The sequence below is a fragment of the Teleopsis dalmanni genome, chromosome 2, assembly GCF_002237135.1.
Source record: "Teleopsis dalmanni isolate 2A chromosome 2, ASM223713v2, whole genome shotgun sequence".
NCBI classification, from domain to species: Eukaryota; Metazoa; Arthropoda; class Insecta; order Diptera; family Diopsidae; genus Teleopsis; species Teleopsis dalmanni.
Window position 1 is genome coordinate 65,832,078 of NC_051847.1, and position 111,341 is coordinate 65,943,418.

Genomic DNA, 111,341 nt, shown 5'->3' on the forward strand with positions numbered 1-111,341 from the left:
TTATATATATATATATATTATATATATATATATATTATATATATAAGTTTGCTCTTCCTTTTACCCTTTTAAGCTTAATATACCCATTTTGCAATATGCTTAACTGGTATTATAAAGTAACAATAACTATTTTAATCGTAAATATGAATTTAGTAAATCTCCATATGTTAATAAAAGCAAGGTTTATATCTCAAAGCTAGTAGTCTGCGACAATTAAGTACGCTTACTTTATCTTTTAAAGTTAAGTAATTGTGAGAAGCTAACTTCCCCCCAAGAATGTTGGAATAAACTTTTACAGCATAAACAAAGTAACTTTCATGTCAATATAAATACAAAAGCAAATAAATTAACTTTATGAATAAAAATTGAATTAAGAGATTTCGAGAAGTAGTGACTATAGTCTATAAATAATATATACCCTAAATATAGTATATCAATAGTCAATAGTTTCTATTGCGTAAAATAGTCACTTCCATCATAACTGACGTTAAATTACAATGTATAAAAATATAATTTAACTTTTTAAAATCAATATTTTTCAGACTAACAAGTCTTAAATCATTATTATAATAATCAATATAATACTATAACTACAAATCGAGTACCACAACCAATGACTTATACTACAAAGAAACACAAACATATTGTTAAACAATGTTTATTTTCAACTTTTTGACTACAAATTCTACTAATGTTTGGCAAGCAACAATTAAAATACCATAACTACTAAATTTCAATCAACTTACTTAATGGATATGATTTCCTTTTGTCTGATTTGCTAACAGATTTATGCGGTAAATCGTTGCCACTCTTCCTACTCGTATCCTTATTTCTTAATTTTGCTGGACTAGTGTTTATCTTAACACCTCTCGAAACAAGAAACTTATCAACAATAAGCTCTGCCTCACGTACTGAAGGCGAAGTGGACACAAGTGAACTAACCGAATCCTTGTGTTCAAAACCAATTGAGCTACGCGGTGGCTTAGGAGGTGGTTCCTTAATATTTCGGGGCTTTATCTGACCCGATGTTGCCGACAAACGTTTTTGTAATAAACGGCCAGCAGCTTTATGTTTGCGGTGCGTACATTCATCGCATTTGATTGTTTTATCGAGTGCCGACACATAAGTGGAAGTATCAGATATACTATCATTTTCGGTAATTTTTTCCAAAGGCGGTGCTGTTGGTTTACACCACTCTTTCACAGGAGATGTCTTATTCACCTCTCCCTTTAAAGTCATTTTTTTCGATTCTGGTTGCGAATATGATCTTTGTGTTAGTGCTTTTTCTTTATTCACACGTACTTCGGATATAACACAATTATTGTGTAGCTCTTGTATAATATGTATGAGTGGTTCATCATTTGTTGTAGTTTCCAGACGACTAAATGCTGTTAAAAACTCACCACTTGTATTGGATCTCACTGTATTCGGTATTTGTAGGTCATCTACGACACGACGATGTGACAAGTTATCATTTTGCTTTTCTTTGTGTTTTTTGTTATGTTGTTGAGCAACTTGTATTTGCTGTTAATAATAAAAAAAAAATACATGAATAAATAAATAAAATTAACTGCAAATAATATTATATACCTCATTTTTGTGACGCCTATGCTGTCGCACGTGTGTGCCACGTGCCGTTCCTAAACCAGTACAACTGCCATCCCCACTGTCGCTTGTAAAGCAATAGCAGAAACCATTTTTACAAGGTTTACACTTACGTTCCTGCTCTCTATTGCTACGGTTTTGTTTAATTAAATCAGCATCATCTATGTCTTTATTATTTTTTTTATTATTTAAAGACGTTACATTACTCGTAACCTGTGTGGTTGGGTTTTCATTTTGCACATCCCGACTGTGTGAAGATATGCGACGTATACGACGTGCACGGAACTCGTTTATGCATTCCTGCAAACTAAACGATGAACATGAATCCACTTCATCTTCTTCCTCTTCTTCCACTAAATCTTCATCAGAATTTTCTGTTGATGTTAGCTCTAGATTCACTGTAATTATAATAAAAATATTGATTATTTTAAAAGAAACTTATTTTATTTTTATTTTAACTGCACACGCATACAATTTTCTAAAACCATTTCTTCGTTTTGTTCGAGCCACTCTCGTTGCATCTCGTGTGGCAGCATCTCATCTGCCGCTACAACTCGAAGTCGCTTGCATGCCGTCTTACTAGATTCACTTGCATTCGTTTTTGTCATTTTATCTGTTTTAGCATCGATATTCAGTTCAATACACTCTTCAAGTGAATTTCAATTCATTTCTTCCACTTACACGCTTTCAACACAGATGTCCGCATTTAATTATCACATTAGAATTAATGCACAATAAAGCAAACATTGCTCCACTTAACTTAACACTTACTTATTGCTAGCAATGCACTTTGTTGTTGTTGTCGTTTTATTTCTGAAGCTCGTCTTTCTATTGCACTGGTATGTTGTTTTTCTGGCTTCTGGCCGTTGAACGCACTCTTATCAATGTTTTCTAATTTTGAAACTGTTTTCTCTTTTTTGTTTGGCAGACCGGCTTTTGAAATCAGGGTTGCTTTGAGCAAATTTTATATTTTACTGCACATTTGATATGAGTGGTGAATTATTACTGGTGGTGATAAAATTTGAATGAAACTGAATTTAAAATTGTAATGCATATAAAATTAAATTTGAAAATGAATTAAAAGTTAAATTAAATTAAATTTAAAATTGAATTACATTTAAAATTGAATATAATAATTGAAAATATAATTGATTCATAATTGAGTTTTTAACTTTAGGTTTGTATGTACATTATACCACTCTAATACAAATATATTTACTAGAGTACTATTTAGTTACTAGCATATAAGTTAAACATGTTAAGCAACAAATATATTTCCTAAAGTACTATTTAGTTACTAGCATATAAGTTAAACATGTTAAACTGCAGCAAAAACTGAGTATGTTAATGTAGTTAATATTTCGTTGTTTCATTTCACGAATACCAACAATGTTGGTATTGTTGTTAATTTCTTTATCTCGTTGAGAAGCATACGGCCTTATTGATGCTTTTTCATCTCCTTAGATTGTTTGCGATTAGTTTTATGTCGTTTTACGGTTTCCCTAATGCATAAGTTTCGGCATGCAGCTTTTAGATTTCAATTCAGTGCTCAACATGTAAAATATTCCACACATATTGTTTTAATACAATTAAAAATATTCATAGGTATAATTAAGATTAAAATTAACACATAATAATAAAAAATTTTTTATTTCAATTAGAATTATTGGCAATAAAAATATCTAGTTCAATATATTTTTATTACAAACCTTTTATGCTTTGTGCGTAAAATTCTTATTTAAGAAGAAAAATCAATTTTATCTTAATTTCTAACTTTACTATATTTTCACTTGAAAGATTAGATATATAATAGATCCGTTCGAGAAAAATAGAATAAATGAAAAAATGAGAATAAAAACAGTAAATACCGCTTGAGAAAAGGAGATTATATTACAATTAAAATACAAAAACGTTTTCAAGTAAAAGCAATAAAGCAAATTATTTTGTGTGTTCGCTTTACAATTCAAAATTCGTTTGGTAGTATATATTAACTTTTTATTAAAATAGAAAATAGACAATTTAAATTTAGTTTTTTCATCATGATTGACTTTAAAAGAAAATTAAAACTGAAACAAATTTATTTCTGTAATTATTTTTAATATATTTTTTAAGGAAGTCAATACTTATATAGACAGAATCAATTTATAACAAATTTCTTTACAGCTGGTCATATACCAAATTTATTCACCGCGTTCAACAACCCTGATTTTTTCTGTGTTTTATTTTTATTGGTTATGTTATTTTGTTTTGATAATTTGCTAATAAATTGAACTTTCCATATTCATAAAAATATATCATAAATTAAAATGTCGAATAGTCATTTGTTTATGATATCAGGATTTCCCCGTGCGCCTTTACAAAATGGTATAGGACGTTACGTCTGCCAACTGCAGAGAATTACGTTAAAATTCTGTAAAAATAATGGCTCCAGCAAAGGCATGAGGTTTGTTTTGTAATCACTTATCAATAATTTTTAAATAAAAATTTTACTTATACATTTCAATAGAGAATTTATTGAAAATCATTTAATTGATTTTGCCAAAGAGAATCCTGGTGTCGTTGTGTATGTAAAGCCTAGACGTCACCGTACCCCTGTTTTGGTTGGAGAATATTGTAAATATAAATCTATAAATAAACTACTATTCAATTGTTATAAATCAAAATTTTTTTAGTAAATGGTGATCGCGAATGGCTTAGTTGCCGAAATTTAACCAAAGAAGAAATATCGAAGTGGGTGCAACTTTTCAAAACACAAAATGGCTCATCGAGTTCACTGAGGTTGCGTAAAATGTGGCATACTGATGTTCCTTCTATACAAGGTCCATGGACACCATTCACTTTACGCCATCCTGAACAAAATTTCACAAGTTATCCTAATAAAGAAGCATCACAACCTTTAGATATTGAACAATCGGCGACAGAGAAACTAATTGAATTATTCAAAAAACAAAAACTTGCTGATAGCGAAAGTACAGCAGAAAAAGTTTTGACTGACAAACGTGCAGAATAATTTATTATAACTTAAAATATGTAGTGTATTTAAATACAGAAGCTAAAAAACTTTGTTAAACATTTAAATTGTAATATTTTTTCATGCTATAAAAATTTAGTTTACCAAAAAAAGTCTAATACAATCGGTTAACTGTTGGAAAGGCATATCCAGTACCTTAATGTCATGTGTGAGCTACGAAAATTCTTAAATTCTTTCAATTTTAATCGCTATATTTTAGTAAAAGTAATATAAAGGATCATTGACAAATAATAATTTTTGACTCTCTGCCCTATAAATCATCATCTCTTCAGACTCATATATATATGCTTCTTCCAAAAAAGATTACTTATAATATAAAACTTTCATGTACCTCAATTAGCGAATTTTCGTCGTTTTGTTACCACCTTCCTCGCAAGAACCCTAGTATAGAAAAGTAGAGACTAAATCCATCCCGCCGAATTTAAGTAATTTAATAGGTCTTTCGTATTCACCCATGAACAATCTGGTAAACTATCAAAGAAGTATCTTCCTGAGAACCAATATCTTCTGGACGCCAAAGCTGGGCATTCACAGAGAAAATATATTATGGTTTCTTTTTCCTGCGGGTTCCCACAACTTATGCAGTGTGGGTTATGGAAAATGCGCAGTTTCTCTGCGTGAGTTTCTACACACCAATGACCAGTAAGGGTAATTTCAAATATTCAATACATTAAAATCTGACGTATTTGATTTCTGATATATGGCTTTCTGTATAGAAATTCTATTATATGGCATTGATTTCGACTTTTAAATAAGTTATAACTAAATTGGCAGGTGAATAAAGCTGTAAATCGGATTGTAGCAATACTATTCACTTTTTGTGTTACTAAAGTATAATGATTAAGTTTATCCACTAATAAGTTTTATAAATCTATTTTTTGCTGTATGTCATGCATATCTTAGACTACAGGTTTTTAATTTGAAAAAATATCGGAATGACGCATGTATAAACTTTGTAGCTGCCCTATTAAAGTGGCCAAATTTTTCCGCCTCCGCCCAGGCTTGTACTCTATAAAAAATTGTCTAAGTTCACCTGTTTTGTTATTTATGTTGAAGTAATTTTTATTAACCATTATTGAGGATGGTCGGATCCGATATAGCCTGCGTTTTAGAACCATCACAATTGGAAACTGATGTGTTGTCAAACACAACTTTAAAGACATTCTTGAATTGTAAATATCATTAACTTATGCACTTTTTTGATCAACGCTTTCAACTATAATGCGACAGAAGTCAATTAATTATTTTTATAATAAAAAAATTAATTATGTTAAATAGAAAATATTATTTATATTACCATACTTTTCTTTCTATTTGATTTTTATTTCAGTTTTTTATTAGCAGAATTTGGCATATGCTGTCTCTAAACTTCTGATTTGCAGTGTATAAAATTATTTATAACAAAATTAATTTTATTTTCATTGCTTTTATTTATTAAATTAACAAATTTCAACTAACACATTTATCCCTAAAAAAAACTTAAAATAAGACTGTATAACTTAAATACGTGTATATAAAATATTAATAAATATATCATAATAGTACTTTTATGATTATGCAAATAATTAATATATAAATGAATACATAGAAAAGTTTAAGAGAAGAAAGTTTTAAGAAAAATATTTGTATATTTTTAAGATAACATAATAATTTCATTAAATGTTTTTTTGATTTAATTTAAATATTTATTTAAATTATTTATTGAATGGAAAGATGATTTGAACAGTAGTTAATTGCAATAAATTTTTTATTTTTTAATTATTAAGTTATTGGATGACCATACGCCAAAAAATACTGTTTTGAGTATTGTCAAATACTTATCATCAGTATTCTTTGGTAATATTCTATTGATTTAATGATTCGTAAATAATTTTTTAGACTATAAGAAATAAGGTATGACCGTATACCTGACTAAATTTAAAATGCAGTCACGTTTATTAATCAAATGATCCAACGCCTTATTTATTTTCTATTGTTTTTAATTTATTAAATTGTTATTAATGTTCACCAACAAATTCACCAACATTACATTTGTTGTTATTCTAACTTGTAATTCCGTTAATTTTTCAACAATATTTTTGAATGCTTTGATGTATAAAAAAAAAATCATAAACCAAAGCTATGTAAAAATGTAATTAACTAATTATAATTCTCGCCGTCAGTTTTCAGTACAATTCTTTTTAGAAAGATATTATTATTATGCAAATTTTTTTATTATTTTATATAAAAAACACAGTATTGTTGTATTTCACTACTGTTCGAAGATTTTCTATTCAAAAAATTATTTCTTTTGTAATATTTGATTTTAAATTAAATTTAAAATTAAAAATAATTATTTTACGGGCTTATTGGTCAGTTATTAAATTATGATCTATTTTTAAAAAAAAAAATTTTTTTATTGTTCAATATTTCGACTATAATCGACGGACGATATCGTGTCACAGTCGCTATTTTAATTATATTTATTTTTATATTTATTTATATATTAATTTAAGATACATCATATTGTAAAAATGAAATTTAAAATGAATAATCTATTATAGTCGAAATATTGGACAATAAAAATCTTATAAAACTAAATAATAAATTTTTTTTTTAAATAATTGATCATTATTTAAGAACTGACCAATTAGCCCGTTAAATAATTATTTTTAAAAAATTTCTTTTGGTCATTAAAACATTTAATTATTTAAAATTAAATCAATCAATTTTATTATAATAAAATGTAATTAAAAGAATTTTTTTTTTGAAAACATAAAAAATAATATATTTTTAACAACAATAATACACAAAAACAAAAAAGAACATTGTAAATTATTTTTCTTAATATAACAGAGTATATATAAAATAAGTTAATACAATAGATATGTGTTAATTCTTTATATGCTTTTAGTTGTCAACGCGGTGCAAGAAGTGCTTTGGAATGCTTTTCTTAAATTAATTACACAATTTGGTATTTATAAATCTTTAGCAAAATCAATTTGCAAAACTATTTTAGATTTATTTAATTCTTATTTTAATGCTGTGCAAAAAGGTTTTAAGTTCTTAAAACTTTAACTCACTACTCTCACCGCATTTAAGATTTTTAATATATAAGCGCATATACTGAATAAAGAGAGGAAATATTTATTGATATTTTAATATTAAAACAAAAAAAATTAAAGACTTTAAGTGAATTATTTTCGGCTTTAGTTTTTGTAAGTGGCAAAAAGAGTAAAAAAAATTTTTTTGTAGGTTACAAGTTTATAATTAAACAATGTTTTTATTTTTATTTAAGAACATACAGTATATTATATATAATATAATAATTTAATATCATACGTTAACATGCTCAATTTATACAATAAATGCACGTTTATATATTTTTTTGTTGTGTATATATATGTATACATATATACACTTTTTTTTTTGGTCCAAACATTTGTTACTATTTTGAATTATTATTTTTATAAAATATTTGTTTTTAATATCATTCAAAGTTCCTCTCTTAACTAATTTTACTAATATTAATTTAATAAATAAATATAATAGACTTCGCTAAGTTGCATTTAAAGTACAGAATAAATTGTTAAAAAAAGTGAAAAATTTTTAAGTAAATAATATTGTGATATAAGTGTATTGATATATAAAGTTTACATAGTACATTTAGTTAAAATTTATATAGTTTGAAGCCTGTTGTTGTTATAGCACGAAATATCATTGAGGATATATTAATGAGATCTTATTTTTTAAATTTTCATATTTAAATTAAATAAAATTAATTTAAGTACAAATGCCATTTAATGTGAATTCTAATTTTGATTGTGGTTTTTTTTATAAAATTGTTATAAAAATCGCTACTTTTATATATAAAATATTGGTGGTCAAAAACGTAACGGCGGTTTAGTTATTTTTTGATTTTCGATGCTAATTAAATTTTAATTTTATATTAATAGACAAAATAAAATAAAAAATTTCGTATAATAAAAATTATTTTGTATAACAGTTGAGTTTACAATATAAAAAAATTATGCTATAACAACACTTCTAATACAAAATTGCCATCTTATACTTAAATATATATATAAAAGGATTAAGTTACAAAAGTACAAATAGTTACAGCTTTAATTGTGATTAATACTTTTAAAATATAAATACAATACCAAACAGTTGTTTTTTTCTCTTTAAAAATAACAAATTCGATATAATATAATTTGTTTTTTTTTGTTGTTCACTGAGAAAATCATTCGTCTTAAACTATAAATTATAATAATAACAACATTTTAATTGATTCAACTACATTAGCCTTTTCTTTGATATATGTATATTGAAAAAATTGTGCCTTTGTGTTCATATATTTTAATACACAATATAATATAGTATATAGATTTTTATATTTAATTAATAAAAAAATATTTGCATAACCTATTAAATCGTTTTTAGTTATAAACTAAAAACAGGACGTTTTGAATTTTAAGCAACTTTTTATAAATGTTATATATTATCTAGTTTATATTGTAATTATTATTTTTGAAATTTATTTTAAAATATTTTATATTATATTTTTATAAATAATAATTTATCACCATTAAAAAAATATTCAAAAGTTATGTTAGCTTAATTAACAGTATTTTAATTATTTCATTATTATTAATAATTTTTGGTATATTGTTTAAATTCAATTTAAACTTAGTTGTTGTTGTTGTTGCTTAGTAGAACATTTTTTTACATGTCTCCAGTATCCATGGCAGTATTTATATCGGCCACAATTTTGCCCATTAATTCACGATATGGTGAGTCTGGTTTAAATGCAGTTTCTAGTAACGTTGCATCACTGAAGAATTCGAAAACTTCATCAATGCGGTTTAATGATTTTTCGGTGAGGTGTCGCTGTACAATTGACTTGAGGGCGGCATGTGATTCAGTTATAGATTTTTGTAGATACGGCAGATCGAAACTGTATTCGACTTCGTAAAACGATATGATGGATAGTTGAGTATTCTAAAAATAAAAATTATAAATAAGTTTATAATATATTTAAGTTGGAAAATATAGTGATAGAATGATATTTTTAGGTTTTAAATAAATTAAATGGACGCCGGTTTTTAGATTAAGCGCAGAATATAGAAAGTGTTTTAGGAGGTTCAGGACTTTATTGAGAGAAAATAAACACAATTTAATTTAATTTGAAATAAAATTGTACGGCATTAATAACACAATATAATATTATTCAATTAATCGTAATGGAAACATCGTAGAAAGTTAAGTTTATAGTTCCGATTTGGCATATCTTTTCTAAACATTTATAATTGTAGCACATAATTAGCGCTGCTTATTAACTCATTTCCACATGAATATAGTCAAGTGGAAGAATATAGTGTGTTTTAAGTTATATCTCACATAAAAAAAATTCCCATTTTGTAATGGCAACAAAACGCTATAGAGAGTGAGCTTCCATAATCTCAAAATTGCCTTGAATCCAATAGAAAGATTATTCACATCGATTTATTTTTATTTTGGATCTTCTCTAAAATATATTTTGTCAGCAAACTGTTAAGGTTAAATTGGTTTACGATTAGCTTTAATCTCTCCTTTTTCTATTCTTCTATTCTTTAATAGAATAGTTCCCAGGGTACAATAGACCCGACGACCGCAGTGCCATATTTTATATCAATAACAATTCTACACAGCAGTGGCATAGCTAAAATTGTGCCAAGGAGAAATACACTAGAAAATATTTTTTGACACTATTTTATATAGTGTATTTTTTCTAAATATTGTTGTTGTAGTTGTCTTGTTGTTCTACTCTTTATTGCCTCTCTCTCGTTGTTACTTTATGTCTCTTTATTACTCTCTCTCTCCATTTACTACTCTCTCTCTCTTTATTATTGTGTTTCTCTTTATTACTTTGTCTCTATTACTGTCTCTCTCTCTCTCTCTCTCAATTCTTTACTGCTCTCTCTCTCTTCATTACACTCTCTTCCTATTATTTATTATTCTCTCTTTTTCTCTTTATTGCTCTCTCTTTCGTCTTATTACTTTCTCATTCTTTATTACTCTCTCTTTATTTCTCTCTCTCTCTATTTCTTTATTACTCTTCCTCTCTCTATATCTCTTTATTAGTCTTTATCTCCTTATTACTCTATTTTTATTATTACTCTCTCTTTCTCTTTTTTACTCTCTCTCTTTATTATTCTCTCTTTATTACTCTCATTCTTTATTACTCTCTCTCTTTCTTACTCTATTCTTTTTTATTACTCTCTCTCTTTCTTACTCTATTCTTTTTTATTACTCTGTCTTTCTCTTTATTACTTTCTCTTTCTCTTTTTTACTCTCTCTCTCTCTTTATTACTCTTTTTCTTTACTAGTCTCTCTCTCTTCATTACTCTCTCTCTCTTTCTTTATCACGTTCTCTCTCTTTATTACTCTCTCCCTCTTTTTATTACTTTCTCTCTCTTTATCACTCGCTATCTGTCTCCCTGTTTTTCCACCTCTCCTACTACGTCTCTCTTATTCCCCCCTCTCTCCCTTTACTTCTAAGTAAATATTGATAGTTTGCTATTCATGTCTTGTATCTTTAATATTCATTTTTCATTTCACACTTACCTGAAACTTCCTCTTAAATATTTCAGCGTCTTTAAGCTCTTCCGAACTGAATTGATTGTTTCGATGTAGTACACCAATTTTTATAACAATTTTAATAATATTTTTTATTAACTTCTCAGCTTTAACTTTATTTCCAGTCTATAAAAATAAAAAAAATTATACATATATATATATATAAAATTTATCACCAACTATGGCACATGTGTATGTATGTGAGTGTTTTAAAAAACTTACGTGTGTTTTGCACAAACGATATAAATTGTCTAATATCGAAGCTGTGGTGCCGTCAATAAAAGTCTTCGCAATATTTTTTGTTGCCATCCGTGAAAGGATTTTCTTCTGTGCACGCAAGCCGATATCGCGTGACTTGAAAGCAGTGTCAGCCATCACTGTGAATATGAAAAATTCATAAATGAATCAGAAATAGGAAATCACAGAGCAAATATGTAAATCACAGAATACGAAATTTGAAAAAGAAAAACACAATAAAATTGTAAAAAACATAAAAGGATAAAAAATAATATCGAGAACTTGATTGGAAGGTTGATATAAATTATGGATGATTCAAAAATCAATGTGCACATCTATTGAATAAAAAATATTATACGAACCCAAGAAGATTTTTAAAAGTGCAATAATAATATTCATATTGCAGAAATAAGAATAATATATATTAGATATCCAGAGATATGTTAGAAAATTATAATAAAATATAAATTTCGAGTAAATAAATTATATAGAAAAGGTGGAATATAAATCGAAGAACTTCTTTCAGAAAATAAATTTTACAATATTAATTAAAACAAGAATCAATAAAACGTTGCTTCAAATCCTTGTCTTACCATCCAAGTTCCAATAATCAACACTCCATAGTAGTAAACACTGACGTAAACCTTCTGCAGCCATATTAAATATCCTTTTTTTTCATTTTAATTGGTAGCATTAATTTTTAAAAGAGAATTTATAAGAATTAAAAGAGTCTAGAACTTGTATATATAAACATAATATATATTAAAAAACAACGAACATAATAACAACAGATTTTAATAAAATATTAAGGAAATATCTGATCTAAAAAATAACTCAAAATTAATTGTTTTTAAAAATCAGAAATATGTATATAAGCGTATCGTTTTGAATAGAATACTTTATATATATTAGAGCGTTGGGTTATGTTATGTTGTTCCGACGATCCATACAGATCCACTTAGGCTTACTGGCTATAAGAGAAAAACGCAGAGGTTTTAAATCATCTTGAACCTTTGGCAAAGCGTAAAAGACTTTTTAATGAGACGTTTTGCAGTTGAGATCTTCAAAAAAGGTAGCCCCTAGAGTAGGGATGTTACTCCTAATACTCATAATATTATATTACTAACACAGAAGTAAATATTTTTGGTAACATAAATTAATGCGGCTTCGCGTATATGCTGGGCAAGTTCAAATCAGTTGAGAGGCAGTTTCATTGTCCTCTTCACAACTGCGACAGATATAATTAAAAGAGAGATACAATCTTCTAGCATGGCTTCTTCTGCTATGCGACAGATATAATTAAAAGAGAGATACAAACTTCTAGCATGGTTTCTTCTGCTATGCCCTGTGAGTAAGTCTACGACAAGACTGATATCTCTACGGAGCATCTTAGAGTATTGGTTATCAGAGAGCATATCATGACATTAGATGTGTAAAATACATTATTCTGTTATATACCACTAAAAGTCAGTTCTTAACGCGATTCAAAAACATGAAAGTTGTATTAATCGATGGCTTGTTGACATTTTCTAAATCTAGTCGAATGAATCCATGTTCTTATAATTGGGATCTACATATGTTTTGCCCTATTCACAAAAACGGACAACTTGCAAACCACTAAAACTTTCTCTCAAAAAAACTATGCGAAAGGCTCAATCTAATTGTAAATCAGCTGATTAAACCTAATAGACCTGATTTGCAACTCACCATAGAAAAATAAATTGACACACAATTTTTCTTTTTTGATTTTAGATCACTTTTGATTTTACAAGTAGAAGCTGTTTACGTGTTCTATTAGAATTGAAAGGAGCATTCCTCAGCGTTCGACACGAAACATGATTTCAGTAATATATATCTTAATATCTTTATAATATCTTAATGTGATATATACATATTTATCTTAAGTTGAATGTAACAATGTTCAAAATATAACTTGAACGGTAGAACTGAATCGTATCATCACTGCTAGAGTATGTCGTCTGAAACACTTTTGTTGGCCGCCAGTACAGCTGTTTTTAGCTGTTAGAGAAACAAGCAAAAGAATGAAGGAAGATAAAATAAAATACTTTCTGCCAACGGGGACTTCGTAAGCGTAGTGAAGACCCTTCGAATAATAAAGTGAACTATTCGAGAACGCCCTATACGACATTCGCACTTTAAATAATAGAATCAGGAATTAATTAATTCGGTTTTATCAACTGGCGACAGCAAATCACAAAGCAAGTTATCTGGCAAAGACTACTGTAAGTAGTCATGGATAAACTTGTCCGTAAAGATCAACTTAGTTAGTAAGTAAGAGAAAATATAAAACGATTTGGCAGCCAAATAAATATTCAAGCTAATTGAATTCGATTTCTAATTCACTTTTGTGATCATAACTGGAAAATAATTAAGTTTTGTGGTAGAATGGTAAAATGTCTTGTGACTATGCTGAGGTATGGTAGACTGTATTCCTTCAGTAATCCATTAACTATTTTGATTATGAGGACTTGTTAATAATAAAGTATAGATTCTAAATGATTGTAACTCGCAACAAAATGATGATGCTAATTTATCTAATAAGAATTCGTAACCAACAACCAGAACTAAAAGGTACATCCCAGACCACGTGACTTGAATTGCACTTTACTAGCTGCTTAGTAACTTATTGTTTCCAACTCTAGAATATCAAATTTCTTTTACGTCATTGTAAAATGCATTTTAAAACATTATTAGAATTTTACATATTCAACTCATTACAAACAAATGCATTCATTGTTGACACGTGGCAAACAGAATAAACTAATTTAATTTTTTACGAAACGAATGTCGGTCGGCATGTACTAGACTTAAAAATATTAAATGGAAAATAAAAGCACTTAATGTGACACCCATTAAGTACAAGAACAGCATTAATAATATTACAAAGAAAATACATATCATTCATGTTATAATATGATAAATATATATAATATGTAGAAGGAACGGAAGTGATTAGTTGTTTTGGAAAATGAATATAGAGATGGATGTGCAATAAGCTTTGCAAGTACATAACTTGTCGGTGGAATAATAGTTGAAAAATAGAGGTTTGTTAAATCATGAGAAATAGACATGTTCACATGTGTTTAGTAAAATGTTTTATATGGTTGTAACATGATCAGTACCGCCGTCTAAACAACAAATAAAGTGTTCTTGAGATCATAGTAGAACGATATGGTTTGATCTTAAAGTAGGCCGTAATTTCTGTAATCACTTCTTCATTAAGTCAGTTTTCACCCCCTGCAACCCAGGTCCCAGGTTCAGTTCTGTAGATTACAGTGGATGGAAATACAAGTGTTATTCTTTTATCTTAACTATTATTTTAACGACTCGACACTTGTTGACTCTGGTTCGCTGTAAGCAAATGCTATACTTTTTTATCAAAGCAGTACGCATGAACAAATTTACAAGTAGTTGACATAGTAAACACTATATCTTCCGATGTCTTTAAGGTCTCATTTATTTCACAAAACTTTTTTGGTTTTTCAAAACTATTTTGTGGAGTTTTTTCTGTTTTCCGAAATAGCAGCTGATTTAAAGCGACTAGTATATTCGGTGTTTATAGATTGCCTTTAAATTTAACAAGTTTGGAGGTTAGTTAGGTTGTACCGGCGATGCAAAAAGGATCGCCTTTGGATTATTGGCCCATTGTGTTTCCGTACAAGGGAAAAAGTCGGAAGTTTGAAACCAACTTGAACCTTTGGCAAAGCTTAAACAACCTAGTAATAGTTGATTTCACTAGAACAGAGTTTTTATAATGCTTATTAAGCCATTGCTTGGCTTTAAAAGTATTATTCTTCATCTATGTTTAACCAAGATATTAAATTTTTTTTTATCTATTGTTTATAAAAATACAGTCACAAAAAACACATTAATCTGTTAAAACACTAATGGTTCCCAACCTTTTTTGGATCAAGAACCACTGTGATATTTTTGTTTTTAGTAGAGACTACAAAGTTTAAGAATAAGATTATTTTTGTTAGCTTCATGAATCTCTGGTATAATGTATAATAAATTATATAAGTAAGTAAATTATATAGACTATATAATAGATATATTTTTTAATAAGTGAGGTCTTAAATTTGATTTACGGACTATTTTTAAACATCTCGTGGATCACCGGTTGGGAACCATTGCTGTAAATTAATTATGGAATGAAATGGATATTTATCGTTTAAAGGATGTTATTCTTCTCCATGAAGTGTTCTTCTCCATGCATTGCCACCGTATAAATTCTGTCAAGAAACTACCGGAAATCAATATTTTAGAAACCCTGATTTCAAATAATGTGTTTAAAAAAATGTTTTGCTGTTATTTATTGGCGTAAATGTTTTATTTGGGAAGGGACGTATTTTAAGGGCGATACAATAAATTTTAGTGAACAATGCGTATTTTATGCTTCATTGACTAGTGCCTGGTACTTTTTTTGATATAGTAATATGTGTCATACCGAAGATTTAATGAAGAATCAGTAAATGAGGTTAAGGTTTAATATTTTAAAAAACATTTTAAAAAGATGAAAATTTTATTATATGTCTTTTTACTATATAAAAATTTAGGTCAGTTGGCTAATGAACGCTGACTCTGAGCGCTTCAAATTTGGCAGGGTACGAGTTCAACCCTTGTTACTTGCAGTCTCAAAAAGATATTTACGAATAATTAAATATATGAAGTAATTCCAACACCACTGATGATGGGTATTTGGCAATACTCGTAACATGGTCTGTATGGTCGCCAAAAATTCAATTCATTAAGATAATATATAAAAAAATAATTGTTGTTGTTCTCTACTTTTTGAAACCTCTCCACAAAAATTTATTAAATATTTTATTTTATAGAACTTTAATAAATTCCCAAACACAAATCTATTGTCATAATAATTTTTAGTAGTAAAATTTTTACTTCTCCAAATATTGTCATTCATTCGATGGGAAAAATAACTCAAACTAAAAGGATTTTTATGCCAAAAATAGCAAATGTAAGCAAAACTTAAATTGTATTTACGATTTTGACCCATATTCATTGAAAAAACAAACAAAAAACCCAAAACCAATAACTGTAGATGAAAAATATGTATATATTATATATCACAAATCTATTTTTATGGTTAGGATAAGCAGCTTGAATGTAGCAGAATCAGATATTAAAACTAAAATTTATTATTATTAAAAATCCTAAAATCCTAAAATGCAACACAAATACTTTTCAGTACAAAACATTATATGTACAAAAAATTAAAAAAAAAATATATAGGATTAAAAGATATTTTATTCACTTGCGGTTTGTGCCCGAAACAGCTGGATCGTGCCAGTTTCAAAGGCAGGTGCAAAGATTTCAAGCTGTGTGCGGCATAAGCAACAAAAGTGAATGAGGAAGATTTCATTTAAAAGAGGTAGCCACGCAGTAAAAATGAGTCTAACGAATCAATTTTCCTTGTGGAAAAGTAGAGATATCTTTAAGAAAATATTTTAGAAACAATATTGCATAATGCATAATTTCTTTGTTATAATTTTGTAATTCACCCTTTGGCTATATATATGCACTCGTGGCTATGCAGGCTATGCAATACCATGTGGCTATTATTAGCTTGACTAATAGCTGCTATTGTCTATGTATAAACAAATGCAGTAAATTATCTATCCAATGCAGTACAGTATCTACGATTTTAGTAGAAAGAAATTGTTTAATATTGCTTGGGTGCTAAAATATTAATAACTCAAACGAGTGTGTAATATAATTAACGTCTAGAATCGTAGATATATTTCTCTAAAGTAAGTCTGGAAAATTCAGTTTTTTTTTTTCATAATAAATTTCAAGAAAACAGATATTTAGTATTTTCTAAAAAAATAATTAACACTTGAGAAAATATTTTGCATTTTTAAACTATAAAACATTTCTCCTTTTTTAAATTAAAATATTTCAAATTTTTTATTTTGATATTTAAATATTTTTTAATTTATTTTAAATAAGTAAGAACTATTTTAACTATTTAAGAAATTCAATATTTTATTGCAAAAAAGATATATTAAAAAGTTTATTTCCAAAACCACTGATTATGGGTATTTGACAATACTCGAAATAGCTGTATGGACAGCCAAAAATTCAATTAATTAAAATAATATAAATTGAATTTTTGTTGTTGTAGTTTACTACTGCTCGAAAAACCTCTTTTTAAAAAGATAACAAAATAATTTTAACTGTCAATTATTAAAGAGAACTGCGTTCTTCAAACTACAAAAGACTAATTAACCGCTACGAACTTCGTAGTACGAAGTTGTTAGCTTAAACTAGCTAGCAGTAAGTGAAATTTATCGCTCCCGGGTGTTAGTAAAAGACGTGGTTTAAAGAATTTTAAAGCTTAGTCCAGCTTGTTTACCATTTGAGAAAGTTTACTCAATAGTGTTAAAGAACAGCATATTTCGATTCGTTCTCTATAGTTGATTTGGCAATATCTCAGAATATATTTGTGAAATCAGTACCTTTATTCTATAACTGTTTTTAATAAAAGTTTACCCTAACCAAAAAAATAATATCACTAATTAAAGCATCACCTGCCTTAATTGGTTATACATTACTAATCCTTCCATATCGTTTTCGTCGATTAGCATAATCTGTAACCACTTCCCAAAAGCTAGAATGCCAGAAAAAATAACATAATTGTTCAAAGAATATCTTTTAAAGTTTTCGTAAGATCAGTATATTTATTCTATAAATGTTTTGAGTACAAAATATTTTAAATATCGCAATTCCAAAAAAAAAAAAAAATAATATAACCGATCAAAGAGCAGCATTTTCCGATTGGTTTTCTGTAATTAGATCGTTCCTATGAGATCATTATATTCTGTTACAGTTTTTAATCAAAAATAATCCAAACATCGTAATGCCCGAATAATATCATTGATTTCTAAATTTGTTATTTTTTTCTTTTATTTGTACGGCCATATCATTTTAATCCGTTTTGAATTGAAAATTCTCCACACGTCAGAGTCCCAATTAAAATAAACACTGATGAAACTTATCTTCACAAGTAGACAAGTACTATTTATATCCCTAATTTTTCAACTAGTTTCGGTTAGTTTAAGTTAGCTTGGAGTAGCAGCCTTGTGCCCAAAGTCGAGGCAATGATGGATACTGACATATGAGATGGAATACTATTTCCTCAGTAAGTTAATGCACAACGAATATTAATTAATTGATAACAATTTGCAATTGTTTAAATCCTTAATGAAGAATTGATCCACTCGATTGTGTAGATGCTAAAAACGAGCTAACACATAAAGATATATCCGTTGACATGGAAGAAAGTTTTGTGATATAGCAAACGAAACAGACAACCTAATATTTCACTTTATTTTATTATTTTATTTATTTTTATTAAAATCAAATATGTCTCTAAAATTTATCAATAAGTAATAGAACGAATATGGTAGTTCCAATATTAAGAGTATATTGTCATCAAGTGGAGGTACAGAAAGAACACAGACACAAGTTAAAAAATAACATATGTTATTTTACAAGATGACACATAATATTTCTAGGACATCCATATTTGAGAAATAGGTGTAAATTAAGTAAATCAGTTAATTTAAATAATAGCATATAATATTTCTATAGCATCAAAACTAGGACTAGGTCTTAAGACAAAGGTATAAGTTAAGTAAATTGGTAATTTATATGATGGCACATAAAATTTGTATAACATAAAAAGTAGGACATCCAGTAGACATAGGTGTGAGTAAAATAATTTGGTTCATTTATATGATGGCACATAATATTTCTATAGCAGTAAAACCAGGACATTCATATTTAGAACATAGACGTAAATTTAGTTAATCGGTTATTTCATATGATGATACATATTTCTAAGGCATCCAAACTAAGACATCTATCTTAAATACAAATCTACAATATGTGCTGTTATATGGAAGCGAAATATGGTTTGTAATAGATTGAATACAGCAATAACGTCAGAGTTTTGTCAATTGATATCTTTACAATATTATTCCACATTCTGATCGAATTGTATTACGAAAGATAAACCATTGATTAATGTATTTAAGCTTAATAATAAAGATTTATTTTGTGGGATATGTAGTATATTTTTTACTTAATAAGAAATATTTGTTTATGAAGTATGTAATCATGCACGAAATATAATGTGAATCGAAAACTAGATTTTGGAGAAATATTACTTCACCCACAAGGTAGATATACAACTCTCAAGAGTTTTACAACTCTATCAAACATATCTCTATCTAGTATCTTTGTAATAGAAATATTTAATTTCCATTCTGTTAACAGTAGTGTGAAGGGTGTAAAAATCATTTTAAGCTGAACATCATGGAACTAGTTTCTTTACCTTCAGGGGTATAAGTAATTAAAAAAAATACATAAGGCCACATTTTTGAAAGGAAATGAATGTAGAGAATTTAATAACAAAGCAACGCACGTGTAACTGAAGCGGATTAGGCGCGGAGCTGGAGTACAGGAAGAAGTTCAATATCTACTTCTGCGTTGACAGCTGTCGGTGCCATGTAAACACATTCATTGATTTACTTTCATGCAAACTACTTGAATGGAAGACCAAATGTACAAATGCTACATTGAAGAAGGTTAGCAGTACAAAAAAAAATCCTTTAGTGATGTTAAAAATAAATTGTTTTGTGCAGATAGGAAGATTGGAAGGAAGAACTCATATATAAATAAATGCAAAGACATTACAATCAGCTGCAAACATCTGTGCCTATTGCTGCACTAAATACTTTTGTAGATACAGATACAAATACAGATACAGGAGTATCTTTTTATGTCATATACGTGTGGTAAGCAATTCATGGCATATAAATGATTTGCTTGTATTGAGGCAGGTTTTTTTTTTGTTCTTTGGCGTTTTCTAAATAAATTAACAAATTGAAATGAGCATTTTTTATGGCATTTATGGCACATGTCATGCAAAAACTACTTTGCGCCGCTTTCAGATACCTTTTACCAAAGAAACTACTCACAAATGCGTGAATTATTAATATCCACAGTGGAATGAACGAAAAAACTTGTTTCACAAAAAAACTGAAAATAAAAAAATTAAGTATCTTTTATAATGATAATATTTTTTTATGTTAAGTATATTAAAATTTTTGTAACAAAACAATAAAAAAAATAAAATATTCAAGACAAGAATTGATTAAAAGGTCAATTTTTGAGGTGAGTTCTGTAATCAGATTTATGTGTGGTACGTAAATGCCACAAGCAATTTTGGGTTCTGCTGTCACTATTTCCTATTTTAAATTTGAATTTGGGTCAATGCGAAAAGGATATTGGTAAATAAACCATCATAGCAGAAATAGGACAAAGTCAAACCAAAGTCGTTCAGAATGCCTTTTGTTTTCGCGAAGGCGATTAAGGATACATTAAGTAAATCGGCTTCTCTGTGGGTGGTGATATGCCAACACCCAACATTGCCTTTAACTGCAAGAGGGAGTAATTATAATTATATTTCTTTTTTTCGTATAGAATTGGTTGGGTGCTTTAATAGACGTAAATGTTTAAATAGAACAAAATAGAATAAGAAAAAAAATTTAAGTCTAACAATTCATAAAATGTTCACACACGAATAAGTGAGCTCTCTCTCTTCACACACGAATAATGGAAGTCTATTATTTTATGTGTAATGCTGAGTCATAATATATTCCAAACTAGACCTATTTTTTTTAGGATAATCAGAAACAATATATAATGAACTTTCCATATTTAACTCAGAAATGTGGAATTATACTATATTTATAATTAGACCTATCGAACCTATTTAGCACTTATATGTATATTTATATACATATCGCTGTCGAGTTTAGTACAATAGTGTAAGTATAGTATTATATCATGTATGCACTGCAGCTAATACTACTTACGTTACTAAAGTTAAGATTAGGTCGTTCCCACTATCATAAGCTGATTTATGCATGTGAAAATGCTTGTTTGCTTACATTTTACATATAAAACATATGAAAAATATTTAAAATTTTGTCATTTCTTAATGATATTGATTTATTTATAATGATTAATTTATATGAAAGCTCTTTGTATGCTGAACTATCCTCGTTAGCGACCTAAGTGAACAAAATTGCCTAAATGATACAAGTAGAAATATGTATTAGATTTAAGCTTATAAAATTTTAAATTTTTATTATAAAAAACGAATACTTTGCATATTGTAGTTAGTAAGCTAATGTACACATTGGCATTGGAGTTAGCTTTAACAAACATTAAAATCATTACAATAACAACGATGTCGCCTTACTTACTAAGTAATTACCACATAGACAACATCGTTGTTATTCCAAATTTAAATGAATGATGATAAAAACAAACTGTTATAGTAAACAAGAGAACATCGTTTTAGTTGTATATTTTATGATTTAAGCTATACATATACTTTGTTGCGTCTAATTTTCTTATGTTTTGAAAAGAAAATTTTGTCTATATTTAAGCAAAACCTTTCCAGAAACTTTTACAACGCTAAGGAAGGTGCATATTGATTTTCTGGGAAAACAGATAAACAGATTTTAGTGGATTCAAAGATTTATAGCCTATTTTTTGCACTATGCTATATGGTAATATAGCTAAATTGATTATACTTATAATTATTAATATATAGTTATCTGGAACGTCTACTTAATGGTGGTTTAATTGTAAATATATATGATATTTCGAAAATTAAGCTTTATTGATATATAGCCAAGTGAAAAACTTTATTGACAATAATAGGCGTTGTCAAATTAGCATACCTTGAAATCTGATTAAATATCGAAATCCTGCCTAATGAAATAACCACAGGAATAGTATGAGTTAAAAAAATAAATGATTCTATGTGACAAATAAAAAGAATTATTTTTTATAAAAAACTTTCTATAATGTTTCAGTGATATAAAGATATGAACTGTAATAACCGCCTTTTTCTAGACAAATAGTTAACTCCTTAGAACATTTCTATTTTGAAGAATTAACAAAAATGGTTACAACTGATTAAATGATATTTATGAAGTCTATTTTTAAAACCAGTTGATTTATTATGGATGGAGAGTTGGTTAAAATAAATCTGACTTTAACGATCATGTAAATTAAGTGAGTTGATCTAAAAGAATTACATCTCTATGTAAAGTTTTAAGTAGAAGTTTTTCCAAATTAATGGACTATTGCTTAAATTTCTTTGAGCTTTTTTAAATCGTGTTTTTAGACCAGATCTTAGCGGGATCGAAATCCAGGCACTGTGTGCCGTAGTTGTAGAACACATGCAACGTGCTAACAAGATAGTTTAAAAGGCATGTATAATAGAATAAATTAAAATTTAATTAAATACTAGTTTCCACAGACCTGTTCACTGCGACTACGGTTAAACATTTGTGCTACATATAGACTCTAACTAAATAGAAGATACTTCGCCTTTCGTATGATCGCCAAAATGTCGGCTGTTGAGGAGAACCTAACTTCATACGAGAATAAGAAATCCCGAACTTACAGACTGCTCTTGATTAAAGCCAAATAGTTGCAGAGAATAAAGGTAAAGAATTTTACGTAGATACTTGTCGTGAAGGTGTTATTTACACACGCATCCCCATTGAAACTCTAAGGAATTCCGCCGGTGCCAGTTGAAATTATGTGTTTGGGTATAACTTCCCCCTTGGGCACGAGCGAAACCTATCTAACACCTCTGCTGATCTTTGGATCACAGCACCTGTTTGGAAAATGCAATTCCACATCGAATGATCGCAAACTAAGTTGCAGAGAATGTGTATAGATGTCGCATCCGCTATCAAGCAGAGACGATATTCTGTCTTTTCAGAGAGACTAAGCTTGTAAAGATTATGATACAGGCGATAATGACTGTTACTTGTAAATTTTAAAGTTTTTTTATTTGAAACTGTCATTCTGAAAAAAAATTATATATGGTTAGTTTTTAATACATTTTAATTTTATAAAAAAAAAATAAATAAGATGTGAAAAAAATTAAATACAATAATTTGCTATTGTGATCGTTGCGGTGGCAATAACTGTTGCGGTATAGGATAAAGTATTTCCGCTACCACATATACTAGACATAGAGACTCCATATTAAAGTTTTTAGTTGATATTTTTCCATTATATTGTCTACTGTAAAGTTTGCTGATGCTTAGTGATGTCACAGAAATGAAGTACTTTTTGAGTCATTGCTGCAATCAAAAATCTTTCTCATTTATGGTACTGTCATACTTCCCACTTAATTTAATTAATTATTGAAAATAATTATGTGAGAGTAATAAAATTTATATTTAGAATATTGTATTAAATTTTTTAGTATAGTACCTTTTTATTAAGGGAAAAAAAATTAATCCATAAGTATTGCGATAATACACAAGTACATATACCGTATAAGTAGAAATCTTAAAAAGCATATACAAGCGCAATAAAATAAATTTATCATAGATAAGATTGCAATAAAATTAATTATTGTACGCTAGTCTCTTGTTAATATTGTTAACATTTCGTTATCGTTTTCATTAATGCACTGGAAAACATTGTAATTAATCGGCAAATAAACTTGAAACGAATATTAAAAATAATACCCGCGGATATTAAAAAAGCAAACACAATTGATTTATAGGCCGTTGAGCAACGCATACACGCATACACATATGTGGGATATATGTAAATATACAATATAGTCGTATATATTTGAATGTAGAATAGAAAATAATAAATATTTATGTACTATTATCTGCAGTAGTACGAGTATATTTTATTGTTTATCTTTCCGGAAATGTGCAGTTCGTTTGCATAACAAAAGCCTGCTGGGCAGCTTAGGAAGTATTCACATGCATAGAAAATCTGTTGTCTCTTTCTAGTTTTGCTTGAACGAAACAAGTTCAAAAGCAAATAAAATCTTAACCTCATACAAGGTCTTCCAAAATCCGATGCCTTCACTGCTTCCACTTAACACACAATCTCGGAGTTCATTAATTTTATACATTATTCAATAGTTTTTTCTCTTCGATATTTACATGAGTTTTCATCATTTATTTTATTTCATTTTTAACAATTTTATCCGTGAGTCATTAATGTTGACACTATTTCCAGCGGCGTCTCGAGAGCATAAAATGAATTACTCAGCGTTAATTAAAGCACTTATTTAAGAAATAATTATGACTACGCAATCAGTGGAATTGATTAAAAAAAAAAATATAATAATTCTATAGGTGAGTTCACAGTTCAAAATTAATAGTAGTGCTTTTATTCATAGACTTCATAGACGGATTAAGTGTGAACTGAACAAAGTCGAAAAGTCACACTTTCTTTCATTAAGTTTGAGTTGAAGAAAAATTTTAAATTGAATTTAGATTTAGATATTCACATCTTAAAATTGTTTTTTTGTTATTATAATAATCAATATATTGATATATATTCATCAATATACAGTAACCCGCCTCTCCCCCACCCTCTCTCTACACGTCCCCTACAATTCGTTACCCTGATAACGCGTTTTCATATTACGCGATTTCAATTCTCCGTATCCCACGGGCATTCCTCCATATAACGTGTACCTTTGTGCGTGTGTATACGGGATATACTCCTATAACGCGGAACCAATCTAACGCGCTATAGGGTAGATTACTGTACATATGTATGTCTTATTCATCTTTGCTTCATAAAACACGAGATAGTGTCTAAGGTACTTTTACTCAATGGGTCTATAACCGCTTGGATGTTGCAATGCTACAAGAGCTTCATTGAATTATTCTAATAAGTTATTTAGGTGATCTTATAGAAGTATAGGTTGAAGCCTAGTACATCTTCCTGACGGATTTTCTATTACATTAGATTTGAAAGATTATAATTTTGAATTAGTGTGTATGTATTTCTAAAGCACTTTTACTCAATTAGCCTATAACCGCTAGGGTGATCCACTGTAACAACGGCTTCATTGAATTATAAGTTATTTAGATGATTTTATAGTATATGTATGTATGTATGAATGTGTTTATGTATAAAATTTGGTCCTCCTATGTGAAGCATAAGGCATCGGTTATGACACTAGAGTGCCTAAAACCTGATGAATTTATAAATCGTTACCGATTTCTAGATTTTAAACTTTTTGAATCTAAATTAATAGATATTAATATAGATATTTATTAAACTAACCTAGTATAGTGTCCGTTGAACATTACTATAATATAAAATATACAATAAATTTCAATTTTGAAATTATTTATTTTTAATTTAATATAATTATCGTTTTCTTAAAGTGTGCCTATTCGGCACTATTTGCGTTTCTGATTTTATACTGTTGTTTTAGTTGGACATATCCGAGTTTATGGATCCATATTGATTATTCTCAGGGACTACATGATACGCAAGATTATTCAAAATCATTAGTTTATAAAAGTCTGAAGTTTTGACTGAATTATAGTGGTGCTTTTACTTGTTTTACTTATATAAAATCGAACTGCCCTTATGTTGGTATAAAATATTAAAAGTTTTGTTAGGGTGGATATATGGCAACTGATCTATATTGATTATTCACAGGGGCCACCATATACTCAACATTCTTCGTAGGTATTGGTTTATGAAAGTCTGAATTCCTGATTGGATGGTAGTGATACTTTTTCATATTTCATTTTTATAAAATAGAATTGTCCTTATGTTGGTATAAAATATTAGAAGTTTTGTTAGGGTGGATATATGGCGACTGATCTACATTGATTATTCACAGGGTCCACCATATACGCAACATTCTTCGTAGGCATTGGTTTATTAAAGTCTGAATTCTTGATTGGATGGTAGTGGTACTTTTTCATATTTCATTTTTATAAAATAGAATTGTCCTTATGTTGGTATAGAATATGAGAAGTATTGTTAGGGTGGATATATGGCGACTGATCTAAAGTGATTATTCACAGGGTCCACCATATACGCAACATTCTTCGTAGGCATTGGTTTATTAAAGTCTGAATTCTTGATTGGATGGTAGTGGTACTTTTTCATATTTCATTTTTATAAAATAGAATTGTCCTTATGTTGGTATAGAATATAAGAAGTATTGTTAGAGTGGATATATGGCTGCTTTTACATATCTTTTAAATTAAATCTCTAGGCTTATTGATTCTAGTAATAATATTTTTCTGATTTGCTTTTATTTAATATAATAATTCCAAAGTATTTTATTGACTACACACATTCTAGTTCCACATTCTAGTTCTAATTGAATTGAGGGGTAAGATGTAGGTACTCTACATATCAGTTGCTCATAATCTTACTTTTTCCTTTACTATGACAAAATAGATATATAAAAGAAACATATTTCAAATCTTTAAGTTGAGTAAATATCATCCATTGGATGGTATGACGTTTTCCTATTGACAGAACATTTTAAACATTTTACTTAACATTTAAGTATCAAAACATTTTAAGTTTAGGTATTTATACGTTAAGCTAAATATACTAAATATAAATGTTGTGTATTATAAAATGAATACTCATAGTAATTAAGTTCATGAAGTTAAATCGAAATTTTTTACAATATCTCCATATCAATATCTCAATCTATTACATTTTTAAATTTATTACAATTTATTACATTTTTTAATATCTATTAGCTTTAATATTTTACAAGTATTAATTAAAATAAAATCATTTATAAGATCACATTTTAATTTTATTGGTCAACACAAAATATGACTAACTTTTTGATGAAGAAAAATACATTATCTCGTTTGTACATTTTCAAAATTCTTTCGAAACATTATTTTATCAGCAAGTCAATTGCACTACATACAATGAAAACTAATATATTCACTTAATCAATATAAATGAATATAAATGTATAAATAACATGTAATTAATATATAATGTATTTTACCATAATATATTGTGTTTGAATATACAGGGCGTTTTCGACTTTTTGGCATATATCCGGGAAATAAACCCTTGGCTCAAGACATCTAAAACTTAATTTGAGAAGGGGGCGTGTTTTTTCAGTATACTTGTATAGGCTATTAAAAAAGTCTAGCTGAAAAGATCTTCAGTCTAAAAATCCTCAAAAATAATTGACAAATGATTTTTAGACAATTAATTACCCATTTGGATAAAGGTATCTACAAGGAAGGGAGATGAAAATTCAGAGTTCAAGCCCCCTACAATATTTTGTATCACTGTAGATTAAATATAATCGATTTTTTTTTTCAATTAAATGTGTTAAATGTTTACGTGTCAAACCCTTTAGCTACTATCTATCTCTATAATCGTGATTTTCACAAACCCGGTTATAAACTCTATAAGTAACTTGTCAAACATATTTATGCAATAACCCACATGATTTACATATTTTCTCCCTTAATTATTGTCTATGATTTCTGACCTAAATGAACTCAGTTTTTTAAAATGTCTATTACATAGTCACAGAGCGTTAGTTTAAAGTTGAACAAGTTATAATTCTCATATGCTTTGTTATATATTAAAATTGATTTAAGAGATTTTTGTTTTTTCTGGATTAGTAATTTAATATTAGAATATTAGAAAATATATGTTTGGTACTATAATTGTATTAATTATATAAATAATAAAAATTTAATATCTAATAATATTAAAATTCCTCGCTTTATAATTATTCATTGCTTTAGAAAATAGAATACCTTCTGCTCAAAAAGTATCCGGACTTGGTTGTTTGTTAACTACTCCTTAAGTAATAGATCTTTTTCAACAATTTTTTTTTGTTATTTTGGTACACCCTTTCTTGACATATGTCAATTAGTTTGTTTACAGCAGCTGTTAATATGAGACTACCTCAAGTGCATTTAGCAATTTTTACTATAGAAAATTCTTGTTGTACGCGATTTTTTGACCATTGTTATCGCTCAGGCACCATATTCGCCAGATCTGGATCCGTGCGACTTTTTCCTGTTCCCGAAACTCAAATTGCCCCTTCGTGGTAAGGGTTTTGAGTCGATTGAATCGGTGAAAGAGAATTCGCTGAAGGAACTAAAAGCCATACCTGCACGGGCCTACGAAAAGTGTATGGAAGATTGGGTTAAGCGTTGGCATATGTGTATCGCTTCAGAAGGATTATATTTTGAAGGAGAAAAATAAATTTGGAATAAAATTTAAATTTGTGTGTTTTATTTACAAAATCCGAGTACTTTTTGAACAGAAGGTATCTTACAGTTGGTCTTGACCAAATAAAATTTTATATATATAGTATATTAAAATCTTATCTGTGCTTAAAACATTTTTAAAATATTGAAATAATTTTTTTTATCAATACAATATTATTTATCTTCAAGAAAATAAATGTACAGCGTAATAGATTGAAGTAATTTTTGTAAAACAAAATTAAGTATTTTTTAGAAATTATTTAATATATAATGTATTTTTATATTGTATAATGTATAATATTTAATTAATGTAATTTAATGTAATAATTTATTAATTAACGTCATTCAATTCTAAGAAAATTGAAGGCCTGATCATCAGACCTTCATTCACCGTTTGTTACAATTAATTACAATAATAATATTAATTAAAAAAAATATTTAAAAATTATTTTTAAAATATTTAGTCAATACTTAAGTATTTTTCTATAGAATATAAAGAATATTCTGAAGAATATTAATTAAAATTCAAATTTTATAGTTTTTAAATAAAAATTTTATTGAGAGAGAATTTCTGAAAATGCAGAAGAAAAATGATTTCCTGTGATTATTTTAATTGGGCGCACAATTCCGCCACACAAGCTGCCAGCCAACAAATTCTAATTCCTCCATGGGCAGTGGGAAGCACTTGGGTTGGTTACTCAACTCAGTCAGATTACCATGTTTACCATAAATAATCGTATTAACTGTAAAAATTTTATATTTTTGGTAATGTGTAAACATTTTCAGTGTATTTTAATACAACCGCAATCAAGTCTGCATACATAATTAAAAAATATGCATAAATTTCAGTCCAAGCAAATAAATAGAAACATTTTTATCAAAATAAACAAAAACACAGAAACAATTTTATTTGTTTCCATTCTATTCGAGAAGAACGCATATTGGTCGGGTGTTCTTTGGGATCTCCGTTGCAATGGATCTATCTCTGTATATTTGCAATCAAAGTGCAACTTTTAGATATTGAATACTGCGTTTGATGTTATTTACATTTCGTTATATATTTTATAAAAACAATTCGTGTTGAGTATATGAGTTTATATTTTTTTAACTTTGATCTGGGCTGTATGTACAAGGTTTGTATATAGAACTGTCTTTCACTGTTTTTGTGTAAAAAATAATAACAAACGTCCTACACAATATTCCATCTAATGAGTGATATTACAATATTATCCATAGAAATAAATATTTTATAAAAATATTGAATGTTATTTACACTTCTATTTAGAATGTATTTGCTGCTGAATACGCCAATGAATCATAAACTAAAACCATTATTTTTTCGATGTTTGAAACAAAAGAACTCCATATTGAAGGGTTTAACAGTACATACAAGCACCGACGCAGAAGAGTTTTGTTATAGACTGTCTGACCACTACAATGTCTTTCAGGCAAAATCGATCGCTATTATAAAAGCTATAACTTATCTTGAAGTGGATAATATATGGAATATATATATATCGGGCATGTTTTTAGCTGCATGAGATAAAACGATAATACAAGACAGAAATATTGTTGGAATGGAATTTTTTTTATTATAATCTGGTAGATAATTTCGTGACATTTATTTTTTGATTATGATTTACGGTATATGTCCGCCACGGCTACGAGTTACATGGTCCATTCGATCAGTCCAATTTTTGATTATTTTCTGCAATAAATTCGACCATATGACGTCAATGATTGCATGAACATTGACTTCCAAACCCTTAAGAGTTACTGGTTTGTCGGCATAAAGCAATGAGTTAACATGTCCCCATTAAAAGTAAGCGAGAGATGTCAAATTGCACGAACAAGGGGGCCAATTAACAGATCACTTCTGGAAAAAAGTAGTTACCAAATTGATTTTGTAATCAATCGATTGATTTGATTGAACGTCTTATTTAAGTGATTACTTTTAGGAAACAAAAATTCAGTTAGCATAGATCGATAGTGCTCGCCATACACCTTAACGACAGTTCCTTCCTCATTTCGAAAGAAATAACGTCCAATGGTGTCGTAAGCGTGTAAACCGCACCAAACAGTCAAATGTTGTTTTCCGATCACAGTGATATAGTAGTGATATAGCAATTACAAGGCAGATTAGCCGGTTAGTCAGACTAACTCAGGTGCTCATTTAGAATATCTTAAGGATTTAGGTTAATTCATTTTAATGTTTCGGTATCATATCATATTAAAAATATCAACAGTCTAAAAAATTTAATACACTATACTCTATATAGATACAATAACATATAACCTAAAAATAAATCACGAATGTATATATAAACATATGTCAAAGAAATTTTTGCATTAAGCACTCGTGTTTAAAATATAAACAACGGAAATTAAAACAATAAATTTTAAGTTCCTAAACTTTTGTTTATATATTTTTATATATAAAAGTTGAAGAAACTGATTTAAATAAAAAAATAAAATATATTAATGTATATGCAATTTGCAAACATTTCCTTGACGAACTACAGTTGGAGAACTATAATGTTTCTATTATACAAATTTAAACAAATACCAAACCTTGGAGTAAGTTTTATTTATTATCGTAATAATTAACAATTGATGTGTATTGTATTTTAATTGGAAAAAAAAAGAAACAGTTATAATAGTCTTCTTTCCAATACTTTAAAAACCACAATTAAGTGCTATCTATGTTATTTTTAACTGTATTCGTTTTAAAGGGAATATGAAATAAAATTTAAATATTAAAAGTTTTTTTACATTGTTAATTATACTAACCATAGCAGTCAATAAAACCACTCCAAAAATAGGAAACTGTTTAGGTTTACCTTTCATGGCCACAACAAACGGCAAAGTAGTTACGTGCAAATTGCGTCAAACTACAATGAATGCGTACAGTCGTTTTCATATAATATAATATAATGTATTTAAATTTATACTTGCATGTGAAATATCTAGTCATTAGAACTGGACATTAACGTAGCAAGTAGATAGAAAGATGGAGTCACTATCGACCTTACACAAATAGCAATTTGAAGTAAAAAAAAACAAAAAATAAATAATACTGAAACCTTGTATGTTCTTCAACTTTGTAGTTGCTGATAATACCCTAGTACTAGAGTTTGAACCTATAAAATAGCATTAGAACAGTCGTATGTATAGGAATTTATACTATAAATTTATGTTAGAGTTGAGTATCACCCAGGGTAGGTGTATTTTTTTGTCAAATCGCAATACCTAGTTGATTTTAATGAAACACAACAGTCAGGTACTTCAACTAAAATAGAACCTACTCATAACTACGGTATCGGCGAAAACAGGCCAGTAAATTTTATAGATTAAAAATAAGAATTAGTTTGTCCTATAATAACTTCTGAGGTGGTTGAGGCTTTGCAGATAAGGAGAGAACTGAGCTTCACTATATTTGTTAATACATTTTTGGCCAGTACAGGATTACAAATCTTTGGGGGTCCGAGCACATTTAAATGTCAGGGAGATATTTAGTCTTATCAGGTTGATCTTTTGTTACTTGAATGGAGAAACCGTGGTGTTTTGATATTGTCCGTACGATAACCACTTAGATTTTTTAATAATGTGTATGGTGTGGTCTATGGTCTCACATAGACCTATGTCTATGTCTAGACCTATGTCTATGTTAGACCTATGGTCTGTGGTCTTACAGCTTGAATACGATGTGGTGTCATTTCAACCTAACCTTGAGTATTACTCATAACACTGACCATAACATATTATATTAAACAGGTGACAGTATTTTAAATTTATGTGCTATGTCAGTGCGAGAGAAACTAATAGGAAAGAGGATAACCCTAGACGCTCGAATTGTGAAAAATTAAAATTATAAAAAAAAAACAGTAAAGTTTTTTTTGTAAATAAAAGTCCATTAATTACAAAATTATTTATAATTTTCAGCTGATTTAAGTTTTCATTAACTTATAGCTAATGATAGATATTTATGTTAGGTCGCTACCATAACATTGTATATATATTCTTACTATATTGTATAATATTTTTATACTTTACTTAGTGAGATAAGGCTTTCTTTTATTTTTTATTAAACAAGGTTTCCAAGCATTTTAAGATCTCCTGACATATTAAGGATGTAAGATGTAAATATATTAGATTAATCTATGATTACTTTTTACACATTCAGATTTTTTGGAAAAGCAACAATTTAGCTTAGGGTGGAAATTTTTCTTACTGCTACTACAAGTATATACCCAATTCACTTAAAGGAAAGTTCTCTATAAATAAATTCTCCAGAAAATGTGATAAGTAAATCAAATTGCACATCTTGCGACACATTCATCAGTAGTCTGGTTCAGATATAGGTGCAATAGAGTATAGTATAATAATCTTAAGATATTGTATTTCTATAATTATAATTATTATTAATAATTATCAGCACAATTTCTTTTTTATTGTGAAGCCTATTCGAAATTCATTTGCGTCATATAATTGTTGTCATACTAACGATATCTGCGGATCTCGTACGCAAATATATTTGGATTAATAATAATAACAATAATATTAATGATATAGTAATAAACTAGGTACGAATAATCTCAATGAAGCAGAACTTTTAACTGTACTTTTATCAAATATTTTATAACACAACTAAATCCCTAACGGAGGTCGGAATTATTTTAGTCAAGGAGTTCTTAATAATCCATAAAGTCAAGAGCGATTGCACCAATATAATAATAGTGATGCAAAGTATAGTTAGACAGATTGATAGTCATACAATGTGATAGTTTTATTAAATTATAAAAGTTAAATCTATCCAGATAAAGAGGAACTAGACATTAAACAGAAATCAGATATTAAGATGGTAGTGTAGACTGAAGTGAGCCATTAATATCAAGTTGATAATCAAGTTGTATGTCTTTAGTCTATATTTAATCAGAGCTTTTTTTCTGAAAATAGTTTTTAACGTTATCATGTTATTATTCACTTAAACTGTATTGAAAACTTGTTTAATAGAAGTCTATGTGTTATGTGAAGTACTTTTTAGAAATGGTTAGAGTTTTCGTGGTCATATAATAACAAATAAAAGAGTAGGATACTAAATTATTTAAACATTTTAGACTTTATAATAGATAGAGATTTCTTTACTAACTGGAAGCTTGAAGAAATATGCACACTTTATATACAAAATCTTTTTGTTAGAGTTTTTCGGTTTTCGGAGGTATGGACTTTCTTAACATATTTGATAGAAATATTTTTGCTTACATCCCATATTATTCAACTATCATTGCGAGCGGTTAAACTTTAACAGAAATTTTAAGCTTAAACTCTAGTAAAGTACAGACAGTTCAGTGTTAAGAAAAAGTGACATATGTATATCTCCAGACATATCAAGCGAAGATTTCTTCAGAACTTCTTAGACAAAAATAAGCGACATATATTTTCAGAGATGTCAAGTGAAGGCTTCTTTATGGTAGAACTCTGTTGTTAGACAACCGAAATCTCCAAGAGGATACTGTTTTAAAACGGATTGTGGAAAGACCTTGCTTACATTTCACCTAAATTTTGTTCCCCAGTTTTTGTTGTAATTTTGTGCGAACTCTTTTTTTAAACTTTTGTTCTATTTGAATTTTATACTGATAGTTTACACTTACACTTTTCCTCATTTTCAATAGAAACCAAACGGTGACCCTTGTTGGTTTCCATGGGCCCAGGTCTGTCAATTAATTAAAATTAAAATCTTTTTTTGAGAGAACTGCAGAGAGATATAACAAGTTTCTTTTATGCTCTCCTGTTAATAGCTTCTGCAAATGTCTTTACTGGCTTTACGCATTATCCTGTAAAGACGGACATCAGAAGATTTTTCGTAATTTTAGTTAGTCTTAAAAGGGTTCCCGTTCTTTTGTGATGTATTTTGAGTCAAAGTTGTTATGGTGTGACTTAATTTCTTTAGTAATTAATGTTGAGTATTGTTTGTTTTTTCAGTATTTAATATTCTTTTAATATACTATTTTATTAATAATAGAATATTAATATTCTAAGATATTTATATTCTTTAATTAATACAATTTAAAAATATAAATATTCTTAATATTAATATTAAGAATTATCCCTATTCCTAGATATCTCTAGAAATATATGTCACTTATTCTTGTCCAATGCTGTGTATTTCTTAACCCTGAGAGTTAGGACTGTATTAATATTAATAATATTAATATTAATTATATTAATATTAGATTTTCTTCTTCGGGACCAAAAAAAGAAAATCTAATATTAATATTATAGCAATGACAATTATTTTTTGTTGAGAGAACAACTCAAAACAATGTACCAATTATTTAAGAAAAACATCTTATCTTATCAGTCAATCTGGGTCTTAAGTGCACATATACATATATGTCGTTTATTCTTGTTCAGTGCTGAGAGTATTCTTTAGATATGAAAATTGATTTTTGTCGATAGAATAACACAAAATAATGTACCAATTATTTAAGAAAAAGTCTTATCTTATCACTCAAGCTAGATCTGAAGTAGACATTCAAAGCTCATTAGTTAATTTAGCTATTAAAAGATTAAATAAAGTATCGACCTATTTGCAAATTATAATAAAAATGAAAAAACCAGACACAACATATCCAACAACCATTCGAATGTGGAACAAGAGCAGCTCATAATTTCAATTATATTCAATTGCTATTATTACGGGTATCAATATTGAGAGGGGCTCAGCCTAATAGGCTTACTTGAAGTTATATGAAAATTTCAATTAAGACATACACATACGTACGTACGTACGTATATTTTAGTGGTCGATAGTAAAACCCAAAAAGTTCAAGTTGCATATTCTCTATTAGGCTTTTAGAATTTAATATGCTCAAGGGCACGGTTACTGTTGGTAGGCATAGTAAAGGACAACTGGAGCAGCAGAAGGTCCTAGCAAACAAACATTTGGTATTCATAGTCCCAAGTGACGGGATGAGTACGTGTGTGTGCAGGACGTTTGGGTGCAGTTATTTTATGAGCTTTTTTGCGTCGTTGAGTGGTGGTCAAAGGAAGGACACCGCAAATGTTGTGGCAAAATGATAAACAGTGAAAAACCAGAAAACTTTTCTAAGTAAATAGAATATGCAGAAAAAAAACTAAAAATTGGTTTCATTATTCGTGACTAACTTTTTTACCCTTAAATATGTTGAATGGACAAACCAAGCCAAGCCAACTCAGAAAGGAGGCAGGCGGTAGGCGACAGGCAGATAAACAATCCATTCATTGTATATCAACTCTGACTCTGATGATGACATATACAATGAATGCGATTATTTGTTTGTTTACATTTTGTTTATATGTTTTTTCATTTAAGGAATGTATTGTTTTTATTTAGATCAATCAATAGAAGAATTTACCTTTGATTTAATTAATTCCTAATGCAGTAGATAAATTTCGATTCAATTATTTTTTCTTCGATTTATTTAGTAAATTCACTGTTATTAATTGCTTCGCATGTAATTTATTTTATTGTTTTTATTTACTCAATTAATTGCTCAGGCGCTTTTTCAGTGATCTTCAATTGCTTTACGATAGTTTTTTTTTTTTCCTTTATATCGCTTTGCACACAAAACACCTGTTATATTTTTTTTATTATCATTAAAAATTGCTTAATTTATCTATTTTTTCCTTTTGTTTTTATACTTCACGCACAAAATTCCGACACAACAAATTTCCGTCTTCACACTCACAAGACTCCCATTATTTTGTACGCGACTGAGAAATAAAATTCATTATTTCCATAACATTTCATTCATGTTGAGTTGTTAAATTCACCACAAATAAAATTTGTACTCAAAGTCAGTGTTGTTAAAGTGATTTTTACATTTTAAAACAGACTTTCATTTTCATCACAGTTAACAGACGTTTTGACAATATCGTAGTACGTTTCATTAATTAATAATCAGTCCATCAGATATATATCTATTTATAAGTTTTAGAGTTCACAAATTGTAGAGTAATTCAACATCTAAGTATATTATATTAATATTATTATATTATAAATAATATATTGTATTATTAATATATTATGTATAATATATTATATTATTATTATTACATTATATTATTATTAATATTAGAGTTCACAAATTGTAGGATAATTTAACAACACATTTGTAACGATTATTATTCACAACGAGTAACATTTTAAATGAAATACTGTGTCAGAATAGCAGATAAAAAACTAGTCGAAGTTAGAGTTGTTAGAGATTTACAAAAAGTAAATAAAATATGAAATATACTGATACTAAAAATGCAATTTTAAACCTTTAATTAATCATCTATATTAAATGATATCTTTATTTCTAGAACGATTTTATTGTATGCTATAGTCTATAAAAATTTTACTTAAGATATTTAATTATTAAAGAGTTTTATAAATAATAATGTACTACATACTAAAATTTACAGAAAAACATCAAAGCCTGAGGTATGAAATATTCTAATACAAACTATTTTATTTTTAAACCTTTAATTAAGCACTTATCTTAAATTATAGCTAGGTATGTTCCTACAACAACCTTAATATATACCAGGTATAGTGTAGAGATTCTTCTTGAGAGTCATCAGGATGAGAACTAATTAGTAAATATTAATTAAATATTTTATAAAATATATTAAAAAACGTTATTAACAAAACCAGAGCAAGAAAAAAATTCAAAATTTAATAAATTATTTACTGAAGATTTTCAAATATTGAAGAGTTTTATAAATAATGATATACTTTATATTGACGAAAAGTATACGAAATTTACTGAAAAAATTTAAATGTCGACAAAATTTTTAAGTATCAATTTTCAAATACCTTATTCAAAAAAGACCACGATTTCTATTTCTAGGGGTTCCCAATTCGATAACGGATTTAAAAAGAATCGTCTATTCTAATCAATTTCTTTCATTACGCTAAATGACGATTTAATTAGGTTTTCAAGATCTCGAGATCTGTGAACGTCCGATTTGACAACGGATTTAAATACTCTTCTCTTTTAAGCAATTTTTTTCTCTATAGTCATGCTGATATAACTTAGCTTTCCAAATATCGAAGTCTAAAGTTTGATATTTTTAAAATCAGTTGGTGCCCCAGAGTATTTAAACAGAGGAGATTTTTCATCCAAAGCAATTTTAATGGTAGAAAGTGAATCTTGCTACCCACAATTACTAACACACTTTGATAAAGACATATGTGTCATGCTTTTGCCACCAAATAGCACGGCTCGTATACTACGTGTGAACCACAATCCTATACGTGTTTTAAAATGTGACTATCATAAACGTTTTTTAAAACATCTTTTGTTAAATTCAATAAAAAATTTAATAGAATCGTTAAATGGCTACCCTTTAAAAGATGTTGTTTTACTACTATCAAGTTCTTGGTATTTTATGGACAAACGTCTATTCAGAAAATCTCTTGATAAAATTTGTAATAATGAAGTCATCCTTCAGACGACAATCTATCGTCACCGTTCAGATGACGATAGATCCGTGCAGTCAAGTTCTTATAACTCAACTGAAGTAGATGATTTTGATGCATGGACTAATGTTGATTGGGAATCTACTGATGCTAATATTGAAGAAGATATGCAGTCACGTTCTTATAACTCAACTGAAGTAGATGATTTTGATGCATGGACAAATGCTGATTGAGAATCTACTGATGCTAATATTGAAGAAGATATACGACCATGTTCTAGTAACTCAACTGAAGTAGACACCTCTGATGAATGGACAAATGCTGATTGTGAATCTATTGATGCTAATATTGAAGATGATGTCTGCAATAATAACAATCACATGAATACTGAAAACCAAGTGCAAAGAATTCTGCATTCCCAAGTTATATCAGCGTTTAACACATGATTTAAATATGGACAAAAGCAACATTTCATTTCTGGAGACATTTTACAACTTCTTAGTCTAAGAAAAATTGCATATAATGAACAAAATGAAACAAATCCAGCAAATAACAATTATCATTTTTTTTAAAAACTTGTATAAAAGTTTAAAATATCAAAAATGAATTTGTAAATTATTAATGATTTTCATTAAAAATCAATTTCATTCACAACTATTCATCACATATTTTTATTTTGGTAATCCGAATTCGAGATTATACTGTAATAATAAAAGAAAATTTTTTTAATTATAAAAGTTTCTATAAATATAATTGTTGTTATATTTCCTTTTTTATATGCAACTTTTTTATATATAGAAAGTTTCTTTCTATAGAACACCGCTTGCATTCCACTTATTGTTGTTATGTTGTTTATCTATCTAACGTCTGTTTTATAGAAAACAATAAGATAATTAATAAAGAAATTCCCCTTAATGAGTATGATTGATGTGTATGTTTGATAAATAAATTTTTTAACTAGTTTAAACAAATATTTAGCCTTTTGTATAAACTGAATAATATACTAAAGGTATTCAAAGATGTTCTGCAAATAATTGCATTTGGTATAATGAATAATTTTATTAAAGTTGTTTTATACTAAAAAATATAGTTTTCGATTCATTTCAAATATTTTTTTTCCAAATCGACAAAACGATAAAAATCACAATATATGCAAATAAGTTATTTTTATTTAGGACTGTAAGGAATTATTAAGTTTTCGGAGAATTTCTTTATATTTTCTGCACCTCGGACTTCTTTCTCAAGTAGTGGCAATTTGGTGACATTAAAATCTTCATATAAATCAGCAATTTGGTCTAAATATTTTTCTTGTATCTGAAAATAAAATCATTTTATATATATATATAAAAAAGGGATATGTATAATGATATGATAAAGCACCTTATATCTGGAAGAGCACATGCTACATGGTTGTTGATTTTCCTTCATAAATAATAGTTGGTTTACTATAATATTGTGTGTGTCGATACCACATTTCGTTAGCTCTTGCACAAGCCTTTCCGTTTCGTATAATGAAAGAAATTCCGCAATACATACGCATACGAAAGTCGTTTGGTCCTTTATGTAAGGAAGTAGATAATATGCATTCAATTATCTTTAGAATGTTTAATATTCAATATTATATGCTTACCGGATTTCTAAACTGTTCATTGACTTGTTTAATAACTTTCAGCATTTCATCCAATTTATTTGATAAAGAATCTGGATTAAAATCAGTTAAGCCCAACATGCTACCAAACTGCGATATAAGTGGAGCAATTTTCATTTTTAAACGCATTAATTTTCCCAGACCTTTCTCAATGACTTGTGGAAATGATAAGAGACGTAACGTGTGACCTGTGGGAGCAGTGTCAAATATGACAACAGAAAAATTCATAGCCTTTACTAATCTGTAACACAGGATTTAGCTTTACAAGTGCCTTCAATTTAATAAACACTATACTAACTTCATAACTTCTGCATAGCTTACTGCTTCATCAATTCCAGGCAATGCACCTAAAACTTCATGAAATACCCCTTTGCTTACCCGAAAAGCTTCGTTATCACCCTCGAAGTACTCATCCGGTAATTCATTTAGACCAGCATTGGGATCAATTTCCATGGCAAATAGATTGTTGAAGCCATTCACCTGCATTAATGGGATACAATTAAATAGTAAATGATAAATTAAATTTACAGAATTAAAATGCAAAGTACAGCACACGTCATTAGCATTTCTTTAACTTACCTTTGTAGGTACTTTCGTAAATTTCTGATCAAAGGCATCTGATATATTATGCGCTGGATCTGTGGATATAATTAGTACCGATTCACGTACTTTGGACATTTGAACCGCTAAACTACAGCTGCAAGCAATTATTAATTATTTAGAGCGAATTTGTTTTTGTATGGGTTTTTCTTTATACCTGCAAGTCGTTTTTCCAACACCGCCTTTCCCTCCCACAAATATCCATTTCAAAGATTTCTGGTCGATAACGTTCTTAAGTGACGGTGTTAAAGGTTCAAAATCATTATTCATAATTTTAAGATATATGCTGTCGTTAATAGATTGTATATAAAAGTTTAATAGAAATGTGAAATTATATCGTGTTTCCAAGCTGACTTTTATCTGTCAGTACCTGGGTTGCATTGTTTCATATTAGCAGAACACTAATACTACTATTTTATCTGTGTACGGTGACAATGCAAAAAACCAAACCGTGTTGATCTACGTAATCAAATAGTTTTTATAAAAGATTATTGTGTACAAAAATATTTTTGTTTATAAAAAATAATTCTATAAACATAAAAATTGGGTCTTATCAAAAATTTTAATTTATGTAAATTACGTCAAAACTATGCAGTCAAAATTGGTAGTAAAAACTTTAATGGTTGTATTCACGAAATGTGCCAGGAACAGCTGATTGAATTATGATATGCATTTTTAATAATAATAACAGTAAAATCATATAAATGAATAAATAATATGTTTATTGTATACATTTTTTATCAAAGTATTAATTATTTATTGTGCAAAAAATAGTATTTTCTTAGAATTTGGAAAAAATTTTGTTTTGTTTTGTTTTTTTTTATTTGTTTATACAAAAAGTAATTGACAAAAAATTTCTAATTATACTTAAATTACATATAACTTACACACAGACGGAAATAGATTATACATTACATACATGTTAATATTGGTTATATTGGTTAATATGTTTATACTAAAAAAATCTGCCGAAATATCTTTAACAGTAGTTAAACTTATATATATGTACATACATATGTAGATGTTCAGTGCCAAAATCGAGGACTGGTTTAAAGTTCAAAAAACAGTTTTTTTCTTACTAAAAGCTAGTTTTAAAAACCCATTCAATTATATTAATTTATTAAAAAAAATCAACTGATGAGATTTGTTCTATAAGAGTATATGTATTCGATTATTTCGTACTAGTTATTCTGCATATTGAAGAGTCTTATGGAAAACATAAGTTATTAAATTCTGTAAAGAAAGACGGATAGTCATTTTTTAATGTTATAACTAAGATGCGAATAAATATTATGACCGGTCTTTTAAGCGGACACCAATGGGATCAGTAGTTCTGCCCAGTTAAATGATCTTTCCGCTTAAAAAAATATACTTCATATGAAAAATGAGAACTGGAGACTAACATCCATTTAACACTGCTTTAACCATCAATTTACAATTTTTAGCTAAACTGTGATTGTATATTTCTTTTGTATTTTGACAATTAAATTCAAAATAAGAAAGATATTTCATTTTGTATTGAAGAGATTCTACAATAAAAAACCATTAAAACAGTTCTGTCTCAAAAGTTGCACAAAGATGAGTCAGTTCTATATGATTTAGTTATATATGGTCTGACATTATTTGCAAATATTGGGGACAGTTATAGTTATATCATCAGTAGCGCAAATATTTATTATTTATTTATATAATTAAAATTAAAAAATATGATTTACAATAATTTAATATAAATTAGAAAGATCTCGGCTCTTAGGCTTTTTCAGCTATCAAAAGATTGTGAAAAAAACCTCGTTCATATGTAGTACATTTATTAATAATTAAAATTATATATTTAGTTATTATAATTATAATCAAAATATTTTTTTTATTAAAAATAATTTGAAATTTTAATGGTAATATTTCCAACTGCATTACCGACAATAACGACAATAATTTTTAAATATCCTTTAAGAGAAATTTAATTGAACGCATGCGTTCTTCACGTAATTTATTACCATTATTCTTATTTTTTAATAAAACCCAATAATATTAAAATTTGTAATAATTTATTCTGGAAATAATGAATACGAAGAGAGGAGAACAAAAGAAATGAAAAATAAATAAAACTTAATGTATACAAATTAATTTGGGAGGATATGAATGGCACTAAGGATATTTTTAGGGATAACCGAATTCCTACGCACAAAAACGAGAGGAAGGGAATAATTTAAGGAATCGAACAGTGAAAGAATATAACAAAAATATATTTATTATTTGTAATGAATTTTAATTAAATGAAATTAATTGATTTTACATTATTAAAATTTATAAAATTAAAATATAATTTTTAGGTTTAAAACATTTTATTTTTTATTTTAATATTTATAATACAAAAGAGTAAAAACTTAAAAGTTAACAAAGCCATGGGTCAATAATGCCATCAATTGGATTTAAACATGAATATTTAAGGATGCAGCATCAATGACATGTGCTACCTCTTCGTTATGGTAAACAGAACTTCCGCCAAGTTTCTCATATTGTGCTGAAAGCCAAAAAATAATAAAAAATATAAATTTGAATTTAGTATGAAACTTTTCATAAACTGATAAATTAATTATTTTATTTTATTAAATTTTTATTTTAAAAAGTAGTATTATATTACCAAAAATTTTTTGCTTGATTTGATCAGCAACAACATCGGCATTAATCAATGAAATGGCACAGATTAAAACTACAACAAGGATCTGAAATTGGATTAAAAGGAAATCATTTATAAAAGAAATCATTATTTATATTATTATTTCTTATATATTTAAGTCGTTATTGCTCTTCAATTCTATAAATTTATTCTAAGACGAAATTCTAATGAGTGAATGCAATAACTAAACCATCTGAATAATATCAGATAACTGCGACAGTCTGTTATAGCGGATATAAGGATCACTGAACCCTTGATGAAGGTAGTCGATTTTTATTATTTAACTATGATAAAATAGGTCTAATGAAGACAAATGGTACTACGCTAAAGTTATATTCTAAGACTATTAAATAGAATACCAATATTACTATATACTTATTGCTTATAAATATTTTAAGAGGATTATAATGCTTCGAAGTCAATTATAGAGTTTATATTAACATTTTTTTTGTTATCCGTAAACTAGAGTAAATAAGATGTGTTCCGCTTTATATATCCTTAAAAATATTAACAAAAAAAGGCTACCATTATAACTATTAAGATGTTTGAGCTACAATTAACCCTAATCCACTAAAAAACACTCAGCCTTTGAAAGGAAGACCAGGATGTGCTTGGTTAAGGGGTTTCTAAAAATGGATATGATCTAGACTTTTCAGCTTCGTATTATGACAAAGTTCAAATCCGGAAAGTCACAAATCAGTTGCTGTCACTTCAGATACTCATCTTATTCAGATAGTAGCAGTCTTAAGGTATCTTAATCTATTAACAAATGCAGCAACTTCTATAAAATAAGCTATAAATGACTATCAATTTTATAGTACTATTGATTAACTATTATTTCTAATTATATATTAAATATAATGAGTAGACACTAATAAATGTATATACAAAAAAATAAATTAATTATTTCAAATGTGTATTATTGATATGGGATGTGACACCGCGACCGCGATTTTGTAATATATTCACATATTAATTCACATATGTAATATATTCATATATTGTAAATATTTTATAAATAATAAATTTAAATATCTTATAAATAATATATTTAAAAAATATATAAAAAAATTTATAATTTGTAACATTTGTAAATGAATAAAAATTTTTGAAAAACTTCATAAAAATTAATATATAGAAAATAATTTTTATTTAAGTGTTATACACGATGTTTATGATTTTATTTTATAGATTACTTTTGTATAATTATTTTTAATTATACATTATTTATATATATTATATATACATATATATATATTATTATATATTATGTATATATTATAGATATATATATATTTCTTTTTTATAAAATATTCAAAAATATGTCCATATTTATTTTTATAAAATATATAAAATATTTCAAATGTATATTAATAAATATATATTTTTTAACACTTATATTTAAGATTATTGTGTTTTTAATATATGTATTATAATATATGATATTATTATTTATTTTAATAATATACATTTTATTTTAAAAAATATATTATTTTGTATTACATATATTCTTGATAGACAAAATATTTCTTTACTTATTTAATTATTAATTATAAGTTCTAAAGATATTGCCACGCTCTTACGTCAATCTTTTATTTCATTTTTCGATTTATATTGACTTTCATTTTATGGAATCTTCGGGAGCAGATCCTTTCTCCATTTATTTACATAAATGAGAATTTTAAATATAGTTGATATATTATTTCATCTTATTATTATTTGAATTCATTTGAATTATTTTTTAATATTGTTTCTTTTTAATTTTAGAAAATTCTTCAGAACAATTAATGATCAATTTCTTCTTATGCTATATAATTTATATAAAAAAGTATTTATCAATTCTTTTATTATTATTATTATATTTAGTATTTTATTATTTCATTATTATTTCATTTTATTATAATTCATTTTTACTGAATTTTTTCCGTTCTCATTTCAGAGAATCCTTGTGAATAACACAATCATCTATTCTTTCATAATAAACATAGTTTAATATGTGGTTTTTTTATTATATTCATTTATTATTATTTAATTTTGCTATAATTTGTTTTTTATTATAGATTAATTAGCACTTTTATAATTCCATGACACGTTTCCCATTATAATATGTTCAAATGAATTATCTAAGATTTTATTACAAAACAAATAACCGGACCCGGTTCTGTCTGGGCGCCTGTATACATAATTTAACATAATTTACAATAGATTTGGAAATGTTAATAAGATTGATTTGTTTATAAACAATTTTTTATATAAATGGAAATTTTTAATTTTATTACTTTTACACGTTCCTCATCAATTTTTTACAAACAGTAATTAAAATCTTTTTTCAGACTCACCAAGAATTTCTGCATATTTACGATGTTTGTGTTATTAATTTCTTCTTAGAGTTTAGAATGAAGACTAACAAAATTCACTATCAACTCGTGGCTTTTATTTGTTGCAGAAGAAGAATTTGTTATTGTCTTTAATAAACATTTGAATTTATTAGATTACTTTCAAATGATCGGTTAGTTTTGTTTCCAGAAGAAACAGAAAAGTACTTATAAAGTGATTGTATGAGTATAGGAAAGAAGGATGAGTTTTAGAATTAGGATAAAGAGAAGAAGATGGAGAAGGTTGGAGGTTTTGACATGATCTGTGCATTGGCCAATAAGAGCTATGGAAGAGATTTTTTGGGATTTAGCTTAATCTTCCACTTGCTGCAGTAGGTGGAGACATATTAAGGTGGATATTAAGCTCAATGCAGATTCTGCTGGGGTGGTTAGACCTCATAAGGCAATTATCTGCGTTTCCGATTTGCCTTACACATGGGGAAGGAAGGGTAGATCGATGTGAAGATAATAAAAAGAATGGAGTCTAGTACTAATCCCACAGTTCTGCATCATTGTTGAGTAGGTCTTAATTGGCTGTTTTGTACGAAATCGTAAAGTTAAAAATAGCTTTTGTGGTTGTAAGATTTCTGTGCCACAAGCTCAAGTGGACTTTGGGAAGAAGGTCCTCACTCCTCAATGCTGATCTTATATGCTTCAATATGTGCTGTATATGTATGCTGTTCAATAATACCGATTTTAATAAACTCTTGCATATTAATCTGATCTATAAACAGAAATTGTTCACTGATAAATTGTTAGAAATTCCCAACTTGTTTTTCTCACTCTGTGAAATAAAACAAAAAAAAAACACTTTCATTCTAAAATTTATTAATAGATTAAGTCTTGTCATATTAAATATATTTGCATAAGAATTCTTTTTTTCATTAGGCGAATGTTTTTTAAATTTTTAATTGGTTTGGATTTGTTTTAAATGTTCTGACCGGCAAAAAAACCGGCTCGAAATCGTAAATAATATTTAAAGACAACATTAAACGGCACATCAAAGCGGCTCTGACGCCAAGTCCAACGACTGCCTTACCAACTCGAAATGCCGATAAGGCATTTTTAATATAATAAAAACTTTAATATATTCCAGTGCTTTTTGAATAGTTCGGAACTACTTTTAAGAGAATTGAAATGGTTCGTTTCTTCTTCTTAACGCACCACCCACACTTGCACGAGGTTTTGCTACTCTTCATTAACATATTTCCCAGTGTTTCGCGTAGTTGCCTCCCTGCCTTTAACGTGATTTTGGTCCATTTGCAAAAGTGGTGGAAAAACAAAGAAGAGTTTTCATCTCAGCGCAAGACAGAAAGTGTTTTACCTTTAGTCAAAATTTTCTCGTTGTTAAAAATATTTTAGGTGTTTAATAAAAAACGTTTGTTTTCGAACTAAGAATTCTAAATAAATTTCTGTCTTAAACTTAATTCAATTCTACGATAATCTTAGTTTAAATAAAGTATGAAAAATAATTTGTGAAATAATTTTAATGAAATATAACAAAAAAGAAATTGTGTGAAATTCATTAAGTTTTCAATGGGAAAAATGTGAAAAATCTACCGTGAAGAAAAGCGTGTGTGCAAGCAGAAAATTTTCTATTTTCTTTAAAAACGCGATTAAACGTAAAAATCCATTTTCCCTTTACGTACACATAATAATCAACAGCAAAAAAAAAAAATCAGAAAAGAAAAGTTGATAAAAGTTGATAAAAATCTTGTCTGATAAGCAAAGGATTTCATTAAACTTTATTACTTCCGAAAAAGTCATTAATAAATTACATATTCCAGAAGACATCAGTTATTCCCCAAAAATTATTTAGAGGTTAAGAGGAATTAGCCAAAAATTTTCATACGTGGGCTCATTTTTGTTTTGATGCGAACGTAGGCTGTGCTTTCATTAATTTCCATATTCCGCAATTCGTTTTCGTGGTGTCTATGCCCGATAGCGAGGTACGCCTTTGCGGACGTGGTAGGATCTTTCAATAATGGATTTGATTAGGATACCGAATATATGAAGGCGTGCTCTTTATTGTTTATGCATGAAAGCTGTAGGATTTGATATTAAATTTCATTTTATATAATAAAAAAACTATACAGAATATTTAAGTAATTGTGAATTATGTGGAATAAAATGAAAGGAGAGAGAATAAGTTAAAAATTAAAAAGAAATGCAAATAAATTTTGTTGCTTCTTCTTGGTATTCGAACCGGTTTGGAAACTATTTTCTTTTTTATGAAAACTAAAAATAAGGAAGAGGAATTCTTTAATTTATAATAAATATATAAGTAGTAATAATCTAGTAATCCTAGTAATCCAGTACCTTATTTTTTAGGTAACTTTAAAATTAATTTTAATTTTATAATTTATACTGATAAATGGACTTTGAGACAAAGTGTTCAGATCTTACATAAATAAATTAAAATTTTTTATAAATATTTTTAAATAGAAAGCAAATTAATTTTGTTGCTTCTTCTTGGTCTTCGAACCGGTTAACAAATGGAGTTTGAGACAAAGTGATCAGATTTTACATATTTGTCAATGGACTGACTCATTTACGAAAACTTTATTTTCAATATCCAGTGTTTTAAACAGTTGAGACAGAACCACCAAGCATTTTTTGAAGATTTTTTAAAATATATTTTTAGACCAGATACAGTGTTCTAGATCTATAGTTTGTAGATCAGTTTAAGTTTTTCTGGCTGGGAAATCTGTTTCCCAGTTTCCAGATACAGTTTAACTGTATCTGTTTCCAGGGATAACAGATACAGTTAAACCACTATGTACTCTTTGTTGTATCCATTTTTGCGACTGTAGGAAATATTTTATTATCTACTCCTGAAACAGGTTTGATAACTCTGAAACAGAGCTATCAAACCATTTTTTTTAAAGATATTTTAAAGCATGTTTTTAGACCAGTTCCTGTATTCTAAACAGTTGGTTGATTAAGTAATGTTTATCTGGCTGTCCTTAAGCCACCATTAACCTTTTCGTTTCTAGCGATACTAAATAGAGCGGTTAACTCTACTAGAATTTTGTAGTAGGCGTTTTTCAAAGATAGAGTTATCAAACATTTTTCAAAGATTTTTTAAATTTGTTTTAAACTAAAACTTGAAGGGGTTTCAATCCACACTCTGTAGAAGTTTTAACTCACATGCACCATGCCAACAGAGCAGTCTTAAAAGTTGTTAAGGAAAATAAAATTAAAATGTCACGTTTAACCGAGTTTTCTGGGTTGGTTATTTGGTTGGAGTGCCTGAGCAGCAGATAGAAACTTTTTAGGTTCTTTTATTTATTATTCATCATTTTAGTTTTACAATTCATGGATGCAAGATCTGAAGCAAATAAAATGTAATGAGGAATAAAAAAAAAGATAGTCTAATAAAAAAAATTAAAAAGTTTATCAAATAGCAAATCTAGGGTCAACTATTCTATACAACTTTTAGGAAGTGCAGATGAAAATACTACATCTTTGTCAACGATCTATCACATTTAAGAACAGTATGAGTCCCCCAGGTTTTTCGAGTACTCTATTTCATGAGTCATCTCTTCGTACACCCACAGTGTCGGTAATGTTGTTTTAGATGATTTTTCAACTTCAAAGAATAAAGTTTCATGTCTTTATGCTACACGATGATTGGTTTTTAAATGGATAATAAAATCTAACTCTGCTAGTGATCTTTAGTATTGAGGTATTTAAGTCAGTTACAATATTTGATCTTAATATTTACTTCAAAATTTTTCATAATATTGGAGTGAGTGGTGTATCCATTGCAATCACTGAAATCAATCAATTAATGTGTAACTATTAAACGGTCGACTTCAATATCTCAAAAAAAACAACTCTACAAATTGTAGACTACAATTACTCTTTTCAAATCTATAAATAAATATTGAATTATAGAGATATTGTGAAAGAATTATTTCACCATTTACATTTGGTCACAATCGAATTTTCTGCTTTAACACAATTTGTTTTGATGCTCTATTTGATCTTACAAAATTTCTTACATTTCTAAACGTTCAGTACGTTGCTCATTTTAGTACATTTTTTGTATTTACATTTGTTTTATTGTTTTATATAATACAATATCAAAAATAATTATTAAAGTTTCAGTAATAATAGTTAAAAGTAGCTTCGATTTGTTGGTAAAGTCTGGATATCAATATTAAATCAGATCAGTTAAATTTGTATTCGGTATATTTCCGTAGCTTTAACAATGGATTATAAGATCGATTACATTTATCGCACAAGTATATATACATAAACTTTATTGGGTTTTTAATGTATCCTTTTCAATGGACTCATATAAACATTAAAATTCGTGGAGATCTAAATATTTTACTTATTTTTAGTAGAACTTATAATAAATTCCAGGACTAATATTTTCAATAATCGTACTTTACATTCTATCGGTATCTCATTCTCAAAAATAGTTGCTAAAAATTAAGCTAATAAAATTTTTAATACTTTACTTGTAGGATTTGCATCTGTTTAATTAAAATTTAATTTTATTGTTTTTTGTAAATTATTTCGTTACAAAACTATTTTAACTCCATATGTAACGTACTATAGAACTATACCATTGTCATTCATGCCACAAACACGCAATATTCAAACGTTTTTCATATTAAACTAAATCTGGTGAATAATTATTATATATCATTCTATATATTTTTATATGTTTAAACTTAATGAGTATTACAAATTACACACATATTTATGTATGTAACTTGAAATTTAATTTGTAATTCTCATTAAGTTTAGATGTATGAAAGTATATATATATATTACCTGATTATGTGTGATAGATGTTTATCAGATTAAGTTTAATATAAAATAAGTTTCAATTATGTTTCCTTTAAAGAAAGATATCGTTGTGTTTCTGTAATATGTTACATGTAAATGTATATATAGACATAAAGCATTTATGAAAACTATATTTGAGCTAATATATGTACTATAAATACTCTTCGATAGCTTGAGTGGATAGGGCATTTGAATTGTTTTTTTTATTTTTAAATTAAATAAACAGCTTTTAATATATATGTTTTAAAATCATTCCAAGAATGTGCTATTGCTATGGGTATTTTGTTGTTGTAAATAATATGTGAGTGGATTTCTTTAGAATTTCAAAATTGTGTGGCAGTTAAAACGTTTTCTGATTGTAACTATTTATTTAATGGGTTTGAAGAACGAACCTTGTACGTGTTTAATTAAGATATCTTATTTAATTTTTAAACTGAATTTTATAGATATACTATATATATATATATATATATACTGGCATTGAAAAAACGTCTCAGTTGCAAAGACCTGAGGTTATTTTCCAGTTTATGCATTGAAGGAAAGTTCTTCAAATTCATTTTTTTTTTATCTATCTGCTTAACTCTATGATTGAATGTAAGATAATTTAATTATTAAGGTTATTTTTTGTATCCAGACTATAGAGAATTTATGTAGCAGATAGATAATATTAGTTCATAAGTCTAGGTAGAGGTCTGAGTTTTATATAAAGATTTTCATAATGATTTTTGGGAAGTAAAGTTCGAATATTGAAAACATGTAAAACTGCATTATGAAGTTAATTAATATTCTTAAATTCTCTTATCATTATTAATGGATTAAGCAACTTTTATGAACCAATTACATTTCAATCTTGATTTCAGTAAGGTATCTAAAGGTTTATCTAATATAAGACCTTTAAAAATGAATAATTTGTTCATATGAAAATAATTAAATGAAGAAAATCCATTATATCCAGATTTACATATAAGGGGGATTTATAATTCAATCTAGATTCAGTAAGATATATAGGTGTATACAGAGACATACTAATGTTTGGTTTTTTAAGAACTAATTTGATCTTTTTTGGAGGCTTTACAGTCAAACTCCATAAAATAAAATAAAATTTTAAAATTATCAATATGACAAAAAAATTTGTTCATGATGGTACAACATATTTTGGGGTCTTTGAACTTGAAGTCTACTAAATGGGAATAAAAGAATTTATTATTTATTATTATTATTTTAATGACTTTGAACTAAAAGCCACTGAATGGGAATGAAAAAAAATTTTTTATGTGTAGCGTTGTATAATATGTTTGGGGGTTTGAACTTCAAATCCACTTAGTTGGTGCGATACTTAAGTAGGTAGTAGTAATAGTAGGTTCTCATTAAAATTGATTAAATTATTATATATACAAATGGTGTTAGAATTCAGAATAAGCAAATTAAATACTTCCTTACTTAAAGAGTTAAAGAAAATTACAAACGTGCGTCGCCACAAAAATTACTTTGTTTACCATAAGTTCTCAATATAATAGAGGTTTTTGCACTAGAAAATGGGGAGTTTCTTTAATAAAATGAGTTAAGTATTTTAATCCATAAATATTTTCCAAATTCAGAATTATCAAGTCCAATACTTTCTCACTTAAAATCCCAATGAAACTCACAAACGTACATCTTCAAAAAAGTTACCTTTTTGACCATAAGTCCTGAATATAAAAGAAGTTTTCACAATTGAACAGTTGGATGGAGAGTTTCTTTAATAAAATAGGTTAAATATTTATGTGCATAAATGTTTTCCAAATTCAGGATTAACAAATCCAATGTTTCCATACTTAAAATCCAAGTGAAACTAACAAATATACGTCTTTTTTGACCATAAGTTTTGAATGTAAAAGAGTTTTTTGCAATTAAAGAGTTGGATGGAGACTTTCTTTAATAAAATGGGTCTAATAATTATATCCAGAAATGTTTTCCAAATTCAGAATTATCAAATCCAATATTTCCTTACTTAAGGTCCCAAGCAAACTAACAAACGTGTAAAAAAATGGTCAAAATGGTAGTTTTTTGACCATAAGTCCTGAATATAATAGAGGTTTTTGCAATAGAAGAGGTGGGTGGGGAGTTCAATAAAATGAAACAGATGTAAGAGCACACACTAACGCACAAATACACACATCCTTACATATAGACATCCACCACATACAGACATTTTGCCATGCTGTAGTGAAATGAACTGCGTGTAGGACTTTCGCGAGAAGAATAATGAATTAAAAAAGAAAATAGAAAAAAGGATGAAAAATTGTAAATATAGTAGAGAAAATTTTCATAGATTGCAGGGAATTTTGTGAATAGAATAAATATACCAAATAAGCAAAAAGAAAAAATGAGAAAACTTCCTAAAAAGAAACAAACAAAAAAACAATTGTGACCAAATTCACGTCATTGTCGTTGTTGTTTTATTGTTATTTTTTTTTTTTGTTTTCAATTGACGTTTGATAAATACAACGAATAGCGAATAAAACAAAACAACAAAAGAAACAAGTATGTAGAACAAAGTTAAGAAAATGTTTGAAAGTAAAACAGAATTGTGGAAAAGCGTGTTCGTGATAAAATTAAACAAAATGTTCAAAGCGAGAGCGATAACATACAAAGGAAAAGCAGTAAGAGCAATAGCAAAAGCGGAAATTGAAATACGATAACGGAAAGGAAACAGAAGTAAATGCAAAAGAAATGTGCATATGAAAGCATAACGGTTAATGACAGTTAATAGTTTAAACAAGTATTGAAAAGAAATTGATAAAAACAAAAAGAAAAAAATCAAGAAAATTTAATTAAAAATAAAAAGCAGTAAACTTAGTCTTCCCGTAAGTGTAATTGTTGGATAAATTAGCAGAAGAAAAGAAAACAGAAGAAAAAACAAAATTTTTATTAACTAAGAAGCAATAGAAAAAGTGCAAGTCAGGTATTACGAAGGACCACGCAAAGCATACTACAAAAACGAAACCAAAATGCAAACTCAGTAAATAAATAAGCAAAACACACAATAAAAATAACGAATAACGCATTTAAAAGCAAATTTTTTACGATTGTCCCCCCCACAAAAAATAATAACTAAAATATTAACATAGAAGAAATAAAAAATAGAAGAAGAAAAAAATTCTTCTTAAGCTGCTATAATAATAATAATAAAAATAAATAAGAAAAATAAAAAATAATTATTTAAAATTAATGCGGAACTCTGAAAATCACTGCTCTCACATCGCACAGTTCATTTTTAATGCGGTCAGTGGTGGTGGCGTTACCACGAGCAGACAACAGATGGCAGACGCAGACCCTACCAGTGGGCTCTGTTGAGGCATGTCGTAATGGCAAGAGAGGTAAGCTAATAAACTACTTTTAATTATTGTTTTAAGGTTGACAGTTTATTAATAAATAAGTTATTAATTTTAATATTATGTATATATATATATATATAATAAAAAGATAGTTGGAATCAATATTCAGCAGTTTCAAGTAGATGGGTGTTTCGAAATTTTTACTAATTACTATGAAGAGGAAGTTTCAGTTGTTAAAGCTGTCATACGTACTATATATATGTAGTCAAAGATATATTTTTTATTTATTATTAATAGTAAAAAAGTAAAGCCTTAATTTAATTTAATAGAGTAAAAGAAACTACAAGAATAATATTACTTAGTACAATAAAGTGAAATATTATTATTATTCGATATTTCGTTATTGGCCATTTCGATTAATAACAATAAACGTGATATAAAATCTTAAATGTTCCACTAAACTTCATTCTATAGACAAATAAATGAGTCTGATATATCTAAAGCTTAATAATAATTTCATATGTGATTAATTAATTGTTAATTATCATTATTATTAATTAATTATTAATTATTATTATTTTTAATTAATTATCAACTATTATTATCATTAATTATTATTATCATTATTTATAATTAATTATTATTATTATTGATTATTTATTAATTACTATTAATTTTAATTAATTATTAATTATTAATTAATTATTAATATCAAATTTGTTTATTTAAATAAAATAATATAATAAAGGTAGGAAAAAATTGACTCAAAATTTAACTAGAATATATATAACTAGAATATATATAAAATATATAAGTATATTTATAAAGAGGTTTTTTCGAACAGTAGTGAACTACAACAACAAAATTTTTATTTTTTATATTATTTTAATTAATTGAATTTTTGGCTGACCATACAGCTGTTTCGAGTATTGCCAAATACCCATCATCAGTGGTCTTGGAAATAGTTCCTGTATTTAATTATTCGTAAATAATTATTTTTGAGACTGGAAGTACCAGGATTCGAACTCGGGTCCTGCCAAATGTGAAGCTCAGAATCAGCGCACCTTAACCAACTGATCCAAAGCCGTACTTGACTTTTTTGTTCGCATATTTTTCTGGAGTTTTGTTAGTATAAGTATTTTTATATATTTAACGTATTATGTATGTACTTTATATATTAAATATGTAAATAAATATGTATTTATACATAAATATATATTCTATATATATAATATATAAATAGCAACTAATTTAGCAATAGATAGTCGGTACTTTTTACTCAATCATGATAAAAAAATGTAAGGTTAGAAAATTTTTTTGGGTGCCATTATTTTATAATTATAATTATAATTGTAATTATAATTATAATTATAATTATAATTATGATCATATTAATTTATTTATATGTATTATAAGTTTAGTTCAACCTACTACTTTTATCCAGCTAATAAATCGGTTTCTTGGTACCAATCCGAACGCTTTCCTATAAAGATGTTATTTTTTGACTTCTAATCCAAATATCTGTAACAACTATGAAAATTGAATACCCAGCATCTATCTTAAAATATTATAGAGGAAAATCGAATTTCATCACTTCCAGTTCCAATAACTAGAAACCATTGTATGAGCTTGGTTTAATTAGTTACACGTTATCTCAAAACTAAGGCATCATAGTGAAAATCAATTTTTCATTTTAATTTAAATATATAGCAACTAGTAGACAAATTTCTCTTTCCCAGAGAAAGAGCGATATATTGATTTTCAGTTCTTTATATTTATCTAGTATAGTTAGGTTAGGTTAGGTTGGAATGGCTGCCTTGTATTGAAAACCGACTAGAGCTTAAATAATGGCCAGTTGTAGTATCATCAGTTAAAGATTAACTAACTTGACAATTTTATATACTTGGCTAAGTCTCTAATTTGGCAAAATAAGAACTCGGTTCAATAAGGAAAGTATAGTTAACTATACTATGGATTATTATAGTATAGTATGGTGGATTAATTTCATAAATTTTTGGAGCAAATGGGTATAGTAAATAATATTAAATAAATACATAATAAATACCCTAGTCTAAAGATGACTATAGACTATAGTCAAAATGTTGGCGATAATGAAACATATTTTTTTAAACTAAATTAAAGAGTTATATTATTTAAATAATGGACCAACTATCCCTTTTAAAATTATAAAAATAAAATTTGGTCATTAAAATAATAAACTTTGAATACATAAAGCATTTCAGGCGCCTTATAATTCATCAAATTAAATTTAAATTAATTTAAATAAACTAAACTGATTTTAAAATCTATTTTTTTAAAATTCAAAAAAAAAATCATGAATTAAATTAGTTTTAAATTAATTTTTTGATATAATTAAATAAAACTATATTAATATATTAATAAAAATAAAATAAGCAAATTGATTGAATTACATAAAATTACATTAATTAAAAAAAGATAAAATAACTAAATGAAACTAAATGAAATAAAACTACTTTAATAAAATTGTAGTAAAATAAATTGAATATAAGAAAATATAAATATATTTCATTTCTATTAATTGGATATTAATTGAAGTAATTTATTAATTTATATTAATATAATTATGTTACTTAAAATAAAATAATATTTAATAACATCATTTTTAACTAATTTGAATTAATATTATTTAAATTAAGTTAAGCATAAATAAATGAAATTAACGTAGTTTTATACTAACATAAAACTAATTACACCAACATAAAATTAATAGAAACATAAATTTTTTTTTATTTTACATAAATAAAAAAAGATATATATAAAACTTTATAGTGAAATAAGTTAAAATAAATAAAAATATTATGAAATTAATTAAACTAAAAACAAATAGAATAAATTCATTATGTTTGTTTTGTTACTACAATTTAATTATCAAATGAACTTAATAAGTAAATCTAGTTGATATAAATCAATTACATAAAATAAAATAAATAAATATAGAGAGAAAGAAACAAATATAATAAATTAAATTAAATTAAATTAAATCAATATGTATAATTAAATAAATAATTAAGGTAGACTACATTCAGGTAGACAGGATACATAATAAAAATGATTTAAGATATATTTAAAAATAATTAAAAAAAAATAAAATAAATATAATCAAATAAAAGTCAAACACAATTTAATGTAAAATTAAATAAACAATTAAGGTAGATAAGGCATAATAGAAGTTATTTGAAATATATATAAAAAAATGAAATAAATTCAATTAAACTAAAATCAAATACTATTAAATATAATAAATTATCATTTAATTTTACATTAAAATTGATAACGACTGACATCCCCAGGGACCTCAAGATTGATCCCATCAAAAAATACATAAAGCATAAAGCCCTGAAATTATTCACGAAACCTGACAGACTTACCAACACACCAGAATGGTTACAGGCTCCTCGTAGAGGTATGCAGATCTGAGGTCAATTATTGCTTAGTCTGATGAAGTGATAAACAATAATCCAATCAAGGCGTAAAGAGGGGTTTTGAAAATACCTCGAATTAAGAAAGAGTAAAAGTGCTCAAGTGCTCAAGCGCACTGGCTCAAATAGCTTCAATATAATATATTTAATTATAATACATAATAAAACTGATTCAAAATATATTTAAATATAATTTAGAAATAAAATAAATTCAATTAAATAAGAAATAAAACAATAAAAATAAATAACAATAATAATAATAACAATGATATAATAAGAAATTAAACAATTAAATTAAATAAATTAATTTAAAAATAAAAAAAAAGTTAAAAACCATTTATATTCAATTATGTAGAATATATTTTAGATTGTATTACAAATTCAGTATTGGCCTTTACCGTTTAAATAGACTGCTGTTAATTCCAAAACTGTTAACTTAACAGAAAATTATTACAGCCGCTCTTAATAACATTAAGAAGTGTATGTTTGTTTTGCTTTTCAATTATTTGATACTTTAAATTCTATTGCATATTCAATGCTTTCTGCATTCACTCAGATATTAATTTATTTTATATTTATATTATATGTAAATATTAATATAGAAAAGAATTAAAATTTTAAATAATGTTATAAATAACTGTCTGCCATTGCGCAATAAAAGCGCTTTTAATGCGCTGTTAAGGACGAGACTTACAGTTCTTTTACTACATTTCCATGCTGTTCTCTCGCAAATGTTGCCACTTTTACGCTTTCTCTGGCTGTAGTTTTGTTTTTCTTACACTGGTTATTGTTGTTATTATCCTTTTAACTGCATTCAACATTTGTTACACGATTGCAAGATTTTGTTCAAGGAAATTTTTTCTAATGATTTGCAAAGCATACTTATATGAACAGCAGCTATGGTGCGAGTGAGTGACTAGCTTTGACCTAAATATCTCGGGGGAAAAATTCACTTTTTTTTCAATAAACCAGCCTTTTCGCCATTATTTGTTTGTAGTTTTTTCTGCTTTTTTATAACATTTCGAAATGCAATGATATATTACAAGTTGTATGTTAGTTCATTGTGCATGTGAGTGCTAGCCAGTGAGTAAGTGAGTAAGTATGCAAAGTTGTGCGCTTCAAGCTTTCGCCATGGTTGGCTGCTGATGTGCCAGCAACATTTGCTTTCTTTCAGTTTCAATAAACTTTATCAAATACAATATAAAAAGGATATTCTACGTTGGTGGAATGGTTACTTTTGTGCTTGGCATCATTGTTGTTGCAGCATAAATCCTTGTTGTGTTAGCTGCTTTGTACATACATAAATTCTACGGTGAGCTTAGGAAATATTTTCGCTGCAACAGAATTTTAATAACTGCCATTGAATGTCACTGTGTCCTGGAATATGTGGTAACGGCTTTAATATAATTTTAGGTATATATGCGGCTCTATTTTTGGTTGTGTGCCTTCGATGTGCTTCACATCACTGCATTTTTTTTATTATATATAATTTTTGTTAGAGATTTTTACAAATTTCTTTTCAAAATTCAACAAATACCAAAACTATTAAAATTTTTATGACTTACATGCACGGATGGATGGCAGGCGAAGTTGCGGATATCACAGTTTAGGCATGCAATACTCTGACTATAAGAATTTTGTATGCATTTGTCCTAGAAACACAAATTTTTTGATTTGGGATAAGTCCTTTTTAAATTATATTCACTTGTGTTGTGCAGGGGAAAAGGTGAGAGAGCTAATTTCGACCTTGCAAAAGTTCAAGCACTCTTCTTCGTTTACCTTTATGAACGGTAAATTTGCTTTGTATAAAAAATGCACACAAATATTTGGACTATTAAATTAAATTGTCAGCAGGTAAGCACAGAATTGTAAATTCGATTCGATTTGATTGTAACCTTGACAAAATGAGGTTCGTTCATATTGTTGTAAGTAGTAAAAACGAATAAATTAAAATTCTCTAACGAAACCAGCATCAATCACGCGTATTGGAAATTATAAAATAATATTGCATAGTTTCAGGCGTCGCAAGACAATACTGTAGCCGCCATTGCTTAATGTATGAACCGTTTTCTGAGAAATTAGTGGCAATAACATTTTTAACTTGTCGCAGTGTTAAACTATAGGCATACATCTTTTTTTTTACTCTTTTTTTGAATTAGGTGTAAAGCAATCAAAACTCCAAGTCTGTGTCAAATTTCAACTCATTTAAATTATCCCGATGTTCTACGGTTAGCACTCTTAGGAATACCAATTCGATATTTCATCAAGAGGCCAGAGCGCGTTGTTCGAACGTCTGTTATTGTCATCATTTTGTCTATTGATAACATTTGCCAAAATATGCGTTTTTATATATCATCGTTGCAGTTGTGTTACTGCAACAGGAAGGAATGCACTTCCCGGTTATGCCCGTTGTGATAGCCTCTTTGAAATCTTTAAGACGTTACATTCCATTTTAAATTATTTCAATGCATTTTATGTATACTAGAAGACGGTAGGTGTCTCAAAACTGACTCGAGTTGTTTTCATTCCAGTTTAAAGCGGTCACCACATGCTCATAGGACCACGTGATCTGTGCTTCCAGCAATATTTTAAGTAATATATTAAGTAGTTTGGGCAGTAGGATATAGTCCCACATCTGTATATTTAATAACTAAATATAGTATAACCCATTTCTTGTATTTGGTAAGGGTATTAGATTGTTAATATAATGTCGACTTTGTGTTATTTCAATTTATAGAGAAGTTTTTTCAATTTTTGCAGAACCATTAATAAAACTGCAGATACTCGAAAACTTTTTATTCTTTTATAAATAATCACCGATAAATATTTAAATAGGATAATAAGACTGCTTGCCAATATATTGTTTGATTTAGTATTTATGCCCAGGTGTCTAATGTATCAATCCAATCTAAGTTGAGAGAATTTATCAGAGTTGTAATTTTCGATTTAAAACAGCATAAACATATAAAGCTGACGAAAATTCTACTGTCTGCGATTAAGAACCAGAAAATCGGATTGAAGACCATCATCTTAACCATAACCATTCTCATCAATATCACTATTACTCGCATTCATTCCTATTATCATTACCATAATCGTTATAAGTATCATCGTCATTATCATTACCATGACTGCTACCGTCATTATTATTCTGTTTTTCCCGATTACTATCGTCATCACCATTGCTATAAGCAGATTGAAAGCCGTTGGGTTCATTATTATAATCGTCATTATCAACAATATGACACCCACTACCATTAATACAATTCTTTTTATCATCACCTTTATAATGATTAAAATCAATATCATTATTACTATCCTCATCATTGCAATTATAATCATAATTATCAGTCTTATTGATTATTGTCATCATCACTATCGCTTTTATCAAAATAATAACCATCAGTTTCATAATGACTATTTTAATTATTATCATTTTATTATCACTATCATCATCATTATGACCATTATCATAATTATTATCATAACTGCCATTATCATCATATATCTTTTCGTACTTTATTATCAGATTAATGATTATAAGCTTCATTACTATTACTGTCATTATCAACAATATCACCCCCACTACTATCAATATAATTCCTTCTATTCATCAATATAATTTCACTCTATCATCATAATAAATACCATCATTACCAGATCATCATTATTATAATCATAACTACTATAATTCTTCTCTATCAATTACTGTTATTATCACTGTTCTTATTATCAGCGACATCATTTACATTAACATCAGATTCAATACCAAAAGCAACACCAACGTTAATATTAGTTTTCACATCACTCTTATCGTTTTCTTTTTTATTATGATAATGCCACCCATAAGTTTACGGTTCCAGAGTGGAATAAGTATCGCAGATAATAGGATATTTTAATCCCTATATTACATGTTAATATTACAATATGGGTCGGTTCTACGATGCATAAAGCATTGCATCTCTTTACCACGAAAGAAAAAAGATCATTAATAACACAATTCATCACTGTGACAAAGTCTTTAAAATTATTTTCATTATCAAAATTATCAGGATTATCATCATCATCAGCTTTATAGTCTTACTCATCATCTATCAAAGACACATCCTTCTTTCTTAAGTTATATTTTTGATGATAAACTATAGGCCGGTGATTATTAACATCCAATTATTTGATAAAAGTAACGTAACTGAAGACACATAGATCTCTTATTGCTGTTTGGTCTGCTATTATTGATATATGAGCTTGAGATGCAAACCTTCTGAAGATGATTTACGCAGTATCAACAGAAATGATTTGTATCTTTAGAGTGAAACACTCACTCACAATATAATAGTGTTTTTTGTCACTGCCAGTAAAGGTATCTGTACATACACCTATCCGCAGGCAATTTTAATAGAACTGTTTTATTATTTTGCTTCTATAACCTTTTCATAATTTTGATAAAGCGGTTTTTCTGAACTTCAGAATTTGTTATAGTCAAATAGAAACTCAATTAGATCGGCTTACATTATTAAGTTACCAGTATGATAGGTTAATCTGTTTTGAATGTCTAATAGAATTTTGATTTAGTTTGTTCTGGATTTTTCAAATATATATATTTTGTTATAATGTCTTAATAAGAATAATAATAAGAATAAGTTTGTAATATTAAATAACAAATTGACACTCCCTAACGAAGTATATATTAACGAGCAATAACATGTAAAAGAGTATGTTTGCAAAATTGTACTTAAAACTGCAAGTATTTAACAGAAAACGTTTACAGTTTTGTACAGAAAGTATATAAAATAAAGATTCATCAAGCTAATAAAAGTTAAGCGCTGTTAATAACAGATTTGAAAAACATTTTGGTGTTTTATTAGAGACTGACTGACTGTTGTGCACAGTACATTAAAATTTATTTCCAGAAGTATATATATATAGGTTTGGTTATTTAATAAAAAACTGTTAAACACATTACTGCTTTTTTTGCGCTGTTAATGTATGGAACAGGTTCACTGTTAATAACAGTTTCAATAAACTGCCATGTTTAACGGTATATATACTTATACATCTTCAGTTATTTAATATAAAACTGTTAAGCTCATTACAGAATGTCTAGCGCTGTTAATGTGTGTAATATGGTCACTGTTAATAACAGTTTCAATAAATTGCAATATACATATATACAAAAATGTTCTTAAAATGTAGGTCAAATGTGAAGAAGTGCATTACAGTTGCATGTTAATGTCGTGGATGCTGAGCTGAAAATACTGATTTAACTGTTTCAGTTCCTCGGTTTTCGGTCATGAGGGCAGTGCACTTTCTGGCTTTCACTGAAATAAAAATTAATAAAGACACAAATTCATAATCAAAAAATTTATGTAGAATTGTTTAAAATATTGCACAATGCATTTATTAAAATAACAAGCAAATAATAAACTTTTGTTATATAAATTATTTACAACTCAATTTATGCATATATGCGTATATATGTTCTTGTTTTTTTTTTCTTAAATGAAATGAGAATACAAACATTAAAAGTAAAAGTGGTTACGAACTGCAAAATGCCATAGAGAAATCGATGAAATCGTTTGTAACTAATATAAAAAAAAAATTATAAAAATAATATTTTAAAATTTATTCAGTGTTAAATATAAATAAATATAATTAATAATAATTATATAAGATACTCTAAAAATTAAACACATAGTTAACATAAGCAAAAGCAATCGTTATATATAAAAAGTTGAATATTGTGCATTTTTTTAGTGTTTTAAGCAGAAAATTAAATGTTTTTAATGCCTTAAAGTATGCTTCAAAAAATAATTAGTTCAGGGTTTCAGCATCAAAGTTGTATGTACGGGTTTTACGGGTTTTTTTTACTTTAAAATGTTAGTAAAATTTGTAGTAATAAGTATATTTATTAAAATAATTGCTAAGCAAATACATTGAACTAAAATATTGAATTAAAATATTTGTGTCTATTTGTGCAACAGTTACGGGTGCACTGCTCTCAGTGTTTTAATATAAAATAAAATAAGGTTAAATAATATTTTTTTTTCTAAATAATTACTTTGAACTGTAACGTGTAACTGAAAGTGTACTAGAAACAATATACAAAAAAAAACACACTTATTTGCCTGCAATTATTCAAAATGTGCATGTTCGTAATCTGTATGCTGTGCACCGAAAAGCGAAAGGATGCAAATAAAGCCGTTACAACAATGCCAACAATAAAGAAACGTACATCCAATTCGTACTCATCAGCATCGTCAACATCATCATCCTATTCATCGGCATCAGTTTTACCAATTGGAACAGCACCAACAGCAACAACATCGTCCAACACATCAAAATCCTCGTCACCCTCCGTTGTTTTCCAAGAAATACCACGTTATCGGGCTTGGTTGTAAAATTTTGAAAGAAATTAAAAAACAAATAATAAAAACTTATTTAAATAAATAAAAATAAGTTTGATGAAATAAGCGAAGTCTAATAAACTCAAAGCTCAAAAGTATGCAATTATATTTTGGAGATAAATTATTTAATAATTTTTTAATGTTGTATGCAAAAATTTTATGCGGGTTTCAATTTAAAATAAATCTGTACAAACAGATAAACGTTTAAGTACTACCATAAGAATAACAAAAAAAAACAACAAAATAAAAAAAAATAAAACGAAAACTAACAAATCATTAACACAGCAGCTACAAGAACATAAAGGAAAACCTTGTGCTTAACAGCAACAGCAGGAGCAACATTTCTATCAGCAGGAGCAGCAATTTGTGTGTTCAATTATCTATTTCTGTGTTTGTGTATGTGTATTATGTAAGAGCACATGTATGTGAATATGTGTGCTTGAATATAGGATTATTTCTATTAAGAGTTTATGCACTTTCATAAGTACAGAGTTTGAGTGTGTATGTAAGCCATGAATGTTTTTATGTGAATGCGTGTGTTTCTATGTATCTGTGTATGATTGTATGAGTGTCCTTATTCAAATGTAGGCCAAAGCAAATGTTAATATGAACATAACCACCCGAACGATGTTGGTTTCAGTTGTACTGCAACATCAACTGCAACAAAAGCAATAACAGCAAATATTTGTAAAAAGTAATTTTTTTTTTGATATGTTCTGCGAGTATATAGTATTAACGGTTTTAGCTCCTGAAAGTGTGCAATTTTTATTATCAATAAGCAGTACTTAAATGTTAGAAGAATTTAAATATAAAATATTAATTTAATATGATTTGATTTGAATTTTTAAATATAACGACTGTCATCACTCTCATTTAATAGTAGTATACTCATACTCTCTCGTGAATTTCTTGTCCGCCCTTTTAGTATAGGGTTGCCAAAATTAGTCAACATTTGTTTCTCATGTGAATTTATTAAGAGTAGAAAAGATTTGATGCTCGTAGTACTACGCTTTAAATGGGCTCTAGAGCTCACCTAGCTTATTTAGCTATCTGTCAAAAAGTGATATTTAAAATATGCAAAATTAGTAGCAGAAACATAGAACATTATGCACTATTATGTTATATATTTATATATATCTAAATTTGATGCCAATTATTTTTTCGTTTGATATCAGATATTATTATAGAAACACTACCAACTTTCCTACTGAAGTTTAATCATGTTATCTTTAGATTAAGTGCATATACTGAACTTTATTTAATTGTCATCCTATCAGTCTTCTATATATATATATAATATATATATATAATAATTTAAGAGTTGGGTAATTGGTCATTTATAAAATAAAAAATAACAATAATTTATTATTTATATTTAAAACAAATTATTTTATAAAGATATATTCCGATATTTCGATCATCCAATTTGTTATAAATATAAATAATAAATTATAGTTTTTTTATTTTTATTTAAATGACTAATTAGCCCGCTCATAAAATATTAATAAATTATTATTATAAGTTATTATAATATTATATATTATATATATATATATTATAATATTTTTTGTCACAAAAAAAAAATAATATATATATATTTTTTTATTTAGATCTGACTCTTAAAATTAGGTTGAAAAAATATTCAGAAACCAAAAGAAAAAGTTGTAAAAAAATAGATTGCAATACATCTGTCAGAATTACTTTTCTTATATTTTATTAAGAACTTTTATTAAGAAATGTAATTAATGTTGCAGGTAGGTAGGTTATGCCGGCGATGCTAAGGGATCCACTTAGACCTTTAGGTCCACTGTGTTACCATATAATTAAAAAATTAATGTATTAATTTTTAAAAACAAGACCACAAAAAAATCGCTTCGAAAAAATGATTAATATTGAAAAAGTTTTATATATAAAAAACCCATTTGATATAAACTGATTGATTAATGTTAATAGAACAATCAGAATGGTTTCATAACTGTAAAAATATTTACTCTCATATATAATAAAAATAAAACAGATCAGTAAGAGATTGTAGTGACTACTACCATCATTTAATATATATTACTGACTCAAGATATATAAGACTCCCATTGCGTTTCTAATGGTAGTAATTTTTTGGGTCTGTAATTTATTAATTACAATAAACGTATATTGATCATTTTTCTCTGTTAATGGAAAATAACTATGAAGGGCTGACCTATGAAATGTATTTTTTTATTTTTACTCTGTTACCATTGAAAATATATTTTTTTTTCAGTTAACTGTCAATTTATAGTTTTGTTTATTTATTTTATATTTTTTTTTGGTGCTGTTAGCTGATTTATTTTCTTTAACTTTAGTATAATGACATTTTCAATATATGATTTATAAATTGTCTTAGCAAATAATTTTTTGAAAATTGAAAAATGAGTGAGGCCCATTTTCTATATAGATTATTTGCGTATATATTACAAACATTTTTTTAAAGTTCATGTCTCTATTGGCAGGTAATGATATGTATTTTTTGAATTTTTTAGGGTTTGTTACCAAGCAGGTTTTACTTTAATAGGTTTCGTAGTATTATTTGTTAACTATTTTCGAACATAATAGTTGTATGCAATTCATTAATAGATTTTCTTTCTTTGTTGTTAGTAGTTTTGGGTCTTTTACAACTTAAGGCGTTCAATATGCTTAGGGTTTTCTATTTTATAATGATATGCCATATATTGTTATATATCCTTTGTAGAATGTTCTCTAGCTATATATTTTTGTGCCTTTTGACTTGAAGATAATTTATTTTCTCGTCTGTTTAGTTCTCGAGAATTTGCATCACTTATTTATCTCAACTATCGTATGTGTAGTATATTTTGCGAACGCCTGTTTGTTAAAACTTCTTATTTTTTTAATTAAGGTATTGATTAGATTATTTTTAGATCCATAGAAAAAGATTTGATTTTATATAGTTATAAAAATTCACCTAAAAATAATATTAATTTGATTTCTTGATGTTTGCGATAAAGAACGGTAAAGTAGAGCTATAAATATAATTAATTTGATCTCTTGATGTTGCGGAAATTGCGATTATCTGTTAGGGTCGTGTGCGAGTTAGGCTAAGTTGATGCTAAACCAAATGGGAGATTTTTTTGGATTTTTTGGACTGCACACATTTTGCCATTTATCAACACGTATCGACACATCACTACATTATCGGCACAACTTAGTATTTCCCTCATTTAGAACGCAACTTAGCCTAACTCGCACACGACCTAGGTATTTAAAATGCTACCTAAATAATGGGATTCTTCCGCTGTTCTACGGATTAACATGAAAACTGTGGTAATAAGGTTTCAAGTAGTCTTGTCACAATATGTTCTTATTGATGTCGATCCCAAACTTACTATTTCAGCAACTAGAGCTAGTTCATCGCTAAAGTTCCACCCTGAAAGTGCTTCTTCTTTCATACAAGCAGTAGAACTGTTTATAACATTTACATAGTCAAAATCTTTGTTGAATTCGCTCTTCTTTTTAATAATAATACTGTAACTCTGCAAGGGCTATAAAAATTTAATGCTTCTTCTACACTTAAAATAGTCTCTTCAGTAACTTGAAATTAATTAAAAATAGAGAGTTTCGTTTTATATATATTGTGGTAGTTTATTATGATACCTGGCAACTCTGTCACTCATTCACTCCCTACTTACTCCTATATACTATAAATTTTTTTCTTCTTTTTTTTTTGTATCCTTAACATCATTGTTATTACTAGCACTCGTGTTCGTGTTCGTATGTATGTTCGCAATTTGTTGTTGTTGTTAACAATGTGTCGTTGTTGCATTTGCAATAACAACAAGCCTAACAGTATGCAATGATGCTGCATACAGCTGCAAACTTTTTGCATTTCAGTTTATTCCTTGGCAGTTTTCTGAAATATTAAATTTTAACTGGGTGTGACAGCGGACGCGGATTCGGACACATCTATTAAAAAGTAAATAATAAAGGGAATATTAAAAATAGAAATTATTAAACCTATTCAACAAAAAAAAAAATTAAAATTAATAAATAAAAAAAAGGGCTTAGTGCATCTATATTTCGTTTCGTGAATTTATGTTTAATCAAACTAAGGAAGAAGAAATTATTAAATAAATTTTTATAAATTTATTCAAAGAATCATTCAAAATCTTATATATATTTATATGTATATAAATAAGTACATATATATAAATACTGTTGAATAACTGCAACTCATTTTTGGAGTGTGTGTTAGTTTGCATGTGATGTGTAAGTGTGTATGTGTGCGCTAGTGAAAGTAAATTTGAAGGACACATTTTCAATTTCAAATGTAACGAAGTTTTTCTCAGGGAAATTTTTATTTATTTAGTGAAAAAAATTAAATGTTGTTAATGATAATTTTGTGTTAGAAAATTAATTAATAATCCAGTAGAAAATTAAATTATGTTCTACAACGACTACATATTACTTCACGACTTAAGAAAGGTTAGAAACAAAAACTTGAGAGTAGCGATCAATTGTTTTTTTTTTTTTTTGGAACGATATGGTTTGAATAAGATTTATAGAAGTACCAGATATATTTTCATGTTTTCCCTTAATGTTAACGCATAACTTTGCAGTCAATCAGTTATTAGTATTAGAGCCTTAATTAACAGGATCTTCTAACGTTTTAAGGACAGCAACCGTAGCTGAGATATCTTGGGATTTATTAAAATAATAAAACTATAAATCAATATAACAGTAATAATAATTAATTGTGCTGTAAACCACACAGTTTACAACTTCCTTATGTTCAGTTCCTAATTTGCATGTTCGCTTTCAATTTTTTATGCAGTTGATATAGTCGCTTTTAGGCGCAAATATTCACTCATTTGAAATCTATTCTCTTGCTTGCTATTCATTAGTTTTTGATCAACAGGTTGAAAAGCATAGTTTTTAAGTTTATTATAAATTGTTAAGGTTGACAAAAGTCTTAAACCTTGGAAAAATAATTGTTTATGATTAACGAATGTTGACATATTGACTCTTTCTGTCATCATTCGAATTAATAATAGCACATCTGAATTTCAATATTAATTATCACAACTAAACAAGAAGAGTGTACGTACTACTTATTTTAGAATAAGTCTACTCATGTTCAATTTTCTTTTTCTTTTCATGGCTATTTATTACATTAAGAAATTAAATACATACAAATAATTGACTATTTATTAAAAGTCGACAGGTTCTTTAAAGTTCTTAAAATAGGCTAGTCTTTAAAATTAGATTTAAAATACTTAAAACTTGTGTTCTATATAGTTAGCTCCAAGTCCTACCGAAGAGTTTCTTAGACCTTATAAAAGATTCAAAAATATATTGAATCATCCAATATGTCTTAACATAAAAAGCAGAAGTGGAATCTTAGGTTCACCGTATTCATCAATTATAAGTGGAGAGATACAGTCCTTCTATGTCTAGTATAATTAGTAAAATATTTCACACAATAAATATCATTAAGAACATTTAATTTTAATATTTTTTCTCTGACTAATATTTATTTAAAATTTTTATTTTTTAATATTTTAAGCAGGTTATGCCAAAAAACATGCTATGTCACCGAAAAGCAGACTATAAAATATGATATTTCAAAAAACTGTAATATATAAAAAAAGGAAACTTTTGTGAATTTTTATATTTATTTTCATAATACTTTTTATAATGAAATTTTTTTTTGATAAAAAAATATTTTGTTCGAAAATTTTTTATAACTAAAAAAATAAAACGAAATGTTTCTACTGTGCAAACCTCATAAGTGTTTTAAATTTAAGTCAGTGTCAAAATAAAATAAAACGAAATTAATAAAATTAAATTAAGTGCTTCATTAATAAAAAATATTTAAAACATATTTACAATAATAATAACAAAGTAAGGCAATCAATTTAATTATAATTTGCTTAAGTAAAAACAAAATTAATTAAAATACCATGTTTTTATTATAAATCAATAAAATAATGTAATTAATGTAAGTTCAATTATAAATTTAATTTTAAAATGAAAGCAAAATAAATTATTATAATAATAATAATAATATAATATAAGGAAAGAAAAATAATTTTACCATATAAAAAGTATTTTTATAATTTAATTCACTCAACTAAATCACGAAAAGTTAACTACTCAACTGAGAATTATAAATTAAAACGAATTCGTTTCAAGTTAATTAATACTAAATAAATAACAGTGGATAGCAAAGCTGAAACAATGTGGTCCAATGCTTTATGCACATTGGGCGTCACGAAACCTCTTTGCAACTGCCTCAGCATAAGGCAGGTAGCAGCCGCTGCGGCAGCTGCTACACAAGGTGGCGCTATAACAAGTGGACCATTACCATCTAGCAATGCACCAGGGGTAATTAATATCTATTATTATTACATTAAGCTCTAGTTAATATACTCTAAGGTATATAATCTATAAAGGGATTTACAAAGAAATGCATATGTATATAATGCATATTTTTTTTATATGAACGTATTATCCTATATAGTAACTTTTTGCTAAATCCTTATGATCGCTTGTAAGATAAAAAAATTAATAAAATCAATTCCTTATTAGAGTCCGACCATGGTTGCATGATAAACACGTCGGAAATCATTTCAGCATTACAAAGAATATACTAAACTTCATGATGTATGTGATGTTTAACGTCCCTTCTATGGGAAGCGGACACTAAGAAAAGGTGGAATAAAAAGGTTATGTATACAGATTTAATAAAGATCTGTTATGAGAATAGGTAATAATGTTGTTCCAAAAATGCGTCTCAATTCCTGTCGAAAAATATTGTTATTACACCTTCTGAAATTGCTCCCTTTGGTCTTTTCTATCCAGCACCATTTGCGCTTCTGAATTTTTTCTGTAGTTCTTGTTTGGCTCATTCACAATCACAGTTCAATATTGGATATCTCAGATTAACAAAATTTTTCATAAGCATTTCTTAAATGTAATAGCTACCTTTATTATATTATTCTTGGAAATATATTAGTACACATATTATACTTACATGTTATAGTTTTTAGTCTGATGTAGAAGAATAACTCAACAGTCATTTACAAAAAGAGATTAAACGATTGCTGGATCCCTTCGAAGATATTTGCCAAATCGCTTTCAATTCAAAAGAATTCAGAAGACTATAAAGAAAACTACCACTCCCAATGACAGGATCGTATTTAGAATATAGGAGTGCCAAATTATAGAAGGATGGTATGTCTGTGTCACAGGAAGTATATTTTACTCATAGAATCTTTGCTTTTCAAATCTTTTTAAATTATTATAGAATATTAATATTATTTACTTCATAAAAGTAGATACAATGAAAAAACATATTTCATCCCTTTTGATTGAACTAGCTTGATATACAAAACGGGAGGATCAGGGAAAAGATCTCCCTCATCTACAGATAATATACTCCAAAAATATATTTTCTAGTAAATATTTTACCTTCTTGGAATAGTTCTTGCTACGATACTACGATAACTGCTATCGTTATTTGCAGAAGTTAGTATTGATCAGTTTCTGACAATAGCAAAAATATCTGAAAATATTAAAAATTTTTACGTATCGTTTAAGATTATAAGTTCTTTGGCATTCTTATATCTCTTAGTTCTTATATTCGGTATTATTGATTTAAACTATACACTAATTTATCATAGAAACATTTTTATATTAAATTTGGTTTTAATGTCATTCATTCATTCATGGAGACGTTTTGAATAGTAGTGAATTGGAACAACAATATTTTTTTTTCAACCAATTGAATTTTTGACTGACCGTACAGCTGCTTCGAATATTGCCAATATCCATCATCAGTGGTCTTGGAATCATTTCTTATATTTAACTATGCGGAAATCATTTTTTGAGACTCCAAGTATAAAGGGTGGAACTCGTGCTTTCCGAGCCAGCTTGTAGGCTAGCTTAATTTGATTAAAAGCAATATTTAAAAGAGAGGGTGGGTAGTTGGTGTAGAAGTAAGTTTCGTCATATTGAAATTTGACGTTTGGTTTTGATATTGAAATTTAGAAAATGGAATCAATGATTTATTTTCAATTTTTAGGTTGAGAACTTTCCTTATGTCACTGCTTTCATTATATTAGAAAGAAAAATAAAATAGAGTTTGATGAACTCACTGAAAAAGTTAAGTTTTTGATATCTATAAAAATAAAATGATATATTAAGAGTAATTAATAATAAATATAAATAAGAGCAATAGAGTAACATCATTGAAAATGGTGATGTGAGCATTTTTTCTAATAATTTAAAGTATTGATTTTAATAAATTCTTTAATATATCATTTTTATAAACTTTGTCTTATAGTACGTTCCCACTGGCTTCGTTACTAACGAAGACAGATAGTACGTTTCCACTGGCTTCGTTACTAACGAAGACAGTAGAAACGTACTATAACAATGCCACTCATTCAAAATACAAGATTGTTTTTAATTGGCAACCACAAAACAACAATTATCAAAATTTTATAACAGTTGGGCCGTTAGTCATTCGGTTATATCTGTTTGAGTAATACTGATTTCGATATTTAAAAATTATGAAGGAAAAATGATTGTGTAGACCCTTTTTTATTGAAAAAAATGCTTTGTGAAGTATTATTACGATCCTTTTCCATTGATATTATCTATTTATTAGTGTTTTGATCTGAGTCATCTTTTGCCACGTCTAGTAACCTTCTCCAGACAGCACGACTAGTGGCTTGCTGAGTAATGATAGTAATGAATGTTCAGAGTACTGAATGTTAACATATTATTGGTCACCTGGTACTGAACAGCGGGCACTGAATCAAACACCTTTTTAACCGGAGCATTTTATACTATTTGTACAACATCACTAAGCTAGTGAAGCCGCTGAATTTATATGTGCTTATTTTAACTATGTCAATGTTATAGGACAGTTCATATAGTTCATCATTTCAGTTAAAAAGAGACTCTACACTAACAATTATCATTTCAAAACAAACCACTATTTTGAGGCTACAGATAAATTGTTGTACAAATTGATACACATATTAAAATAGCATAGGAATGACTATTTTGCTGTTTAGGGAACGTATATAACATATATGGTATACTGTACCATATACATATATTAATAACTGAAATCTATTTTTACAAATTATAAACATTATGGGTTATTATGGCGATCTAACTTGGTAACCGAGAAACATAATAGCACCGCAAAGCTCCAACAACAATACACAAACACGTTTTGAGTATATGTATTTTGAAGTTCTCACTATTTCCATATTACTAGAAATATTGCACTATTTCTATATTACCAGATCACAAAGACAGTTGCTCGCGTTCGTAAATACTCCTATCGTGTTTTAGTCTTTAGGCTCGGGAGTGCATATGTGACATGCAAAAATTTAACTTAAATAATTTGATTATTTTCTTTTGAATATAAAATATACAACAAAATAATCGCCCTTATAGTATAGAGCCCTGAAATTATTTGCGAAAACTGACATACTTACCAACACAGCGTTATCAAATCTCAGAATGGTTACAGGCTCCTCGGGGAGATATGCAGATCTGAGATCAATTATTGCTTAGTCTGATGAAGTGATAAACAATAATTCATTCAAGGCGTAAAGAGGGGTTTTAAAAATACCTCGAGTTAAGAAAGAGTAAAAGTGCTCAAGTGCACTGGCTCAAATAGAAATAATATAATATAGTATTTTGTAAGCATTCAAGAAATTACTAGAACCAACTCTATGTTATTCCTGGCTTTTTTTGCTGGAAAGCATCGAAAGCCACAGGGAGAGACTTGAACCCACTAAAACCACTCATCTTAAAATGCAATATAAACACATATCAGTTATTGGCCCGTTGAGTTCAAAAGCTAAAAACCCATTACAGTTATCAATGGAAAGGCAGACATCAGAATATAGAAAGCTTAGTATTTAGACAACAAATACATATAAATACATATAAAAAATTTATAAATAAGTGAGGGAATGAAAGGAGGATGTACTTGCTATGTAGTAATTACTGACTAAGAGTAAGCTCTATGTAAGAGATTGTTGTAACCACGATTGCAATGTGGGGTTATAGGAGAAACTGGACCATATCGGACAGATAAAGCGCCAAGAATTGTGGAGGCTTATTTCTCATATTATTAAGTAGATTGATGGGAATTTGAGCTGTATGAATATTATCATGGGGACGATTATGATGCTTGGTAAAGTATTTTCGCACTAGGGCAGTTTCGGGACTATTATACCACTAACAATTGTATAACTTGTAACTTATATAATTGTAAAATTGTTTTTATCTGCTTCACGGAAGTAACCAGTTTAACCAGTCTGTTTAAAAATACAACTAGATTTTATATCAAAACTTTTTATGATATAATCCATTTAAGATTATATGATAAGAATTATGATATAATCCAGAATATAATCCATTTAAGATAGAGTTTTCCAATATGTTGAAGAACATAATGTCTGCAATTAATTTGTGATAACAACTACTTGCGTTGTTTTAAGGTATATTTAGTTGAATATAATTAAATCACTGAATTCACTCTTGTCGCCTTTTCGATTGGTAAATTGGGTGTAACTTTTTTAATTAAGATTCACTTTTTGTGCAATTTTCATTTTTGATTAGTAAATTTGTATAACACTTGAGATTAATGTACAACACTCGAGATTAATTTATAACACTCTAGATATTTTGCCAGAGTAGCAAATTTACCCTGAAATTAACAGCTGTTCTATATGAACAGCTCTACTCTAAAAATATTTGATTGGGCAACAAAATTTGACAGGTCGATAGTAAATCTGTATTGAATCCATTAAAATCACTACTGAGTTGATTAACTCCATATAAAATTTGATTATAGAATAAGAAAAGTGTTATGAATTTAAAATATTAATAAATTTTTATTAATAATTAAACTTTATTAATATTGTCTTTAGCAAAAGAACTACAAATTTATTTAGTGAAAACTCAAAAAATATTGTAGGTAAATGTCCAATTATGTATGCATCAAGTGAAACGGTGGTCGATGCGCTTAATCAACTCAATTTAGTCTGAACCAAAGCCTTTTAATGTGATTTGTTTATCAGTGTACGAATGCCAACGTATATTTCTACCACTTGTACGGGAATCTGCCGTTCAGCGATTTGCTGTTTTGCGATTTTACGATTCTCGGAAGGCAACAAAATGTTGTACGGCACAGCTGGTGATGATGACGATGACTATGCCTATGATGATTATAAATGACCAGAGTTGTACTTAAATATTGTGAAAAAAGTGAAATTGGGCAATTACCGTGTGGAGGGAGTAGAAATGTCCAAAAAGCATGACCGACCGACCATTCATACATAGGCGCCAGTAGCATGTTGCAGCTACGTACTGCAGTTGAAATGTTAACTTATATAGACGAGGATTGCATAAAATCGAAATAGAATCGAATCGAAAAAGGAAAATTAGTGAAATGGGTTGAAAACTGGGTGGGACAAGGCGAATAAAAAGTGAAACAATGCGAATGGAACATTAAAATGTTGAAAGCAACAAAATCACAGGCTTCACTGCTTTGTATGTTATACGGTGTTTCGTTTAGTAGGTCACTAGGACTCTCACTAATGTCCTTGCAATCCGTTTTCAATTTCGATGTCGTTGCGATTGCATATATTTACATACAAACACACGAACAATGTAAGCGAATATATTTTTCTCTGTGTACATTCATACGAGTATATATCTATATATGTATATAGTTGTACTAAGCAAAAAACGAGGCATGTTAACATTTTGTGTAGCAATCGTAGTATTTCACAGTTTTACGATTTTAAACCCAACACTAGGTTCACTCAGGCATAGATACTTTTACATTTTATGTTATTTGCTCTGTACTGTTTGCAGTCACAATGTTAATGAAGATGTTAAATATTATGTTAATAACATGTGAATTTGTATTTAACAATTTATATAGTTTACAGTTTTTAACTTATGTTACTTTTTTTAACATCGAACATATTATGCAGACCTTACAGAAATTATTTTTCTTTATTTTTCTTTAGCTAGCATTGTTTTATATTATATGCGTTTTTGGTGCTGTTAGCTGGCGGTTTTAGTTAATGCTGTTAGTTGTCGCTTAAGTATATTAATAAACATGTTTTAATTAATTTGTGCACTATTCAAATTAGTAGGACTATATGACTAGTCCTGGATATTAATGTAGTATGAAATTTTCTAAGTATTAGTTCATTAATTGATATTGAGGATTTCATGTCTTAAGTGTTTAATACCAAGTTTAATACCAAATACTTTAAAATAATTCTGATAAAAAAAGTATACATAGCTCATTCTTTTACATTCGGGTGGGTTTTAACAAACCCATTTGATATTCTTTTAAACAGTAAACACTAGTATATGAATTATGAGTTAAAGCGGTCTTTGTTCCAGCACTTTATAAACATATTAGAAAATTTAACGCAATATCACTATACTATTTTTGCTTTGTCGCAGAAATACAATCGTGGACGCATACTTTTAAAGTTTGTTAGTTTAAATTACAAACAGTGCGATCTACTAGAAAAATGGATTGTAGTTAATAAATTTGTTACACAAAGGATTACAAAACTAAGAATAATAGAATGTAACACCCTGTAGATTAGATCTTCTCCTAGCTAGAGATGGATACTGACACATGACTTGGAGTATAGTTTCCTACTCACCACAACCTTGACAGAAGTCATTATAATGAAGACCCAGTTTCATAGTATATCTTACTAGTAAGTAGTGACCCGTCATTACCAATACTATAGCACTAAGCAGGTAACACCTTAGTTAAAGCAGCTTAGACCACGTCAATCTGGAGATCTGACAAAAGGGGTTTACTTACCCAAACTCGCAAACAAGTTGCTCAAAGTTAGGCTCTCCGAAGTTTCTTCAAAGTGCCATGGTACATTCGCACAAATAACATGCTAAGAGACCTAAGAATAGATCCGGTCAAAAAATACGTAAGGGACAGAGCTCTGAAACTATATGCGAAAACCGATAGAGTGCCCTACTTAGCGCTATCGAATCTCAGAGTTATCACTAACCGTAAGGGGCGGTACGTAGATCTTAGATCAGTCATTGAATATTCACGAAACGTATGAGGAATTCACAAATTAGTTAGTGAGATGGGTGGGACTCTGCGGAAACCTCCCAGCTATCAAAGAGTGAAAGTGTCTAGATGCACTAACTCGGTATTGGACTTTTCTTCTATTTCAAAATAGTTTCTTTGTCACAATTAATTTTTAAAAAAGTCAATATAGTTTTTGTTAATATTTATTTTTCATAATTTAATTACTTGTTCTTTGTTACAGTTGAGTCAATATCGTTTGTGTTGATACAGTCAATATTCCATTACTCAAACCCGAATTTTCTATAACTCGCACTAAATAGAGTGCAACAGGGATTGGAGAGCAAATAACATTTTCTTTGCAAAATATTACCTCGAGTTATGGACATTTGACTTTATTTATTTTTCATAATTTAATTACTTGTGATATACAAAGAAAGGAACCAAAAGCCTTCCTGGTATGTTTGAAATAATTTATTGCCTTTTAAATCTAATATTAGGTTATTCGGAAAGTAATTTTTTTTTTTTTTTTGTGGAAATGAAAGACAGTTTTCGTATAATAAACAAATACTTTATAAAATTATATATTGACCGTTCTGGTTCAACACTTTTTGCAATCTTTCTGGTAGTAGCATAATTCCACGTTCATAAAATGTTTGGTCTTTGCTGGCAAAAAAGTGATCGAGATGGTTTTTGACCTGCTCATCTGAGGTGAAGGTTTTACCGTCTAAAAAATTTTGGAGTAACTGGAACAAATAATAATCCGATGGTGCTATATGAGTTTTCAAAGCTTATAAAAATTAAACGGCTTAAGTGTAAAGTTAGGTGCAAAAAAATACAATTACATCCTTTGTCGGGAAAAAACGAAATTACTTTCCGAACAGCCTAATATATTTCCGCAAAAAATTTTTTTGTCAGTAAATAGTTGTATGCGTGTGATAAATATTTCTTCAAATAAATCACATTGTGCTCCAAAACTTAATTAGCAATGCAAAGAAACATTAACATCGAAATATTCACGATTAATCTGGCATTTTGTGCTACTCAATAAGGTTCAGCTAAAGCTTGAACTGAAATTATTCCGCTGTTACGATTTTAATTCCCCTAAAGCAACCATAAGCCGCAACGCAATTGATTCCGAAAGTTCATGTTAATCATTCCGACAGACCAACTGCATTCAACACAACCACACATTCTCGCACCTGTTCGCATACATTACCCTATATGTTCGCTCTCGGTGTACTCGTTTTCTTCGCCATGCGTTTACACTGTGCAGCAGGCATGCCGAGTAAAATGAATGCCAATACCCATGTTAACCGCAGCATTCTGTTAAACTCAATACCTGCTTCAATACCTTGCTCGGTGTGCGGGCGATGTATTTTCCACTGCGCGCTTAACGCTTCTCTGCAATTTGGCGCATGTTAGGAAAATTCCTTTCCATGCACGTACCGATTTGAGGGCACTACTGCTGATGCTGCCTGCCTACGGCGCACATTCGTCCTGTCATGTGCAATAATCAAGTCATTTTTATTCCTTTGTTAACAGACATTGTCAGCGTATGCAATTTTCCACGCTTTGTTAGGCAAGTAGTTGCTGCTGCGGTATCTTCGGTAGGGAAAACTCGAAAATCGGAAAATCGGAAAATCTTTAATCGTTAAATTATGCTGCCTTTAATTGATACTGTCTGTGCACAAGTTCGCTTACATATACATCCGAATATAATATGAACTCGAGTCTATTGTGCAGACACTTGCCACACTCACGTGCTTTTACACTACAAATATTTCAATCTTGATACTTCATACGTATATAGTATAATAAACCATCAAAAAAATAAAAAATATATAAAAAAAATATAGAATGCATTTTAAACGTTAAATTTTGCACATTGTTGACTATCCTTAGAAGATGGTTTGCTTAGTTGCAGATAAAATTTCATACACATATTTGCAAGTATGAAAATTTGTATGTGTGAACTTTGCAAATATGTGAAGACCGCAGCTGTGGTCCGTTCTATTATTTGTACCATATACTACTGAATAGGTGGAATAATTACTTTGATTATCCTTCAAATTAAGCTACAATCTTGTGTGCGTTAAATTATTGCAAAAGATAAAATAATAAAGTTTTTATCGCTATCTTTTTGGATTCGAGATACGATAAAAGGATTTCAGCTAAAACAGAAATATTTAAATTATTTGAAATTATTATATAGTGAATAATAAAAATTTAATATTAATGTTTTAATAAAAATATTAATAATATGCTAAGAACAGGAAGCTGATATATAACTAAATAATTCGTCCGTCACTTCTAAATGGATGTGTAGCGTTTAGCAAAGCCTCAAACACTACTATTCGCCAACTAGAAATTGCAGAAAGCCAGGATCTGAGAATATTTTTCGAGGTGCCATGGTACAATAGGACGAATAACATCCTCAGGGACCTCAAGATTGATCCGATCAAAAAAAAAAATTTAAGGAAAGAGCCTTGAAATTATTTACGAAAACTGACAAACTTACCCACACCGTGTTATTGAATCACAGTATAGTTACAGGCTCTTCGGGAAGATATGCAGATCTGAGGTCAATTATTGCTTAGTCTGATGAAGTGATTAACAATAACCCAGGCGTAAAGCGGGGTTTTGAAAATACCTCGAGTTAATAATAGCTTCAACATAAATAAATTATTAATATTTTATATTTTTATATTTACATTTTATATTTTAATAATTATATTATGATTATTAATATTTTATGCCCATTAATCAGAAATATTGAAATTTATTGAGTTATATAAAGAAATGTCTCTTCTTGTTGTAAAATTTGCTTATGCTAATTTAATTTTATGCCTACACACGATCCGGTGCCTAGGAAAATGAGTAACCGACTTGAACAGACTAAACCTCATCCCCCTGATTCCAAGAAACTTTATCTTATCCCGGGGCTATGTTTGTATTACTTCGAGGTAGGGTTCTTATTAATTACTTCAGACTTCCATCAGTGTGACCTGCATCCAGGCACCGCTGCTGCTTCAAGTGACGATCCGGTGCCTAGGAAAATGAGTACCCGACTTGAACGGACTAAACTCATCCCCCTGATTCCAAGAAACTTTATCTTATCCCTCGACTACGTTTGTATTACTTCGAGGTATGGTTCTTATTAATTACTTAAGACTGCCATCAGTGTGTCCTGCGTCCATGCACCGTTGCTGCTTCAAGTGACCAGTCCTGTAATCCATAAGCTTGGCTTTTGTCGAGATCTATTTTTTTTAAACCTTAGGAATTTTTCAGTAAAAATTGCGATAATTTTTTTTGTCACTGTTCTTGGGCAGTAACTGGATAATATTTTTATTCTTCAAAGATCCATTCGTAAGATGTAAAAAGATTAAAATAATTTACTTAATATTCTCCTGTGACAATAATATTTCATTAAAATTCGCAAATAAATTAAAGAAGAAATCAACTCTTTGTTTTCTTAAAAATTCCTTTAAGATTCTTGATGGATTAGTATAGTATACTCCAGCAACTGCCAGAAAAATAGAGTATTGCTTTGTTAGGTTACATTGGAAGCAATGAAAATGCAAACATTCTTGCAAAGACTGGATCAGTTATTCAACTCTGTACACAAGAGCCATATTGTGGAATATCTTGGTCCATAACATATTCTCTTGTGAAGAGTGAATTGTAATTTATAGAAGTCACTATTGGCTCTACATCCAAGCTAAAGAAGTTTTTTGGTTTCATAATTTCGATTTATCCCCCTTCTTAATAAATTGTTTGAGATAACCCGAGTTAGATTTGTGTTTGGAGCAAAATATTAAGTTGGGAGAATTTCGTCTGATTTTAGGGAATCGTTAATGAGAGGCGTTCATTCGAAGAATTGACGGTAAGACTTGGTTGATAAAATAAAAGATCAATTATATCACAGTATCCTGTTAATTATTATACTACTTCGTTTTTACAAATGGAGTATTTAATTAATTAAACAAAACTGTTATACTACTATAATTTTCTAATTTTGTTAGCAGATTGGTATCCACCAAAATAAAGATATGACTATTTATACTTTAAACTTTCTCTACAAGTTCTCATAAGTATTTATTAATTTTAACAATTATATAATATAAATAATTTCTCATTAAGTATATACATAAATAAATCAACAAATAAATTTTTTATTTAAATTATCATTAATATAAATTTCTTTTGTAGGAGTCTCGTGGCAAGAGACCCCTTAAAATTTGGGATAGTTGGCGTAATGTGCGCAAAGGCGTAGTAGTTGGAACTTTTGAAGAATTATTAGTAAGAGGTAAGTTAATTATTATTTTTTCATTATTTTTTATAAAACTAATTATAATTAAAATCTTAATCAAATTCAGGAAAAGATAAATTAGGGGTTCCTGCCTCAGAACCGGTGCGTGTTGTTCTGGAGTGCGATGGAACCCAAATAGAGGATGGCGAATATTTTCGTACATTGGCCAATAATACGGTGCTACTATTATTAAGACAGGGTGAACGTTGGTATCCAACTGGCGTTGATGTTATAAAAGCTGGTAAATTCAATTATAATACATAATTATTATGAATGGAAAATATATATAATTGTTTCAGCAGAATAGGTTATGAACAGGTTATTTAGATTTTTCATCCCTAAACAAAAGAACTATAGAATCCTAACTAGTAGTTAGTGGTGGAGTATTCCGAAAAGCAAAATATGCTACATATGAATCTTATGGGTTTCAGTTCACGCTGAAATTTCGGGTAACAAAACTTTAGACAAACTTGTCAAAAAAAAGGCAGCTTCGATGCTCATAAATCCAGATCCATTTTGTGGCTTGGGAAAAGAATATTTCTTTTCACCCATCCCCAAAAAAGAGAAGAAAACATGCTATACAGTGATAATCTCTTAGGGCTATTAAAGTCAAAATTGTTTATAGGAGCTTTCAACCTACAGCGATTTAAAGATTGCTTGCAACTAAGTAAACATTATTTAATAATCCCTACAGAAATTGTGACAACGCACTGTAGGTCAAATTATCAACTTACGTATTTGCGAACTTAATAGAATTTGTAGTTTTGTAGAATGAGAATTAGACCTCATTTTCTAGTACATAAATGACAAAGGTTCCTAGGTGGGTATCTTATATTGGATAATGAAATAATACTCTAAGGGTTCAACACTATAATTAATGTTTGATATTTAAGCCCAACTTGGAAAAATATTTTAAGTCCATGAAGGGAGCCCAATAGATTTCAAAGTTACAATGTAATTCCACCAATATAATATATATAGTAAATAAATAAAAAATAAATATAAGGAAAAGAACTTTAATCACATAATTAACAATAAGTAAGATATATATTTTTTATACCCTTCATAAAAAATATGCTATACCAAATTTACAAAGCTGTTTCAAACACTTTACAGGTTATATTGTGGGCCCTAAGAAATATATAGAACAAACAATTTTTATTTTTATTTTTATTAATTATTTTTATAATTTTAATATTTATATATCATTTTTAAGATTTTGAACCGTTGAAGAACTTGAACTGTTGTTGAAATAACCCATTTGTCAACTGAAAAACCATTCTCATATTCCATTTCAATCTCGTTAAATATAGGTTTCATTCAAATTTTCTAGGTCCGTATTAATTTTTATTGGAAAAACTTTAATATACATGTTTTTCCTATATGATATTTCTAAAAGATCATATGAAAACATTTAAGTGAAAGAATAGAATAATATGTGGTTCAAAAATATTGAAAATATTTTAAGGATTTTGAACTCTAATCTCTTGCATAAGTTCGGGATATAAGATCTGTTTAAAGTACTTTTCCAGATTTTTCTTCGACCGGGTTTAATTTTTATTTCCTCTTTCCTTTTCTTTCTATGCTGTAAATTTACTACTAACTAATAAGCTTATTATATATTACAACAAATATAATTTTTTATTTTAAACTGTTTTTGCACTACTACTGGTTCAATAAAAATAATTGCTCATATCTATTCTGCTGAAACAATATATATAACATTTATATATACATATGTTATTCTATATTATACTATTTTTTATATATATTTATTGTATATTTTTTTTACACTGCCATAACAAAATTTAAATTCAATGTTGTATTTTTTTTTATTTTAAGCGATCTCAGCTATACCTAAAATCGTCTGTGAGACGATTCATGCTCTTGATTTACATGATGAGACGCCATCTTGGAAGATTATGGATAACAAGGGTCGTGTCACGGTGGTCCTGCATTGGGATCAGCGGCAGGGTGGTGGAGGAGGAGGTGGCGGTGGGGGCGGCATCGGTGGTGCCGGCGTTAGTGGGATGGGGCCAAGTGGTAGCGGTGCCAGCGGTAGTAATGGACACTTATCTTCAGATAAATACTCACCATCGAAAAAAGGTCTGTCGGCACAAAGTTCGCTGGACAACAAATCAGTATCATCACAATCTTCACAACAACGTTATGCCAGCCCACAAATAACCGTCATTAGTGATGAAGGTCCTACTAGTATATATCATCCGGGTGGTGTTGTATTGCCACCAGGTGTTGTAATACCAGGTACAAGTAGACGTTTATCAAAACAAGGCGGTTCCTTTGATAGTGCTGTAGGTGCAGTGCATGTGCATACACCAGAGTGTGCACATCATGCACATACGCCCAGTCGTGCCGGAAGTCCCAGCACAACAGAATGCGATTTTCATTGCTGTGCTTTGCATGAGGAGGGACGAAAAATAGCGGTGCATAAAAGTGTGGCTACCTCACCAATACAAGATGGTACTACGAGTCCTCAGCCACAGCAACAGGCAACGCTTTCAATGTCTTCGGTTGTGGATCCTATGATGGGTGGTAGCTTACAGCGACGCTCATCGGGTGCAAAAGGTCATGTACGCTTTTTGGATATTGCGCCAGAGAGAGATAGTTCCGAGAGTGAGACAGAAAATACTGTCATGGAAGATGACAAAACTACAACAGAAAAATTCCTTTTGCTTATTGATCAATTATCTGTTGATCAAAAGCGTCATTTAAGTATTAAAGATATCGGCATCATACTGGAACGGCTTAACTCCAAAATTTTGGATGTTGAACGTTTAGACCGAGAATCAGAGTCCGATGATTGTTATAATTGGACGATAAAAGCGACAATACGTGGTGACGCATTGCGGGAATTGGGTGTGATTTACAATGGTAATTATTATGCTATTTCCGAACATCCTGGTTACAAGGAAGAAATCGAAGAAAATGGCGAAGAAGTGGAGGAGGAAGAAGATGAAGAAGATAGAATATAAAAATGCAATTAAATTTAACGCAACGCATATGAAACATGCACAAGAGGTAAAATACATTTTAGAAAGAAGATAATGAAGTAAAATAAAAAAAAAATTGTGTAAATGATAGCAAAACAAATTAGTGAATGATAACAAAAGGTAAATTGTAGTAATAGGAAATGAAAACATAAGAAATAAAAGTAAAGCATACAACAAATAATGAATATTAACAAAAACGTAATTAAAGAAAATAAAATGGTTTTACATGAACTGCTCACAAATATTAAATAAAGAAAACAAATTAACTAAACCGCGCAAATTAAATGAATTTTATTATGAAAAAGTAATACAATATAAGATAAAATTAATAAAAATATTGAATATACAATATTATACACAAATTACCATACACATTGGATCACATACAAGTAAAGTGTTTATACCTACTCAGTAATGAATTAATTAATTAAAACAATTCTTAGAATAATTTAGCGCTAAATGGAATTTATTATACAAGAAAACAATCAGTAACTTAATTATTTGATTTGAAATTCCTCTAACGTTTGTGATTTTATGTTAATTGATTCTAGTTAATATAAGTTATTTAATATTTAAGACATTGACTGCGATCTTTAGTTGCAATAATCACACAATCATATAGCCAATACATAAACATATGCATTTACACACGACTGTGTTCTCACCGATAGTTAAAATTATATCTAATACTTTGTATATCTCTTATTTGTGAAAGCCTTTGCTCAATATAGCTCAATAACTGCTCACGAATCTATTGTTTAGAGAATAGTTTCATGTATTATTAGGTAAAGAAAATTTTAAAATGTAGTATTTGTTATAGAAATTTCTAAATAATTTATATCTTGTATAATTAAACTTAGCTTTTAGTTAAATACTTAGTTTTGTACTATACATCAAACACAAAAAACTTATCCTAACGAACATATATGCAGACCCTCTGCATGAGAACCTCTAAACACTGTTCGTCTTTAAAATTCTCTAGTACTTAGTAAAACGTACTAATCTTTAGTACATGTTTTAAAAATACTTATAGATGTTCAATGTTGGTTCATAATTTTATCTCTTTTAATATAAAAATTGGTTGCAAAACCACAGATCATAGTAGAACTTTCCTGTTAACGGCTAAACCAAACTAAACAGCTTAGAATATTTGTCGTAGAGAATTTTCTACTATCGAAAAAATTATATAGAATAGGAGCTGATTCAGTATGTTCCTTTTGTCACAGATCAAAATCGAACAGTTTAGAGAATATAACCAGAAGTCTTATCTAATAATAGGAAGTGAGAATATTTTACAGACATTTCCATATTATTAAGATTGCAATGTAGGATATTACCTACATCTGCTTATATGAGCTATGGCTCCATATTCTTCTTTTCCTACAGATCAAAATCGAACAGTTCAGAGAATATAACCAGAAGTCTAATTCCGTACTCGATAGAAAGAATATTTTGCTACCTCGGACAGCCGCATATTGTTGAGATTGTAATGTAGATTAATATAACCGAAATCAGCCAACCTGCCACCAAAATTAATTCTGTTGTATTTTATCCATCCTAACTACTAACTAGAGGATGGATAGAACTTTTGAAATTATAAGGTCGAACTAAGCTAGCCTTACAGTTTATGGTTTTATGAGTCGCGTCATTAAACTGTAATCTACATATCAAGTTCTACTTCCTGATATTCTTTCATATTAGCAAATGTTTGGTTTTCTAAAATAATTATAAAATCTATTATATTTAATAAAATGCGTGATAACAGCCACTTGAGGGGCTAAGACACTGCAATTGTTTAGCTAGCACCACTGTGGACACAGAGTACTATACGGGATTAGGTTTCTAGTTTTTTAATAGGTTTCGCAAATTAATCCTATTAATAGTCCTTAAATGAGAAAATTGTTTTCAAGGGAATTGAATTACATTAAAATCTTAACAAATGACTACAGAAGCCCGCAGCTCATACATAAGTTCATACCAGGGACATCAATCAATTACATTAAGAAAGGAGCTCTTACCTCTTGTGCCCCTCTTTTTGTTATGAAATATTACTTTGGACACACTTTCAGATTGTATTGATAATATGATCTATAATTTATATGATTATTTGAATTTATATACCAACACTTTTATAAAGGTTTTATAAACTCAAAACGTGTTTGGAAAATACCGGTAATATATGCAAAAAACGATGATTATATGTATTATTCTAAAGAATATTATTGTTTAAGAAGAAAATAGAATATTTTATGGAATGGAATGGTTGTGCTTGCGGCGTTGACCGGTAGTTAAGAAGCCCTGACCTAAGTCATAGCCGATTACAGTAAAAGTTGAAGTAATTTTTTCTATATATCTTATAGCAGATGGAATGTATATAATCTAATATATGTACGCCCTACTTCATAGACATTTTGAGCAAATGGTTTTTTTTAATTATAATAGTTTTTAAAATATTATAAGAATGTATACGAAATACTTCTTGATTATGTTTAATTAAATTAAATTAGTAACCAATTTTTTTAACACTCATTAGTGTTTAGAAAATCATTTTAAAATCACTCAACTAATTTAAAGTTAAATAAATAATAATAGAAAAAATTTAAAAAACCAAAAACAACAAATACGAGTAATTCTAACAAAACTGCCACTTCTAATAATAAATATATATACAATATATTGTAATGTAATTAAATCAACAATAAAAACAACAGCAAACACGCATAATTATTTAATATCAGCATTAATAAATAACTCAATTAATTGTTATTAAATTTAAATAAAAAAGAAAAGAAGCTCAAAAATATTTAAAATTTTAATTTTGTAGAATTTTTATTATTTAATTTATTGGTACCAAGAAAAATGTAACACTGCCATTATAGCTTGTCTCTAAGTTGAAGGAACCTGATGAGTAAATGGGGTAAAGGGAAATAAAAAAATAAATTTATTATAATCATTGCCAATTTAATACAAACAAATGAAGTCCTTTTACCTTTCTTCTTAAGAATTTCTTATGAATGCAATTGATTTTTTTTTTGTTCGAAAAATACTAAAGAACATGAACAATAATAGGAGCAAAACCTTACAAAAAATAAAAATGTTAAGTAAAAAAGTAGTTCTAAAAAATTTTAAAATTCTTCTCACTATCCACTAAATAGTTAAGAAATAATAATTATATAAAAAATAGGTTAAATTTGTTCATAATATGAGTAATAACAAAAAAAAAACAAATAAAAAATGAAAAGAAACTAAATTTTAAATGAAGTTCGAACAAAAATAACATTTACAAACAGAAATTTATAAAAAAAATATTTAAAAATTAATTAAATAAACAATTGAAAAATTTAACGTAAAAAAGGAATAAACAATATTTGTCCAAGGCAAATTAAATAAATTTCAAAATTAAAAAAAAAATTTTTGAACACAAATTTAAAAAATCGTAAATTGTTTATAAAAAAAACACAAATATAATATTAAGAACATGGGTAATATTTTATATAAAAAATACTTATTGTCATGAATTTAAATATGTAAAAGTTCATATTATTAATAATTAATTTATATATGATTAATTTAAATTCATATTAAGAAATTATTTAAAGGCTAAAATATATTATTTAAAATTATTTAAAATTCTTATAAAAAAGTAAAATTGTTTAAAAATTGTTTGAAATACATGAAAATATTATTTTAAAATTCTTCATAAATTTAAATTTATATTAAGAAATTATTTGAAAGCTAAAATATATTATTTCAAAATTTTTTAAAACTATATGAATTATTTAAATTCATTTAAATTAAGAAATTATTTGAAAGCCTAAATATATTATTTCAAAATTATTTAAAACTCTTATAAAATAGTATTTGAAATTGTTTAAAAATTATTTAAAATATTTAATAATTATTATTTTAAAATAAAAGTAAATTGATTAATTGTGAGAAAAAAATTATTTGAATATTATAAGAAATTATTTAAAAATTATACAAAATTTTTTATATATCATAAAAAGTTATTTAAATACCATAAAAAGTTATTTAAAAATTATATTGGAATTTATTGAAATTAATTTAATAGTTTGAAAAAAATTATTTATGACTTACACACAAAAAAGAAGATACCTTAACTTACTAAATTCATAATTTTTAATTAAATTATTTTTTTTCGACTAAAATATTACAAAAAAAAACAAAGTTATATATAATTTAATTTTTAAAATAAAAAGACATGATTTTATACTAAAAGTAAAAGACATTATATTGACAAAAATTACATCCTTTTCGGCATTTATTTAGAATAAATTAAATTACTTAAATTTATTGCCCAAACAATATAATTAATTTGAAAAAAAATTTTTTTTTACATACGTATATATAAATATATTTATAAAGTCGTATCTGTGTAAAATTCTTCACTTAATGTATTATATTATTAATAATTCAATATAATGAAAATGAGACGATAATTCTAAAATTTTCTTTATAGTTATCAAAGTTTTTAAATTCGTTTGCATCTTCAAGAAATATATATATTCCCGACATAAAAGATGAAAGAATTATAAAATGCAACCAATATCTTTAATATTTTCCTTATGTATATCACAGATTTTAAATTTCATATGTACATTTCAAAAATGAGCAATTTTTTCAAGATGAGTACCAAATCTCTAAAAGTTGTATATATTAAATCTTTGAAGAAAAAGCTAATCTCCCAGCATGACATATAAAGGAATTTTTAAACGCAACAAAGAATATTAATATTTTTTTCATGAATATCAAGGCTCTAAAAGTCACACGATTTATGTTGTCTATGGCAATAACTGCAGTTATCCTGTCTAATTCTTAGATTTTTAATATCCTTGTACACCTTGTTGTGTTATTCCATATGTTCTCACGATGGACAAATCTATTTCTGCTCAACTTTGAGTATTCACAAAGTATGTATATAGATGCAATATCCAATATCCATGGTCCTTGAGGGTAGTCACTTGAGAGTGACATAGTACCTATTCCAGATATCTATATTACCCTGTAAAAATTTTAATATTCATTGTTTAGTGCAATGAGTTTTTGAGATTACCTGGGATGGGTGAATACATTTTTGTACATATATTTGGTTTTTATTGAATAGCTCTTAAATTGAGTTTTTTTTTCAGAAACAGTTTTTTCAATATATGTAGTTTCATTATGCTTTCCAGTATATATACATACTATTGCAAATTACATAATGAATTTTATCAATTATAAAATTCAATTATAAATAATAAATAATGAACTCCACATATTATATGAAACTCAGTCTTTTCGTTGTCTTCGTATCTTTCACACCCAGGAACCCATTACAGCACTAACTTATTCGATACAAAATATACAAATGTTAATTATTTATATCAAATAAGATATTCTTAACCTTACTGCTCTCGAATTTATTTGGATGGCACTTATGAGTACTGATCAAATATGACAGAACCTTAAAAAAGTAGTAAAAAAGTGCTTTAAAGTACATTTATGCCAACCTCATCAAGTAAAATTTCTGAAAGATCATTACTTTGAAAATCTAACATAGATGAGGATTAAATATATTAGAGGTTAAAGAACTATTGAAATCTATGTAGTTTACTAGATTTTTTGCTAGTATCAATAGATTAATACATCCATTAAACGTAATTTTTAATGGATAATATGTTCAGTTTAGATTATCCACTTTAACCTCTCTCCAGGAAGCATGGGTTATGAAATTTATATTATTTATAATTATTATTTTATGATAAATATACCACATGCCAAATATTCAGACATGTAGTATGCCTTGTATATAACATTATTCTTCAGAGCAATGTTTTATATTTTATTAAACAATAATGGAACCGAAATATTTCAAAATTTAATTATTTTTATTAACAATCATTAAAATGAAATTAATAAGCTTACACTCTGTTTTAATAATTTCTTGATTATGGGGCTAAATTTGTGAAAATTGATAGAATCTCCATAATCAGTAATATTTAGCTATGATGTCTTACTCTAGGCTAGTTAGGTTAGAGTGGCAACTTTGTGTACCAATAAAACCCATTTCAGCTCACATAAGGGCATATTGTGGTACCACAGGAATAATGTTGGTGCTTCCGTAGACTAGCTGATCAGTATACGATCAATACCGAAAGAAGGCAACGACTTACTCTAAGCAGCACGGCTTTATAAATGTGTGAAAATACGTTATGTATTCTGAAGAAGCAAATAAAAATGATTCGAAATATAAAAAAACTAAACCATTATAGAAAAAATTACAATAAATGAAAAAATAAAAGATAGAATTAACAAAAGACAAATTATTTAAGAATCACATGTTAATAAACAATTAACGAACATTTCAAATATAAAACCTTAAAGTATCCTTGTTCAAACTTGGAATCCTGTATTTATGGTGTCAAAAAATAAGCCTTTTAATCGTTATTATTATCATAAAGCCCAAACTTGGAGCCAAGTTCGTTTGGTTCTCCCCAAATTTCTTCAAAGATATCTATTACATTTTAAGGGTTTGAATGCAGAGCCAAGTTCAATACACCCACAAAATTTCTTCAAAAATTTCGATTAGATTTTTGGGCTCCATGGTTTTAAAAAACTTCTATAATTCTTACAATACCGGATTTTGAATATACAGGATAATTTCTCTTTGTTGGGAGGTAAAGAATAATTGATCAGTATTAGAAATAATATTGATGACGGTAAATAAGTTAGATTTTCAAATGCATAAAGTAAATAATAATAATTAATAATAATAGATTAAAAATTTTAGACAAATACATTTACACAAACTATCGCACATATACACTAAAAACTATTAAATAAATAAAAAAATAGTTGTAAGTACTAATAAATATTAATAAAAACGCAGAATTTTTTATTTCTGGCGGTGTAAATGCAATCAGTTAAATTGATAAAAAAACGAGAAAAATTAATAAGAAAATTCATTGAGATAGCAAAACGTTAAACAATATATATAAATATATATATTAAAAGTTAAAAATTAAAAAAAAAAAATGTTAATGAAATTTATAGTAAAATAAATAAAGTATATATATATATATAATTTATAAAATTGATAATATTAAAATAAATCATTTTTATTATCATTAAAACGTAATAAGTAATAAAACTAAAGCTCAATAATTATAAAAAAAAAAACAAACAAAAAAAATTCATACATTAAAAATTATTATAAATGAAATAAATTTAAATTTACTAGGAACAAAATAAATAATATAATATATATAGTAAATAAAAACATTATATTAAATAAGTTTGTTAACATATTTATAAAACTGAACAGATTTTTAATCAATTAAATTGTTTTAAATTGTATTTTTGGTTTTTGTTTAATTCGTAAAAAAAAAAAATAAATTATATAAAAATATAGAAACATAAATTTTAATTATTATTTGATTATAAAACAAAAGTAAATAAATTAAATAAAAAATATTTAAAGAAAAGTGAAAGTATTACTTAGTGTAAGTATTATTATTAATAATAATAATTAATAGTTGATAAATTCATTTTAAATAATGAAAGAACAAAAATGGAGTATATAAAAATAATTAATACTAATTATTATTATACAAAACAAAAACAAAAACAAAAATAAAAATTAAATAAATAAATGAATAACAAACACAACTCACAATTTCCAAACTTATTAAATTAAATACATATATAAGAATAATCATGTACTAACATCAAAATACATAAAAATTATAAGAAAATTAAAAACGAAGTACGCAAAACTTAAATAAACAAATTTAAAAATGGTGAAATTTAAAGTTTAAAATATAAAACTTCAAGAGAAAAATGAAAACAAACTAAATTAATAACAAAATAAAAAAAAAACAACCAAAAGTTATTTATGATGAAAATAATAAATGAAAAAAATTATAAAAATATACTTGAGTTTTATTTACTTATTTTTTTTTTATAGTTTATAGAATATTTATTTTTATATTATAAGAGAGTTACAAATTACTCGGAAAGAACAATTTTATATAATTAAAAACGAGTGGAGACTTTTAAAGGAGTAACATTCTCGGAGAAATAACAGCAATGTTGGTCTGTATAAATTTATTTATAGGTTGCTAACCGTTTCAGTGATACTCGTTCGAAAGACATACTGATTATAATATATTTCTAACTTATAATATTATTATAGTACTTACAATATTAATAATTTTATATTTTGTTCCTTAAACTTCTTTAAAGAACCATATATTTTTAATTTCTTATAAAGCATGGTCAATAATATATAAAAAAATATTATTTATCAAACCGAAATATGTCATTTTGATCTTTCCAAAGCAAGCTGGATTTTCGTTCCGTTGCTACTCATTCAGAACGACCAAATACACTTTAACAGGTTTACCTAAGAATAGTTAAATATGCGGACATCAAGAAGAGGCCGGGATTAACAGACAACCAAATATGGTTTATCAGGTCAAAAGCGGTCTGGTGTTCGTTTGGAGCTCACTCATTTATAAGGACTACATATCGCTTATGATATTTTTCTAAAAATGATGTAGCATGAAATATTGATCGATAACATGTGAAAGTATTTCTATTAGGCTATTAGTACTATAGAAGTTTTGAGGTTTTAAAAATATATTTTAACTCTCTCTATACTCTCCATAAACTCTCAATAGAATTAATAAAATTAAATGTATTATTTTAAATATATTAAACAAAGGTCTTATTTATAAAAAAGGTGTCCTGTAGCCGGATATAAAATATATAGAAAAACATATATAAGCGCTAAGGATAAGTGCTAGGAATAGTGTAATTGTGCTTGTTTAGGATAAGAAATGGATGAGAAGTGATTGGTACATGTAACGGATACTCACCAGAACATAGTGCCTACCATGACATATATATACCAAATACATTGGCACGCAAAGCCACAGTCATGAGTTATACTTAGGTATAGCTGATATATTTATATCAATCAATACTTGTAAATTTATAAATTAGGTGACAAATAAACTCTCTACAAATTGAATTACTTCACACGATTAGAACCAAAATAAGCAATATCATATCTTACTGAGATATGATAACAGTAAGAGATTTCGAGTTCTAACTACCATTATTGCCTAGATAAAAGAAACTAATCAAGCTCTCATCTATCACAAGTAAATTCTCAGTTTTGGCAAAAAACAGTTTTATCTATATGCGGTCTGAATTGTTTTTCACACCGACTCATCTTCAAACCTAACCTAACCTACTGTTATAATTATAATAATAAATAATTTTTTTCAAAGGGAAATCTGGGTTTCTCTTATTATTATATTTTGTTTTTGTATTTTTACAGCCTAGCTGCGGTAGCACAAAAGGCCTATAGGTCAAAGTGGATCTCTTGGGGTTGCCGATATAAATTAATCTCACATACAGCCTAGCTAGATAAAAGCTGTAACCTGGGTTGCTGGCAGTATAACAGTGACCTATTTTAAACATAACATTTGTTCACCAGTCGTTTCCGGAACAATACCAATTAACTTGTTGTTGTTATTATAACATGCTGGGATCTAGTTGTAGAGTCCCTTTGCAGGGTGGTGAACCACACTTGGTTGTCATGGTTTACAAGTGACTACGGAACGTAGCCCCGGCCGTTGTTGGTACCACCAGTTACATTAAGAAGCATTGTGTTCTATATTTCACATAAGCATTTCTCCTTACGTAGTAATTCTGATAATGAATTGACTGTCTTTTTTGGCATAGTGCCTGTTGGTTTCATCAGTGTTGATAAGATTTCTGAACTCTTAAATAACTTTGTTTGATGGACTGGCTTATTCTTATTAACTTATTTTTCACATAGGGACCAGCTATTTTTTTATTGTTAATTACGTATATTGATTTGATTTAAAAAAAGTCGTTTTAAAATGAGGCTATGTCAAATTAACTAAGTCCGCTATATGCAGTATCTCTTCGAGGGACCGGCGAATGGACTACAGTAAATAAAATAAAATTAAATCATACCCACCGTTGTACAAGCCGTCCCTAGGTAAAACATGTCGTGTGCACATCCGTGAGCACGCGGGCCAGTAATGTTGTTGCGGAGTGACCCACCGGTGGGCATGCGGTCTTTAACGTGTTAAGGCTGATTATTTATTAATTGCCATGGTATAGTTAAATTGCGATATGAATAATTTAGCTACACTTTCCCGCGACTATTTTAAAGCAGTATATAATAAATGTTTTGGTTAACACATATGCCAAACTACACAAACTACATTACAACAAAATTAAAAATTATTTCTATTCCATAGTTATTATAATTGCAACTAAAATGGAGGAATTAATAATTTAAAAAACAAATTGGCTTATTTACATTAAAAATTTTATTGTCTTTATTCGTTGTTGTGTCTATAACAATATTACTATATAAAGCATTTTATCGTTTAAATTTTATATAAAAACAATTTTTTATTAACAAATAATGTACTGAATTATATTGTAATTTTAAGGGCACTTTAAGAGCATTAAAATGCAGAACTATAAGGAATGCATCTGATCAAATCTGATCGAATAAAATAATCGCTATTAACAATTTTCTCATATATAAAGAAAGTCTAACTCTAAGGAGATTAAGATAATGTTTAAAAAAAAAAATTAAATTGGCACTTTTAGTTTTATAAATAAAATCTAAGCTGGTTCCTGCAGCTTAGATGTACTGCGACTAAAAACTTTTTTAAATAATTTTGAAGGCCATTTTTTCTTCTTTTTCGTATCACAAGGGCTGGACGTAATAGAAAGATTTGACATACTTGAACTGCCATCACGACTCACGGCACTTAATTGACTTGTTGAGTGTGCATTTCTTAATTTAGAATCACTGACGAGAAGTTTGTGATCCGTATTATGTATTGACGAACGTTTTTTGTATTTAAAACGTTCCTTCTTTTTGGGTATATCATCTTCAGGGACAAATGCATTGCCATTGATATTAATGCTAGGTATTTCAGTTGGTGGTGTCGGTAGGGTTGGTATTTTTGTTTCAAATGATTTAGGTAATGAACAACTAAAATAATCAAAAGCAATTTTATGTTAGCGTATAATAAATATATATATCAAACAATATTTTAAACAAACCTTATGAATTCTTTAGCATATGAGGAGGTTGCATTTGTAGGCATTTGTACATTTCGTATTGAAGAAGCCAGCTTGCTCCAAAAATTGAAAAGTCCGTTTGTATTCCCATTGTATCGAAGATGTGTATAAATTTTAAGAGTTCTTGGTATAACTACTTTATCGTCATATAGCAGAGGTATAATTTTACGAGTTTTATTTTCTATTAAAAAAAATACAGATTTAAGTAAGTAATTGAATCAATAGATTTAATTTCTTTAACATACGTATTTGCAGCGCTTGTGTGTAATTGACTAAAAACTTATTTTCCGGACTCTTTATAAATTCATCCGTTAAGATGACAATTAAGTGTTTACAACGCTCCTCTATAAGCTGGGTTAGCGCTACATGTGTGAAGGACACTCCTGCCAGTAAATCACGATCTTTAAGGCAAAGCTAAAATGAATAAAAAACTATTGTTTTTATAATTAATTTTAGAATTTATGAAAATTACCTTAAAATTATATTCTTCATTTTCTTCTAATTTTGCTAGCATCTCTATAGCATAGTTAATATCTGCATCGGCGAAGAGCACAAATGCATCGTACTTTTGTGGTGGTAAGCCTTTTTGTGCACGAAGCACATCGTCTTTTGTCAATATGTTGGGATCTGAACCAAATCCAAAATTATCATTTGATTCTAATGGTTGCACTGCATCGGGTTCATCATTTAGTACTAGGGATTTTTGTTGAAGTTTAGTATTATAATTTCTTGCATCTTCAGCTGAAAATAAAATGATAAAAAATTATTTATAGTTATAGAAATATTAATACAAAATAATTAAAAAATTAAATAAATAAATAAAAAATATTATTTTATTTGTTATATTAGAAGAACACTTATTATAGGTGATATATACAAAATGAACTATTTTTGAGAGTTCATTATTTTTGAAGACAGGCTCTCCACTTTTATAGACATCTACAGTGGGCAGACTCTGACAAAATTTACATGTTAGCATGGAAATATGCATTAAATTCAAATTTTTGTGTTTCCTTTATATCTCCAGTGAATTCATGAACTGATTTCTTATGACATATAATAAAAATGAACCCCAACTTAGTTTAGGTTAGGTTAGAGTGACGGCTTTGTATTCAAGAAAGATGGCTTGTGCTCAAATATTGCCTCGTTCTGGTAAGACAGGAATATCTTTGATTCGTACATAGACTAGAAGGTTAGTATAGAACCAACGCAAAAGAAGGCAACGACTCCGCTATTAAAATATTTGTCAAGGTAAAACTGACAACTCTATGACTTTTGGTTAATTCCCTAATATTACAGGATGGCAGCACGGAGATTTTTGAATTATTCCTGGCTAAAGATGGGAACTGACACATGAGATGGAACACAGTTTCCTCTTCATCCACAGAGCCACAGCCATGACAAAAGTCATTCTAAGGTAGATCAAGATTCATTTCACACCTCGCTATTATGCAGTGGCCCTGTAGCACCAATACCGTAGCGCTAAGCAAGTTCCGTCTTAGTAACCCCAACATAATTCCCTTCCACATTTTCTCTTTCATTCCTTGCGAATTTTTTCGTGTCTTGCAGAAACGGCTCAGCTCAGAAAATTACAGAAGATATACATAGAGGAAGTAACATATGTGAAAAATGGCAAGTTTAAGTCTGTTCTATTACTTCCAATTGAAATACTTACGATTACAAAATGTTAAAAATATTTCCAACTATAACACTGTGGGATAAAAATGAAGTCTTTTCAACAAACTTCAGTTTTAAAAGTTCTAGGTTATTTGGGTCTACTAAGTTTAAATATGCAACTTGTTTTTCTCTTAGATATCTTGGTCTTGGGAAATAACGAGTTAAAATTATAAAATTTGAGTTTAAAAGGGTTAATAAAACATTTTTATTTTAAGAGTTCTGAATTACATGTTTTCAGTAACTCTGGCTATGAATGAAAAGATAAATATGTTTGCCTTCGATATCCTTTCAAAAATTTCCTTGTAAAAACTTTACCCATGTTTTGTATTACTTCTAATCATACCCGTCTTTCGGTTATATGGTTATTATTAGACTTTTTTATTATTAATAGCAACTAAAAATTTTATAGCTATAGTTTAGCTATGCCTTAAAACAAACAAAAAATCTTTGTAAATCATATAATGTTTATATATTTTCTATTATTTGTTATTAGTATTTTAATTATTTACTTTATAAATTATTAAATATTAATTTTTCATATGCTAAATAATTCGTGCAAATGGACTAAAATTGTTGGCAAAGTGTCAAATTGCTTTCAGTACGTGTGAGTATATATATTATGACGGCAAGTCCAAAAACACTTAATGGGAGAATATAAAGTGACAATTAGTCAGTCTGGGGAACTGAAAGGCGTAATAACGAATGCGTAAAAAAACACTAATATATACAAATGTATATTTTTTTAGAATAATTTTTAAATCAAGGGCGAACCGAATACATATTTTAAAATATTTGGATAAATATTTAGTTTATCATACATCAAAGTCAAAACTGTTAATGTTTTGAAATATTTTTGACACGAGACGAAATATTTTTATATTGTATAAAACATTGTGTTCTTATAATATTAAATATTGTTTCAAAGTAATTGTATGTGATTGGATTCTGGGAAAATAAAATTAAAAAATAACATAATCTTTACTGAATGCAGTACTTTGCATGACAAAAAAAAATTTATTATATACTTTTAAGAGAATAAAAATATATATGATAACAAAAAATATAGCTTAGCACTTTAAAATACATTTCTCCCGACTCATTGCATAAAAAATATTTTTAATTTTTTTTTTCTAAATTTTTCTGTTTTTAACTATGGGTACTCAGTATTACCGCGCTAGATTCATTTGTTCCAAGTCAATTACTTTTAATTATTGCATCATTCATGCATTCATTGCTGTACTTTCCGACTATTTGCTTTCTAAAACAATTTTTGCAAAAAGCACTAAAATATTTTTTAATTAAGACTTAAGTCATAAATAAGTGTTGAGTTAGAAATAAGTTTCATTAATTAATGCGCATACAGATCAGGAGAACTATAATCGGTTCTTATTATTCGTTATTTTTACTATAATAGTACTTTTAAATAAAATTGCAAAAAGCAAAAGCAAATCACATATAAGTGATGATGAATGTTAGAAATTGGGTTTCGGATTAAATAATAAAATGACAATAGAAAAAATTGCGAGAAAAAGGAAAAGCTCTCATATTTTCTCTCTTAAGGAAGAGGAGAGGAAGCCTCATATACTCCCAACTAGAACACTTTTTTTAGAAGTATTTAGTAAAAAAAAGTTTCATTTTTAAAGATAAGTTGAAGTACGAGCTTTATCTATATCTAGCTTTATCTATATATATTTATCTATATATATGCCTTGAGATTTAGAGCTAAAGAATAACCGAGAATGCATTTTATAAGAAACTTAAGTAAAAATAATCTTTTTGGCTTCTTTTTTTTTGCGTATATTACTTTGTAGGTTTCTTCAGCATACAATTCATTCTATATAAATTATCTATAGAGTATTACAATTTATGATAATTTGATTAATAATTGTTTGAATAGATGTATAACCTATGTAATCATTTGCAATTTCATGTTAGTGTATTATATATATATATTGTGGTAGCTCCACGGAACCCACCTTCAGGTAGGTTGTTTGGTTACAGTGGCAGGCAATCAGTTAACTTACATTTACCTCAATTAGCGATTTCTCGTCGTCTTCCTATCAATTTCTCGCAAGTATTTCTAATATAGAAGAGTATAGCAAAAATCCATCCTGTCGAATTTAGATAGTTTAATAGGTATTTGGTTTTTACCGATAAACAGTCTGATAAATTGTCAAAGAAGTATCTTCCTATTTACAGAGAAAGTGTTTTATGGTTTATTTTCCCTGCAGGTTTCCACAACTTTTGCAGTAAGGATTATGCGGAATGCGCAATTACTCTACATCTACCCTTGATGTGACTAGCAATTTGCCGACATGCTTCACTAATTGCTAAGATTTTAGACTGAAAAACTGTGGCCTCATTAGGTAGCCTCAAAGAATGGCTTATGCTCTCAGATGGCGCGAAGATTCCTACTTCAACCCCGAGCCATCCGTATAGATTTAGATATCGTAATTTGCTTTTAAGATTTTTCTTTTCCATTCATTTGTTGAAGTCAATATTGTCTCCAAATTCCTTTTAAAGTCTAGACACGGATTCAAATAATCTGACTTCATCTTATACTCATAGTTTGGAACTGTACCTAGAATCTGATTATCTCCATATGCTCGTTCCGATCAGACGCCAGTCGCTTTCAACTTAAGAGCGCTGTTACAGTAAAGTGAAGGATTAACTGAAGTACATGATTCGATTCTTGGACATCATTATTGAGTAAAAACTAAAATGGCTTTCCCATGTTGGAACAATAAACATAACTACATCCCATGTTTGTGCAAGTAGTTCACCTAGCTTAAGCCAACCTTAAGCTAAGCCAAATCATCGTCAACCCAATAGTGTCGTAAGACAGTCAGTACTGGACGTTGGAACAATATATGTACCGCCGTCTCCTCTTCTTCTAAACATAGTCTGTGTTTTTTATCTTTTTGAGGTGATATTTAAATATTCCATGTCTAGTGATCAATGAGGTCAACCAACTTAGAGTGCTCCGCGGATAGCTAAGCACTTTTTTGCTTTACTAACTACTGTCACTATATTAGACAACTGCAATTAGTGGATTAATGTGATTATCTTTTGAAATATCTAGAACTAGATTTTAGAACGACATTTTTTCAATAAAAAACATAGATTTTAATGGATATATTTGATAGTAGCAAACGAGTGGATCTGTGTATTAAAATGTTTTCAATGGATATCGTTTCCATTCTTTCTATATTAGGAATACAATTGCATTCCATAAGATATGTTAGGTAGTATAATAACTTTATAAGGGAGACTTTTTTTGCTTTTTTTCACTAGATTGTAGAGATATTTATTATGTATATTTAAACAATTTATGATAGGTTTACATCCAGTTAAACCATATGTACTAAGACGGAACCCTTTCATATTTATATTCGAATTTTTACCCTAAAATAAATTTAATTACGGGATCACAAGTGTTAATTACCTGATCAATATGCAAACAACTTACATAGAGAAAAATATGAAATGCCTTTTGTTTATCATGTAAATTGGCTAATTTTATTATACAAGTATTTTTTTTTTAATATTTATTTGTATTTTTTTCTAATCGGGTGTTTGTTAAATGAAGCTTAACAAATTTTATACATATATTTTTTATTAATTATATAGGTAAGTTACAGATTTTGGTACATAATGACTTCCCTCTACACGATCATATAATGTCTACGTTCATAAAACTTATTAATTAATAAAAAATAATAATCTTCTTAATAAACAATAACAAATAGCTATATATCTAAATATATATTTCAGGTTTTCGCAATTTGAAGCATGACTTATGAGTACATGACAGATATGTCATATGCTTATTTACTTAACCTTATCAGTTCCAGATGATACTCGTATATATTTGCTTAAAATATTAGCAATTTAAATATATATTCGTATATTATCTACCTATTATGGGGACGTATATAATTGCGGTGTAATTATTTTTTGCACTTTGTTTATTAATGGCTCATAAAGATTTATTTTATTTAGTGGCAAGCAAACAAAAACTACAGCGACGTAAAATATGAAAAACAAATACAAAATTTTATCTTTCGTATTCATTTTAATAATATTTTCATGACATTGTTTATCATAGAAGGAAAGTATCGTTTTAATTAAACTTTAAAAAATATATAAAAAAAAATTGCTAACCAAATGCAGCGAACACAGACAAGGTACGTGTCACATTATGATATATAAGTATAAGAATTTTATAAATTTGTGAAAACAAAAATATTAAAGATTTGAAATTAATTATATTTTTGTGTGGCCTTAGTGTGATGTTCTTGGATTTCAGAATTCTAATTAAATTTATAGAAATTTTTTTCAAATATAAATATAGACTGATAAGCATTGCAGCAACATTTTCTGAACTGTTTCCCAGTCATCGACAATAAGTCGTTTGAAATTCTCAAACTACTCGCTAGCTTATCAAGCTAGTGGAATCCTGAAGGCACCCAGTTTTCGGTGTGATCGAATTAGATGAGTTTTACGAATATTTTCTCTACCATTATCCACAACAATAGATCAACTTACACAACTTAGTTAAAAAAAAACCTCTCTGGAAGCCAAAATCAAAGAAAACAGTACATAAAATGACGTTGAATAATTATCGAATTAAAATCAGATAGGTACATCGTTTGTGAATATTCATAACTGTTGATTAAAGAGAGGCCACCACTATAATCCGGAGATCCAATAACAATCAAATCAGAAAGTTGAAAAATGGAAAAGAGATCTGAAAAATGAGAAGACCCTGCATTTAATTTGACAATAGCTATTATTTTTTGGGATAGCCAGATATATTTCAAGAAAAATCGAACTTCGGGCAAATTACAAAAAGGCTCACATATCCACAGTGCCCATAACAAGTGCCAATTTTTACCATCTCGCCATACTAAGCCTATTTATGAATTTGATTGACCATTATCATTAAATATACACTCCAGTGACTATACTGCTATTTCCATTGTCCGCTTCCTCCAGTAGAACATAGGACCTCAATAATTCTTCTAAATCTGACTCTATTTAGTGCTTCTCTATAGATGTCGTCACATGTATACCGTGCTTTAGCTAGCTAACTTTCAAATTTTTTCACCACTCTTTCATTTTCGCAGCAGATCTTCTGCTACTTTGTGGATTCCATGCCAAAGCTTGCATCGCTTTGTAATTTCGCAGTTGTCTAAGTGTATGGTCTATCCACTTCCACTTTCTCGTTTTTATCTCAGCTTTTGCTGCTTTTTAATTTGTTTGGTTCAGCACGCGTTCAGTTGATATTCGAACTAGCCACCATATTTTTGAAGAATTCTACGTATACACCTATTGATAAACACATGTATCTTTCTTTCTATATGTCTGGAGAGCTTCCATGTTTCACAGTCACAGTATAAGATAGATTTCACATTTTTGTTGGAGATTCGCATTTACTATGCCTATTGAGTTGACTGGACTGAGTTGAAACATTTCGGTTTGCTTCATCAGATTTGTATTATGACGTTAATTTTGCACCTCCAAAATCGTTGTGCTTGCTGCCGTAGCAGGGGGATGGGAGTTACCATTTGGAATAGTTAAACCATTTACGTTTAAATCTATGTCTTTGATAAAGATTTTAATATGGTTCGAGCAATTTATTGTGTGAGTGCTGAGCTCAAAGATTGTTCATTTTCGATTTACTCCATTTTCGATTTAGGTTACACTCCACTGGAGTACAGAATGCATTTAACTATATAGTGACTATATTTGTTTCTAAATTTGAAAGATTGATGGGCCAACGATGAAGTTGTGATTTGATATGTAATATGTAATATTGTACTTCATGCGATGCACTATTTCAAGAAGTTATATTTAAAAATATTTTATTCCAGATCACAGTAATCTCACAAAAAAATTTTTAAAAGGCTTTCGTCTAAAATTTTTTATATAAAAGACATTGCAGTAAGAACTGTTCTGATTTAATTAATTTACCGAATGTTTTTATATTGAAATGTATTTACAAATTTTGAGCCTCATTCACCAACGACTCTGCACTATTAATACGGTTAATCTTCTTTATCTAGACCCATTTTAAGTTGAACACTCTCTCCAACTCATTCCTTTTATTGTACGATTTCTATTTTAAAAGCAAGTTTATTTGATAGAGTATTTTAGTAAAAATTTTTGAAATATCTTACTTCATAGTTTCAAATTCTTACACGAAAATAGATCAGAAGATACGACTACTTTTTGTTACCAGTTGTCTGTGTAAGCAATATAAAAATTATATATATCAGTTGACGCTATATGACGTTTGTGAATTTTATTCGCTTAATCAATATAAAAAGTTAACAATTTCACACTTTGATATCTCGAGGAGCTTTATCGGCATATAACGTTGTGGAAAAATTGGCTTAGAATATTTAAATTTACTAAAATTTGTTATCAAATCAGTGTCTTCAGGATATCGGAACCGCTCCTTTTTTTCACTTCTACTCTATAATTCTTCATATTCATTATTCTATTCTATGTATTTGCTTTATAGAACATTTTGGGCTATAATGACATTACCAATAACCACTCTCTTTTTTGTTGTGTCTTTTTAAAGTTAGTGTATCTTTTACTCTTTGATAGCTGGGGGCCCATCTCACTGACTAATTTGTGTATTCCTCTTAATCTTCGTAATTATTCAATGACTGATTACTCTGTGATTAGTTAGTACTAAGTTCGCATATAGCATCAGGACTTATCGGATCTATTCTAAGGTCTCTTAACATGTCATTCGTACGGATTGTCTACTTCTACACCCAAAAGAATACACAAATAATGTTTGAAATAAAAGGCAGGTCAAAGTTGAGTTATAAATTGAAAAAAAGTCTATATGATAGAATTAAATTGACATTAAAATTCTAAGAAGTTGATTGTTGAAGAGAAACCTCAATTAATAAATCAACAATTTCTTTTATTGTAGAAAATATATTTTAAAAAATTAAAAGATTGTATGACACAAAATGTGTATATAATATATACTTTTAAAAAAATTGATTAAAAAATATTACTCGTTGAGGTTATTTTATTTTATTGTTCAATTGTTTGTGCACTTTTGCTTTCATCTAATGGAACTTTAATCTTGGAAGTGAACTGACCTTTCAAACGAACTAAATTGTCTCAATCATTCTCAGTTTTAAGGCGATGATGATAGTATGTATGGAAACTGATCGGTGAATAGTAGTCGTATGTATGTTCGGTTGAGTGTGTAGTTTGTTTTGGGATTCCAGATTGGCACGTTTAGCACTCGTATTAACGCATAAATAAAATTATTTGTGTCATAATCAAATTTTTGATTATATTATCAAAGTTAGATAAACTAAAACACGTAATAAGGCAAATAGGCAAACAAAAGTGAGCTAAGTATGCAAACATTTATGAACTGTGGAACGAATAATGTTAAATATTTAAATAATGAGTATCAAATTCTACACATTACATACCTCCACCCGATAAAATTTTTTTTTTTTAAAAGTATATAAATAAATTGCGAAAGCATAGTAAAATATCTTTGCAACAATGTTGAGGGGTAGGTTTGTGGAACAATTATTTTAATTTTTAACTACACATAAAAATGTGGAGAGATCAAGGTTTTAAGTCAAAAGCAAAGAACAATATTTACTTTAAAAAATTAAATAAAATTCTTAGTCATAATAAAAAACTAGGAAGTCACCTACTTATTGGACAGGAAAATATACTTATGCATTTTTGGATTGACGTATATTGTTAAAATATTAAAAATTATAGTATAGTTTTAAAATATATAAAAGGCTTACCTATATTCTATCATGAATGATAACTTTGAAATAATAATATTGAAACCACAACTGCATATACATATATATATATATAGTAATTATATCAATAAATCAGCTAATTTGAAATAAACTTGATTATTGTTGATTATCATGAACATTCATAAATTATAAAGTTTTATGATAATCATTTTAGGTGTTATCGTACCAGGCGTAGATAGAGATATAAATTGATTGTAAAATGTTTTGCTATAATTAACAGAAAAATGCACTATTAAATTTTAGGGTGCAGTGCAATTGTACTTACATTTTTTGTTATTTCTTCTTAAGAATATATCTTCCATTCAATTAGAGAAAAGGGTCTCAGAAATTCGCGTGCTTACTTAAGTGTTAACGACGATACTGCGCCTATGGTGTCTTCCGACTATGTAGGATTTAAAGTCGGTTTTTTTGTTCAGGATTTCAACTTTGAGAAAATACGTATAGAGATATACAAAATACAACGCACGAAAGAAAAGTTCAAATCCAAAAACAAAACCGACTTTAAAATATATTCGACAAAACAACTCAAAAAATTTAAAACAAAATTATATGTAGGACTTGTTATTATGTAAAGGAGCTTAAATTCATCAGGAAGAGAAGGAAGAGAGTAGTTTAATCGGATTTCTTTAATTTCTATAGAAGACTAAATGCATTAACTCAGGATAGTATAAAGATATATATTGAATTAACGGTTATCGTAAACACCCTCCCACTTCATCACTTACTTTTTATGTCTTCTTTCAAGATTACAAATAAAGCGATTTCATTATTTACGATATCGTTTTCTCACCCACCTGGTACAGAAAAAAAAGAAAAAGAGAAATGTAATCAAATTAGATTAATTTTTATGAAAGCCTTGATGGATTATCAGAACAGTATAAAGCTTTAAATGGAATTAACGGTTAGCATTGGTGACCTTCCACTAGCAATTTGAGGGCATCACAATGGGATATAGATGACTCAGAGTAACATTGTTATTGCAGTAACACTTAATATTGATTTTTATATATATTTTTTATAATATATGTATAAAGTGATTTTTATTTAAACAATTAAATAATAATTGTACTTTATTTAATTAAGTAAATAATTGAACTTACCTAAATTTTCATAAATATCATCAGAAACATCCCAACGATCGATTCTACCTAAGAAGCGCTCTAGATTTGCAAAAGTAGCAGTTTTCGGGCTATTGCTACACCAGAGTTGCAATACTTTTGACATTGGATCACCGCCGCTGAGAGCATTTTCATCACAAAAATTTTTCTGTTGTGTTAGCATAGCAATACCACGCCAATCCCGTTCATAGCCCTCTTCAGAACGTAAGACCTTCTTAGAATTCAACGAATTTGATAATTGTTTTCTGGTATTTTTACTAAGCGCTGTCAGTGGTATATCGTTGAAAGAACTCTCACTGCCTTCCGAAGCAGCAGAATCTAAGGAAGAAGCAGCATTTAAATTAACAGGAGGTATAACTACAGCTAAATTTTGCACCATTGTTTTGGATTAAAGAGATTTTGTTGTTGTGAAACTGAAATTTTAATAAAAAAAAAAAAAATATTTTGAAAATAATTGATATTAATAACATATTACTAATTGAAAAGAGTATTACTTTTAGTACGTTCTAGTATTAAAACAAATTAAAATTATCTAATATATATAATATTAATAATAATAATTATGATAAAGAAAGTAAATAGAAAATATATGGATACTGTGAAGTACCCAGTGAATTAGAGCACTGTGACCATTCCTTTTTTTTTAATCAAATTCTGATCGAAACGCGGATTAAAAACCAGAATGTCTGCTATTGACGATATTTTAACTATAGATGGGGGTAGGTTTGGAACAAAAAAATTTATTCTCACAAAAGATTTATAAAAATACTTAAAAATAACTTATTAAAAAAGATAGTGAGTTACATTCAAAAACTCAATACTAAACCATTTAAACCATTATATTATTTTGCTTATTATCTGTTAAAAACTTCAAAAACTAAATAATAGATTATCTCCAAAATCCAGTGGAGATAATTCTTTTGTTTCGAGTGTGAACAAAACAATATTTCTTTAGGTAATAAGAAAAACAAAGAATTTCAAGTAGTAACTGAGATTTTTTTAATCAAAATCTTTTTAAAGTAAAAAGAGCTTGATAGGTGATATGTAGATTTGATACCAGAACACGGAATTATTCAGAAGTGGGTAATTGGAGTTATTTGTGCCCACAATACTCGTATCTACTAATATTATTAAATGATTAGCAACAATTGAGATATCTACTTTGTAACGTTAGATTTTCGAACAAAGGTTATCGACATTACTCTGCAGAAACGTTTAAAGAAATGAGAAAAAATGAAAGAAAATAGTATACAACTTGAGTTCACAATTGAAAAAAAAAAACCACGTTTTTAAAATTATCGACGTATATATATTTTATGAGTTCGAAATCATGAAGTCGGGTCGGAAAACCTTTTGTAATAAATTAAATAGTAATCGTCAGTGAGATTACTATACAGCCGATGGATTACATCTGTCACCAATTATGATCGCTAGAGGACCTGTTGAATAAGAATAAGACCGTACACCGGTTATAGTGCCGATTATAATGATAGACAATTTAAAGATTAATTTAAGTGTATTATCACTCGTCACTTTTTCTTGAAAATTAAATAACAAAGAATTGAAATTCATCTGGAGAACCTCTAAAATAGAAAAGGCGGGTGCAGTGTATTACCTTTAAAGGTTATGGATTTTGAAATTAAAATTCATCTGGAGAACCTCTAAAATACAAAAGACGGGTGCAGTTCATTGCCTTTAAAGGTTATGGATTTTGATTTTTGGGGTGAAATGTTATTATTTACTCTCCATCGAAAACTAAAACATAACCACAGAAATGAATATTATCACATGAACCTTTATAATATAAAAACCAAATAGATTTTCATCGTCATGTAAATGTAGGAAGTTAGTTTTTTAGGATACAAAGGATTACAATTACTAAGATATTTACTATATAGAAAGAGAACAAACAATGAAAAAAGTAAAAGTTCTGTATTTTATCTATGAATAGATAGATAGTGAATAGATGTCTATGTTTATTTAGACTTCAATAGATGAGAAGTCTATCTCATCTATTTAACGACACATAAAAATTAGAAATACGATATGAGATCCTGACACTCTTCCGATGTGCTACTATAAAGTTATTTATAGATTTCCAAATTTGAAAAATTATAGATTGGATAATACTTTTGGAGACGTCTTCTGCTATAACTATATCACATATTATTTTAAAGACATATCCAATTATTTGAAGAATATAATAAAGATTATATCGTAGGTTACATATAAATTCAGCTCTTTTTTTTAGTTATACTCTGCAAGAGCTAACATTGTCAGAGTGAGTAATTCTAGTGTTTTCTGTTCATTTTGTCAGTGACTTGGAGTAGAGAAATTTTTTTTAATGGTCAGTATTAAAATTATATGTGAATAACATTCTGTTTACCAGTAAATAAATTAGGTGTTTATCAAGAATTTAAAAATGTTTATGTTCAGTTTGTGTTTGGACAATTGTTTCATTAATTTTATGTTATGTACAATAAAAATTATGTGGTTATACAGTTTATTTTATCCATTGATATATACAACTAAATTAATATAAATTCATTTTATATAAACATGTATTATTTTTTAGTGACCGTGGCTATTGTAAAATTGCGTTGTGGTTAAATATAGTATATGAGATCAGTGGTACAAGATTAACATGCCCTTGAGCACTTTTAACATATTTATGGTAGAATAATGTACTATTATGTTAGGTTTACGGATAAATAAGAAGAAAATGGGTTCACTATTCTAATCTTTTCTTTATAATATTTCTGAAGAAAAGTTGTTTGAAATACAATAACTTCGAAACGAATAGTTACATAGGAATATTTTCCTTTTGTTTGACAGGTGATAGATAACTACACCATATTGAGTTCCAAACACTTTTTTATGGGGGAAAAAATTTAAGATTTGTAACTATATATATGTATATAGCTTTGGTAAAATACAACACTCTGTTGTTGTGCTTTTTTACAATAAAAAAAAGTTCTATTATTATCTATGTCTGATCTGATCTTTAAAGACTACAAAAAATTAAAGAGATTCTTAAAAATATTGTTATCTCTTATTTAATATTTGGGAATATTTTATTAAGATCAGTGCTTTGTTTAAAAATTATTACAAAACAAAAATAAGGAAATTTTGAAAAGTTTACGTATTTTCCAAAATATTATAAACATAAACAGCAACAAAATCGGGACTGTTACCAAGAAGGGTGATATGCTTGATATGATTACAAATATATTATGAGTCGCTATTGTCTAGCCTAATGTTTAAATCGCATATTGATAATTAATGACTATAGCAGCTCTATTGGCTGAACATATGAGAGATATGATATTGGAACAAAAATAATTAATTAGAGTTCTTGAAAAGGTAATGATCATCGTTTTTTCATGATGAAGTTTTCAATGCGAAAACTGTAATTGCCTCTGCCAGTAATGGTTATGGACAAAATATATAGATTTAAAAAATTAGAATACTAAAAAGATTAATTTGACTATTTAATTTATGAATCATGTTAATAGAATGGAATTTACAAACTTTTAAAACAGATTTTTTTTTAATTCAAAGACCAGATTACAGCTGTTTTTGCACAAATAGTTAAACTGTAGAATTCAGCAAAGCTGTGAATTAATATTTAATTATTTGTGAGCTGTTTTCCTCTTTTTTATATATTTTTTGAAACCATATTTTTGACTGATTATCCAATAGCACGATAGCTTCAAAATGTTGACAGTGGATTCAGTGGATTAATACTTTTACTGATCCTTCACGCATTATATCTGCATTGCTTGTAGACAGCCATCATAGAGCAAAAGAAATATACGCAAATGTTCTAAACTTTTTTCAGACTTACTGGCTTCTTTTTATGCTCGGTTGATGCCATATCTAATATATACTTATTTTCCGATTCTACTTAAGTTTCAGTTACATTCTCTTCAATTCCACGCATAATACTTTCGATTTTGGACTTATTTCGTATGCTGACATAGATGTCTCCTAATATATGTTGACACTATCACCCATTTTGGATATTTAGTTTGTTTTGAACAGATTTATTTATGATAGCCGTTTTTTTTTTAATTAAAAAAAAATGGATCAAAGAATCGGTATTAAATTATGTGTGAAAAATAAAATTAAGTGCTTTAATGTAGTTGAAATATTGACTGCGGCGTCTCGCGAATCTACTTTAAATAAAAATATGTTTATAAATGCTACAAGTTATAAGCAGAAAACCGAAAATATATTAATGACGATGCCCCCTGGACATCTTAGCACATCAACAATAGATAAAAACGTTGTAGCATTGAAACAAATTGAGAAGAAGAAGAGAAGTTGCTGAGGATGTTACCTTATCGGTTGGTTTATGCTATAATATTTTTTCGGAAATTTTTGGTATAGAATATATGCTTACAATTGCTAGATCTTGTCGAAAAAAACTTTTGCATGTTTCTATTACTTGAACATAATTTTTTGACCAAAAACAATATCTTAGTTAGTTAGTGGGTTAGTTAGTTAGGGTTACCATAGTTAGATTTAGTATAATCACTGAAGTTGGCTTTCCTTTTCTTTTTCACAAAACTGAAATGACTCATAAAAGGACAGAGATTTGCCACAATTGAGAAAATAAAAATCGCATAGCTATGGAGTTTCGAAGTCATATGAAATAGAAATATATATTAGAATTAAAAAAAGCAATTGCACAAGTGTATAATATATGGGGGCGTGATTACTTAAAAGGCAACAATACAGATATTGATAAATAAGTAAATGTTTACGATATTAAAAGTCACTTTATTTTTTGAATAAACCTCTAACGTATAAATAAAGTCTTTCGATTGGTGTTCTTTCCATAACCGCATCTCTTATTTTATGCCTACATATATACACTAGTATAGACAAGGTAAATTTAATTAACATAAGCTTGCCGTAAGCTACCTATAAATTTATTCATGCTTAGCAATATGAGATGGCGCAAAATTTTTATCTAGATTTAGGTAAAAATATAGGCTTTCGATTCATTTTGACAATTCACCTACTCTTTCTAATTATATGCCTCCATATACATATACGTTAGTATAGATTGATTGAGTATCTCATGTTTAATGAATATCCGCACCTGGACAGGAGTTTGAGCTATGGGCGCATTGATACACTCTGCACGATCGAGAGATGTTTACTCAAGCATAGTAAATAACATATCGTTAAGAGCTTTGGAGTATTGAAGATTTAAATTGAAAATTATGTGGAAATAAGCTTATTGTTAATAAATGCGACCGCTGACACTCAGAGAGAGTAAACAGTTTAAGAAGAAGAAGCTTGAGTATAGATTGATTTAAACTGGTTGGGCATTATCTACCCGCAGACTATTTCTATCAATATCAGAAGGAGCAAATTTATTTTGCTGTAGACGTATTTATTTATTTTTATATTATAAATATTATTTAAAATTTGTGATACAGTAGATATCATGTGTGATATCAACACTATCACATATCACATAATAAATTTAGTCCTTTAATAAGGAGGTTTTTCGAAAAATAGTGAACTACAACAACTAAAATTCATTTTTATATTATCTTTATTGAATTTTTGGCTGACCATATAGCTGTTTCGAATATTGCCAAATACCTATCATCAGTGGTCTTGGAAATAATTCCTGTATTTAATTATTCATAAATAATTTCTTGAGACTGCAAGTACCAGGAATTGAACTCGTGTCCTGCTAAATTTGAAGCTCAGAGTCAGAACACCTACAAATGCAACTATGCGAAAAATAAATGATAACCAAAAGATAAGTTGAGATAAC

At 27.9% G+C, this 111,341-nt stretch overlaps 6 protein-coding genes across 8 annotated transcripts; 2 read left to right on the top strand and 4 right to left on the bottom strand.

Annotated features, from left to right (window-relative positions):
• Positions 1-683: 683 nt before the first annotated feature.
• Positions 684-2,648, bottom strand: LOC119684120. Of its 2 annotated transcripts, none has more exons than XM_038098078.1 (3): positions 2,377-2,648; positions 1,591-2,003; positions 684-1,524 (listed from the first exon to the last, which is right to left on the bottom strand). In XM_038098078.1, coding segments are annotated over exons 1-3 (1,212 nt in total). In that variant the 5' UTR covers positions 2,378-2,648; the 3' UTR covers positions 684-726. The 2 variants fall into 2 exon arrangements, with proteins under 2 accessions (XP_037954006.1, XP_037954005.1); XM_038098077.1 differs by having other exon boundaries at positions 2,078-2,648.
• A 1,098-nt stretch (positions 2,649-3,746) lies between these two features.
• LOC119681433 (39S ribosomal protein L43, mitochondrial-like) lies at positions 3,747-4,683 on the top strand. Its single transcript, XM_038094620.1, has 3 exons — positions 3,747-4,048; positions 4,112-4,218; positions 4,278-4,683. The coding sequence occupies exons 1-3, from the start codon at positions 3,912-3,914 to the stop codon at positions 4,613-4,615; spliced, it is 582 nt and encodes a 193-aa protein (XP_037950548.1). The 5' UTR covers positions 3,747-3,911; the 3' UTR covers positions 4,616-4,683.
• A 4,592-nt stretch (positions 4,684-9,275) lies between these two features.
• LOC119680963 (tumor necrosis factor alpha-induced protein 8-like protein) lies at positions 9,276-36,347 on the bottom strand. 2 transcript variants are annotated; one of them, XM_038094008.1, is made up of 4 exons: positions 36,003-36,347; positions 11,456-11,610; positions 11,222-11,359; positions 9,276-9,616 (listed from the first exon to the last, which is right to left on the bottom strand). In XM_038094008.1, the coding sequence occupies exons 2-4, from the start codon at positions 11,606-11,608 to the stop codon at positions 9,341-9,343; spliced, it is 567 nt and encodes a 188-aa protein (XP_037949936.1). In that variant the 5' UTR covers positions 11,609-11,610; positions 36,003-36,347; the 3' UTR covers positions 9,276-9,340. The 2 variants fall into 2 exon arrangements, with proteins under 2 accessions (XP_037949936.1, XP_037949935.1); XM_038094007.1 differs by lacking the exon at positions 36,003-36,347 and adding an exon at positions 12,064-12,128.
• A 2,759-nt stretch (positions 36,348-39,106) lies between these two features.
• Positions 39,107-40,684, bottom strand: LOC119684130 (ATPase ASNA1 homolog). Its single transcript, XM_038098091.1, has 6 exons — positions 40,462-40,684; positions 40,284-40,401; positions 40,003-40,184; positions 39,687-39,945; positions 39,437-39,613; positions 39,107-39,370 (listed from the first exon to the last, which is right to left on the bottom strand). Exons 1-6 carry the CDS (start codon positions 40,572-40,574, stop codon positions 39,224-39,226), a joined length of 996 nt encoding a protein of 331 aa, XP_037954019.1. The 5' UTR covers positions 40,575-40,684; the 3' UTR covers positions 39,107-39,223.
• A 12,712-nt stretch (positions 40,685-53,396) lies between these two features.
• LOC119682227 lies at positions 53,397-83,931 on the top strand. The gene is made up of 4 exons (XM_038095599.1): positions 53,397-53,521; positions 80,665-80,761; positions 80,832-81,005; positions 82,607-83,931. Exons 1-4 carry the CDS (start codon positions 53,510-53,512, stop codon positions 83,755-83,757), a joined length of 1,434 nt encoding a protein of 477 aa, XP_037951527.1. The 5' UTR covers positions 53,397-53,509; the 3' UTR covers positions 83,758-83,931.
• Positions 83,932-94,241: 10,310 nt separating this feature from the next.
• Positions 94,242-105,956, bottom strand: LOC119683530 (myeloid differentiation primary response protein MyD88-like). The gene is made up of 5 exons (XM_038097237.1): positions 105,524-105,956; positions 95,390-95,658; positions 95,163-95,331; positions 94,900-95,098; positions 94,242-94,828 (listed from the first exon to the last, which is right to left on the bottom strand). Exons 1-5 carry the CDS (start codon positions 105,918-105,920, stop codon positions 94,453-94,455), a joined length of 1,410 nt encoding a protein of 469 aa, XP_037953165.1. The 5' UTR covers positions 105,921-105,956; the 3' UTR covers positions 94,242-94,452.
• Between the last annotated feature and the right edge of the window lie 5,385 nt (positions 105,957-111,341).

Coding starts and splice junctions, on each gene's coding strand:
- LOC119684120 (XM_038098077.1), bottom strand. CDS start 2,213: ATGACAAAAACGAATGCAAGTGAATCTAGTAAGACGGCATGCAAGCGA. Junction 2,004..2,077: donor AGAAATGGTTTTAGAAAATT/GTATGCGTGTGC, acceptor TTATAATTACAG/TGAATCTAGAGCTAACATCA. Junction 1,525..1,590: donor ATAGGCGTCACAAAAATGAG/GTATATAATATT, acceptor TATTATTAACAG/CAAATACAAGTTGCTCAACA.
- LOC119681433 (XM_038094620.1), top strand. CDS start 3,912: ATGTCGAATAGTCATTTGTTTATGATATCAGGATTTCCCCGTGCGCCT. Junction 4,049..4,111: donor GGCTCCAGCAAAGGCATGAG/GTTTGTTTTGTA, acceptor ACATTTCAATAG/AGAATTTATTGAAAATCATT. Junction 4,219..4,277: donor TGTTTTGGTTGGAGAATATT/GTAAATATAAAT, acceptor AAATTTTTTTAG/TAAATGGTGATCGCGAATGG.
- LOC119680963 (XM_038094007.1), bottom strand. CDS start 12,127: ATGGCTGCAGAAGGTTTACGTCAGTGTTTACTACTATGGAGTGTTGAT. Junction 11,611..12,063: donor TGATTATTGGAACTTGGATG/GTAAGACAAGGA, acceptor TCATATTCACAG/TGATGGCTGACACTGCTTTC. Junction 11,360..11,455: donor ATCGTTTGTGCAAAACACAC/GTAAGTTTTTTA, acceptor TTATTTTTATAG/ACTGGAAATAAAGTTAAAGC.
- LOC119684130 (XM_038098091.1), bottom strand. CDS start 40,574: ATGAATAATGATTTTGAACCTTTAACACCGTCACTTAAGAACGTTATC. Junction 39,946..40,002: donor AGCTATGCAGAAGTTATGAA/GTTAGTATAGTG, acceptor CCTGTGTTACAG/ATTAGTAAAGGCTATGAATT. Junction 39,614..39,686: donor ATGAACAGTTTAGAAATCCG/GTAAGCATATAA, acceptor CCTTACATAAAG/GACCAAACGACTTTCGTATG.
- LOC119682227 (XM_038095599.1), top strand. Junction 80,762..80,831: donor TGAAGAATTATTAGTAAGAG/GTAAGTTAATTA, acceptor AATCAAATTCAG/GAAAAGATAAATTAGGGGTT. Junction 81,006..82,606: donor CGTTGATGTTATAAAAGCTG/GTAAATTCAATT, acceptor TTTTATTTTAAG/CGATCTCAGCTATACCTAAA.
- LOC119683530 (XM_038097237.1), bottom strand. CDS start 105,920: ATGGTGCAAAATTTAGCTGTAGTTATACCTCCTGTTAATTTAAATGCT. Junction 95,099..95,162: donor CACACAAGCGCTGCAAATAC/GTATGTTAAAGA, acceptor TTTTTTTAATAG/AAAATAAAACTCGTAAAATT. Junction 94,829..94,899: donor TATGCTAAAGAATTCATAAG/GTTTGTTTAAAA, acceptor TGATTATTTTAG/TTGTTCATTACCTAAATCAT.